The following is a 117,786-nucleotide window of genomic DNA, read 5'->3' as shown; positions in this document are numbered from 1 at the left end:
AATAAAACAACATATAAAGTTAAATGTTGTTTACCAGGAGAAATAAACAACTCAATGTGATCGGTATAAACAATAAAGCAGATATATTATTTTACATAAGAATTTTGGAGTTGGCTCTGAGATTAGTTAATTTAGTGGCTCAAGGATGTGGGTTCTTTCAACATCATTCTACTTTGTCAAGCTTAGGGTATTAGTCTTGTCCTCAGTTACTCATCTTTTTGTTCATAAGATGGTCCTACAGTACCAGGTATTACAAGTAGACATATGAAGCAGAAGAAAAAAGATCTCACTGGCTGGAGTCACTTCAAATGCCCATTCCTAAACCAATCATTTTTAAGGGGAATGCAATTGGCTTAGTAAAGTGCATGGCTGGGTGGAGAAGGGTGAATTACCCAACAAAAACAGAGTTCTCTTAATAAGAAAGAAGGGGAAATGGTTGTTGGGTAGGTAACCAACAGTGCCTCCTTCATGAGGGGAAAAAAATATTATAACTTGAAATTAAAAACCCATTCAGCTACCTTTTTTTATGAGGGCAAATTCTTGGACATAAACATACTTAGAAAAATATGCCACCCATATTCCTTGCTGAAAATTTTTTTGAAAATATTACATTTGATGGAGAGAAGAATAAAACAACTCAGAAAGGGCTGAGCATGTTATGTTATCATGTTTAAAGTCATGTTATGAAAGAGTTGGTGAAAATTAATCCAGTAAAACAAAATTTAAGTCTAATTATTTGTTTTTAATAAGTATCTCTGCAAATTATACTGAAAACCAAACAGTTAAATGATATTGCAAACAGAAGTGTTTAGACAAGTGAAGAATTGGAAAAAGAACATTGCAGACGGAAGGAACAATAATGTGAGCATTTCCTAAGGCTAGAGTGGAGATAAGCGCAAGACAGGTTAGGCAGGAGTCAAATCGTGCTAAGCCTTGGAGCCATGTTAAGGATTTGCAGTTTTAAGTATACTGAAAATCAATGATGTATTTTAGGTAGAGGAGTGACATATCTGCATTAAGATCATTCTAGTTGCTCTTTATTTTTTTATTTCTTTAAGGGAGCCCAATGAAAAGCTTAAACTCAAGGCCTTGAGATCAAGACCTGAGCTGAGACCAAGAGTTGGACACTTTGAGTGCCTGGGTGGCTCAGTTGGTTAAGCATCTGCCTTTGGCTCAGGTCATAATCCCAGGGTCCTGGAATGGAATCCCACATAGGGCTCCTTGCTCAGCGGGGAGCCTGCTTCTCCCTCTGCCTACAGCTCCCCCTGCTTGTACTCTCTCTGTCAAATAAATAAATCTTTATACTACTTATTTTGTGGCACTCTGTTATAGCAGCCCTATGAAACTAATACACCAGGTTGAATTACATTTGGTCACACGGTAAAAATTATTAAGTGGTCAAATGTTGAAAATCATTCCTGTGCAAACACTCTGAATTCTTTTGCCTTTCTCTTAATTTATTGTACTTGGTTAAAAAAAAATAAACCCTGATTAAATCTAATTTTTAGCTCTATGACTATACCTGTATGGTAAAACCTGGCTTAAGTAAAATACACAGCTATTGGTCTCACTTAAGATACATGATTATTTATTGCAATCGGATGCTAATACTGTTTGGAAATCATATTGTATTTCTCTACTTCATTCATTCTTCTTCACTCCTATAAAACTCTTTCATATCTTCTCTCTCCTAAAGCCTCCAACAGCACCTGCCTAATCCTCACTCTTGGCTAATGACATCACCACCTATTTCAATAAGAAAATACAAACCTACATAAGAAAATTTCAAACTCCCATGACATCACCTCACCTACCTGCATTTGTCCCCATGTTCTTTGCACTCTATCTGTGCTCCTGGCTAAAACCAGTCATTGCACTTCTGTACTGTATGCCATCCCCTCTTGCCTATTCAAAGACATTTCTCCAAAAATGTCTTTGCCTCCATCATAAAATTTCCCCTCACAAGTGGAGATGCAACGTGGAGGGGATTTGGGGGGTAGGAAAAGAATAAATGAAACAAGATGGGATGGGGAGGGAGACAAACCATAAGAGACTCTTAATCTCACAAAACAAACTGAGGGTTGCCGGGGGGAGGGGAGTAGGAAAAGGGTGGTGGGGTTACGGACATTGGGGAGGGTATGTGCTATAGTGAGTGCTGTGAACTGTGTAAACCTGGCCATTCACAGACTTGTACCCCTGGGGCAAATAATACATTATATGTTTATACAAATTTCAAAAAAATTATAAAAAAATAAAAATAAATTTCCCCTATCAGATCATTCCTATTAGCTACTATTTCTCCCTTCCTTAAACATACACACACACACACACACACACCCCTTTTCTATCCTTCTTCCCTTTGTTAGAGCCCTCTCTTTCTCTTTTCCTTCATGAAATGGCATGTTTGTCATGACAGTTCCAATTTATACTCAATTATTACTTCATCAAATCTTGCCTTATTAATGGTGCTCTTTTCAAATGTGTTCCAGTTTGGATTGTGAATTATATGATCAGCCTATGTTTTAATGTAAAACTCCTTCAAAGAGTTATGTATGCTCATTCTCTCTGTTTTCTCACCTTTTATCCTCGTCTATGTCCCACTGCAGATAGGTCTTACCTCCTCCAATCTAGTGGAACTGCTGTTTTGAAAGCCACCAACCATGTCTGTATTGTTAAATCTAATGGTCAATTTTTACTCCTCATCTTTTTGACCTTTGAGCAGCATTTAACACAGCCAATCATTCCCCACTTCAACAATTTCTTCACTTGGCTTTCAGGGCACCACATGCTTGTGATTTTCCTACTTTCACTGCTTCTGGGTCTCCCGTCCTGATTCTTCCTCACCTCTCTAACCTCTGAACACTGGAGTGGCAAAGAGCTTAGTCTTTAAACCTGCTCTGCTTCTATCTATACTCTTTCCCTCCTTGCTAGTCTCCCAAGCTACTTAGGGAAGGAGCTAAAATCCATCATACTTCCCCCACAATACCACCCCCCCCATCCCTGCCAAAGAGATGTGCTCCAGGAAAAGTAGATGATTCTTAACTTTGCCTAAGGAAGAGGGTTATTTGCAGGGATTTTGTTCTGCTGAATGTGGGTGTGATCACAAACCAACGATTCAGGTCCAGAGAGGTCGAACACTCCACTAGGCAATTCAGTAAATTGCTCAGATCAGAAACCACAGACCAACCCTAGATTCATATTTCATTAACCACATCCAATCCAGTAGTAAATTCCCAATGGCAGCACCTTCAAATTATATTCAGGTTCCAACCACTTCTCACTGCTTCTGCTCTTTCAACAGTTCTGTCCCTATTCCTTTCAGTTGTTGATGTCAAACAACATTACATCTTCATACATTGTATCTCCAAAAATATAAACTAATAATTTTTGAAAGCATTAGCCTCTAATATAGGAAACAAAATATGGAGATACAAACCAAAATGCCAGTAATACTAGCTTTTAGACTAATAATTGTTTTTTTTAATAATTGTTTTTTTTAAATGTATTAGTCTCTTAAATCTTGTAGAAAACAAAAAGTAGTTACGCACCATTGTTACAATAATACTAGCTTTTATAATTGCCTATGTATTTACCTTTACTAAGATTTTAATTTCTTCATATGACTTTAAGATACTTTATAATGTCTTTTCATTTCAATTTTGTTTGCTTTGTTTTTAACGATGACATTCATGACAGTTAAGAGTGCTTCTGAGGATACAAACTTTGTTTAAGCCCTTTGGCAGTTTCTATCATAAGAAATTCATGGCTTTTAATGCAATTCTACTGTTGAGAACCTATCCTAAGAAATTAATGCAATATGTAGATAACCTTTGGGCACAAAAATGTTCATTTAGAGTTATTTACAATAGTGAAATACTGGGGAAAATCCCAGTGATTAATCATAGAGCAATAGTTAAACAAATTTTAGTATATCTATTCAATGAAATAGCATTTAATTAAAATTATAAAGAACTGAGTGGTATCAGGAAAATGCTCATGATCTATTAAGGACAAAAAGTATTTAGTGATTACATAAATGTAAATGTGAAGTAATTTGTATAATTGGAAAAAATAATGAGAAGTAATGTTTTAAAAATAGTATACTCAGATGATATTTTAGAACCAAGTGGAGGGGTGACTGGCTGGCTCAATAGGTAGAGTAGTAGGTAGAGCTATGGGACTCTTGATTTCTGGGTCGAGTTTGAGCCTCATGCTAGGAGTAGAGTTTACAAGGAAAGATGGAAGGAAGGAAGGAGGGAGGGATGAAAGAGGGAGGGAAAGAAGGAAGAAGGACGGAGGGAAGGAAGAAAGGAAGATTAAGTCCTAGCCTCAGCAATCAGACAACAAAAAGAAATAAAATGCATTCAAATTGGCAAAGAACTCTCATTCTTCACAGATGACAGGATACTGTGTGTGGAAAACCCAAAGATTCTTCCCCCAAATTGCTAGAACTCATACAGGAATTCGGCAACATGGCAGGATATAAAATCAATGCACAGAAATCAGTTGCATTTCCGTACACTAACAGTGAGACAGAAGAGAAATTAAGGAATTGACCCCATTTATAATTGCATCCAAAATCATAAGATACCTAGGAATAAACCTAACCAAAATGGTAAAGGATCCATAATCTAAAAACTACAAAACACTTACGAAAGAAACTGAGGAAGACACCAAGAAATGGAAAAACATTCCATGCTAATGGATTGGAAGAATAAATAGTGTTAAAATGTCTATGCTACCCAGTGCAATCCCTATCAAAATACCATCGACATTTTTTTGGAGCTGGAACAAACAATCCTAAAATTTATATGAAGCCAAAAAAGACCCCGAATAGCCAAAGGAATGTTGAAAAAGAAATCCAAAGCGGGGGGCATCACAATGCTAGACCTTAAGCTATATTACAAAGCTGTAATCATTACAGACACAAAAACAGATCAATGGAACAGAATAGAGAACCCAGAAATGGACCCCAACTCTATTGTCAACGGATCTTTGATAAAGAAGGAAAGAATGCCCAGTGAAAAAGGACAGTCTCTTCAATAAATGCTGCTAGGAAAACAGGACAGCCACATGTAGAAGAATGAAACTGGACCATTTTCTTACATCGCACCCAAAACTAGACTCAAAATGGATGAAAGACCTAAATGTGAGACAGGAATCCATCAAAATCCTAGAAGAGAACACAGGCAGCAACCTCTTCAGGCTTAGCCACAACTTCTTGCCAGACACATCTCCAAAGGCAAAGATTTATAAAGAATTTATCAAACTCAACACCCAGAGAACAAATATTCCAGTCAACAAATGGGCAGAAGACATGAATAGACATTTCTCCAAAAAAGACATCCAAGTGGCCAAAAGACACATGAAAAAATGCTTCACATCACTCGGCATCGGGGAAATACAAATCAAAACCACTATGAAATACCAACTCACACCAGTCAGAATGGCTAAAATTAACAAGTCAGGAAACAACAGATGTTGGCTAGGAACGCTCTTACACGCTCTTGGAAGTGATCAAGTTAAACCAAAGGTGGTTTAGGCAGGAATGCAATGTATTCTGACATAAGATAAAAGGGTGCATCTGCTGAGGAATTTCTGGAAAGTTTTATTTAAAGGGAAAAGAGGAAAAACACCCTTCTCCACCTTATTCCCCCCACTCGCCACGCCTGTGGATGTGGCTTTGTAGAGGTTTTCTTGAAGATGGCTGTGACACCTTGCAACCATGAGAAGTATGAGGCTAAAATCCCCTGCACTGAGGATGGCAAAAATAATATAATCCTTCATAACATCAATGAGCATCCAGAACCACCCTATTTCCAGATGTATTGTTTTGTAATACTAAACAATAAACTACTTCTATTTTAAAACTTTAAGGGTATCACTACTTTAAGCTGGGTTTTCTTTTAAGTTGTAGACAGAAGCATCCAAACTTATTTAAATGACAAAATTTTAAGAGGGACTCTGGCAAATTGGGGTACATCCAAATGACAAATAATGGTGCAGTCTTTGGAAACTGTCTTTCAATGAGTAACAGATTAGGGATGGTAAGCCTAGAAAAGGCAAGAGATACACAGCTTTTGCAATGTGAGTGAATACTGTAGAACCAACATGTAGTAAAAGGGAGCTATTCTAATTCACGAATAGGAAAAAAAAATGACGAATTAGAACTACTTAAAACAAAAAGGTTTATGGGGTAGGATGTTTTCTCATTAGGAATTTCAGCTGTAGTTTGGTGACTCCCCATTGGAAACTCTGGATTGATACTGGGTGGGAGGCCAACTAGAGGGTTTCCTTCCAACTCCTCCACAATTTTATTTTTGACTTAATATTGCCATATTGACTGTACAAGCGGGAAGGAAAAATGAATGTAAAATCATCAGTGTATACTTTTTATATTATTTGTGATTCAATTTCTAAAATTCATCACACTATAATGGTCTCTGGGCACATTAATGAAGCTACACAAAAAGTGGACCAATACAAAATCAAAGTTAAAGCCTACTCAGCGAAGCATACTTTTACAAGAAATTGAATTCTGAAGACCAAAAGGTGGGGAGGGGACATATTAAAGGTACATGTAAAAACTGCAAAGTATTAACTGTGCCCCACTAAAATTATGGAAAAGGCTTCCATATATGTTCACAATAATTCTCAAATATCTGTACTAATGCAGCAAAAACTTACCACTTTTAGTAAAGATATACTTGGCCTTGGCATGTTTTTATATTGATACTATGATACGGGAATGCCTTAAGTTCTGGAAATTTATAGAAACGGGATATAAAAAAGTTGATTAACTTGCTTATTCCATACCCCTCTCTAGACTTTTAACCTTTGTTAACTCTAATGTTTTATGTGGAAAACCTCTTGTTCAACTGCAAGGGATGAAGTAAAAATAACCAGTGTGAAGAAAACAGCAAATGATTATCATAGCTGTGCTAATAATGCTAATAAGTATTACGAAGCACATATATTGAATTTGGACAGAAAGCTAAGATGCCGCATTATTGCTATACCAATAAAATGTCTCCAATGGCAGGGAATGTCCTTACTCACTTCCATGTTGAAATTAGAATTTTAATAGTTGTGGGCATATCATTTATTCAAGAAGTGAATTTCTCCATGTGTCAATTTTTGCACATTAAATTTAAGAATTTCCATATCAATTTTTTGCTTTAAGTTTTAATTCAAGTGAATTGTTTACCATAAATCTTTTTCAAGTGCTTTATTATTGAGATACTATCCACTGTATTTCCTTACATTGTATTTGTCTACTATGGTTACTTTGAAAATTTCCTGCTCTGATTATACCATGTATCTATTTTAAATGGAGTGATCTTAAATATTGTGAATGATGGGCTTTGATCATACCCCTATAATTTGACTCATCCTGTAGAGATACTTCTGGTCTCTACTCATTAAAGCTTTCATATACCTATTTTTCATTCTCATTTATTCTTGATGACATTTGTGAGTCAGTATTTGAGTTTTCTGTCTTATCAGCCAAAACAATTCTGCTGAATGGCTGCAAGATAAAGACTAAATCACCTCACTGTACTCTCCTAATCTCCATAATGCGCAAGTATTTCTTCACTAAATGAGCAAATATTTTTTTCACATGCACAGTAAAGAATTAAGAATGAGAAATTTTACTTAACATTGTTTAGTATAACTTGTAAGGAATGAATTGATTTTTGATTGATGACATAAGCAAATTGAAAATAAAATCTAATTTGTAAGTTTTTATATACTGCCTTTTTGTCTAAATGGTTTCAAACCTTTTAAGACCCAGTTAATTCTTCTTGGTGATTTAGTGATATGTTTTCTTCTAAGACCAAAAAATTATCATACATGTTTTATTATACAAATAGAAAACAAGACATTAAGCAGATTTCATATTTTTCCTAAGTTGCAAAATTTCATACCTGACAAAACTATAGTGTTAGCAATATATATGCTAAATTTCAATATTATAACAGTAACATGAATTTTCCTCCACTATACAGTGATTCATTAGATATCTCATGGTTGATAAAAACTATCATGCTTACATTTTTACTTCCTGTTACCTTAATTTTTGTATTTCTCAAAAAAGGCAGCCAAAAATTTTAAAATTGTGAATTGTAATTTAATGAAGAAATGAGTGTTTTAAAAACATTAATTATTGCTTTAGTTTCTATATCCTGTGTAATTCCAGCTTTTAGTATTTTACATTTTCTTTTTTTTTAAGATTTTATTTATTTATTTGACACAGAGAGAGAGATTACTAGCAGGCAGAGAGGCAGGCAGAGGGGGAGGGGGAAGCAGGCTCCCCGCTGAGCAGAGAGCCTGATGCGGGCCTTGATCCCAGGTCCCAGGACCCTGAGATCATGACCTAAGCTGAAGGCAGAGGCTTAACCCACTGAGCCACCCATGTGCCCAGTATTTTACATTTTCTAAAAGTAAACTTAAGTATAGCTCAAAATTTACTTTCCTGGGATGCCTGGGTGGCTCAGTCGGTTAAATGTCTGCTTTCAGCTCAGATCACGATCCCAAGGTCCTGGGGTGGAACCTCTTATCAGGTTTCTTGCTCAGTGGAGAGCCTGCTTCTCCCTCTGCCCGCTGCTCTCCCTGCTTTGCTTGCTCAGGCCCTCTTTCTCTCTCTTTCCCTCTGACAAATAAATAAATAAAATCTTTTAAAAATTTTACTTTTAGCATCTCTAGGCACAAGCTGAAATGAGATTGTTTGTACTTTAAGAAATTAGGCACAACTGATCCTGGGTATTAGTCAAATTTGTCAAAATTTAAAACTATTTCAGCCACCACTCTTTTGGCCTTATTTCCATTTTGTTTAGCTGATAGGACTGTCAGATCTTGACAGCCACAACACCATATGTTACAACCAAAGCCAGATGACATTTGGGCACTGTAGCAGTTTTATGAAGAGATGTGGTAATTTTCTATTTTGTGATGGTTTGAGATAAATCAACTACAAGTTCAGATATTAAAAATTCTAAAGAAAACAGTATGGCAAATTTCTCCATTCCCCATCTTTTTCTTACCCTATGGACTCAGAGTCTGACCCTTGAAATAACTACCACCACCTACTTTCTTCCTATGTTCCATCTCCTCTCATTCCAACTGAGAGGTAAAATTTAATACCTAAAAAATATCCTTGATACCTTATCCACTCATTTTATTCTTTCAACGTATTTACTGAGCACCTACTATGTACTAAACATGTATGAAGCATGAGGAATCCAAAATTGGACAACAAAAACACAGCTCCTGTCCTCATGGAGTTTATAGTCTAGAGTCTACATTAATCAAATATGTATAATTACAAAGATGTTCAATGCTAAGTAGAGGTATGTGTTCATGTGATAATATACAACAGTGGATCTTCTACGTGACTGAAATTAAGGAATCCTTCCCTGAGGAAGTGATGAATAAACTAAGATCTGAAATACAAATAAGAATTCAACTCGGCCATGAACAGGGGAAGGTATTTCAAGCCAAAGGAACATGAACAAAGGCTCCTTTGGTAGAAGCAGCAGTTTAATTCTCACTTATTCCATATACTTCAAGTACAATGAAGTACCAATTAGTAACTGAAACATGGTGTACAATGAGGCTAAGCAGCAGTAATAGCAACTAACCTCTACTGAATGTTTTTATTTTTTTAAAAGATTTTATTTATTTGACGGGGAGAGACACCAGAGAGCACAAGCAGGAGACATGGTAGAGGGAGAGAGAAGGAAGCATGCTCCCCACTGAGCAGGGAGCCTGATGTGGGGCTCAATCCCAAGACCCTGGGATCATGACCCAAGCAAAGGCACACAATTAACTGAGCATCCCAGGTGCTCCTATTGAGTGTTTTTAAAATTATGTGCCAGCCACTGTTTTAATATTTTGAGACATTAACTCTTTTAATGCTCAGAATTATACTAAAAAGTAAATACTGGCTCTAATACATAGGTCACATAAATATTTTTGTTTTCATGTTAAGAGCAAGAAAAAGCCATTAAAATGTCTTAAGGGGTAAGATAGGGGTAGGTGGGTTGCCTTAATTAAAACTGCACTTCAAAAGAGAATTCTGCCTGCAGTAGGGTGGATCAAAGGAGGGCCATAGTAGCTGTAGGAAGAGGAATTAGGAGGCAACTGCAGTAAAGCAGGCAAATGGTGCTGATTATAGTTAGGGAGATGGTGAGAAGTGGAAAGATGCAGACACATTTGAGAGGTGACAGAACCTGGTAAAAAACTGACGGAGGGGGGCGGGAAGAGTTAGGGAAAGTGTTTAAGAGTAGTTCTAAGTTACTAGTTTGGGAACCAGGGTGATAGTGGTACCATTCACAGAAATAGGAAATGCCTTGATTATAGTGTAGGTTAAAAATAAACTTGAATTCAAACTCCTATAGTGACAAATATCAAGTAACTACAATAAAAATCCAGAAAGGAGTTTCTGGTTAATATTCCACATGTATTTTTGTGCAATCACACATAGCCATTCCTACATAGCTTAAATTAAAATAACACTTCATCACAACTAATGTCACATTGTGGTCTTCTGAAATTCCAGGACAAAATGAAAAAAGAAAAAAATACAAGATACCAAGAAAATGTTTATGATGTACATAAAATTAAAAGGCAAACATGATTACCATTTCCTTCCCTGATCACTAACATCTCTGCTAGAGATTTAGGGGAAAAAAAATCAAAATATGGCAACTTTTTTCCTAATTTATGGTCATTAAATAACTCTGGGTTATTTAATATATAACTAAGAAGTACAGGGTTACTCCTATACTTCTCACACTGAAAAAGGTTGGGGATAACATAAACAAAAATTCTCCCACTATAGTTTGAAAAAATATAGTTTGAAAAGTATATAGTTTGAAAAAATATACACACGGGGCGCCTGGGTGGCTCAGTGGGTTAAAGCCTCTGCCTTCGGCTCGGGTCATGATCCCAGGGTCCTGGGATCGAGCCCCGCATTGGGCTCTCTGCTTGGCAGGGAGCCTGCTTCCTCCTCTCTCTCTGCCTGCCTTTCTGCCTGCTTGTGATCTCTCTCTGTCAAATAAATAAATAAAATCTTTAAAAAAAAAAAAAAGAAAAAATATACACACATTACACACACACACACAATTAAAAATATATTTATCTTTAAAAGAAAAACAGACAAAAGAAAATAAGGGATTCCTCTCTCTACCTCTGGAAAATCTGTGAATTAATGAGGAAGGTAAAATAAAATCATATAACTGGGATCTAAATCAAAAGGTCACGTTATTGTGAATATTTCAGTCAAATCACTTGTTCATTTTAAGCCTTAGGGTTTTGTTTTTTTTTTTAAACTTCTAATATGTGAGTAATACCTACCTCCCAGATTTGTTGTTAGAATTACATCAGAGGTTTTTCAAAGTGCTTTATGAATTTTAAATCTCTATAAAAATAGTACTCACTATAAATTTAAAAAAATCCAACAAAGCATACAAGAATGCTTAGATCCATGTTAATTATCTCTACTGTTTATGTACTTTTCTTGAGAAGGCCAAGTAAACTGAAAAGGAATAAGTAAAACATTCAGCTTCTGTAACGCTAAATAATTATACCATAAATTTAAAACTTCTATGGAGCAAAGGGGTCAATCCTGAGAAACTGTCAGCTCTGAAGATATTAATGTCCCATCAATCCTGCTTTTCTATAAAAGGCTGTTTTGTTGAATACTTACCTACAAATCAAAAGCACTCTACACTATGGGTATGAGCTATATGTTTTGAATCTTTAACTAGATCTCTGCTTTTAATCTAAGACTAGGATATAGTTTTAGATTAACATGGTTTAATGTGATTTTTAAAATACTCTGAAGTTAAAAAAAAAAAAAAAAAGGTAATTTAATTTGTTCTTTGCTGTAACCTTAGCTCCCAAAACAGGGTCTGTATTATATTAAATAATGTCAATGAAAATGGATGTTACAGAAGGGGAAAAAAAAAAAGGCCAGTATTATTTTCAGTGAAATCTAAATTACCCCAACACTTAATGTAAATGAAAGATGTATTTTCATCTAAGTATTCAGATACAGGGGTGGCTGTATAAGTCATGCCTAACAAGCAAAGCACCATAAAGTATCATAATGTTGTTTAAAATTTTCAAGTATCTTAAAGAAAGAGTAGTCTGAGATGTTTCATGTTATAGCTTGGATATATTTGTTTTAAGAATGTTAATTTTAAAATAGACCCACTTAATTTAATTCTATCAGAAATATATTGTAAATCTTTAAAAATGTCTGTTTCTTAAACACTCATAAACTTATTTCATAATGCATGATTTTCTCTCTCGTGTTGGTTTCAACCTTAACAATCCCTAGAAAACAGAATTCAAAATTTACCAATTATTCTTATTATAGAAGATAGTATTTATGTCACATACACCTTTAATCAAAACTAGCTTTATAAATACAGTATGTGCAAACATCTACCTAATGGTACTACAAGAATGGTATGAAATTATTTTATGTATATGAAAAAAAATTCTCTGAAAACATCCCCCTCCTTAAACAGAGAAAAGATAAAGAAATAATATAAATAGTATTAATTAAAATTTTTATAGTTACAAATGCTGCCAAATTTAGGATTGTTAAATTACTCTTTTACTTCTAACAGTAACTGTTTAAAGGAATGTACAAGTAATATTTTTTAAATCAGTTGGCCATATACTGTAATGTTTTGCTTTTTTAGTTTGTGCTTTTTATTTTTACATTTGTATGATCCTTTTAGTTGAAAATTATTATCTTTAACTTATACAGTTTATTCATCATTTTAAATGATTTCTTTTTCACATTCTCAAGTTACTTTATAAGATCAGTAGGGTGATGATTTTAGAATTTTTGAACCCAGTCAATATAATTTATTAACTTGATTGGACTTTTCCACAGTAATTAAATAGTTATAGATTTAAGTACATAATTCTAATAACATTTAAAATGTAAGCCTCCTTTTAAATTACATTAGCCCTAAAAGCATTTGAATCTTTGTAAATAATAGTAAATTATTAACAAATAGTGATAAATAAAATCAGCAATCTGTGAGAACATAACAGATTTCCATTTTTCTTTTTAAAAAGTGCCTATAATGTGATATCAAAATTAGGAAATGACATCTTTCCATTAGGCATGTGATTATTTTACAGTATTTGTTGACTTCCCTCTATCACGCCAGTTTAAAAGCGTTTGATTAAACCACAAAACACAAACCAGAAGATTATAATGCCGTACCTAATACCTTCCAAACTGGCTTTGGAACAGTCACCACTTCATCACATTGTATTTTATTTTATTGTCTTTTCATGAAAAGGAAAGTCTTTTACTAACTGGTAACATAACATTATAAATATAACCTCCCTACTCCAGAGCTCTAATTTGAATTTTTGACTGCCATTCCTGCTATTCAATTGTCATCTTCTTTATATGATGAAGAAGAGCATCTTTTTCCAAGTGAGCCTCTGCAAGAGCCATTTTAGCTTTGGCCAATTCCTGTTTAAGAGATTCATTCTCTTCCATGAGCTGAAATGATAAATTTGGAAAATAAGAGAATTTAATCATTTTAAAAAAATACAGACTATTCACATAGCATCTAAAGGTGTGACACATGGGGTAGTAAAAATATCCAATGCTGGAGAGAGTGACTTAAGATGAAATTGCTTGGAGAAGCACTTTAAAATGTTCATAAGTTTTGACTCAGCAATTTAAAACAAGAATTCACTCCTAATTTCCAAATCTACTGGTGATTTTGTTTAATTTCAGTTTCTCTGGACATCTCTGTGGTTTACACACTGCTGACCTTGCTCCTCCTTCCTTAAGCCTCTCTCTTTTGACTTTAACGCCTCAGCTGTTTCATGTATATCTCTTTCCACCTACAGACATTTCTTCTTTTCCTCTGCTGTTTATGAACCCTTAAATTTCACTACACCGTTAGATTCCATAATTGGTCATCTTATCACTTGAGTCACTCTGGCTCTATCACATAACTTGATCCAGCACGAACCTCTGTCTTGTGCTACAGACCCATATTCTGAATATCTCTGACCTATATTATGAATATTCTCTTTAAATATTTTCACCTAGATGGCCAAAAGATCTCCCTCCCCACATTAAGACTCAGCTCAGGGGTGCTTGGGTAGCTCAGTCGTTAAGTGTCTGCCTTCGGCTCATGTCATGATCCTAGGGTCCTGGGATTGAGCCCCACATTAGGCTCCCTGCTTGGCAGGAAGCCTGCTTTTCCCTTTCCTACTCCCCCTGCTTGTGTTTCCTTTCTCGCTGTGTTTCTCACTGTCAAATAAATAAATAAAATCTTAAAAAAAAAAAAAAAAGACTCAGTTCAAGTACATTATCCTCTTGGAACTATTCCCTAAACCCTAACCATGAAGATTTAATGATTAAAAAAAAGAACTTTCTCCCCCCTAAAATACATTTATTTTTTTTTTAAAGATTTTATTTATTTATTTGACAGACAGAGATCACAAGTAGGCAGAGAGGCAGGCAGAGAGAGAGGAGGAAGCAGGCTCCCTGCTGAGCAGAGAGCCCGATGCGGGACTCGATCCCAGAACCCTGGGATCATGACCTGAGCCGAAAGCAGAGGCTTTAACCCACTGAGCCACCCAGGTTCCCCCAAAATACATTTATACAAATATATTCATATATATACATTTAATTTCAAAGAGCTCTCAGACTTCTTTTATTTCTTTTTTAAAGATTTTATTTATTCAACAGACAGTGAGAGATCACAAGTAGGTAGAGAGGCAGGCAGAGAGAGGGGGAAGCAGGCTCCCCGCTGAGCAGGGAGCCCAATGCGGGGCTCTATCCCAGGACCCTGAGATCAGGACCTGAGCTGAAGGCAGAGGCTTAACCCACTGAGCCACCCAGGTGCCCCTCTCAGACTTCTTTTAGTCCCAGCTTAAGAATTCCTGCCTTATAGACCAAGTTGGGTATTTCCCTATATTTCTTCAGTCTCCAGCACAACACTTGATATGGTATGTTATGACCTCAAATACACACCCCCAACTTTCCCACTAGACTTTTGAGTTTCTAGATAGGGATGATATATTGTTCAACTTTACATTCTTAGCTCAAAGCTGACATCCAAAAAATCCTGGTGAACAGATGAATGAACTCATTCTTTGGTTCTACCATAGAGAATTAAAATTCTGCTAGATATTATAATAACAAAAAGAATAGCTCAAATGTTAAAATGTTAACAAATATTAAGAGGAAGGATAAGAAATGACAGTATATTCACAACTATGTTACTCTGCCCTTAACAATAAATATGAAGCATATGTAGCAATATGGAAAAATATTTGTTAAACCATGTTAAGTTAACAAAATATAGTATATATACTAGAATAATAATTGTTTTGAAAGATTATGGAAAAGAGCCTGAGAGGAAAAACTTTTAAAAATATATTGATAGCACTGCAGAAAGTTAGACTGTATTAAAGTTGTTTAAAAATATTTTTCCAATGTTCTGAAATATTACAATACTTTTGCAAAGTTAACAATAAGACGACAAAATAAATATCCTCCAGGAATCTTTTCCAGATTTCAAGAACTAGTACTCTCCTAGACTACAACCTCTGTGAGGACAGACTATCCCAGTCTCACTCAATACTCTTTCTATAGCATCTAACACAGTGCCTAGGCAAACACTCATAAACAAGCACTCAAGAAACACTATTCAAATAAGTAAATAAATAATGTTTTAACTTTTTTGTATCTAATATTTTAATTGCCCAAACTGAATGAGAATAAATTAATTTCCCATTACCTGTTCCCTAGTAAAATCAAAGGAGCATTCAGGAAAGTTAACTGACTGAGAAGGCCAAGGAACCTCTGGACTCGTCTGAGTGGCTTGAGTGACACTGTGTTGTTTCTTCAGATCATACTTTTCACTGGTAAGCAGCAGTGAGTCACTTTTGACTTTTTTTTTCAAATCATTTCCAGTGTTAAGCACCTGAGAATCTGATCAAACAAACAAAATGCTCAGACAACACTGTAAAATATATGATAAATACTAAGTTCTATTGTTAAAAAGTACTTTTAAAAATATATCTCTGTTAGTATGAAGAATTATTAAACAGAAAAGCAATAAAGTCAATAAACAAAAAACCTTGTTTATTGAAAAGATAAACAAAGTCAACAAAAGTTTAAACTGACAAAAAAAAAACAAAAGAAGTTACCAGAATCAGAAATTATAAAGGTTACATTACTATCAATCTTACAGAAATAAAAATGACTTGAAGAAATACTATGAACAATTGTACGTCAATAAATTAGATAACTTACATGAAACAGAATAATTACCAAACTACCAAAATGGACTCAAAAAGAAATGGACAATGCAAATACACACATAGCAAATAAAGAGGTTGAAATAAGAATCAAAAAAACTAACCACAAAGAAAAGTCCAGGCCCAGGGGGCTTCAATGGTGAATTATCCAAAGGTTTAAATAACAATTAATTATAAATCTTTACAAACTTTTCTAAAAATTGAGGAGGAGCATTTCTGAATTCATTATGTGAAGCCAGACAAAGAAACCACAAGAAAACTAAAATCAATATCCTTATAAATGTGAACATAAAAATCCTCAACAAAATATTAGCAAACTGAACCCAGCAATGTATATAAAAAATTATATATCATGGTCAAGTGAAATTTATCCCAGGAACGTAAGAGTAATTTAATATCCAAAAGTCAATTAATGTAACACATCACATCAATACAATAAAACAAAAGCCACATGATCATCTCAATAGATGCAAAAAAAATTTGATAAAATCAACACTTTCCTATGATAAAAACACTCTGTAGACTAGGAACAGAAGGAAACTTCCTCAACTTGATACAGAGCATCTACAAAAAATCCATAGTTAATACCATACTTAATGGTAAGAAACTGAATGTTTTCCCACTGAGATCAGGAATAAGACAAAGATATTTGTTCTCAACATTTTTACTCAACCTTGTCCCAGAGGTTCTAGCCAATGCAATTAGGCAAACAAAGTAAAAGGAATCCTGATTAGAAAAGATAAAATGAAACTATCTTTATTCACAGATGACATGATCTTGTATATAAAAAAAAACAAAACAAAAAAAACCTGAAGAGTCCACTAAAAAACTCTTAGAACTAACAAATGATTTCAGATTTCCTTGCAGGATATAAGGTCAATATACAAAAATCAACTGTTAATTTTAAATACTTGCAATAAACAATCAAAACTGAAATTAAGAAAGCAATTTATTTAAAATGCCATCAAAAGGAATAAAATACTTAAAAATAAATTTAACAAAAGAAAGTATAAAATTTATGCTCAGAAAACTACAAGTTTTCAGTAGTCTCTTTGACATCAGCCATAGCAATGTTTTTCTAGATATGTCTTCTGAGGCAAGGGAAACAAAAGCAAAAATAAACTACTGGGACTACATCAAAATAAAAAGTTTCTGTACAGCAAAGGAAACAATCAACAAAACTAAAAGGCATCCTTTTAGGGAATGGGAAAAGATTTATTTATTTACTTATTATTTATTTATTTATTTATTTGAGAGAGAGCAAGCAAGTGTATGAGCGGGGGGAGGGAGGGCAGCAGGGGCAGAGGGAGAGGGAGAGAGAATGTCAAGCAGACTCTGCACTGAGGATGGAGCCAGAGGTGGGGCTTGATCTCACAACTCTGAGATCACGACCTGAGCTGAAACCAAAAGTAGGACACTTAGCCAACTGTGCTACCTAGGTACCCTTAGGAGAAGATATTTGCAAATGACATTGCCGATAAAGGGTTAGTATCCAAAATATATAAAGAAGTGATACAACCCAACACCCCAAATCCAAATAATCCAATGAAGAAATGGCAGAAGAAATGAACTGAACAGACATTTCTCCAAAGAAGACATCCAGATGGCCAAGAGACACGTGAAAAGATGCCCAACATCACTCATCATTATCATGGAAATGCAAACCAAAACTATAGTGAGATAATCACCTCATACCTGTCAGAATGGCTAAAATCAAACACACAAGAAACAGTAAGTGTTGAGGATGTAGAGAAAAAGAAACACTGTACACTGATGGAGATAATGCAAACTGGTGCAGCCAATGTGGAAAACAGTATGGAAGTTTCTCAAAAAGTTAAAAATAGAACTAGCCTTTGACCCAGTAATCACAGTACTGGGTATTTACCCCCCAAAATACAGAAACACTAATTCAAAGGGGTACATGCACTACTAATAAGTTTATTGAAATATTATTTACAACAGCCAAACTATGGAAGCAGCCCAAATGTCCATGGATACGTGAAAGGATAAAGAAGATGTGGTCTATACTACAATGGAATATTATTAGCAATAAAAAAGAACGAAATCTTGCCATTTGCAACGACATGGCTAGAGCTAGACAGTATAATGCTCAACAAATAAGTCACTCAAAGACAAATGCCATACAATCTCACACATATGTGGAATTTAAGAAACAAAACAAATGAGCAAAGAAAAAAAGAGAGATAGACAAACCAAGAAACAAACTCTTGAGTGTAGAGAACAAACTGATGGTTACCACAGGAGAGGTGGGTGGGGGGATGGGTGAAATAGGTGATGGGGCTTCAAGAATACACTTATCATAGTAAAAAAAAAAACAAACCCAAAACTATAATGATAAACACTTCATACACACAAGATACCTATAATCAAAAAGTCATTTAATAATGACTGTTGGCAAACAAGTGAAGTTGGAACCCTCAAACATTGGTAAATATGCAGAATGATGCAGCCACTTTGGAAAACAGTCTGGCAATTCCTCAGATGATTAAAAATTTACCATATGTCCCAATAATTCTATTCTTAGATATATACACAAGAGAAACAAACTTATACAAACATTTTATAATTCATAATAGCCAAAAAGCAGAAATGACCCAAATGTTCATCAAGCAATGGCTGGATAAACAAAATGTAGTATGCCCCATATAACAAATACTATATTATTTGGCCATACAAAGGAATGAAATACTAATATATGCAACAACACTAATGAATTTTGAAAATATCAAGAAAAAGAAGTCACAAAAGACAATAATACTGTATGATTTCACCTTTTTTTTTTTAAGATTTTATTTATTTATTAGACAGACAGAGATCACAAGTAGGCAAAGAGGCGGTGGGGGAAGCAGGCTCCCTGCTGAGCAGAGAGCCCGATCCGGGGCTCGATCCCAAGACCCTGAGATCATGACCTGAGCTGAGGGCAGAGGCTTTAACCCACTGAGCCACCCAGGCACCCCTGATTTCACTTTTATGAGGTATCCAGGATAGGCAAATCTTTTGAGATGAAAAGTAAAGTAGTGTCTGCCTACGGCCAGAGAAGGATTAGGGAGAGACTGCTGGTAGGGATGGGGTTTTTTTTAGGGTGAAGAAAATGTTCTAAAACTGTGGTGATGATTGTACCATTTGTGAGCATACTAAATACCACTGAGTTACGTATTTTAATTGGATGATTGGTATGGTATGTGAATTAAATCTCAGAAATGTTTTTATTAAAAAATAATTATAAAACACAAAGCAGTGAACATCTTCACACACGAACGTATTTTCTTACTTTTTGGATTACACATAGAGCACTTTGGTTGCCAGGGAATAGAAGCCCAACTCAAAACTTGCTTTTAAAAAAGAAAATGCACCTAAAACTAATGTAACATTATGTGTCACCTCTGCTTCAATTAAAAAAAAAAAGTTTTAAATAAAAAAGGAAGAATATTTGACGTGAACTTGACTTGAAGTGATGGTGCTTCAGTCATGGCTGGATACTGGGGTTCATAAAATGTCTTCAGGACTGTCATTTTAGGAACCTATTTCTCAAGTCCACGTTTCTTTTCCTTTGTGTTGGACCAGTTACATGATGGCAAAGGTGGTTACCGGTGACCCCCAAATAAGTAAGTTCTACAGCCTGTGACCCTTTCTCTCTCACTGTCCTTATCAATTCATGAAGAAGACTCAACACTTGGGTCACAGTCAACTCATGTCACTATGTCCCAAAGGCTGAAGTCTTTTGATTGGTCAAGCTATACCATATTCCCACTTTTGTGATAGGGTCACATGATTGTCAGTCCACCAAAATAACATGAAATGAGAGAATGACAGTTTGCCAAATCAAATTATATTGAGTGGACTAAAGAGAAGTATCTGCTTAACATAGTATTCTCCTTTAAAAGATTCCAAGAAGTGGATAGTTAAAGTAAAAAAACAAACATTTTTTAAAGCTTATGTTCATATTGCCAAATTACCCTCCATGAAGATTCTCTCAATTTTACCCCTATTCTGTATATATATATAAAATGGAATAGTTCTATCTACATGGTTAAGTGCCATCAAGTTCAGTTTTGGCCTGTTCTTGGCTTCATTTTACAGTGGTCTCAAATCACAAACTATTTTTTATAATATTGTCTTGTATCGATTATGTTTTTAGTAGTATAAGTAGAAAAAAAACTACAAAAACTGTTGTACTGGTTCAGACTAGCAGACCATTCAGCTTGGTGTTGACTATAAGAGAAACCTAAACACTATGCCATGGGAAAGCCAAGTTCTCCAGTCTCTCAACCATAAAAAACTAATAATTTAGTAATTTATAACATACTTTCATTCTCAAACTTTTAAAGGAACAAAACTTCTTTTAAATGAAATCTGACCTAGAATGCTAATATAAACTAAAGATAAGAGCAGGGTTACACATGAGAGACTATGGCCTCTGAAAAACAATCTGAGGGTTTTGAAGGGGTGGAGGGGTGGGAGGTTGGGGGAGCCAGGTGGTGGGTATTATGGAGGGCACGTATGGAGGGCATTATTCAAATATTAATCATTAATAATACCACAGTAGGTATTAATAAATATTTGACTTTAAATACAGACTTTACTAGTTATCTGTTTATTCCAATAGAAGATTTCTATTCATTTTTCTTCTCTGGTCATACAGACTCTTCAGAGTTTAGGTTTTACACAATTCACCGGTTTAATAACCTTCCCAGTTAGGAACCATTACAGCAATAATTTTAGGAAAGTGAATGGCAGAGTTGCTTATCACAGACCTTTAAATGTACAGCACAACTCCCCTACAGCATTCTGATAAAATCTAGTAATCCCTTCCTCACAATCCTTTTGGTTGAGAATCAGTGCCATAATAGCCATTGCTCCCGATGGGAGTATGCCAGGCCCCACCTGTACCTGGTTGGAAAAATGTTGTGAGCCAGTATACTACTATTAAAAGTAATTAATAATACCATATATACATGGCATGGTATATATATACATACACCATATACATATATACACTCACCAACAAATATTTTCTTTTTCTCTTATTAGTAGTCTTATTAATATCTACCTAATTAGTCATATTCCACTAGAACAAGAAATAAACTGTAGTTTAGTGTTGTAATTTTTTGAAAAATTACTGTAAGTTTCTCTAATTTAAAGTGGTTATTTAAAAACTGCTAATTGTATTTAAGAATGTCCCAAGAAAGTGTGAAGTACTATGATAAGCAGCAAAATAGGTATGAAAGTACTTATTCCTTTATGATTGACCTTATTTAATCACCTTAGAGCAGCTGCTAGTATACCTCAGAATAAACTGAAAGAACAGGAAGAAATGAAGAAAAATATTAGGTAAGCTGCCGTTACGTTATCACAGCAACAAACATTTACAACTAATTTTGAAATAGCTACCAATAAGATTATTTTCAATTCTCTTCCTTGCTAAATACATCTGCTCCAGGGGAGGAAAAAAACCAGCAGAGCTTACCATTTCTTAAAGAGCTGTTTGAGAAAGTCAGGCCATTCAAATCATCCCCCAATGCCCTTATAACTTCTAAGCAGCACATAAAATTGTTAATAGTGATTTATTATGTCTGATGTATTAGTTTAAGTCATATTTATAATACATTACCATACTAGCTATATGGGTGATATACTAAGCTATGTGTTATATTATATACTTCATGAACTGAAGATTAATGCAATTAATTTCCACATCATAAGAAAAATAACGTAACATCAGTCATCAAATATTAACAATCTGCTTCATGACATTGCTTTTAGGAACACATTAAAATAAAATATGAGACACTTTATACAAAAACAATGCATATCTGCTTAGTTTTAAAATATGCTCTTTCCAGTGCCAATGGAAAACAACTTTAAAATAAATTATCTTGGATTTTGTACAATGCTAATATCTTGAATAACACATCATCATCAATAAGTTAATAATAATCAAGTTAATAATAATCAATAAGTTATAATAAGTTAATAAGTTAATAATAATCAAGTTAATAATCAAGTTAATAATAATTATAATTATAATTATAATAATAAGTTGATAATAACCATCCCAATAAGTTTCTGAAAGGTATATCTACAATAATTTACATGTATGAGAGCTGCTGTTTAAATTCATATAGTATTCTGAGTCTTGATATTTTGATGCCTGAGTTCTCACACTTTGAGTTTTTTAAAAAATCTAGGATATGCCTTTTCTTCTAACATGTCACTACCTCAACTGCTTTCCTGAAAAGACCCAAATAAGCGTCAATTTAAAGACATAAGAAAAAAATATTTATAAAATATAATACATTTAGTAAAGATCAGCTTCTAGTTTTCCAAAATGTAGAAATGAGCTAAATATATGTGAGACAGGACATAATGAAAAAATAAAAAGATATTATCTTGCCTTCATTAGGGTAGACTAATAATTCAGATGATTTTTTTTGAAACTCATACAACTTTTTTTTAATAATTTTTTATTTTTTTATAAACATATAATGTATCATTAGCCCTAGGGGTACAGGTCTGTGAATTGCCAGGTTTACACACTTCACAGCACTCACTATAGCACATACCCTCCCCAAAGTCCATAACCCAACCACTGTCTCCCTACCCCCCTCCCCCCATCAACCCTAAGTTTGTTTTGTGAGATTAAGAGTCTCTTATGGTTTGTCTCCCTCCCGATCCCATCTTGTTTCATTTATTCTTTTCCTACCCTCCAAACCCCCCACGTTGCATCTCCACTTCCTCATATCAGGGGGATCATATGACAGTTGTCTTTCTCCGATTAACTTATTTCGCTAAGCATAACACCCTCTAGTTCCATCCACGTCATCGCAAATGGCAAGATTTCATTTCTTTTGATGGCTGCATAGTATTCCAATGTGTGTGTGTGTGTGTGTGTTTGTGTGTACACACACACACACACCCACCACATCTTCTTTATCCATTCATCTGTTGATGGACATCTAGGTTCTTTCCATAGTTTGGCTATTGTGGACATTGTTGCTATAAACATTCGGGTGCATGTGCCTCTTCGGATCACTACATTTGTATCTTTAGAGTAAATACCCAGTAGTGCAATTGCTGGGTCGTAGGGTGGCTCTATTTTCAACTCTTTGAGGAACCTCCATGCTGTTTTCCAGAGTGGTTGCACCACCTTGCATTCCCACCAACAGTGTAGGAGGGTTCCCCTTTCTCCGCATCCTCCCCAGCACCTGACATTTCCTGACTTGTTAATTTCAGGCATTCTGACTGGTGTGAGATGGTATCTCACTGTGGTTTTGATTTGTATTTCCCTGATGCCAAGTGAACACACAACTTTTTAAAAGACAAATGCAAACAGAATTTCCATACCAAAATGATCTTCATGCAAATATATATCTTTGCCTGATCAGTGATTTGCTTTTGCCTTTAACTAATGCATTAAAATACAGTATGCAATTGGCAAAATATATACCTAACTGTAAAACATAGATAAGAAATGAAGGGGGAAACACTCAAGGTGGAGAAATTTCAAAGCACCTAGATTTCTTCTCTTTGTTTAATTGAAAAAAAAAAATCTTTTTTAAGTGAACTCTACATCCAACATGGGGCTTGAACTTACAACCCCAAGATCAAGAGTCACATAAAACACCTAGATCTCTAAATTAGTTTTTATTCATCAAATTGATACTTAATTCTATTTCTCCAATATGTGTGTGCAAGTGCATTTTTCCAGGTATTACAAACCTCTTATATACAACAATATTGTGTTTGTTTTCTTTAGCAAACAGTAATTATTTGGTAAGTTAGATTCTGCATTTAGGGATGGCAGAAATACCAAGAATCAATCTTGAATTTTGGAGTGGGGAAGCCTTAGAAATAATCTAATCTAACTCCATTGCCAATAATTCCCCAAGAACTATTTCAAGGATGTCTTAAAATCTATTAATTTATCATTATTTAATATAATATTAAAATCAATATTTATTTTCTGCTACTCTTTCGTGTTAATGACAAACCCAATTTCATTGAAAGGAGAGAAATGGTCTGCATGTTGTTGTATTTCCTTGAGATTCAATAAATAGAAGTTCCATAGGCACTTAAAGTTTCCTGTTTTTGAACCCAAATACTACTCATATAGACACATGCACATATACATGTATAAACACATATATACATAAAATTAAAGCTGTTAAACATGTTATTCAAATTCCCCATAACTGATTTTTATGTACTTATTTCTTAAATATTTTTAAATGTACTCTGAAGAATGTTAAATTTTCTCAATAAAATTATAGTATCTTAAGATATGATTCCAAACAGGTTTGCTCTATATTTTTCAATTATGTTGTTAGATGGATCAAGGTTTATGAATGGCGTGTGTTTTCGGAGGTCTTTTATCAATATGAAATCTTTCTTTGGGGCCAACACCTTTAAGAGGCACTTCACCAAAGAAAATACACAGATGGCAAATAAGCATATGAAAAGGTGCTCTACATCATATGCCATCAGGGAAATGCAAATTAAAACAACTTACCACTAAACAATGATTTAGAATGGCCAAAATCCAGAACACACAACAAATGCTAGAGAGGATGTGGAGCAATAAGAACTCTCATTCACTGCTGGTGTGAATATGAAATGATACAGCCACTTTCTTACAAAACTAAACATACTCTTATCATAAGACCCAGCAATCACATTCCTTGGTATTTACACAAAGGAGCTGAAAACGTCCACAAAAAAACCTGCACATGGATGTGTATAGTAGTTTTATTTACAACTACCTAAAACTAGAAGAAACCTCAATGTTCCTGCATAGGTGAATGGATAAATAAACACATACAATTACTCATCTCTAAAAAGAAATCAGCTATTAAGCCTTGAAAAAAAATGGAGGAATCTTTAATGCATATTACTAAATGAAAAAAGCCAATCTAGGAAGGCTACATAACAGATGATTCCAAGTATATGACATTCTGGAGAAAGTAAAACTACGAAGACAGTAATAACACTGGGGCTGGGGTGGGGAGGGAGGATAAACAAGCAGAGTACAGAGGATTTTCAGGGCAGTGAAACTATTCTGTACGTTACTATACTGGTGGATATATATCACTATACGTTTATCCAAAATTACAAACAATGTATATAACACCAAGAATGTCTGTAATGTAAACTACAGACTTTGAGTGATGATGTATCAATCAATCGTAACGCAAGTAACTCAGGTGGGAGGCTATGCATCTGTGGGGGCAGCAGGTATACAGGAAATCTCTATACTGTTCACTCAGTTTTGCTATAAATCTAGAAATGCTCTAAAAAATAAACTCTAATAAACACCTCTCTGTCCCATTCTCTACTTTTAGTTTTAAATTTAATGTTATCTAACACTCATTTCCTTTTTCTTAGCCTTTGGTATATATTTTTTTCCACCACCTATTTTCAGTGCTTTTGTCATTTTATTTAGAAGGACTATCTTCTTGCCAAACATACCTGGAATTTTTTCCCCTAACACTATCTTAGTGCCTCTGTATTTTAACAAAGGAATTTAAACCATTCAAATTTACTCCACTGACTTCATTGCTATATTCTAATTTAATGTTTTCTACTTACCATGCTTCCTTCTTATTCCATTTTTAATTTTCTGCCTTTTGTTAGATATTTTTTTAAGACTTACTTATTTGAGAGAGATAGAGTAAGTGAGAGAGAGCACAAGAAGGGGTAAGGGCAGAGGAAGAGGGAAGACCCCCCACCTCTGAGCAGGGAGCCTAACATGGGGCTCAATCCCAGGACCCTGGGATAATGACCTGAGCTGAAGGCAGATGCTCAACCGACTGAACCACCCAGACACCCCATGCCTTTTGTTTAGATTAACAGGATATTTTCATCCAGGTTTTTCCCCAGTCATAACGGCTTAAAGATTATTCATTATTTTTGGTCATCTAAGGTTATATATACAGTATCAGCACGTATTATTTAAACTTTGTTCTTTTAAAGTCTAGTGTGACTTCCCCTTTACAAGGACAAAAACTTAAAAAAAAAAAAGCACAATTTTATTTCCCTATTTCTCTTCCTTTTCCCCCCATTGCAACTTCTCATACACAGGTCATTTATAATTTTGGTTACAAAATACTGATTTTCCTTATACATGAACAAATATTCAGACAATTCCAAGTTTTACTAGTTTCTTTACTTATTGCTGTTGCTTATTATTTTTTCATTTTATTTATTTATTTTTAAGATTTTATTTATTTGACACAGAGAGATCACAAGTAGGCAGAAAGAGAGAGAGAGAAGCAGGCCCCCTGCTGAGCAGAGAGCCTGATGCAGGACTCAATCCCAGGACCCTGAGATCATGACCTGAGCCGAAGGCATAGGCTTAACCTACTGAGCCACCCAGGTACGCTAAATTTTTCATTTTAACTAAGCAATTCTTTCCATTAAAAAAAAAATTTGTCCTTGGGCAAAGGGGGTGGCTCAGATGGTTAAGCATCTGCCTTCGGCTCAGGTCATGATCCTGGGGTCCTGGGATTGAGTCCCAGGGAGCCTGCTTCTCCCTCTGCTTCTCTCTGTCTCTCATGAATAAATCTTTAAAAATAAAAAATTAAAAAATTCTCCTTATTTTTGCCTTTAAAAGTTAAGGTTCATATTATTTTCCCATAGAACTTTGAAGATATTACTTAACTGTCTTCTAGCATCCAGTGTTATCAATGGAGAGTCTGATGCAAATAAATCTGATTTCATTCTTTTTCTTTTTCTCTCTAGAGGATCTTAAGATTTTTCTCTTTAACCTCATCATTATGAAATGTCACCAATACGCCTAAGTAAGAGTTGTTTTTTATTCACTTTGCTTTGCACTTAGTTGGCTCTATCAATTTGAAGGCTTGTTTCTTCCTTCAAATTTGGGACATTTCATTACTTCTTTGATGACGTTTTCTATTTCTTTTTATCCTGTTCTCTCTTTCTGGAACTCTTGATAAATGCTAAAATTTCTGGCTCTATCCTTCGTGTGTGTGTGTGTGTGTGTGTGTGTGTGTGTGTGTCTGTGTCTGTGTGCGTGTATGTGGCCTCTTGAACACCACAGGTCAAAAAAAGTTACGTTCAGGACACCTGGTTGGCTCAACTCCTTAAGTGTCCGTCTTCCGCTTAGGTCATGGTCCCAGGATCCTGGCATCAAGTCCTGCATAGGGCTCCTTGCTCAGCAGGGAGCCTCCTTCTCCCTCTGCCTGCTGCTCCCTCTGTTTGTGCTCACATGCACTCTCTCTCTCCCCCCGATAAATGAATGAAAGAATGAATGAATATATAAATAAATAAGTACATCCTTAAGGGAAAAAAAAAGCTGTTTCTCCTACTAAATGCCCTCCCACCCTAACCATACACCTCAGCATCTTTACAGGTTCCTTTCCCCTAGACTTCTTTCTCTGTTCCCATGGCACACTGAACAGTGTTTTGCTAGAACTACAGACTCTGCAGCCCTTTTGCCTCTCTACTTTCCTTTCACTCTTTCCCTATTGTTTGTCTTTCTTAATGGTTATCTCAGTGTTTTTACCATACTTTTAAAGCTTGTTTTTGCTCCCCCCCTTTTTAGAATATATTTTGTTCAGTCTTCTATATCGGTGCTATCCAAACAGCAACCATTTAACAACGTGTGACTATTAAAATTTAAATTGAGGGCACCTGGGTGGCTCAGGGGGTTAAAGCCTCTGCCTTTGGCTCAGGTCATGAACCCAGGGTCCTGGGATTGAACCCCGCATCAGGCTCTCTGCTCAGCAGGAAGCCGGCTTTCTCCTCTCTCTCTCTCTCTCTCTCTCTCTCTCTGCCTGCCTCTCTGCCTACTTGTGAACTCTGTCCGTGAAATAAATAAATAAATCTTAAAAAAAAAGATTTAAATTGAATAAATATTAAATAAAATTCAAATCTAGTTCCTTAGTGGCACTGGACACATTTCAAGTGCTCAACAGCCACTTCATTATAGATTACAGAGCATTTCCATGAGCATGAAGTTACACTGGACATTGTGGTTCTAGACAACTTATTTAACCTTAAGCTGTGCCCATTGTTTTTAATCTGTCTTTATTCACCCAGTCATTAAACAAGTATGTTTTTTTAAAGATCTACTAGGTAAGACAGTATTTTAGCAGATAGGGATAGCAATGTACCAAATGAATTCTTGCTCTCATATAACTTACATTCCACTCAATAAATAAGAAAGAATATAGTATATCAAAAGGTTCTAAGCATTCACTGAGAATAATAAAACAGGCTTAGGAAGAAAAGGAGCTGTTGAGGATGGGAGAAGGATGGATGGACAAAAATCTCTAAAAGGGGAGATTTGATTAGAGACCTGCCAAAAGTAATGAAGCGAGGCATGGGGATATTTGAGGAAAGTGAATTCCAAGCAAAAGCAGTAGCAAATAAAAATGCCGAGACAGGAGTATGCCTCTGACAGGAGGCCAGAGTGAATGGTGCAAAGAGGGAGAATAGCAGGAAATAAGGACAAAAAAGGAAACAACAACATCATGACGGACTTCATAAGCCCCGGGAAGGACCTTGGTAATTTTAATTGGCTTGAAAAAGGAATCCAGTGGAGGGTCATTAGCTGGGAAGTTATTTGATATAAATTACATTTTTAAAATGGCACTCTGGTTGATGAGTGGACAATAGTGTAGGGAAACAGAGGCAGAAGGCACACACTTAGGAATTAATTATAGTAATTCAAGCAGATTTGAAAGTGCTAGTGTTATAGATGGTGGGAAAGGTCCAACTCTGGTTATCTCTTAAAGATAGAGCTGGTGGGTTTCAGGTGAGTTATTACTTTTTTATTTCAAAGACAAGACAATTCTCTTTAACTGGTTATTTTCCATAGAGCTTGTTCTTATTTTATGAACTCAAAATCCTATCATGTCTCTGTAAAACTCTCCATTTTTCTTTAGCAACAACTGTATTACTCATTTATTTTTTGTCTCTTACTGATTTTTGAAGTAGGCATTTTGTCATTTCAGCCATCCAACATCAGAATCCCTTGCTGTATTTGAAGAATCTGCTTCCTTCAATAAATATTAGAAAATACTACCAAAATGTCCAGATCCTTTCCATGTATGTGACCCAACTACTGCCAATCAAACTGTACTCATCCTAGCTTTCCCTAAGATACTAAAGAAGGAAAGGAAGAAAACTTTTTCTGGGGACAGCAGCAGTGACAGAAGAGGCAAGGTCAAGTTCCTAAGTAAAAAAGCTCAAAAACTGCTGGCTGCAGCAGCTGCAGTAAAGCTGAATTTACTCAAAAATAGTGACAGTAGTGCAAAATGTAAAATCAACTGTCCAGTGTCAGGCAGCAGTGTTTCCCATCACACCAGATTACACTGTACAGTGGTTTGGCGGCATGGATCTGGAAGGTAAACCTTGAGCCTGGTTCCCCAGATCTCCCATGACTCTAAAATATATATTTAAGAGCTTTGTTAAAAAATAATTCACATAAAAAAATAATCCACATGGACCATTTATCCATTTAGAATGCGTGACCCATAGGTTTTTAGTATGCTTACCAACGGTTAACACCATCACCATGATCAATTTTAGAACTTTCTTTAAAAAGATTTATTTATTTATTTGAGAGAGAGAGAAAGAAAGTGAACAAGCAGGGAGAGGGACAGAAGGAGCAGACTTCCCGCTAAGCAGGGAGCCCAACACAGGGATACATCCCAAGATTCTGAGATCAAGACCTGAGCCAAAGGCAGACAGCCAACTGAACCCCCCAGGTGGCCAGAACATTTTCATCACCCTCAAAATCCACCTTACCTATTAGCAATCTCTCCCCATTCCTTTCCATCCTACCCACCAGCCCTAGGCAACCACTAACTTACTTTCTGTCTTTATAGATTTGCCTCCTCTGGGCATTTCATGTAAATGGAATCATATAATATGTGGTCTTTCATGAATGGCTTCCTTCATTTAGCAAAATGTTTTCAAAGCTTCCATGTTGTAACATGTATTAGTACTTTATTCTTTTTATTGCTGAACAAATAATCCATTATATGGATATATCACATTTTCCTTCGCCATTCATAGCATGATACCTAGGTTGTTTCCACTTCTGGGCTATTTATTATGAATACTGTCCTTGTCAACATCAACATTTGTGTACAAGTTTTTGAGTGGACCTCTGTTTTTACTTCTCTTGAGTGTAATTGCTGGGTCATAAGTAATGGTTTAACTTTCTAAGTTACTGCCAAATCATTTCCCAAGCACCCACACCATTTTACAAGCCCAGCAATGTAGGAGGGTTCCAATTTCTGCACATCCTCCCACCACTTGTTATCATCTTTCTGATTAGTCATCTTAGTGGGTTTGAAGTGTTATCTCATTGTGGTTTTGATTTACATTTCTATAATGGCTAATGATGTCAAGCATTTTTTCATGTGCTTTTGGCCAGCCATTTTTATATATTCATCAGGGAATTATCTGTTCAAATCTTTGCCTATTTTAAAATTGGGTTATCTTTTTCAGTTTCTGTTCATTTGTTTATCAAGGAACATTTAATAACAATGTAGATAACATATACTTACCTAACACAGTATTTTTTTTTATCACTGAAGCTTAAGCAAAACATCCTGTTCACTGGGTAAAAAGGGCCTGCTTAATGTGTGTACACTGCAGTGCAATATAAAAAATACAAACTAATTATAATTTCAGAACTTCAGAATTTGAGTGTCAGCATTCCCTTTTTTTCACATGGGAAAAGAAAATACTTTTGAAAATTATTTGAGGGGCACCTGGTGGCTCAGCTGGTTCAGCAGCTGCCTTCAGCTCAGGTCATGATCCTGGAGACCCAGGATCAAGCCTCTCATTGGGCTCCCTGCTCAGCAGGGAGTCTGCTTCACCCTCTGCCCCTCACCTTGCTTTTACTCTCTCTCAAATAAATTTTTAAAAATCTTAAAAAAGAAAAGGAAGAAAGAAAATCACTTGAAGCTTGGACAAAATTCCACAGCTATATTCTTAGGATCACTGTGTAGGGTCTTTATGATTCATTGAGACAAGGGGAGCTTCAATTCAACATTTCAGAGAAGACATTTGAGTTCGCATGATCTCATCAGTCAGGAGAATGTTGCTGGCAATCACAGTGCAGAAGCAAAGAAGCTGTCTCTTTACAAAATAGTTACCCCATATGCCTACTTCGGCTGCTACCATTGGCTCACCTGTGTTCAAGTTCACACCCACAAGTCGACCTGATTCTGAACTTTAACATTTCCCGAAGGTCAAAACCAGAGTTCTGAGCAAGAACCTTGGGAATAATGAGCAGTGCATCAGCAAATGCTTGAACTCCCAAGTTGGGCCTTGCTCTTTACACTGGACTTATATTTAATCTGGCTTCTGTTTGTCATTGCTACTTCACTGCACCAGTACCTGGAACTACACAGCCATCATCAATAGCATTTTTTTTTTCATCAATAGCATTTTTAACAGCCCTCAAACCATCTCTTATTGCATCTTTGCTTTGAGTGAGTGTGTGCTTATTTGGCCCTTTGACCAACAGTATGACAGACTGAAGATTGTTATATTTCTCTTCTCCAATGTATACTCATAGACAAGTCCTGCATGTCCCAAACAATCAAGATTTAGGTCATTAAAGAATTTAGAGCTACTCCACCATAAGTGAGACTCAGCCTTTCCATATTCCTCCTTTTAGGTCTACACAGAGCTACTAGGCTTTTTCTGGCAATAGCTTCTAAGGGAAAGGGGTCAATTCCCTTTTGATTAATAACAAAAAATCCTTTATCTGAATCACGCAGACTTCCTTTTCCATTTCTATTATTTTTTTAACTCGATCTTCAATGAAGTTTCTTTCAGCTTTTACAAGTTTCTCTCTTCTGCACGCTTGCAAAAAAATAAAAGCTAGAATTCACTTTTATTTTTTCATATTCTAATGACACATTGCATATGAGGATGTATGCATTTTCTACTTCTTTCGTATCAGGATGCCACACCCCATGGTCCAAAACAAAACCTCTGTTTAAGCTTGTATTAGTCTCAGATTTATGTTCACCTCCATGATCTCAAATACGAAGAGGTCAATAGGTTCATCTTGTTTTTTAAGGCCAAAATGGAGTCCACCTCAGCCTCTGTTAAGACATCAGCAAATTCAGCATGCACTTTAGTATGTAGAGATGTTCTGGCCAGATCTCTAAGGGTTTCCCTGTCCACTTCTTTGCTTACTTTGACTTTTACAAAAACCAAAGTACCTTTTCCTTTACAGCTTCATATTCTTCCATTATTATCCTGGGATGAAGACTTTCAGAAATGTGGAGATCCACCTGTTTCAGTACCCCTCCAATGATCAGGACACTGGAAGTGTAACCATCACCAGTTATGTCATCCTGGGCTGTTACTACTTTGACTATTGAGGAGGCTGCTGGGTGTTGAATCTGCATTTCATAATACAGCACACTGTTTTCTTTAGTAAGCTTAATATCTCCAGCACCAGAAACAAGCATCTTCATGGTGCCATTAGACCCCAAGTTGGTCCTCAGCACATCCTGCAGCCTCTGGGCCACACTGATGTTGACCGCCATGGCCTCCTGGGCTCAGGCCACCTCGGCCATGGGGTTCAGAGTCTTCAGAGCCACCACAGCTAATCAGCACAGGAAGAGGAGAAGAACCAGCAAGCAGAGTGCCCCAAAACATCTCCTTATCTTTTCCAGTTTTGCGTTAGAAGAGTTCTTTATATAGTCTGGACACCAGGCCCTTACCAGATATATGACATAAATATTTCTTCCATCCTGTGGGCTGTCTTTTCATGTTCCTGATAGTATCATTTGAAGCATAAAAGTTTTAAATTCTGATGAAGTCCAATTCATCTACACTTTTCTTTTGTTATTTGTGCTTTTGGTGTGGTATCTGAGAAGGCTTCCTAAGCCAGGGCCATTAAGATTTATTCTTATGGTTTCTTTTAAGAGTTTTATATAGTTTTATCTCTTATCTTAAGATTTCTGATCCACAAAGAGTACATTTTTGTGGATGATATAAGGAAGAGGCCTAGCTTCAATCATATGTGTATCATGTAGTTTTAGCACCATTTGTGGAAAAGGCTATTCTTTTCCACATTGAATTGTCTTGGCACCACTGTCAAAAATCAGTTAATTATAAATATAAGAGTTTATTTCTGGTCTCTTAATTCTATTCCATTCCAAGTCTTTATAAAACTCCTTTTCTACTCAATTAGCTAGAGTATATTTCTTGCTTACAATCATGACTACTGGGGCACCTGGGTGGTTCAGTCGTTAAGTGTCTGCCTTTGGCTCGGATCGTGGTCCTGGGGTCCTGCGATTGAGCCCTGCATGAGGCTCCCTGCTTGGCGGGGAGCCTGCTTCCCTCTCTCACTCCCCCCGCTTGTGTTCCCTCTCTTGCTGTGTCTCTCTGTCAAGTGAATAAATAAAATCTTTAAAACAACAACAACAATAACAAACATGATTACTGCCTGTTTACAATCATCAAATGTTTGAGTATTGTTGGATGTATGTTTAACCCATTTTCTTGAATATGGATTTTTTTTTTTTGATGTGCCATAGTTGACATGCAGTGATTGGGTGGGAGGGAGAGGTTGTGCTGCTGGGGTGAGAGATACCAAATTTTGTCAACAGGATATAACACAATCATTCCCTTCGTGGGGCCTGGCAGCAGCAAAATCTATCCTCCATGTTTATGTAAAAACCTCCCTGAAGTCTGCTATTTGGTAGAAGCACAGGAAAGGGTCCCAAAAAGAAGTGCCTACATTGTTCACCCTATTGCCTCAGGGATCTACTCTAATTTCAGCACTCTTTTGGGAAGATTTCTCCACATATGTATACATTTATAAACAGGAACTATGAGTAAACAATCAGCCTATAAATTATTTAATTTTAAATTTCAGCAGGCATTCAATTACAATGTTTTTCATATATATACCTCTGATATGAAAAGAGCCATCATCATTTCTCTCCACCACAAGATGGTCAATGTGAACGGTTACAGGAGCTGGTTCAAGGGATATTGTACTACTACGAGGACTGTCATCCTATAGAAAGGAGAAACAACATCAGCACATTGTTAGTGAAGTAAATGATAAAATTAATCATTTCCTTAACAAATGTTACTTCAGTCAGTATTTTTAATGAGTTAGAAATTTATCTTTATATGCTTCAGTTGATAGTGAAAATTATCTATTCTATTTCTATGTTTTTCTAATTTCTAAGAAGGATCTCTTCATCATTCCCCCACAAAGACCACAAATGCACAAATGCATTTCAATAAATGCTAGTAGAGTATATACTATAGAGATGACATATTCCTGGACATGAATCAAAGTCCAGGTAAACAAAGTAAACATTTACAACATGAAAACATAAAAATACTTATTAACATACTTTTAAATTAATTTTTGTGTTAGAAACTTGTATCTTCATTGGCATCACTGTTGCAACAGTTTCATCTTCCAAAAAATGTTGAATATTAGTAAGAGAAGATGTAAAAAACTCAGTGCTAAAATTTTCTATATGGCATTGCAGAAATCCATTTTTTTCTGCAAGCAAAGAGTGTATTACAGCACCAGGCCCACTCTCAAATCTCAGAGTAATCTCAGGAGAGGATTTGGAATGAATTATAGATTTATGATCTGAACCTACAGAAAAAGAACACATAAAAATTATAACTTATAGCACTATTCAAAAGTGTCACTCTCAATTATTTGTCATTAAGACATTATTGTCATATTGTACAATGCTGAAGCAATAATATCTTAAAGTTTTAATATTTACCTTTCATGTAAGTAATACTTACAGTACATATACAGTATACCATACACAACCCTAACTTCAATTTTTATAGATGACCTTCCACTGAAGTAATATTGACTTGTCTATATATTCCATTTCTTCGGTACCATGCAAACATATGCCATGATATAAATCTGATATGATGCATACCTAAGAGACTTACAATCCATCTTAGTATATACCTATCTATACATCTATAAGATAATGGACAACTGTAATAAAGAAAAAATGATGGCATTTAGAGTGATTCTTAAGCCATCTCTCAAGAAGTAACAAAAGTCATAAAAAAAAAAAGTAACAAAAGTCTGAGGGTTTGCACTTTTCTCATTAAAATTAGGGCCTTAAATAATTAGAACAGTAAATAGACAAGACCTCATTAAAATGCCTCTACTAGAAGACAATTTTAAAACTGAAATTGTAGCAAAGGATATATATAAATATAGAGCAAATATATATATACACACATATATGTATGAATTTATATTTATGTAAATAAGAATCTGAGGTAGCTTACAGAGATAAACACTGAATTCAAAAACAAATTTTAAAATTTCAATATAGCACCCACAGAATATCTGATTTTATTTTTTATTTTATTTTTTTTAGAATATCTGATTTTAAAAAACAAAAGTTTTCAATGCAACCACTTAAGTGAACTGACCCTCATGGTAAGTATTTTTTCTATTTTATAATACCTAGCTCCAAAAAGAACAGGAGGCAACACGTTTATGGCATAATTATATAAAAAATGAGTAAGCAATGGAAAAGGATAAAAGAGAAATGGATGGATAGCAAGATTAATAACTCTAAACACATTATTTACTTTTCTGTGCCACAGGTGAACCAAAAATGAACTTTCTAGCAGCAAAGAGAAAAATATGACCAGTTCCACAATTCACAGAGCCCCATGAGTTAAAAACAAACTAAATGTTCTGGAAAAGTGAAACTGTTTCAGTTACTGAAGTATCGAATTTATCAGTCTCCATGGTCTTAAGAAGACCCTACTAATTAAATTCATGATGGGGAGATGTTTATTTTTCCTCAGCATGGATGTGGATACTTCAATCTTAGAGAAGTCAAATGTAAGAAATGTAAACATATTTGTGAAGGGGAGGGGATGTAAGAAAGTAAATATACTTATATTAATGCACCAAGGACAGATCTCCACACACAACCCATAATGGAGAGTTGTTTTTATAACTTTATTTCAGGTACAGAATGATGTTTAATCAATGTTAGCACTAGAGATGAACATTCAAAATAAATAAATAATATAGATACAAGACGAGTTCAAATAAAATTCTAAAGAATTTTTTGAACAATTAAGAACTCAAGATTTTTTTAAAAAATAAAAGGTAAAACAGCCACAAATTGATAATGGTTAGTATTCTTTCCTATATCAAGACAAACATGAGTTAATTAATTTGTCTATTTAATAATAAGAGCAATCAGGAACAACTTGGTAAATGTGATTTTGTTCTGGCTTTTATCTACTTATCTACATATCTGTATATAGAGAGAGAGAAAAAGAGAGATACCCACTTACTCTAAGGACCTGAGAGCCAGAAATAATTTCAAACAAAAAGAGTATTTACTTGGAGCAGAGATCTTAGTCAAAACTCATTCCTCTCTTCTACCGTTTATGCCATGAAACTATTATATAAAGGTCTTCCTATTAAAGAACTCCAAAATCCACACATTAGAGAAAAACAAAAACAAACAAAAGCAAAAACAACTTTGCAATTTTAACTGGTCATGTCAGAGTGACAGCAGACATAAACCGCAGATCAATCCTTGTTCATATGGCTTATTGTTTAAAATGTTTAAACTAAACTATTTTTTTCTCCCTTTCCTTTTATCCCATTTCCCTTTGCTTCTTTCTTTTCCTTTTCTTCCTTTTTGTTTTTAGTTTATCTGTAACAGCCAAGTGAAGCAGTTGAGAAAAATAAGGCATTAGCACTGACTATACAACCCACACATACTAGGCATTTCAAAATGGTTTCTTCAGTAAGGAACAACATGAAACAAACTAATAGGACATGGTACTAAGTGACCCATAAAAATAAGCAAAAACAACTGAGCAACTGGACATAATTTTAAGAGTGCACAATTTGAAGAGTGTTTGGATTGGGAATAGAACAGAGTCTAGGTTTTGAAATTTCTTTTGTCCACTATGAAACTTTTCCAGTTATATATTTAGCTTCCTCTATTTTGCATGCTATTGGGATTTATACTTCTAGTACAAAATTCCTGCAATTTTTTAACAGATACATTGTAAACTGCAAGGCCTATACATAGAAAAAAGCCAGGAGACAATTTTTTTCTATGATGCTGGTTTAAAGACAAATGGCACATTTACCTGCAATTCCCAGATGTGAGGTGATAGCATAGTTATTTGATATCATGCAGGACTATGTATTTCAACATGTTATGTATCAGATTTAGCATTCTGTATATATAGCAAAGAAAAATATTACAGCTCAGTGACTTTTTAAAGACTTAAAAAATTGAACATTGTCATTTCAAATGCTTAGGAGAACTATTCTAATAAATCAGTTTCTTTGAATGACTGAAAACCATGAGTGATAACTCCATATAAACTTTGAAAAAGGGATGGTTCTCTGCATACACTGCATGTTTTATTGTTCACATTCCTTTCTGTCCAAGTGAATGTGCTGATCTTGGAACGAAGGATCATAAGAACATGATACATGATTTTTCCAAACACCAAGTATCATGCTAGATTCAGGAAATGTTTGCTTATAAGCAAGATAATGGAATATAAAAACTGACATTTATTCCAGCATAGAACTAAGTTTGACATTCTAGGATTATCTTATTCTTTTCACATAGAAAAGAGCTCAGTTTTCTTAAACCTATTATATCAAAGAATGAGAAGACCAAAAAGGATGACACTTAACCAAACAAAAAGAAGTCAGAGAATACATCTTCAACACATATTTCTAATAACAATCAAAATACTTTATGAAAATAAAGTAATCTAAAAGAAATCTCTTACTTATAAACAAATATAATTTTCCTTGAATTTATTTATACCAAAGATAAAACTGCTAAGGAAACATATATATAAAAAAAAAAAAAAAGTTTAAATCATATTAAAGTCTTACCTACTGGACGATTACACAGGTAATGCCGAAGACTGATATTGCCTAACTGATCTGGTGTCACTTGGTCCACTTGAAGACAGATTTCCATATCTTCCCCTCGGATGTCAATTTCCCCATTAACACCAGTAATTTTAAACACCACAACTGACATCTAATAATGATTGCATAAATAATATTAGCATACCAAGCAATTCAAACAAAATTTAAGAAATGACACAGGAAACTACTATAACCTCTAAAAACAAAACTGTGACCTAATATAACAGAAAATATACTTTTGACCAAGAAAACATGGTTATACATTATAGTGACAAACTTCAGCTTCCTTTCTTCCTATTCAGTCAAAAGAGAATTTTTTAGGTCACAAAGATTAATTATATGACATTTCTGTATGAAATCATTTTCACTGAAGGCTGAACATATTTTCTAAGTCATCTGTAAGAATATTTCACTAGGTGGGAAGGGCTTAAACCAGTAACATACTTCTTTCGTAGAAAGTTCCTCATAAGGACTGACTCCTATCAACCATCAAACTTGTTTTCCAAAATGTATTTAAATGGAACAATAATGAAAGTCAAAAAATAAAAGATGGAAAAAGACAGAACTTCCCTCCTCAGTGCAAGAAAAACACATTTAGAGAAGCGAAATTCAGAGAAAAATAATTCAGTAAGAAGGAAGGAAGCAGTTTCAAGAGTGGAAAGAGCAAAGTGAATTACTACTACTATGGCAATTCACTTTATATATTAATGTCTTAAAATGTGCCCATATTAAATATAAAATAAAGGTAAATCAGCCTTGTGGCTGGCATTTCTCTTCACAAAATCTCTCTGAAATGATTACCAGGTCTTGATTTTCTTGAGCACCCTCTGAATTTGTACTGATGGCATCTGGAGAGGTTTCACCAAAATTCTGTAGATTTGCACTAGCATTTGTACTCTCTGCAAGGCTCTGGTAATTTGTAGTCATGTTCTTCTTAATACCTAAAGTAATAAAGAAATAAACTAACAAATTAAAATCAGTTTTACACATGATCCAATGATGTTACATTTATTTAATCAATATGGGGCATCCCTTCAACTTTCTCAAGCAAAGGCTTAAAAGATAATAGGCGGGGCACCTGGGTGGCTCAGTGGGCTAAGCCTCTGCCTACGGCTCAGGTTCTGTTCCCAGGATCCTGGGATTGAGCCCCTCATCAGGCTCTCTGCCCAGCGGGGAACCTGCTTCTCCCTCTCTCTCTGTCCGTTGGGCTCCTAACTCCTCCCTGCTTGCGTTCACTCACTCTCTGGCAAACAGATAAATAAAACCTTAAAAAAAAAAAAGATGACAGGCAAAGAAAAATTAAACTCTGATTAGCTAGCAAATATTAAGAAATAACGCCCACAATAAAATGTTAGAGGTAACTAAAGCCCTAGACTTAGTATGAAAGAAATCTAAAATGCTGACCACCACTTCCTCATTGCTGGCAGAATGCTAGAGTAGCAGATTCCTAATCAGCCAGCTTTCGCCTCCGTAGGCCATCCTACTTTGAACAGTCCCAGTTTAACCACTTCATTTCCCCTTTCAGTAGCCTACAATAACTTCTAATTATCATCTACATGAAGTTAATGCCACTACTACCAATATGATCATCCTCCATTCTTACCTACCTGCCTTAATTTCTCAGTGTGCTGTATCTCATTATTTTTCAAACTCTGTGGTCAAAGACAATCTTAAAAAAATTCTGTGCCCATCACAGACCAATACTTAAAAAAAAATACCATAAAAATGAATTACTACAAAAAGTGCATTAGAAAAGTGCAAGTCTTAGCGAAATAAGCCAATCAGAGAAAGACAACTATCATATGATCCCCCTGATATGAGGAAGTGGAGATGCAACGTGGGGGGTTTGGGATTAGGAAAAGAATAAATGAAACAAGATGGGATCAGGAGGGAGACAAACCATAAGAGACTCTTAATGTCACAAAACAAACTGAGGGTGGTTGGGGCGGGGGGGTAGGGAGAGGGTGGTAGGGTTATGGACATTGGGGAGGGTATGTGCTGTAAAGTGTGTAAACCTGGCGATTTATAGACCTGTACCCCTGGGGCTAATAATACATTATATGTTTATAAAAAATTTAAAAAATTATTAAAATAAATAAATAAATAAAATTTAAAAAAAAAAAAAGAAAAGTGCAAGTCATGACACAGCCTCAGTTTTTAAATTATTATATAGTTAACCCTTGAACAGTGTGAAGGCTAGGGGTGCTGACCTCCCATGCAGTCAAAAATCCACATATAACTTCTGACTCTCCAAAACTTAATTACTAATAGCCTACTATTGACTGGAATCTTAATTATAAATTTATTATAAATTATAAACAGCCAATTAACCTATTTCACATGTTATATATATTATATACTGTATTCTTACAATTAAAAAAGGTAGAGAAAAGAAACATTATTTAAAAAATCACAAGGAAAATACATTTACAGAACTGTGCTGAATTTATTGAAAAAAAAATCCACATATAAGTGGATCTGCGCAGTTCAAACACATGTTGTTCAAGGGTCAACTGCATGCATGACTACACATTCAGCTTCTAACTCAGTGCCTGGAAACACAGTTGGTGCTCAATAAATCATCTAGTGAAAGAAAACAATGTTTAAAGCCGGGAAAAGGAACGCCTGGTGGCTCAGTTGGTTAAGCGGCTGCCTTCCGCTCAGGTCATGATCCCTGCGTCCTGGGATCGAGTCCTACATTGGGCTCCTTGCTCGGCAGGGAGCCTGCTTCTCCCTCTGCCTCTGCCTGCCACTCTGTCTGCCTGTGCTCGCTCGCTCTCTCTCCCCTTCTCTCTCTGATAAATAAATAAATAATATCTTTAAAAAAAAAAGATTAAAAATAAATAAAGCCAGGGAAAATATATATAAATACAATTCCCATTTCACAGAGGGCTCTTAGAGGGTAAGAAGGCTTCCCTGATGAAACACTATATAAACTAAAGTGAAAAAGAGCATTCTAGGCACAGGTACAAAGACCTTGAGGTAGAAAAAAGTTTTTCACAGTGAAGAAACTGTGAAGAATCAATTTAAAGGAATAAAGTGTACTACAGTACACCTGAAGTGTAACAAACACACAGGTGAACAGCAGAACCAGTTAAGCTGGGGCCACATCACACAGAGCACTGTCAGTAATGTTAAGGTTTTTAAACTTAATGCCTTATAGCAGTGAGAAGTTATCAGAATTAAAATGGGGATGAATGTGATAGTATTTACATTTTTGTTTGTTTGTTTGTCTGAAGTAAGCTCTACACCCAACGTGGGGCGTGAACTCATGACCCTGAGATCCACAGTCACATGGTGTAGACTGCATTAGTCAGGCACCTGATAATTACATTCTTAAGAGTTTGTGCCTATAGGGGCACCTGGGTGGCTCAGTGGGTTAAAGCCTCTGCCTTCGGCTCAGGTCATGATCCCAGCGTCCTGGGATCGAGCCCGCATCGGGCTTTCTGCTCAGCAGGGAGCCTGCTTCCTCCCTTCTCTCTCTGTCTGCCTACTTGTGATCTGTCTGTCAAATAAATAAATAAAATCATTAAAAAAAAAAAAGAGTTTGTGCCTATAGAACAAAGAATGAATTATAAATTGACAAGAACAGAAATGGGAAGATAGTTAGGAGCCTGTGGTAGGAAGGCAGTCCCACTACATGTTTGTTCATAAATATGTATATATATTAAAACGTATACACATGCATATCTACACACATACGTGTTGTGTGTACATATATAAACATACAAATATGTATACAAAAACACATAGAAAACTGTCTGTTAATATATATACAAAAAGTTGATGACAGTTATTTCTAGAGTGGGGAACAGTATCAAGGGCAGAATAAGGGTGGTATTAAAGTGACACTTTCAATTTTTGTTCCAGATATTTCCATAATAACTGATTTCTTTATAATGAGAAAGTATTCACATATTTTTTCATATATTTCTTTTTTTTTTCTTTCAAGATTTTATTCTATTTGACAGAGAGAGAGAGAGAGAGATCACAAGTAGGCAGAGAGGCAGGCAGAGAGAGAGAGGAGGAAGCAGGCTCCCCGCTGAGCGGAGAGCCCGATGCGGGGCTCGATCCCAGGACCCTGGGATCACGTCACGACCTGAGCCGAAGGCAGAGGCTTTAACCCACTGAGCCACCCAGGCGCCCTCATATATTTCTTATAAAATTAAAACAAAAGAACACAAAAAAAACAAGAGTCTTTTCCTAATGTAAATCAATTCCTCTGACATAAAGAAAATCATCAGCGATCAGGGAAATTATTAAAAGCTCATGGCAGAGGGGTACCACAGTAGCTCAGGTGGTTAGATGCCCGACTCTTCATTTTGGCTGGAGTCATGGTCTCTGGGTCATGAGATCGAGCCTGCCTGGAGCCCCACGCTGGGCTGCATGCTGGGGCTAGAGCCTGCTTGGGATTCTCTGTCTCTGCCTCTCCTTTTCCTTTTGCCCCTCCTACTGCTCATGTGCACTCGCTCAATAAATAAATAAATAAAATCTTTTAAAAAGAAGTCATGGTACATTTTCATGTCAATTTAATATAGACTTTAAAAATATTTTCAAAGCGGGACGCCTGGGTGGCTCAGTTGGTTGAGCGGCTGCCTTCGGCTCAGGTCATGATCCCAGCATCCTGGGATTGAGTCCCACATCGGGCTCCTTGCTCAGCGGGGAGCCTGCTTCTCCCTCTGCCTCTGCCTGCCTCTCTGTCTGCCTGTGCTCACTCTCTCTGACAAATAAATAAAATCTTTAAAAAAAAATATTTTCAAAGGGGTTCAAATGGTATTAGAAAATGATGAAAAGTGATAAAAAACAGGCTAAAAAATCATATATATATAGCATGACACCAAACACATACATATATGAATATACACAGAATCACAGAATAAATGATGGTATCTTCAATGCGGGAACTTTGGGTTATTTTATTTTCCAAATTGTAGTTGTCTGTATATATTTTCCAAGTTTTCTACATTGAGTGGTAGTCCCTTTTATTATTTAATTTTTAGAAATAATAAGGGAATCACTGATGCTTTCTGAGAACAGTTAGGGATATTTTCTACAGGAATACTCTTTTTAAAGTATATTTTGATCCTAAAGCAGAAATCTGCTAAGGTAGGATTTTAAACCATAAAGGGGACTGGGGAACTAGGCAACAGAGCCACCTGTGACTCTAGAATAGAGTTCTGTGACCCATGTCAGTACCTCTTCTACACATATGGTAATCATTTCCAAAGTCTGGGGATCTAGTATAACATACTGGTTGGTTAAAAGCTTAGGCTCTTGGGTCCATCTAGCTGATTTCAAAACTGCCCTTATTTCTTCCTGACCGTATACTAATTTCTGTAAGTTTCAGTTTGTGAACCTATGAGTCTTTCCTTACCCTAAGCTGTTTTCAACATCATCAATAACGGGCTTACTATCCTTCATTCACAAAGTAATTTGTATTTACCTATGGTCTCTTCTACTTCAGTATCTAGCAATTAATCTCTAGCTGTGGCTCATCCTTTCATTCCTGTTCACAAAGGCCCCAGTGTCTTAGTGATGGGAATGCATTTAATACTTTCTCAGTCATTCCTAGTGGTCTTTACTGGGGCATTAGTTGCCTCTGAGTAAAATGGGGGAATCATGTTGTTCCATCATTCATAATCGTGACAGAATACTTGTTATGGAGATGAGCAGATTCAGTCCAGAAAAATTCCAGTCACAGGACCAACATAATTGAGAATTCATCAAGCAAATTAAGCCCATCTGACCAAAATTTCACATAAAGGAATCTCTATGACAAGAGGCCAATAGCATTCACATGGTTTGCTTTATGCTCTAAATGACTATATACAAATAACTACTGGATGTGGCCATAAAAAAGAAGCAACAGAACAACCATTAGAAAGTTAGGTATAATCCTCTTTGTAGTATATAGGTATGTATGTGTGTAAATAAAATAAGTTTTGGGGGGGCTATAACTTCTTATTGGATAGAACTAAAAATACTTATACATCACTTCTAAGATTTGTATATTTATTATGAATCCTTAAACTTGTATTGCTTTACCTTTTTCCAAAAATATATGAGTATCACTTCCATCACTTTCCAACAACTGTTCTTCCAATATCATACTGTCAAGTGAAATGGTATCTAATGAAGTCTGTGAGGAGCTTCTCTTCATGTTCTTATAAGAAACACAGAGTGGAGCCATGCTGGGTGGGATACGGTCCTTAGGCTTTCCACTGTTAACAAAATTATTAGAAAAACATCACATAAAACCTATTTTTTAGGTGTTAACTCTAGCAATGCCTTATTTATCATGAGGTTTTCTGTCCAAAAACAAAATGTGCCTCCCACCACACACATATGCATAGAAAACCAAACCCCCCCAAATTCCAATAGTATGCTGTTACCTTAAAGATGACTGAGATGTAAACATTCTAACGGTGGGTGCTTCTTCTTGACTGATTTCTAGGTTCTCACAGAGTGAAGCTGTTTCTGGAAGCAAATCTTCTGCTTTAAAGACTGACTCTATGGTTTCATGTCCTCCACTACTTAAACTGTTTGAAAGTATGTTTTGATTACCATCATTATCAAAAGAGAGCAAATTTGAATCTTCTCTGTGGCTTAAGACACCATTTGAACCTGTGTAAGAAGAATCCTTTCTGTCACTTGTTTCTGATCCAATTTCTCCTGATCCACTTTTACAGATAATTCCACTACTTTCATCTTCACTTATCTTCCCTAAATTTTTATCTGATAAACAATCCGGAAAAGAAATACCTTTTTGCAGATTTGTATCACTAGCTGATTTAAAAAGCAAAGGATCCTTCAAAGGCACATGGCTCAGGTCAACACTCATAGATCTGTTGTCCGACATGTGATTAACAGTTACACTTCTAATTTGATTTACACCACTACTAACTTGTTTCCTTTTTGAAGACAAAAGTTCTCCATTTTCTGTAGGCAAATAGTCAGGAACCGTTGGGCTCACACTTTCAGCAACAGGAGACTTGAGAGTATTTCCTTGATCCACTGGATGTAGCAAAAGAGCCACTTCTGCACTTTTAAGTAAAATTCCAATACAAATGGATGCCTGACTAGCAGGAGTGCCCGTCACAGCTTCTACATCTTTCCTTAAGTTCTCCAAAAGCAGAATAAGGGACTCATGGAGAAAAAGCAAGAGCAGATACTGGTAGTGATTGATCTGCATACTGACATGTCTATGAATGTGAACCAGGACGTGAACATCTGCATCTGACGATGAAGAGGTAAATCTTAAAAATGTATCAGAAGGTTTCTGACTACCATTTGTCAAGGGATCAGATTCTGTACTGTAATACTCTTTCAAGAGCTTTTTCCGCTTTAGTCGGCCAGTCAGATCGCTAGATTCACTTTGTGATGTATTTAGAGATACCTGATTACATGACTGTAGCTCTTTTTGTGACACTGCATACCTTGTTGGTTGGCAAATCCAGATGGAAAGAGGGAAAGAGTCTACAAAATTTATTGGTCGCCCTTTTCCACTCTTTGTCCCTTCATAATCAATCCAAAACTGAGAAAAGTACACAGCCCAAACATCTGTGGCAGCAGAAGTTTTAAGAGTGTGTTTATTCAACTTGGGAGTAATATTTCCTTTATAAACTTCATGCATTTTAGTATCTTGTTCATGGGCATGTCTCTGGAAGATTGGGTGCAAAAGATTAAAATTGTCATCAGATTTGGGGAAGCTGGTATTTGCTTTACTGAAAAAATCACAATCTTTAAAGTCTTGAAACAAAGCTTCTAGATCAGAATGTCGGCAATTTGGACAATGCCTTGTATTTGTGGCAATCATTTCAGAACTCTGAATAGAAACTGCATGTGGTTGATCTTGATGACATTCAGATTTCATTTCAGAAGGAATGACAAACTATAAGAGAAAAAACATTAATCTAACTTACAAATCCATATATATGTCTTGAAGATAAAATAATCACAAACATAATTTAGCTCAGGACTTCTTTTGGGTGTTTCCCCTCAAAATACTACTTTCCTCCAGACATAAAATATTAACTCTCTCCCACCAAGTATTTTTATTAAAGCAAGTAAAAGGGACTTAACTGATTAACCACTAAGAAAAAAAACAACTTAAAAAAACCCATAAATAATGAATAGTGAACATAACACACATGCATATTTGCATACAACATATCACAAAACCAAACAAAATTTTTTGTTGTTAAAACAAAAAAATGAAACTAAATTAAATAAGTATTACTAAAAGCTTACTAAACCCTAAGTATATAAGTGCTAAGTTTGAAAAAAGGAGCTTTTTCTTAGGCTATTTTAAATCCAAGAGATTTGGAGGGTGACTGGATGGGTAAAGAGAATGACTGGATAGATGTCATTAGAATGACTTTTTTTGGGATAAAACTATTAAGAAAATAAACTTAAAAGGATAGGCCAAACTATTTGCTAAAATAATTTTTCAGAAATAATTAACCTCAGTCCTCAAAATATTCACGTCAAAGAGTTCAAAGGGACTGGTTTTAAAACTGTGCAAACTGAGAAAGTGTAAAGATCATTACATAACTGTCTTAGAGTATAACTATAAATGTTAAAAAAATGTGTTTTTTTATATTGAATACAGTAAGATCTTTAAAAAGATCTTTAAAACATTTCTGTGATGTGTGAGTTTTATTCATAACCTCATTTTAAGAAGAAAATTAAAGGTATAGAAATATACCTTTAAGAGAAGAAATTAAAGGTATAGGAATATAGAGTACAAGCAAGACAACTAGAAACTGAAATTTTTCATCCATGTCCAAGTCTTATCCTATTTACTACACTATACTAGCTGTTTTATTAAAAAAAAACTTCCCTCCTGTGGAATTGATATATCCATGGGAATCAGATTATCAACTGCTTGGCTGTAATACAAAGCAACTTTCTATTATCTTTGGATATCAGTAACAGAGTAACTGTGAAAAAATTAAACACAGATTTAACTTACTAGTTTCATTATATTAATTACCACTTTTGAAAGGAAAATTTTATCCAGTCTGATAAAAAGTAGGGGAAAAAAAAATCACTGATTTAAATTTTATTTCTGCTTACCTCCAAATGGATGAGCAGTGACAAAACAAAATAAAAGAAGGTAGAGAAAGAAGGGGGAAAACAGTCTCTTAAAGCTTTTTAAAATGAAAATCAAAATTAAAACTGAAATTTCAAAATCAAAATTAAGATTACAATAAAGTCGATTTATATTTGAGCACCCATCTTAAATCCTGGAAATTCTAAAGCTATTAACTTCTCTGAAAATAGTTTTGTGGGGTGCCTGGGTGGCACAGTCCGTTAAGCATCCAACTCTTCATTTCGATTCAGGTCCTAACCTCAGGGCTGTGAGCTCAAGCCCCACACTGGGCTCTGTACCCAGTGCAAAGTCAGCTTGAGACTCTCTCTGCCACTGCCCTCACCTCTCTCTCAAGTAAATAAATAAATCTTTAACAAAAAAAGAAAAGAAAAATGGTTTTGTTGTTACAGCCACTTGTTTGTATGGTACCTTTAGCATTAAGCCATCAACTCGAATATCAACATGCTCATCAGATTTTGAACTGTCATTCAACTTGTATACAGCCATAAATTGATTAAGACTCTGTTTTAAATCCAACAGAAATTGATTTAACCACAGAATACTTCTTTCATCCACAGTAAACTGTAGTGCATTCAGTTGGCTATAAAGGTTGGCAGATGGAACTGTGGAGAAAAAAAATTTTTTTAAATTTTTACTGAACAGGTGGTCTAAATCTTCCCTGAGAGAAAACATTTTTAACAACATTTGTTCTTTTTAAATTAAGATGATAAGGTTTTTAAATTTTATTAAAAAAACTAAAGTGACAAGTGGATGATAGGAAACATTTTTAGATAGATAAAACAAAATTTTTCTCTGTTTCATTAACTGAAAATATATTACTTAAACTATCTGTATGAATACGAAGTACTGTTTAGATCTCTTTTCCTAATGTTACAGTCACCAAGAAGCAAACTTCAAAAAAACCTTACCCTCTTGATGAAGTATCACATCAAAGTTGTGGTCCTTAATCAGATAGTTCTGTAAGGACTTTTACTACATGCATACAATCCAAACCCTCTAAAATAAGAGAACCAATGACTAATACCTTATGAAAGTGGTAAACAAGGCAGATCTCCTTGAGAGGCCATGTACTTTTATTCTTCACTTAATCCTAACCCTAGAATAGTGCTTGGTGCAAAGTAAAAACTCAAGTAGCTAGTAAATAATAAAATGAATATACTCTTTTTCATAGCCCCCCCAAATATTAGAATGCTCAGGGGTTGGATAAATGTATTAGTGCTAATTTATATTACATAAATATTCACAATTATAGTATACATCACTTCCTGAAATCCTTTTTTTATACCCTAAAAACCATTATTATTTTCAGAGTATCTTTTTATTTTAGAGCATTTCTTATTTATAAAAAATCTTTTATTCTAAACATTCAGACCTACTTAACATTTAGTAAAGCAAACAGCATGCATATCTAGAACTTTTTGACAATAATAATTTAGGAAAATAAACCCACGGTATAGGATATTAGTAAAGAGACAACATTATAATTATGTCCTGAATAGGACATTTTTGGCATTCCATTCATTCATTTATTCATTCATTCCTTCATCTTCTTTCAACAAAGATTTACTGAACACCAAATACATTTTGTGTATGGTGCTAAGCACAAACTAACTAAAAGTCTGTAGGTTTTTATTCAAGACAGACACAGAGGCAGAAACATTGCAATTCAAGTCCAACAGATACAGCCAATTGGAACGTGGAGATGATTGTATTTGAAAATAGAAAGGCAGCGGGATGCTAAGGAGATCACATTGCACTCTAGAAGGTAGGAAGAAGACCTCTCAAGTATAGACTGAAAGATGACATCTACAGAGAGGACTCAAGAGTAAATGTAGTCCCCAAGGCTATAGTAAAAAAGGAAAGAAGAACCCGGGCTCTGCAGATCTGGGACAGAGAAAGAAATCTGGTGTACTAAGCAGTAGAAAAATCCACACGGTATCTAACAGGGGACTAGTGAAATAGGCTATTATACAGTTATTAGAAGTATGTAAAATAAACCCGTAGAAACCTGGAATATGCTCATATCATCAAGGGGAAAGGAAAGGATAAAAATAAAATATATAAAAGAAACACATATATTAAGAACAGGACTAGGAACACGATACTTATTGTTACGGTCTGAACTGTGTCCCCTCAAAATTGATATGCTAATAAAGTTCTAACTCAGCGTATCTCAGAATATGACTATATTTGGAGAAAGAACTTTTAAAGAGGCAATCATAGTAAAAATGAGTTCACATGGGTGGGCCCTAGTCCAGTATGATTAGCATCATTAGGAAACACACTGAGGAAAGACCATGTGAAAAGACAGAAATCTATAAGCCAAGAAGAGGTCTTTGAAGAAATGACCTTGCTGACAGTTGATCTAGAACTTCTAGCCTCAAGAATTATGAGGAAATACATTTCTTTTGTTTAAATCACCCAGCTGGGGTGCCTGGATGGCTCAGTGGTTTAGGCCTCTGCCTTTGACTCAGGTCATGTTCTCAGGGTCCTGGGATCGAGCCCCGCATTGGGCTCTCTGCTCAGCAGGGAGCCTGTTTCCCTTCTTTCTCTGCTTCTCTGCCTGCTTCTGATCTCTCTCTCTCTCTCTCTGTCAAATAAATAATAAAATAAAATCTTAAAAAAAAATAAATCTCCCAACCTATGGTACTTTGTTATGACAGCCCTAACAAATTCATACACTCATGTTTTAGCAGAAGTCATCTCTAAATTGTAGCCTTGGGAGCAATTTTTTATTTTTGGCATTAAAAAAATATATTACATTTACAATATTTAAAAAGTGATATATTTTTATTTTATTTATTTATTTTTAAAGATTTTATTTATTTATTTGCCAGAGAGAGAGAGAGAGAGAGAGAGCGCGAGCACAGGCAGACAGAGTGGCAGAGGGAGAAGCAGGCTCCCCACGGAGCAAGGAGCCTGATGTGGGACTCGATCCCAGGACGCCGGGATCATGACCTGAGCCGAAGGCAGCCGCTTAATCAACTGAGCCACCCAGGCGTCCCTAAAAAGTGATATATTTTTAAAGTTGGGTAGCTTAACAAAGAGATGAAATATCAGGACTGAAAATGGATCTTTGTACATGAGGATTGAACATACTCTTATTTTTGTGTATGTTTGAATCTTTTGAATAATGAACAGTTATATTAATACAGTTAAACATAACCTAGCAAATCCACTCCTAAGAATCTATGGGGCTAGGGTTTAAATTGCTGAGAAAGAACTTTATATTTTTATCAGAAAAAATATATGTATTATAAAATGAGATTATATTCCTTTGGCACATGTTAGCAAAACTGACTGAAATAAATAAGCCTAGATTAGAAATCAGAAATCCTGTAAACTAGTCTTAACTCTGAAGAATTACTAGTTCGGGGATGTACTACTTAAAGAAAACAATTATTTGTGAGACGTGAGGAGGGCTGAAAACCATGGGATTTTCCAGTTATAGACAAATGGTTGTGAATATCCTAGGAAGGCAGTGTAATATAGTTGGGGAATGGGGGTAAGACACACAATGAACTTTGATTTATGACCCATGCTTGAGTTTCAGCTGTGCCATCTTACTGAAGTGCTGAGCAAATGTTGTAACTTCCTTGTTTTAGTCAGGAAGGCAGAAAAGAGAAACAAATGAGAATACACAAAAGACTGCTGAAAAACATGAAGATGGTAAAAATTAGATCCCAAAACTTTGGCACAAACAAGGTCTAATGGTTATACAGTTAAACAAAAAGTATCACATAAACAAAGGCAAATTTTAGTTTGCAGAATTCCTGGAAGATCTGAGACAATAGTGTAGAAATTTGCCATTCAAAGAATATAAACATATCATTATTTTAACTTTAGGACCCCCAAATGGCTTACAAATAAAAATTCACATAACTTAATGTTTCTAACTAAAGACAAGGGCCAAAGGTTATCCAAAGTATATAGCTGTGCCCAAAAAAAAGCAAAAAAATTTCTCTATAGCGAAAAGAATAACTCCATTGTTAATTTTTCAATGAAATATAGAGTTTCGAGTGCCTGGGTGGCTCAGTCAGTTAAGCATCTGTCTTCAGCTCAGATTGTGATCCCAGTAGGATCAAGTCCCCATGCAGCTCCCTGCTCAGTGGGGAGTCTGCTTCTCCCCGGTTGTTTGTGATCTCTCTCTCTCCCTCTTTTCCTTTCTCTCTCAGATAAATACAATCTTGGGGGTGGGGGTGGGCAGAAGAAATACAGAGTTTTATATAACTGAAATATAAATAGGATTTTTACTAAAGGGGAAAAAATGACCTTATTCTGCAAATAACCTAACTTTGCTAAATTCTTTCATTTAACAGCTATTAAGTAAAGAAATGAGTCAAACCTCTGGAATAAATTGAAGTATGACTTCTACATGATTCCCAACATTAAGGATGCTATCACCTCGTGGACTGGGTGGCTCAGTTGATTAAGTGTCTGCGTTCAGCTTAGGTCATGATCTTCTGGTCCTTCAAACCCTGTCTCGCCTCAGGCTCCTTTCTCAGTGGGGAGTTAACTTCTCCTTTCCCTCTGCCCCATCCCCCTGCTCATGAGATCCTTCACGCTCTTTCACTCTCTCAAATAAATAAAATATTGTTTAAAAAGATTTTTTAAAAAAGGATGCTGTAAGCTAGTAAGAGAACAAATATGAATAAACAGAATATGTAAAAAATGCTATACTATACAGGCGCCTAAATGCCTCAGTCTATTAAGCCTCTACCTTCCGCTTAGGTCATGATCTCAGGGTCCTGGGATCAAGCCCCATGTGGGGCTCCCTTTTCAGCAGGGAGGCTGCTGTGCCAGTTGTGTTCTCTCTTTTTCACTCTCTCACCCACTCTAATAAAACCTTTAAAAAAAATGCTATACTACAGTTATATACTAAGTACAAAGACAAGTAAAGAACAACTGACTTTCGTTTCTTTTTTCACGCTTATAAACCTCAAAACCTGGGGCGCCTGGGTGGCTCAGTGGATTAAAGCCACTGCCTTCGGCTCAGGTCATGGTCTCGGGGTCCTGGGATCGAGCCCCGCATCGGGCTCTCTGCTCAGCGGGGAGCCTGCTTCCTCCTCTCTCCCTGCCTGCCTCTCTGACTACTTGTAATCTCTGTCTGTCAAATAAATAAATAAAATCTTAAAAAAAAATAAAAATAAAACTCAAAACCTTAGGAAGAAAAAAACAACTTCCTAAGTAATGGACAAGTAATAAAAAAGCAAGAAACTCTCTTACTTGGAAAATCCTTTCCATCTGGATAGTAATATTCTGTGAATTCTATATAGACAGCTGACATTTCTTGTGGAAGATACAGGGATTTCTTATTGCAAGAAATCATACTCTTGGGGGAAGAACGACATTGTTCTGCTGTAGAGACCTGAAAAAAAATAATTAAACATATTGAAATACACTGAATAAAGCCCTTTCCAAACAATTTATGCCACATGAACATCACTTCAAACTCCTAAAACTACTTCAAATAATTTGTTAATTTCCAATGCAAACTTTATTATATTTTTAACTTCACATTAAATTATTTTTGGTAATACCAATCAGCTATTTGAAAAACTATAACCTCTTTAAAGGCTTATCATATCAACTCTTTAAAATCGTCCTAGCAAACTTATTTTGAGCCATACAATATCAGAGTATTTCTGTAACAGAAGTAAGTAAATGGCACAGTCAGAACACAGATCCAGGTCCATAAGAACAGACCGCTTCCCTGGTGTGTATTTACATTAATACTTTATTATAATTTATTATTATGAAAAATAATATAGCCATATACAGAGTCTCAAGCTGGGATAATAAAAAAAATTATGGAGATAGATAATGGTGATGATATGGTGATGGCTGTACAACTCTGTGAATAAACATGCCAGTGAATGTGACACTTAAAAATAGTGAAATGCATCAAAACATTATGTTGCACACTTGAAACTAATGTTATGTCAATTATACCTCATTTTTAATTTAATTCAATTGGCCAACACATAGTACACCATTAGTTTCATAAGCAGAGTTCAATAATCCATCAGTTGTGTGTAACACTCAGTGCTCATCACATCACATTCCCTCCTTAATGCCCATTACCTAATAACCCATCCCCCCACCCATCTCCCCTCCAGCAACCCTCAGTTTGTTTCTTAGAGTTAAGTTTCTCATGGTTTGTCTCCCTCTCTGATGGCTTCCCATTCAGTATTCCCTCCTTTCCCCTATGATCCTCTGCTCTAATTCTTATATACTTCTTATATTCCACATGCGAGTGAAAACATGTAATTGGCTTTTCCTGACTTATTTCCCTCAGCATAATACCCTCCAGTTCCATCTACCTCAATGTAATTGGTAAATATTCATCCTTTCTGATAGCTGAGTAATATTCCACTATATATATACACCACCTCTTCTTTATCCTCTCATCTGTCGATGGACATCTCGGCTCTTTCAACCATTTGGCTATTGTGAACACTGTTGCTATGAACATTACCGTGCATGTGCCCCTTAGGATCACTACATTTGTATCTTTGTGGTAAATACCAAATAGTGCAATTGCTGGGGCGTAGGGTAGCTCCCTTTTTAACTTCTTGAGGAACCTCTATACTGTTTTCCAGGGTGGCTATAGCAGCTTGCATTCCCACCAACAGTATTAAGAGGGTTCCCCTTTCTCCACATCCTCGCCAACATTTGTTGTTTCCTGTCTTGTTAATTTTAGCCATTCTGACTGGTGTAAAGTGGTATCTCATTGTGGTTTTGGTCTGTATTTCCCTGATGCTGAGTAATGTGGAGCATTTTTTCATGTGTCTCCTGGCCATTTGATGTCTTCTTTGGAGCAATGTCTGTTTATGTCTTCTGCCCATTTCTTGATAGATTATTTGCTCTTTGGGTGTTGAGTTTGATAAAAGTTTGTTGTGGGCACTGCTAACAAGGCCCAGTGCCTTGTTAAAATGTTTAGCGACATCACTGATCTCTACTCACTATTTGTCAGCAGCAACCCCTTCTGGCTGTGACAACCAAAACTGTTTTCAGAAATGGCCAAATAAATGTCCCCAGGGGGTAAAATCAGCCCCAGATGAAAACCACTGAGTAACATAAAAATAAATTTATTTATCAGAATAAACCATGACAATTCACACATGACAACACATATCTGAAATCATTTATTTAAGAATGTTATATATTCTGTTGTTGGTCTCAAGTATTGTAATATTAGACCATGTTTTATGATAGCCTGAACAATATAAATGGGACAATATAAACTTAGCTATGAAGTTATATTCACAAAATAGCCAATACTTGAGAGTTCAATAAGACAAAAAAAAAAAGTATTTTAGGGTGCCTGGATGGCTCAGTGGGTTAAGCCTCTGCCTTCAGCTCAGGTCATGATGTCAGGGTCCTGGGATAGAGTGCTGCATCGGGCTCTCTGCTCAGCAGGGGGCCTGCTTCTCCCCCATCTCTCTCTGCTTGCCTCTCTGCCTACTTGTGATCTCTCTCTACCAAATAAATAAATAAAATCTTTAAAAAAAGAAAGAAAGAAAAAAAAGACAAAAAAAAGTATTTTAGTTTCTTCCACCTAGAGCATTGTGTAATAAGGAATTTGGCCTTCAAAGAGAGCTATGCCCTTTATCCCTGCTTCTGGGAGATAATTCTAAATTCAACTGATAGTCTGTGCTTACAGTGATTAAGAGTGGGGCTGGCCAGACCTGACAGTCTTAGTAGGCTTTAGAAGGTGGGGACTTTGGGTAACCTGGTATTAATCTACGTAGAGATTGAGTTCATCTACAATGCATATTGTTACATATTCATGCCAGGAAGCTATCATGTCCCGAGGACAAGAAGTTTCATATTTGGAACCCTCCTAGCCAATTCAGGTTCTCTTTCTATGGCTAAATCCAATTTATATCCTTTCCCTGTAATAAATGTAATTCTTAGTATAAATGTGTTTCTTAGTATAATTTATTTCAGTGAGTTCTTTGAGTTACTCTAATTCTTGAATCCACAGGTAGTTTAAGGAGACTCCTGAACTTGCAGTTGCTGTCAGAAGTCTTGTGAGGATTTGGCAGTCTGGAGGACTATGCTCTTAACCTTACAGTTTGGTTAATTCTGCATAACCATATAAACAAAAATTAATGAACTGACATCTTCTATCCTTTCTAGTTTAGCTATTTCATAAAACTGGTCAAGATGAGGGGTTTTTGTTTGTTTTTTTTCTTTTTTAGTAGGCTTCACACCCAGCATGGAGCCCAATGCAAGGTTTGAACTCATGACCCTGAGATCAAGACATGAGCTGAGATCAAACCCAGGTGTCCCTGTTCAAGATACTTTTATTAAATAAAATAGTAACATGAGTTTATAAGAGATGCTTGCAGAAGGTGTTTATCAGAAGATCTAATTAAAACATAAGGCATACCTGGTATATATTGAAATCTGCAAGTCTAACCACAACAGAGCTAGACATTAACTTAGCTTTGGACTGTTGAGATAATACCGAAGGTGTTCTGGAAGTCCCTTTCAGAGCTGAGTCTTTCTCTGTGGGAAATGAAAAAACCTTTCAATTTAGTGCAAAATTATTTTTATAACAGTCACTTTTTAATTATTAAAACAGCTACTAGAAATATACATGAACTCAATTTGTCAAACAATATATGTGAAAATACTTTATATATAAACTGATGTAGGAATATAAGTTATTGCAATGATTCTTCTTTATTGTGTGTGATTATTCCTTAAACAACAGTCATACTTATATCACGTTTAAGATATTCTTGTAAAATAACTTTTACCTGAAATTCTTGTTAAAAAAAGAGAACTATTAGCCATTTAACAGTCTCAAAGATTCCATCTGGATATTATTCTTATTGATCATATTAATTTTAAAAGTGCTTTGGTCTATAATCCTATGGTCTGAATAAGGTTCAGAACTTTTAGATATTATGTATTAATTATTAAATGTTAATTATTAGATATTAATTATTAAATAAGTATTAATTTATCCACAGAAAATATCATACTATGATCACACACACACACAAACACACACAGGCACAGACACTTAATACCAGGGGAATGCCATAATGTGGTTATAGGTAAAATACCTGTTTGTGTGTGCTGGGGAGAGGCATGTGTTGGGGATTTAGGAGGTGAACCTACATTATGATCCTTTACAGCCTGCTTAAGCATTTCAACGTTGCACTCAAATTCATGTAACAACTCGTTGGCCCATCCATTTTTTGTTTTGGTTGCATCACTAAAATACATCCAATGATTACAACTATCTCCTGTAAAATGAATGACAGGTATTTCACTGAAAAAATGCACAAAATTGATTTATTTTATTATAGCCCTGCTTCTAATGAGATTTATTCATTTTCCAAGGGAGAGTTTCTCAAGGGAGCAGCCTTCAAGAGCTTTTATAAGCCTACATGAGCTTTTAATCTGCCTAGAACGTAGGAGCAAAACATTTAGAATACAGGAAAAGAATGTCAAAAGCAAATTATCTAAAAGGTTTCTATCAAGACCCACCATTGGTAGAACATCATTCGAAGTTTCAGTTACAAATAGTACTGCTGGTCAACCTTCACTGAATGCTCAACTACCTGGCATACCTCCACTACAAAGAACCCCAGAAAATGCTACCACAAAAAAAAGTCCTTTCATCAAAAATTTGTTATAAAATAGTGGCTAAAACCTATCCTTAAAATGATAAAATAAAGATCATGAAAACACTAAAGACCAATTAAATATTTCAAGATAGATATCAGTCATAAAGATACAGATATTTCTATACCTATATAGATTTTTTTTGGAAGAAAAATAAAAAATCAGGATTATTAGGTTTCTCTGTAGCAAAAACTGAGAAAAGTAATATGTACATAAAAGGGTTAAGAAAATAAAATCTTGATGACTAAGAATTTTACCTCCCAAAATATGAGTTGTTTCTGTAGTAAAAAAAATTTTATGTATATGTAAGTAACTTACAAATTAGGAGAATAGAAGTACAACAAAGCCTTCCAATAAAAATCAAAACAAACAGTAAAACCTTTAAATTCTATCAGGTACAGATAGAGAAATAACAAAGAATAGGAGATGGAAATTTATGAATATCACTTTCATAAAGTCCTGAAAAATACATTATACTTGCTTTTTCTTATTTTTGTGAATCAAAAAAAAAAAAAAAAAAGCCACACATCACCAAATAGCAGATTAGTATAAGGTCAAATTACTTAATTTGGCCATAAATATATATATTTCTTATTTTTATTATTTGGGAGAAAAAGCCTATCAATATTCAACTATTCAAAAGCATATTATGTATTACTTCTCGGCTTTTGACTAAAATCAAGTAAAAAAAGTCTACTAATGAAACTTAGAAAATACAGAAAGGTTTAAAAAAAAAAAAAAAGTTCCAGGAATCTTCTTACAATGCAGCTGAAATTACTATTATATTTTTACTATATATTCTTTCTTGATTTTTTAATATACTAATAATATACCAATTTTTAAATTCAAAACACATCAGGGCGCCTGGGTGGCTCAGTGGGTTAAAGCCTCTGCCTTCGGCTCAGGTCATGATCCCAGGGTCCTGGGATCGAGCCCCGCATCGGGCTCTCTGCTCAGCGGGGAGCCTGCTTCCTCCTCTCTCTCTGCCTGCCTCTCTGCCTACTTGTAATCTCTGTCTGTCAAATAAATAAATAAATCTTTAAAAAAAAAATTTCAAAACACATCAATAACTTACTTTTGCCACAATAAAAAAAATAAAATAGCATAAACTATGTCTTCCACATTCTGATTTTAAATTTTAAATCAATTATTTAGAATACTAACAAATGATAACAATTATAATTTCTAATAATCTACACAAAACTCTACAAAATGCATAAATATTTTCTATGGCATTTGTATCTTCTTGTAAAGATATTATTGGGGAAAAAATAACAAATGTCTTCGTTTCTTTTTTCCTTAAAAAAATTAAGTTAGAGAGAGAGAGGGAAGATGGCAACAGAGTAGAACTCCAGCTCACCTCAACCCAAGAATACAATTAGGTTACAATCAAATCATCCTAAGTACCCCAGAAATTGATCTCAAGACTGGCAGAATGCCACACTAAAGGAAGAGAAGAGGCCACATTGAAGGTGGGAAGTGTGGTGACATGTTTGGGAGAGAAAGATCACTGCGGCTACTGTGCTGGGGAGGGAGCCATAGTCACAAAGAAGGGTGAGAGACAAACTCACACACAGGGGAGCACATGGGGAAAATGAATCCCCATAAGCAGTCGACTTGGAAGGCAAGAGGGGCTGAATTTCATGACTTCCAGCAACCAGAAACGCTTAAAGCCTGGAGTTCTGAAGGTCAGCATGCCTGGCTGTGGAAAAGCTCAGAGGAGACCGAAGCTTACTGTGGACATTCACTACCTAACTTACTTACACCAAACCTTGCTCCACACACTCCAGTGAAACTGCTCCTCCTACTCACACATGCCTCAATCCCAGTGTAGCGGACCCCCTCCCTCAGAAGACCCGTCCAAATCCCTGCTCACTCTGCATCACCCTAAACGGGAGTTTTGAAGAGCCTCTGTTCCAGCAGCCGTGGCAATGGGTCTCATTTCACAAGCAGACCAGAGCATACTTAGCTAAAATGCTCCATATTTGGGCCAGGGATAAAACACTGCCAACGAAAGGCAAAGAGAGCCTCTGCAGACAACTGGCCTGATGGATAGAGCAACAGGAAACAATAGAGCATTCCCAGAAGCATAAGGACCTGGTGAACGGGGAACACCAGAAAGCAGGGCACTCTAGGACCTCTTTTTCATAAGGCCATTACCCTCAAGAACAGAGGACACAGATGATTTTCCTAACACAGAGAAATAGAGAAGAGAGAGAAATTTATCTCAAGTGAAAGAATAGGACAAGGGCACAGCCTGAGAGCTAAGTGAAACAAATATAAGTTACATCTCTGATAGAGAATTTAAAGTCATAATTATTAAATTAATTAAAGTAGATTTAAAGTAATTATATGATTATAAGAATTTAAAATTAATGATTATTCACTGGACATGAGAAGAGAGTGGAAGGCATGAGTAAGACCCTCAACACAGGGATAAGGAATGACATAGTAGAGATAAAAGGCTCAGTGAATGGAGAAATACACCTGGTGGAATAAGCAGCAGGACAGAAGAAGCAGAGGAACAAATTAGTAACCTAGAAGCAGATTAATGGAAAGTAATCAAGCTGAACAAAAGAGAGAGAAAAGAATTATCCAAAATGAGAACAGACTTAGGGAACTCAATGATTCCATCAAACGTAATAACATCAAACATAGTTTATAGGAGTCACAGAAAAAGAAGAGAGAGAAAAGGGGCCAGAAAATTCATTTGAAGAAATAAAAAAGGCAACCCTCTTGGGTCCCCTCCCTCTTCGGGAGCTCTGTACTCTATCATATTCAATAAATGTTACTATCACTCAATAAACTCTGCTTTTGCTGCCCATCAAGAAAAGAAAGAAAACAAAACAAAACAAAAGAAAGGAAAAGAGAAAAGAAAAATGAAAAAAGAAAAATAAAAAGACAAGGCTAAAAATTTTCCTAATGTGGCAAAGGAAACAGCTATCCAGATCAGGGAGGCACTTTCCAAGTGCACATGGAATATTCTCCAAAATAAATCTCAACAAATTCAAGAATGTTGAAGTCATACCATGAACCTTTTCTGACCATAACGCTATGAAACTAAAAGTCAACTACAAGAAAAAATCTGGAAAGATCACAAATACTTAGAGGTTAAATAACATGGTACTAAACAATGAATGAGTCAACCAGAAAATAGAAGAAATAAAAAAGTAAATGGGAACAAATAAAAATGAAGATATAAGGGTCCAAAACCTTTGGGATGCAGCTAAAGCAGTTCTAAGAGGGAAGTTTATAGCAAAACAGGCCTACCTCATGAAGCAAGAAAAATCTCAAATATATGACCTAACCACCAAAAGGATCTAGGAAAAGAAAAATGAACAAAATCCCAAACCAGAAGAAGGACATAATAAAGATTAGAGCAGAAATAAATAATAAAGAAACTAAAAAAACAACAGAACAGATCAATGAAACCAGGAGCTATTTCTTTGAGGAAAAAAAAAATCAATAAAATTAATAAACGTCTAGCCAGACTTAAAAAATGAAATTGGACTCAAATAAAATCACAAATGAGAGAGGAGAAATACCAACCAAGGGGCGCCTGGGTGGCTCAGTAGGTTAAAGCCTCTGCCTTCCGCTCAGGTCATGATCTCAGGGTCCTGGGATCGAGCCCCGCATCGGGCTCTCTGCTTAGCAGGGAGCCTGCTCCCCCTCCCCCTCCTTCTCTGCCTGCCTCTCTGCCTGCTTGTGATCTCTGTCAAATAAATAAAATCTTTAAAAAAAAAAAAAAAGAAATACCAACCAAGACCACAGAAATACAATTATAAGAGAATATTATGAAACACTATATGCCAACAAATTAGACAACCTAGAAGAAATGCATAAATTTCTAGAAACATATAAACTACTGTAACTGAAACACGAAAAGAAAATTTGAACAGACTGTTAAGCAGCAAGGAAACTGCATCAGTAATAAAAAAAAAAAAACTCCCGACAAACAAAAGCCCAGGACCAGATGGTTTCACAGGCAAATTCTACCAAACATTTAAAGAAGAGTTAATACCTATGGTTCTCCAAACTACTCCAAAAAATTAGAAAAGGAAAAAAAAAACCTTCCAAATTCATTCTCTGAGACCAGCATTACCTTGATACCAAAACCAGGTAAAGATACCACTGAGAAAGAGAATAAACCAATATCCCTGATGAACATAGATGCAAAAATTCTCAACAAAATATACTAGCAAACTGAATTCAACAGCACATTAGAAAAATCACTCACCATGAACAAGTGGGGATTCATTCCTGGGTTGCAACAGTGGTTCAATATTTGCAAGTCAATCAATGTGATATACCACATCAAAAAGAGAAAGGATAAGAACCATACAATCATTTCAACAGGTGCAAAAAAAGCATTCAACAAAGTACAACATCCATTCATTATAAAAGCCCTCATCAAGGTAGGTTTGGAGGGAACATACCTCAACATAATAAAGGCCATATGTGAAAAACCCAGATGAACATTATCTTTAATGGGGAAAAACTGAGAGCTTTTCCCCTAAGGTCAGGAATAGAGCAAGGATGTCCACGCTCACTACTTTTATTCAGCATAGTACTGCAAGTCCTAGCCACAACAATCAGACAACAAAAAGAAATAAACAGCATCCAAATCAGCAAGCAGGATGTGGAACTTCTAGTATTTGCAGATGACATGATACTACATTTGGAAAACCTGAAAGACTACAGCAAAAAACTGCTACAACTGATGAACGAATTCAGTAAAAAGTCACAGGATAAAATATCAATGTATAGAAATCTGTTGCATTTCGATACACCAATAATGAAACAGCAGAAAGAGAAATCGAAGAATCAATCCCATTTACAATTGCCCCCAAAACCATAAGATACTTAGGACTAAACCAATCAAAGAGGCAAAGGAACTACACCCTGAAAACTATAAAATGCTGACTAAAAAAAACTGAAGAAGGGTGCCTGTGTGGCTCAGTCACTTAAGCAGCTGCCTTTGGCTCAGGTCATGATCCCAGAGTCCTGGGATCAAGTCCCGTCTTGGAATCCCTGCTCAGCAAAGAGCCTGTTTCTCCCTCTCCCTGCCGCTCTGCCTAGTTGTGCTCTCTCTGTCAAATAAAAAAATAAAATCTTAAAAAAAAAAAAAAACTGAAAAAGACACAAAGAAATGGAAAGACATTTCTTTCCATATACGGCCTTTGTCCTTTTATTGTTTTATTCCTAGGTATCTTATGGTTTTGGGGGCAATTGTAAATGGGACTGATTCTTTGATTTCTCTTTCTGCTGTTTCATTATTGGTATATAGAAATATAACAGATTTCTATACACTGATATTTTATCCTGGATTAGAAGAATATTGTTAAAATGTTATACCATCTAAAGCCTACAAGTTTAATGCAATCCCCATTAAAAACCAAAGGTATTTTTCTCAGAACTAGAACAAACAATCCTAAAATTTGTATGGAACCACAAAAGACCTCGAAGAGCCAAAGCAATCTTGAAAAAGAAAAGCAAAGCTGGAGGCATCACAACTCTGGACTTCAAGTCATATTACAAAGGTGTAATCATCAAGACAGTATGGTACTGGCACAAAAACAGATAGATTAATAGAAGAAAACAGAAAACCCCCAGAAATTAACCCATAACTATATGGTCAATTAATTTTTAACAAAGGAGAAATGACTATCCAATGGGAAAAGAACAGTCTCTTCAAACAAATGGTATTGAGAAAACTGGACAGGACCATGCAAAGGAAACAAACTGGACCACTTTCTTACACCAAACACAAAAATAACTCAAAATAGATTAAAGACCTAAATATGAGACCTGAAACCATAAAAATTCTAGAAGAGAACAGGCAGTAACCTCTTTGACATTAGCCATAGCTACTTTTTTCTAGATATGTCTCCCGACACAAGGGAAACAAAGGCAAAAATAAACTACTGGGACAACATTAAAATAAAAAATTTTGCCCAGCAAAGAAAACAATCAACAAAACTAAAAGGCAATCTATGGAATGGGAGAATATATTTGCAAATGATGTATCTAAATAAGGATTAGTATCCAAAATATATAAAGAAACGACATAACTCAATACCTAAAAACCAAATAATGCAATTAAAAATGGGCAGAAGACATGAACAGACATTTTTACTAAGAAGACATTCAAATGGCCAACAGACACATGAAAAGATGCTCAACATCATTCATCATCTGGGAACTATAAATCAAAACTAATGAGATAGCACTTTACACCTGTCAGAATAGTTAAAATCAGTAACACAAGAAACAACAGGTGTTGGCAAGGATGTAAAGAAAGGGGAATCCTTTGCACTATTGGTAGGAATGCAAATTGGTGCAGCCACTCTGGTAAACAATATGGAGGTTCCTCAAAAAGTTAAAAATAGAACTACCCTATGATCTAGCAATTGCACTACTGGGTATTTACTCAAAGAATACAAAAACACTAATTCAAAGGGATACATACACCCCTAACTTTATTACAGCATTATTTACAATAGCCAAGGTATGGTAACAGCCCAAGTGTCCAGGATAGATGAATGGATAAAGAAGATGTGGTATATATCTAAAATGGAATATTATCAGCCATAAAAAAGAATTAAATTTTATCATTTGCAAGGACATGGATGGAGCTAAAGAGTACAATACTAAGCAAAATAATTCATTCAGAGAAAGACAAATAGCATGATTTTACTCATGTGGTATTTAATAAACAAAACAAAGGAGCAAAGGGGAAAAAAAAAGAGGAACACATTAAAAAACAGACTCTTAATCACAGAGAACAAACTGATGGGGGGCTGGATGGTGACTGGGTAAAACAGGTGATAGGGACTGAAGACTGCAGTTGTTGTGATAAGTACTGAGTAATGTATGCAACTGCTGAATCACTATACCGAACACCTGAAACTAATATAATATTGTATGTTCCCTAACTGGAATTAAAATAATAAAAAATAAAAATAAACATACATTAAATTAAAACAAAATAAAATAAAATGAATTAAAGCAAATAATAAATATAAAAGGAAATGAGATAAACTGTCTATATAACTTTAAAGCAGCATTTACATCTGTTAAAGAAATTATTAAGCATACCTGCTTTGTGATAAGGATAATAATCTATAGTTAACTGTGTAAAAGACAGTTGCATAGCCCCTCCAGTAATACGTCTATTTGACTCTGGAAAAAGAAAAAGAATAACAGAAGTGAGAGAAAGAGAAAGAAACATTAAGCAAGTATCAGAAACACTTCATTTATCATATTTGCAATCCAAGCAGTGATTAACTGTCTCTACTATCACAGATAATACATTAAGGATTTCAGGAAATGCAATTCAATCTCATCAGTGTTTACTGAGCCCCTATCATTTGCAAGGTACCAAGCTAAAAGTTGAGGACACAAAAAGAACAGAATTTTTATATTCACAGCCCTAACCATATGCCAAGCACTGTTTTAAATACCTTATTTAGGTATACTTGCTCATTTGCTCTTCCTTACAACCCTGAGATAGATGATATTATCATCATCATCATCATCATCATCATCATCATCATCGCCATTTTCCAATTAAGTAAATTGAGACACAAAGAGGGGAATTAAAAAGACCAAGGTCATTTTAGCCAAGAAATATAGAGCTGGTTTTGAACCTAGGAAATATTAACCACTACACTATATAATCCCATCTCTCACTGAGGTGGAAATTAAGCCTATTGGGCTAGGTAAGTTGTCCAAATTAACACAGCTATATGAAGATTAGAAAGTAGATCACAACTCAGTGTGACTCCAACATAAAAATCAAATTTTAAAACAGCATGAATAGATCAACTGGAAGTAAGGAAAATATACATTAAGATACCACTAAGTACAAATGAATATAATTCATTTCAGACCTTTCTGGATTTTAAAACAGATCTGTGAGTGAGGGAAATACTGTGGTGGAGTTTTCCCCTTAAATAACATAATTCAACTTATTCTATGAAGAAATATAGTGATATATGTACAAAAAGCTTAGAAGACTACTCTTTTGCTTATTACTTAACCTTGACCCTTCATTTTGTTATTTTGGGTTATTTTAACTTTTCCACTTTCCTTTCATCTAACTAAAGCAGAAGATGCCAACTTTAAATCAAATGACACAAAGGTAGACAAAAGAAAAGAGAACAAATGCTTCTCTAAACTCCAAACCTTCCTCACCTTCTTCCACCCTTTCATCCAGTCACTGATACCTGGCTGCCTTATCTGATGAAGGCAAGGTAACTTCTGCTAAATATCCGGGATGAGTCTCAATATTTACTCTTTCAGCTTTAAAAATACAGAGCAACAACTTTCACGGATACATGAATCAGGTCTGAGGTAGAATGGTCAGATATTAATATCCCAGTTTTAAAGAGATCCTCAGCTTGATCCTCAAGCTCACCAAAGTTCGAGAACTACTGTCTTGGAAGGTGGCCCACTTGATGAACCCTCCCAATACTTATGGGCCAGGAACACTCTCCAATGGAAACAGAAATGCCTAGTACCTACATTATGGAACCACAGATTTTCAAAGCCACCAAGAACAGCTTCCCATTTACTCCACTGTAATTCTCCAAAATAAGAGAAACAAAAGCTAAAAATAAAGAAAAAACACTTACTAACTAGAGTTTAGCTTCCCAAGCAAATTTTGGGAGGATTACTGGTAAAGAGACACAAGAAATGGTAAACAACCACACAGCTGTGTTTACATGTACTTGGGGTCAGAAAAATGCAGACAGACCACCATGGGAAAACATATGTGCAAATAATTATGAATTGCATATGGACTCAAATTTAGTTTATAGACAATTTCAAAATTATGAAAAAGTTAATTCAAAGGCAAGTCTAATATTTCATCATCCTCCAAGGATGTCACCTATTTAGTCCTTGATTTTTTTTTTAAACCTATTACTGGTAGTATTTGGTGAAATACTATCTAACAATTAATTGTGCTAAAATACTAAGTACTAAAGCAAAATAAAATTTCATACCGATATATATTGCTTAAAATTACAACTTTCATCTATGTATCTCACATGAATGATAAAATTATGACCAGCTATCATACCAGACATACTATATATTACATATGATAAACAATCCAGTTTTGTAGGAAATCCTAGAAAAACCAAAATAGTTTGAAATAAGCAGCTTTTATTACCTTTTTCTTTAGCATGAATATCATCACAAATGTGTAGATCTAGATGAGAAATTACCAAGTGATGAGAGGTTTCTTTAACATCAAAGTCATTGAATAGTTTCACAATTGCATCATTTAGATCCGGAGCATTTGAGGTCTGTGGTGTCTTCACTTGTTGGGTAGATGAGGTTACTGTAGAGCTCTAAAAGATTCAAAACTGCCTTATCACTTTAAGTTAAATATTTGAAATTCCACAAATAAGAAAACTTAAATATTTTAGTAATGAAATCATGAAAAATAAGCTAATATATTTTCTTTTCTATTAATAACTCAATCCCCCCCAAATATTTTCTCAATTATATGAGAATAAAGTTAAATCTAAAAACTGGAGAACTACGCACAATTTGAATATGAAACCAATGTATTTTAATAAACACTTGAATAGTTACATTTATATAACTTAAGTTCTTATTCTAGAAAATATTAACTATTCAAGGCAGCTTATTCAAATAGTATTAGTTCTACATATTAGAAGAGAAACAGGTGCACCTGGGTGGCTCATTCAGTGGAAGAGTTTTCCCCTTAAATAACATAATTCAGCTTATTCTATGAGGGAATATAAAGAGTGAGAAATGTAAAAAAGCCTAGAAGACACTTTTCTCTATTCTTCTGCTTATTACTTAACCTAGACCCATCATTTTGTTATTTTGGTTTAAAATTTCCATTTCTTGGTTTCAGCTCAGGTCATGATCTCACCTGTTGTGAGACGAAGCCCCATGGTAGGCAAGAACTTAGCAGGCAGTCTGCTTGAAGATTCTCTCCCTCTACCCCTCCCCCACCTGGCACAGTCTCCCCAACCCCCACAAATAAATAAATAAATCTTTAAAAAAAAATAAAACAGAAACAAATGTGAGCCCTGTATATTATATCGGCTGTATATACTATTACATATCCTGTAAAAATAAATCACTTCTTTGCAAAGTGCTTGTGATATGGTACAGAGTACTCTAAGTGCTCTGGTGCCTCTCATAAGAGATGCAGCACATCCTTTGAACGTGGATATCTGAAGAAGCCAGAAAGCAGAAGAGATTTATAATAGACTCTGAATTCAAATTCTTTTTTTTTTTTTTAAGATTTTATTTATCTATTTTACAGAGAGAGGGAGATCACCAGTAGGCGGAGAGGCAGGTAGAGAGAGAGAGAGGAGGAAGCAGGCTCCCCACCAAGCAGAGAGGCCGATGCGGGGCTCAATCCCAGGACCCCAGGATCCTGACCCAAGCCAAAGGCAGAGGCTTAACCCACTGAGCCACATAGGCGCCCCTCAAATTCTTTTCTCCCCAAAGTGAAGAAGCATAGAATACTACTGAAGTATAAAGACTGATGTGAACCTAAAAGTCTAAAATGATTCTACATACGTAAGCATACTATAAGATCATCTGTTATATAAGCTATAGAACTGTACATGAAACTTTGGTAATAACAAAATGAAGACCAAATTTTTCATCAAAAAATATTAACAAGTTTCTAATTAAGAACAATTCATTAATAAAAGTATAGTTAGTGATGTATGGAAAATTAAAGTATATGTATTTTGCATGTATACATATTTACATATTATCTATTAAGAACTATCTGTAAACAAATTTCAAAGTATACTCAGTAAATGAGAATTTCTCACAGAAAATGATCAAGACCCACAGTGATTAAAGAAAAGGAAAGATAAAATATAATTGTGAAGCCTTAAATTCCAGGGGCTCCAGAAAAATTTTCTTACTAATTGTCAAAGTAATTTCCATAAGACAAATCACTTATTTTTATTTTTACTTTTTTCTTCAGTTGGCTCCAGGCCCCACATGGAGCCCAACACAGTGCTTGAACTCAGGACCCTGAAATCAAGACCTGAGCTGAGAACAAGAGTCAGATACTTAACCAACTGACCTACCCAAGTGCCCCAAGAGAAATCACTTTAATGTTCTACTTTCAAAGCTTTAATAGACTACTCTTTATATCTATGACTGTGCAATTTTGAAGGAAAAAATTCTCTCTTTTTTTTTAAAGATTTTATTTATTTGTCAGAGAGAGAGAGCATAAGCAGGGGGTGCGGCAGGTAGGAGGAGAAGCAGGCTCCCTGCTGAGCAAGAAGCCTCATGTGGGACTCAATCCCAGGACTCTGGGATCATGACCTGAGCTGAAGGCAGTCACTTAATAGACTGAGCCACCCAGGCGTCCTCTCCTGTATTTCTTCAACAATGTTTTCTACCTTCTTCGTAAAAAAAAAAAAAAAAAAAAATTGATATACACAAAAACATAAACATTAATCTTTCTATAAACCCTTTTCTTAATGTTGTGGTAGATTCAGTTTTTATATGCTGTTTGCGGGGAATAGGGGGAAGTGGGCCGTTATGACCTCTTTTGCCTTCTGAATTATCTTAACATTTCCTGTTTTTCAATGTAGTCTTCCCTTCCAGAGAAGGAAAGGATGAAGCTAATCAAATATTTATGACAGAAGATATCTCTCAGTTTGTACAGCTGAGCAAAGGAACACTGTCAACTACTTCACTCTCTCATCCACTCTCTTGGTCTTCAAATCACAACTCTGTGGAAATGTTAAGTAAATCTACTAAGAAATATTAGGGAACAAGAAAAAATAGTAGTTATAAAGACTAACAACATGAAGAAAATTGTATACATCCATTTACGACATACTAAAACTAGGAAAACTGCAGGTGCCTAGGCAAAAAAACCTGTATGGAACTCAAAATGCTAACACTGGTTTTATTATTGTGATAGGATTATAGAACTTCATCCTTGTTTCTAGTTTTCTAATCTGTATCTTTATCTGGTTTCCTAATCTATATTCTATCTAAATATATCCACATATTATATAAATAAGACCTACATTAACACCAACACACTGTCTACTAGCCTTTAATTTCAATTACCATGCTTGTTACTGACATCCTAAATTATTCTGTGTTACAGTTTAGTGTTTTGTTCATCAAGCTTATAAAATTAGACTCCCCCAGAGAATTACAAAGATATCTCATTGGCTATTTAAATAGTATTTATTGGTAGAATGATACAAGGTTCACTGTCAATTCTTCTTTTCTTTTTATGGCTAAAAGTTCTAGAAAACTATTCAAATAAATAGGTAAATTGGAATGAAAACAACTTTATTTTAGCAATATGACATGATTCTTTGAATTCCTTCAAGTTATATGCCAGGATTCATGAAATGATTTAAAAAAATTTTTTTTAAATAATCTAATAGCTGATATGTATAGATCCTCCTTCAAAAGTGTTGAAAGCAGGGGCACCTGGGTGACTCTGTCAGTTAAGAGGCTGCCTTTGGTTCAGGTCATGATTCTGGAGTTCTGGGATCAAACCCTGCACCGGGCTTCCCACCTGGCAGGAAGTCTGCTTCTCCCTCTGACCTTCCCCCACTCATGCTCTCTCTTACTCAATCTCTTTCAAATAAATAAATAAAATCTTTTAAAAAAATTTTTTAAATGTGTTGAAAGCAAAGAAGTGGAAGTAGAAACCACCTGACTTGCTACTTTGTCATTAGTCATTGACTTCCAATATGAGTAACAGTATTTCAAATTACCTCCTTCTTGTCATGAGTAACAGTATTTCAAATTAACTCCTCTTGTCATCCCAAGCTTTTTAAAAAATTTTCCCCTCTTCTTGGACAAATCCGTCATAGTAAGAATGAGTAAGAAGTAAGAAGAAGGCCTTTCATTTGTCAAGTAGGATAAGAGCAGTTTGGGAAAGGGAGAGTGAATCTGACATTTTACCATAAGTACCTTCTCTAACAGACCAAGTTTAAGAAAGAACACATCAAAATGGAGTATGTGTAACCCAGTTTCCTTAAAACCTAGAAAGGTGTATATCTTGAGAGGCATGTGTATGTAACTCTCAAAGACTTCTCTAGTAATGCCAAACTCATTTTTATCAGAAAATACCATGCTCTTTAACAATATATTTTGCAAATTCCATTCCCTCACCTGACATACCCTTTTCCTCACCTATGAACTATTTATTTTTTTAAAAGCCTCTGAAATCATAATTTAAACTGGCAAAGATTTTTTTTTTAATTTTATTTATTTATTTGACAGAGAGAGAGATCACAAGTAGGCAGAGAGGCAGGCAGAGAGAGAGGGGAAAACAGGCTCCCTGCCAAGCACAGAGCCCGATTCGGGGCTTGATCCCAGGACCCTGAGATCATGACCTAAGCCAAAGGCAGAGGCTTAACCCACTGAGCCATCCAGGTGTCCCGAACTTCTTATTTTTATTATCCTCTCTTTGTGAAACCTTTCCAAACTATGCAGTTGACTATAACTTCTCTATGCTTCTATGGTTCCTTCACTCCCCTTTTTATTTGCCCTCTAGTGGGGATGCCTGGGTGGCTCAGCCAAGCTGCTGCCTTCGACTCAGGTCATGATCCCAGGGTCCTAGGATCAAGTCCCACATGAGGCTCCTTGCTCAGTGGGGAGCCTGCTTCTCTCTCTGCCTCTGCCTGCCCCTCTGCCTGCTTGTGCTCTTGTGCTCTCTCTCTGACACATAAAGAAAGAAAGAAAATCTTTAATTAAAAAAAAAAAAAGAATTCTGTGTAGAAAAAACTTCACAGAAATTAAAAAAAAAAAGATGAACTACAATGATTTGTTTTATATCTGTCTTCCCATTATACTGAGATCCTTGAGGACAGGGTCTGATAATATTCACTTTTACATCTACAGTGTCTAGCCCTGTTCCTTATCACATAGCAGCTAGACAGTAACTAATGCCAATTCAATAGTCATAGGAAAGCCTAAAATGTAGGCTACTTCCATGTACCAAGCCAGATCACCAACAAGCCATATGTCTGAGACATATTACTCTGTTTCCAAAGAAACAGCTTCATAGAAATAGGATTTCACAATATCCCTTGTTTTTATTAAGAACAGATACAATGCTAACAGTTTTCTGTTGAACTTCAGCAACTCCCCAGGGTTTGGGTTTTTTTTTTGTTTTTGTTTTTTTTTTACATTTTCTGCAATTTTAATTCTCACATTTCTCCCTTGACTATACCCAAGTTTTTTCCTTTCCCCTTACTTTAGTAAGTTAAGTTGTATTTTACTTCCTGAAAAGAGGTATTTATAACATCAAACTTTTACATTATCATTAACTCTTATACCTAGTACAAAACTCCAAACAAAATAAACATTATATAGACAGAAACAGACTTAATATATGTTTTCACATAGATTCCATGTGTAGAAAACTATGCAGTAACATATCTAGATAAAAGATTCTTGGACTCAAAGTCTCACAATCTATTTCACATAAAGAAAACAACTAACCATTCTGATTTTTAAACCATTTACAGATTTAAGTGTTTTTCCTCTTAAAAGCATACCTGTGTAGGTTCAGGAGCCATGCTCTTCCTTTGTTCTGTTGATTTTTCTATTGCTTCACTGAGAGATTTTGCATATTGTACCATAGCCTTCAACTGGGAATCCGTTAAAACCCATAATAAGTCATCCAATATTAGAACTAACTTTGTTGCAATAACATTGCAGTCTTTTAACTGTCAAAAAAAATCATTCATATAATTAAGCCAAGACATAAAACTCACAATGCACTAATGTTTTAAAAATATTTAAAATGTTTGAATGAAATATGGATCCTTCCTTCATTCACCAAATTATTTATTATACTCCTATACTATAAAAGGAATATCTCCTTGTATTGGAGAAACGGTGGTTAAAAAAAGACTCACAAATTCCTGTACCTTAACAGATGCAGTTGTACATTATACAGGTACAAGTGCTTATATAATTTAAATTTGCATTTATAGCTAACAAATCATAAAATTACCTATACTAATTGTGGTAATTCTAGTATAGAAAGAAACATTAAAATTAGAAACTGAAATGCTATTTTAACCACATTTCACAATATTGTATTAAGTATTATACTCTGAAAAAAAATTTTCAATTTAACTTGGAATATTTATTTGGGTCTAGTGATATAAAACCTATTGTTGAGAATTTAAGTGAGCCACATTTTAAAAAGTCATTATTCCATTAAATTTCATTACAATCTATGGTGAACTCTCACATTCTGATGTCTTTAAGTAACTATCTTCCCTATTTATTTAAATTACCATTCATATCTTAATAACCTTCTAAAAGCTAGTAGTTTTGGCTTCTGATAATGGAGGTTTTGCTGACTACATACTCCTAAGTAAGACTCAAAAGAAGAATGAAATTATAAGACAGCTAATGTTCGGAAATATTTGGCAATGGAGAATCTATTAAATTTATCAAAGGTAAAAATCTAAATATTAAATCTAGAAAACTGAAAAATGTTATCATTACACTAGGTTTCTTCAAATACTGCTGGAGGAACTATATTTCCTTTTATTTTGCTTTGTTTTAATATTCCAATGTTTTAACTGAAAATTATTTAAAATTTCCTCTCAATTCCACTAGTTACCACATGAACTGAAAAGATAACCCTGATGACTTACTCTTCTTTTAAGTGTGACTCTGATTTTTGATTGGTTGGTTATTAATCGAACGGGAGCACACATAATTTCAAGATGTGAACTTTGAGTAGCATCTGCCTCTATTCGAATCATCTGCCAATTTATTTCTTTAAATGTCAAAACCTAAGGAGAACAAAGAGATTAGCTTCAGTTACTCAGGCAAAACAGAATGAGAGACATATAGATTTATAAAAACAACAAAAAAGCTAAACAAATAAGATAAATAAAATTTTATGTCTTTACCAATTTTATGACACTCTTGCTATACTCACTATGCTTTTATTCTAAATGATATAGTTAAAACAAACTGTATAGTTACAATCTTCAATTATATTCATTATTCATAAAGCTGTTAATACTTTTTTATATGATATAAAGTATAAAAAGCATTTGAATCTTGTGAACAAGAAAAATGTAAGTAACATTTTAGTTTTGTATATTTAAAATTCAATTCTGAGTAGCTGAGAAATTAAAATGGGGTTCATTAAAAATGGGGTTCATTAACTATAAATGGAAAGATTATAGAAAAAACACTAATATATGCACATTTTTAATTAAATAACTAAGAGAAAGGAATAGTTAAAAGGTCAGTAAATGAAGTATGTGAATCTAGGTAACTATATGTAATAATTATTTTTAAATGTCTTCTTTTATTTATCAGTGACTAAAACATTTTTTAAACAAAGAATGAAAAAAAATGTTTACCTCTCCTCTCTGTGGATCTTGAATACGAGTAAATCTTAAATCTCCATGTTCCCAGTTTGCATTTACACTATAGATTCTTAGCTGGGAAAGTTCAAAGGATGCATTGAAAGCTTTTGCCCCAATGCGGATAACAATGGAATTTACAGAAACAGTAATTCCCTCAACTACTTTTTCAGCAAAGCCATATTCACTGGAAAAACAAAGCAAAACAAAATATAATGCACTAAAGCCAAAATAAATCATTAAAAGGTTATCTGTCAATATTCACATACAAGTGTACAAACTGACCATTATATTATTCATTTTTATGTAAAAATTTTTTGGTTAAAACAATAATCTAGGCTGATTGGATATAAATTATAAAAATGTTCTTCTCAAAATGATAAAAGATTTTTAAAATGTAAGGTTTCTCTCTTTTTGGTAAGTTTTAATTTTATCTCCAGTATAGTTAATACGCAGTAATATATTACTTTCAGGTGTGCAACAGTGATCTAACAATTCTACACACTATTCAGTGGTCATCTTAAATGTACTCTTTAATCTCCATCATCTATTTTACTCACCTCTCCCCTCTGGTATCCATTAGTTTGTTCTCTATACTTAAGAGTTTGTTTCTTTTTTTTTCCCTTTGCTCATTTGTTTTGTTTCTTAAATTCCAAAATCATATGGTATTTGTCTTTCTCTGATTGACTTATCTTGCTAAGCAGTATAAGCTCTAGATCCATCCATGCTGTTCCAAATGGCAAGATTTCATTATTTTTTTATGGCTGAATAATACTGCATTGTAGATATAAAGCACTTTTTCTTTATGCATTCATCAATCGATGGATACTTGGGCTGCTCCCATATCTTGGCTATTATAAATAATGCCACAATAAGCACAGGGGTGTGTGTATCTTTTCTAATTAGTGTTGTTGCATTCTTTGATGCAATTCAGTAGTATCCAATGTTGTTGTATTCAGTAGTGAAATTACTGGATCGTAGGGGTAGTTTTATTTCTAATCTGTTGAGGAACCTCCATACTGTGTTCCACAGTGGCTGCACCAGTTTGCATTCCCACCAACAGTGCATTTCCCCCCCCAAATCCTTGTTAACATTTGTTCCTTGTGGTTTTGACTGTGGCCATTTTGATAGGTGTGAGTGAAGATTACTCTTTATTTTATTATTATTTTTCTTTTCAGAGAGAGAGAGGGCACGTGTGCATGAGCAGAGGAAGGGCAGAGGGAGAGAGAATCTTAAGCAGGTGCCACGCCCAGCAAGGAGACCGATGCAGGACTCCAGCTTATGACCCTGAGATCATGACCCAAGCGGAAATCAACAGTTGGACACTTAACCAACTGAATGACCCAGGCCCCCCTGAAAGGTTCCTCTTCAAATTAGGTTATTGTAATCACTATCCAAAACTGCCTACTCTCAAGTTGCCAGAAATTCAAACAACTGGAATCTATAAAGTAAGTAAGAGAGCTAAGTTCCTGACACAAAGAAGGTTACAGACTATAACTACAATATAATCTCAAATTCAGGAATAAAGTCAGAAAAAGTTTACATTTTCTAATCCAATTCAGCAAATATTTACTGAGCATCTACCATGTGCACAATGCTGGGACGTAAAGAAAACCAAAATATAGTGTGGTATTCCAGAGCTCGCAAGTTACTTGGAGAAGAAAAACACATATACCCTAGGAGCTGAAACATTAGGCAATCTGTAATTAAGTGCTTTAAAAAAGGAATCATCACTACATTTGACAGGCGAGAATTCTACCACTGAACCACCCATGCCATCACTACATTTGGTAGAGGAAGAAACTGTTCATAACTAGGGAAATCTATCCAGGAAAGAAAAATACATGTCCTACAGGGAGTGATGATAAGAAGGGAAATCTTCTATTAGGGAAAAGTACAAGCAAAGGCACAGTGATGTGGGAAAGTAGAGGCAACATTTTGAGAATAATTAGTACAGTATGATTGGAATATAGACTATTAATATATTTTGTCAGGAAGGGTAATAAAAGTTTGTCCAACTAACACATTACTTCAATTATTATCACTACGACCATTATTCCTAAATCTATCTCTATCCAGATCTCTCCCTAGAACTTCTAAGTGTTAAAATTCAAATGTCTACCAGAATTTACACCAGGCTGCCTCCCGTACATTTCAAAGCCAACATGTATAAAAGTGATCCCATCATTTTTATTGATCATGTACATCCCTCTCCTAGACCTGATTCTAAGCTTCTTGATTTACTATCTTACTGAGTAAATTACCTAAACTTCCTAATCCTCAGATGACCTACCTTTTAAATTAGGTACTACTTTGCATATTACATGAGGGTTACATGAAATAATGCACATGAACCAAGAAGCCCATCTCTTCACTCATGATACTTTATGAAATGTAACTATTATTTACAGTATTATTGAGACCTAAAGAGGAGGAACTCATTAGCATCCTAGGGAGAACCTCCTTTAATCCCAAGGACAAATACTTGGTCATTTGGCTAGAAATATTCCTGGAGTTGGAAAGAATATACTACTCTATAATAATTATTTGGCAATGCCCCTTGGAATATCCAGCCCCATCTGTTCTAACTTGTGCATTAAAAAGTGTTACAGTTGGGGGCACCTGGGTGGCTCAGTGGGTTAAAGCCTCTGCCTTCAGCTCAGGTCATGATCCCAGGGTCCTGGGATCGAGCCCCGCACTGGGTTTGCTGCTCAGTGGGGAGCCTGCTTCCTCCTCTCTCTCTGCCTACTTCTCTGCCTACCTGTGATCTCTGTCAAATAAATAAATAAAATCTTTAAAAAAAAAAAAAGTGTCACAGTTGTATTGGAGGATTTACCGCCAGAGGGGTGAAGCCTGAATCAACGACTAAAGTCTACAAGTTTCTGGCTATGTCATTCATTATAAATTAAAAAAGTGAAATTCCAGTTTTCAAACAAGTCTCTTCTAAGTTTGATTTATCTTCACATAGGTGTAGATCTCTATATGAAGTGATAAAATCAAATTTCTGAACTTACAAATTTACTAGATCATTAATCTATGGGAACATAATCAACTCATAGGTCCTGCACTAAAGAAGGTAAGCCAGCTTGTTAAGTATTAATTTCCCTATATTTTAATCTTGTAGAGACAAAATAAAATAGATCAGTGTTTCTCCAAGTTGTATAAGTATAATGAATTTTTAAAAATACATAATTACATCTTGAGAACTACTCTAGACTTCGAGAATCATAATCTCAAAAAAAGGAACCTAAAAGAATATAGATTTAATAAGCACCCTAAGTGATTGCTATAATCAGGCAAGTCTGGAAACTGTGGAAACAGATTAACCATATGGCCATACATAAAAACATAAGGATTATCATCATATGACTACAAAGCCAAAATTATAAAACTTATTGATACTATAAAAACGTGAGTTAGGAAAAACATTATCAACAATAATACCAATTTTCCTAATCTTCTTTCCTACTTTCAATAATCTTATAAACACCTACACTTTTTCTACTTTTTTGACTCTACCCAACTTGACCAATTGCTCCAATCTACTCTTATCACACATGAAATTATAATTTAAACTTTAAAATCTCAAATTGCTGGCTGATGGATAAACTGCAAAGAAGTTAACGTTCCCCAGTCACTATTACCTGTAGGCCAAATATAAACTATACAGCTGATAAATCTGGCATTCAGTCAACTCCTAGCAGTGGTTTGATGGATCATCATCAGATTCCTATGTGGGGCGCTAATGATCAGGCTATAGGTATTCTCACAGAAAGCACTAATGTAAAAGTTGTTCAACCTTGGTGAAAGAGGAAGGTAGAAGTGTGCAAGTGTGTGTGTGTCTATGTATCTAATGTGTACATTCATTCTCTGTTTTAAAGATCTTATTTTTAAGTAATCTCTACACCCAACATGGGGCTCTAACTTACAACCCTAAGATCAACAGTCACATGCTCTATCAACTGAGCCAGCCAGGAACCCTGTGTACATTCACTCCAAAGAAGAGTTTTATCATTGGTTTGACACAGCACCCAGAATACTATAAAATGTTCAGGACTGCCATGTTCTACAACTTGAGAAGGCACTGATCACATTAAATCTATATGAACATTTTACATGAATAGGTACACAGACAAAAATTAGTACAGAAAACCTGACTTAAGGAAATGATATGAGACCCAAATTTAATGAATGCAGTAATAAACAGGTAATTTTCTAAAGATCTATTTTTTTGAGGGGCACCTGGTTGGCTCAGTTGGTTAAGCGTCTGACTTCACCTCAGGTCATGATCTTGGAGTCCTGGGATCCAGCACTGCATCAGGCTTCCTACTTAGCAGGGAGTCTGCTTGCTCCTTTGCTCCTCCCCCTGCTTGTGCCCTCACATTCGCTCCCTCAAATAAATAAATAAAATCTTAAAAAAAAAAAGATCAATTTTTTAAAGATCTAACTTCTCAAGAAAATTATGCAAAATGGCTCCCATGCTTCTACTTTATTAGCATTTGATCTTTATCTATCAAAATCCAATGTGTATGAAGTGTGAACATTCTATATTTAATGAATTTTAGGATAACCCAAAAGGCCTATAATTTTTAAGGCATCAACGTAACCCTTAAGAGTCATTCCACTGATGCACAGAATAAATGATAGACAAAGAAACTATTCAGAAATTAAGAGACTATCTGATTTATAAAATGCTTTTGGTTCATCATTACTATTTAATATCAAGGAAAGCAAGATGAATAAAAGAGGCTAAAAATCAATTCTACTACTCTGGCAACAAAATACCAAAACTGCAAAATGTCTGATGGGAACAGAGGACTGAAATAGAAACTGTCTGAAGTTAGGAAATTTTATTTTATGTTCCATTACTACAGATCACAGAGTTGACTACAGAAAAGAACTCCCTTTGCAAGTCATGCAGATTAATGGAAATAGCTTACCTTTGTCCTGAAGCAGTTGCAATTGGTGATGGGCCATTAGGGTTTCGTGGTTCTTCACATGTACTCATTTCCATTATTACTTTATCCAGGGACTAATAAAAATAGATTAAAAATGTAAAAAAAATTTAGATATTTTATGAAAATATCATGTAACACTACTTTCTCTTTCATTTCTTTAGGAACAAGATAAACAGTAAGTAAGCAGAATCATTTTAAATCTCTCTAAAAGTCTAAAAAGACGAACACCAAAACAGAAAATATGCTCAGTCCTTTCTCAAGGCACTTACTATCTGATAAAAAAGCTGTGCATATATAGGAAAATGAAACAAAAAAAATTACAAGTAGTCTTATGCTGCTGAAATCAGATTTTACAGAAACTCAATCTCTAATCCCAAATGTATAATATTATTAATTACTAAATGAGATTATATATTAATGAATGGGATTTAAGCAGCTGTAAAAGCTTATCCCAATCTAAGACTTGAGATTTAAGACAAACAATGAAAAATATGAAATATGCAAGAAATGTGAAAAAATAAGCATTGCCATAATGAAAAAAATTTCTTTCAAGGTAACAGTTTTGAAGATCAAATGTCCTTAGTAGTCATCACTAGCACTAACGTTCTTTATTCTCTATTTTAAAAAAGCATTTATTATCTGAAATTGTCATTTACTTGATACTGGTCTCTTCTCTAAAAATATTAAGTTCCCTCAGAGCACAGGGAAGGTGCTCAATAAATATCTGTGGAATGAATGAATCAATAAAATGACCAAATGACTGATCTTTCTTCAATTTTCCTTAAAAAAGGAAATACTGGGATGCCTAGGTGGCTCAGTCAGTTAAGCATCTGCCTTTGCCTCAGGTCACGATCCCAGGGTCCTGTGGTCAGCAGCCTGGGCTCCCTGCTCAGTGGGGAGTCTGCTTATCCCCTTCATTCTGCCCCTCCCCACCCCACTCCTGTGTGTGTGTGTGTGTGTGTTTGTGTGCGTGCGTGCACTCAGTGTCAAATAAATAAATAATAAACTCTTAAAAAAAGGAAAGTATATTCAGGTCCGTATTATTTAATTTAGTAGATCAATAAAATCAGAAACACAGAAAGTTTGAATTAAATTTTACTAAAACTGTCATAGTATGTCAATAAACAGCTAAGTGACACAATAAAAATATACCAACTTAGAACATAATACAAGACCCTCCCATTTTAAAGTTCAAACTTCTCATTTAAGGGCTGAAAAAACTAAGTACCATCCATATAAAATGAAAGCCAATTTGTAGAAAAGCCAGAATATTGTGTTTCTATGAAACAAAAGATTAATATTAGCAGAGCAGTTACATCATATCCATATATAAATGTTTATTTGAGGCGAGTCAGAACTCACCAAACAGATGGGATGTGTTTTCAATTTTGTCCATGGAATCTACCAAAAAAAACCAAACAAACAAAAATTTTTTTCTTTAAAATCAATCATTAAAAAATAATTTAAAACAGCAATCAACACAGATGCTCTCTAAATATAGTACAGACATACCAAATTTTATCAGCTGACTTTTTCTCAAATTGCTAAGTAATTAATTGAGCAACTCATTTAGACTCTTAAAATCAGATGTACCTATTTTGTATAAGAAAAGATTACTAATCATATTTTCTTAGTCATCTTTTAAAATAAGAGTCTTAGGCCCTCATAAGTTTCTTTTTTCCCAGACCTTAAAACACATTTTAACTTCATGATTGATTGATTTAATTTTAAGTAGGCTCCATGCCTGACCTGTGGCTTGAAGTCACAACCCTAAGATTAAAAGTCACATGCTCTTCTGACTGAGCCAGCCAGGAGTCCCTTAACTTCGTAATTTAAACTAAGATTTCCCAGCAGAGCATAACCAGTCTTATATTTATTGAACGGTTTTTTAAATTCTAAAATTCTGACCATGGGGCGCCTGGCTGGCTCCATCTTAGAAGAGCATATGACTCTTGATCTCAGGGTCATGAGTGCAAGCCCCATGTTGGGTGCGTATATTACTTAAAAATAAAGTCTTAAAACTTTTTTTTTTAATAAAATAAAATTCTGACCAATCTTTTTATAGAGACAAAGGTGAGGCCACTCATGTAAAATGTAGGCAATATCAAATAATAATGTTCAAACATACACTAAAAAGTCACATCCTTATAGACATTTGGGTTAAAGGTGGCCATTGAACAATATAGGAAGCTTCCTATACTCTTTTTTTTGGAGTCCAATTTTAATTTTATGAAACAGATTACTCATCCAGTACTTCTACTGAGAAGACTCTCAAAAACACTGGTCTTTAAGAGTAAGAAGTGATATGACAAATGATTAGAGTCAAAGATGTGCAGGAATAGCTTTTAATAAGGAATAATAATAAAAAGAATCTTTGAGGAAGAAACAAATGAGGAAAAGAAATAAAATTTCAAATAAAAGTATAAGATAAGATAAGGATTTATGGTTTCATATCTTTATTTGAAATCATGTTTCCTTACTACAGATTTAAACTGTCCCTATTAACAATAAATCCTATGAAAAAGTATCTTTGAATATATGCCAAATTTAACCAATTATCTTATTAACTACCAATATTTTATTTTAATGTTAAGACTAAACTTTAAACAAAAATTAAACTATAAATTAATAATATATTAACATATGACTTCAATTAAATTTATCCAGCACACATTCATGCAATTACCTAGACATAGGTATCTGTCTTCTTAAATTATATTAATGCAAATGCCTTTTTACAGAACCATCTAAAACAAAATATTTTAAGTGATAGGAATGAAATAAAAAATGAAAACAGAAAATGCTTTCTTTCCACAGATATCAAAGTCTTACCCTAATAGATGCTTTATTACAAAAAACTTTGTTGATAGCAAGCCATGTCGGCAAATCCAACATATTCTGGAGCACCTCTTCATCTAACTCCAAATTCTTCAGTTCACCTTCTCCTTTGAGGGTACTTAGATTTATCTTGTCAGGAGATAAATTTTTAGTAAATCTGAAAGAGAATATATATTGACATTCATTTTAGTGTCAGTTACTGTACCCCATTCTTGCAAATATACAGAGCATTAAAAATGTAATAGCAGCACAAAGAAACACAAAACTTCAGGCTCTATTTTAATCCATGTTTTTCAATGAGGTTTTGTTATTATTATTTTGATCTCTCTTATCTATAGCTCTCTTACATAAAGCCTACAGTGTTTTTAGCATATACTTGAATATCATATTCCCACATACATAAAACTCTGGTTCTTACTGCCTTTCAAATTTATGAATATTTAAATAACATCCAGTTTTTTCCAGGTACTATGAAAGGTAGTGAGGATAAGACCATCCCATAACCATGTTTTGTTCATTTTGCTAAAGACCACATCACAGAAAGGGATATTTCTATTTACTAACCAAACTACCTAGAAGGTTAAGGGAAAGGGGACCCTTTAGAAGTAGCAATTGCAGCTGCTACCCATTCATCATCCCAAGAACAATATCAAAGGATATTAGTACTCCTTTTAGAATCATCCAGAGATTACCAGCTTCAGAAACTGACCCAGATCATTCAAGAATAAATTACACAAATCTTTTTTTCTAAAAGGTCTCTGAAGAAGGGGGTTATGCAACTCTACTTGATAGCCAATCTTGGTGTTTTCTACATGAGACGTAAAAATACCAATTACTTATAATCCTAAATTGGATGTACAAACACCATTTATTCCTTTCTGTAAGAGTTAAGACAAATGAAGTAAATAAAGTGTTTAGTGAAAGTGTCAAAAATCACATGAGAGACTAGATCCTAAATTCTAATTAAAGAACACAGATTCTCTATGGTGAATGAAAAATGAAAATTCTTAAACTTAAGAAAAATGACTGGAAATAACAATAATAGTTAAAACAATACTGGACATTTTCCAAGGGCTTATTGTGTACCAGGTTCTTTGTACGCAAGCATTACTACTTTATCGAATTCCTATGATAAACCTTTAAGGTCAATACTATTTTTATTCCCACTGTTTTGGTAAGCAAACATAATGAGAAACTAACTTAACTTGCCCAATATCACTAATTGGGCAAGTGATAGAGAGTGACAGATAGATATTGTCTCTAGCAGAGACAATAACAGTAATAATAATAAATTATACATACACATTAAAGTACTTCCAATTACATCAGTTTATTTGATCCTTACAACAACCCTAGTCCTTCCCTTTTGCAGAAGGAACAGTGGCCAAAATGAAGTTCAATCCTTTTGTGACTTCTGACCGGAGCAAGAACCATAAAAGGCATTTCAATGCACCTTCCCACATTCGCAGGAAGATTATGTCTTCTTCCCCTCTTTCCAAAGAGCTAAGACAGAAGTACAATGGTCAATCCATGCCCATCCAAAAGGAGAATGAAGTACAGGTTGGGCAAGAACACTGTAAAGGTCAGCAGATTGGCAAAGTAGTGCGGGTTTATGGGAAGAAATACACCATCTACACCAAATGAGTAAAGTGAGAGAAAGCAAACAGCACAACTGTCCATGTGGCCATTCACCCTAGCAAGGTGGTTATCACTGGACCAAAAGTGGATGAAAGCTACAAAAAGATCCTTGAATATAAAGCCAAAACTTGCTAAGTAGGAAAGGAAGGGGCAAATATAAGGAAAAAGCAATTGAGAAGATAAAGTAACATTATATGCAACTTTAAATAAAAACTGTTCAAATGAAAACTATAAATAAATAAAACAACCATTAAAGAAAAAAAAAGAAAAACTTCTAACTTTGCCCAGGAAGTACCTTTTTTTTTTTTTTTAAAGATTCCATTTATTTATTTGACAGACAGAGATCACAAGTAGGCAGAGAGGCAGGCAGAGTGAGAAGGGGAAGCAGGCTCCCCGCTGAGCAGAGAGCCTGATGTGGGGCTCGATCCTAGGACCCTGAGATCAAGACCTGAGCCAAAGGCAGAGGCTTAACCCACTGAGCCACCCAGGCACCCCCCGTAAGTACTTTTTTCAAAAATAAAACTGACAAAATTAACTACCAGTTAACAAGAGTTATCAGCCAGTCTTTTACCTTTTTTGAAACTAATTATTAAAGTAACAAAATATGGGACGCCTGGGTGGCTCAGTTGGTTAAGCAGTTGCCTTCGGCTCAGGTCATGATCCCAGGGTCCTGGGATCGAGTCCCATATCGGGCTCCTTGCTCAGCAGGGAGCCTGCTTCTCCCTCTGCCTCTGCCTGCCTCTCAGTCTGCCTGTGCTCACTCTCTCCGACAAATAAATAAATAAAATCTTAAAAAAAAATAAAATAAAGTAACAAAATATACTGGTTATTTACATCAACAAGAATATCAATAAATATACACACGCTTCATTTCATGCTTCCTACTGACTCTACACCAGAATTTCTTGAGCTGTATTTTTTTTTAAGATTTTATTTATTTATTTGATAGAGATCACAAGTAGGCAGAGAGGCAGGCAGAGAGAGAGAGGGGGAAGCAGGCTCCCTGCTGAGCAGAGAGCCCGATGTGGGGCTTGATCCCAGAACCCTGGGATCATGACCTGAGCCGAAGGCAGAGGCTTTAACCCACTGAGCCACCCAGGCGCCCCTCTTGAGCTGTATTTTACCAGGATTCATATCTTCTCACAGAATGTCAACTGAGAAATGCAGAATTTACATTTAACCCATATTTGACCTGTGATGCTGGGTTGTATTATACTGACTACGAATCATGTTTGGTTTAATACTACGACGTTTCCTGACAGCCCTTCACTCCTAATCATAAATGAATGGCCTACTACTACCTCAAGGCAGATTATTAGAACTAGAAGGGAGCATTCACTAAGTACTTACTGAGAATTCACTATTCAGACACATACACTGACAAGCAGTACACTTAAGGAGTGTAGCAAAACAGTAAGATAGCAGGCATAAGCAGAGAACCTTTTAATTTTTAAAAGGACGGACAGAAAAACTCTCAGTGAAAAGATGACATTTGGGCAAATATCTGAAGGAAGTGAAGGAGGTAGCTATTACAAACATCTAGAGGAAGAATACTCTAGGCCAAGGAAAAACAAGGGTAAAAACGTGAGGTGGGAAGATGCTTGGTATATCTGAGGAACAGCAAGAAGGTCAATGTTGCCTGGAGTAAGTGAGCAGAAAGGCAAGAGTAAAAGGAAATGAGATTAAGTTAGAGAAATAATGGGGCCAGCTCACGCGGGACCTTTAAAACCACTCTGAGGACTATGGCTTTTACTCTGAGTAAAAATAAGAGTGATTCAAGATGGTTTTAACTAGAATAGGAAATTTTTAAAGATTCATTCATTTTTTATTTGGAGGGAGAGAGAGAGCAAAGGGAGACAGAATCTCAAGCAGACTCCAGGCTGAGTGTGGAATCCAACACATGATTTATCTCAAGACCCTGATATCATGACCTGAGCTGAAATCAAGGGTCAGACGCTTAACTCACTCAGCCACCCAGGCGCCCCTGGAAACTTTAATTTTCAAAGGTTCACTCCATTGAGACTATATAAAAAAGGAAGGACATAGAAGCAGGCAGTCCATATAGGAAGTTACTGCGATAATCCAGGTAAGAGGAGATGCTGCCCTGGATCAAGATGGAAGAGTAAAAAGTGATAGAAAAGCAACAGTCGAGATACATTCTGAAAGTAAAGCCAACAGGATTTGATTGTACAGAATGACATCAAGGATGACTTCCAAGGTTTTTAGTCTGAGTAAATGGAAGGACAGAGTTACCATTTATCAGGGTAAAGAAACAGAGGGAGAAATAAGTCTGGGATTGAGGATCAGAATTTAGGATTTGAATAGTTTAATTAAGATATGCCCCTTCGATATCCAAGAAGAGATGCCAATTTGGTGAATATTCAAATCGCATTCAGTAACTGCAGATACAAATTTGGTAATTACCAATGTTAGAGATGGTATTTGTAGTTACAATATGGAGACAGGAAATCAAATGACTCAAGGACTATGGTCAGAGACCATAAAGAAGGCAAGAAATGTGAAAGAAACCATAAAGGAGATTACAGAAGAAGAAGCAGTAAGGCAGGAGAGTTGCTTTCAAGTTTTGTTTTCTTTATTAAGGCAAGAGAACTCAGCAAGCTTATATGTTGGTGACAATGATGCAGAAAAAAAAAAAACTACTGATACTACAGTAAGAATAGACAACTGCTAGAGCAAAATCCATGATTAGAAGACAGCAGATGCACTATACATGAGAAGAGTTGGCCTTGAACAGCTCTGACACTGGAAAGCATGTTAATATTCTATACATGTAAAAAACAAAATGAGAAAGAATGAGAAGAGGGGAAGCACCTAAAACTGAAAGTAAACTGAAACAAATGAGCCTAATTATACTTCAAAAATACTATAAGCATATTTAAAGGGAAGAGGAAGAGAAGGAGGACAGATGGGCAAAGAATAATCTCAGTAACCAACATTTGACTATATATATTCTTAGTGTTGGGCAAGAAGGGATATAAAGGTATGTGTGTGCATATGGGAGGGGTTAGTAAAGAACTCAAAACAACATCCTAACCAGATATATACAAGAATGTTCATCTCAGTGACACTTACAAAGGGAAAAAAGTGAAAACCCCTAAATGTTCAAAGGGAAATAATCCCTTTATTTATATCATGCTACATACATATCAAGTAATATGTGTTGCCAACCATGTAAAGAAAATGCTTCTATTATGGTGAAAATGTGTAGTTTAAAATTACATACTGTGATTTCCATTATGTAAAAAGTATATTATAAAATGTGAAATAGCAACTATGGTTGTTGGTAAGACTTTAGACTTCTTCGTCTTTATACTTTCCAATATGTTTAAATATTCTAATAAGGAGCATATATCACTTTTATACAGACAAAAGTTCATCAAAAACCCAAAAAGACAGGCCTGGCAAGAGTAAAAGTGAAAGATAGAAAGATTAAAATTCATGTCTTTAACAAGAAATTCTACCTTCAATTTAGTTCATACCAAAGGGACAACATCATCAAGAGCATGGGCCTTAAAATCAGACAAGTAAGTCTGAATTCTTGTTTAGCCACTTACTGTGGTACCTCTGTGCCTCAGTTTGCTCATCTATAAAATGGGGGAAATAACATCAACCTCAAACAATTTTAGTGAGGATTAAAGATAATACATAAAGCACCTGGTGCAAAACAGATATCCAAATAACAGTTCTTTTCTTCCTTCCCTTTTTAAAATTTCGATTAAATTATGGACATATTGACTATAGTTTAAACTAAAGCGATATCAAAAGTTCATGCTTATCCAAATAGGACTTCAAAATGGTTAAGCTATAGAGCTAATCTGGAAAACATCTTATATTAATACTGCTCATCTATTAAACTATTTTAAATAGAAAGCAGAAAATATAATAGTAACTTACATTCACAGCTATTAAACAGCTTGTTCCCCACATTGGGTAAATAGTGTATATATCAAATTATTTATCTCCCATTATTCATGTTAATTAGGCTTTAATTTACATATATTTTAGTTTTACACAAATGTGTCCCAATCATTTACTAATATAATTATGTTTCTTGCAAAAACAGAAACTGGATAATGATTCTTCAGCCACATTTTTCGTAACTTAATTGATAAAGGAAAAGCAGACTTCTTTAAGTGTATACTAGGCAAAAGAGGGAGGGAAACTTACAAAAGAGCAGTAAGGGTTGGAAGAGGCACTTTTCTACCTATACTTTTTCCAAGTGTTGCTACAGCTCTTCTGAATAAATTGCCATCTGAAATCCCCAGATAATTGTATTACTCTACTGAATATTGTAACTGAGAAGGACCTGATCCTAAAGAGAATAAATTATTATCTGAAATAAACCATTTTCATTTCATAAAGAACCATGTAAAGCTCTAAAGAGTTATATAATAATTTTAAAACCAAACTTTTAAAAATAGGGCAGAAATTTAAGTCAATGAACTAAACTTCTGAATAATTATTTAACTTAAGATTAAAGGGAGGGGTGGGAGAAATGAAGCATAACATATATACAAAACCAAAGTAGCTGTTAACAAAGACTCAAACGAGGATAAAGGAGAAAGCTGATTGACATGAATATATCAAAGTCACAACAGCACAAAAGAAAGTCATACAATATGTAAAAAAGGACACAACTTTTACTGATTTTTTTTATTTTTAAAATTTAGAAACACTCTCTCATTACTAAGCACATTACAATATGCAAAGAGGTTTATTTTAAAGTATTTTAAAATAAACATACCCTTCACTCTAACATTAATACCCTATGAAATAAATTTTAAAGTGAATGTTTATATTTTATTGGTTAACTTTTACTATCTTTTTAACAATGTAGTAATTTGAAAACATACTTAAAATATGAAAACAGGCTTCCATTTTATCCAAAATCTTCCCTAATTACACGTAATACATGAAAATACATTTACTAGTTTTTTCAGTTATTAACAACAGAAATAGCTAACTAGAGGAATAAAATTTCCAGGCAAATGGAAAGAATGCATTTGACTTAGATTATGCATTTTAGAATCAATACATAATTATTAGAGTCTAAATTACATGCAAAGCACTGTGCTAAGTAGACACTTATGGCAGAACAAAGTCAGTCCATAATCAAAGATTCATAATTTGCTTAAGGTAATAGGCCACAAATGCAGAAAAAGTTAAGAATTACAGCTCTGGGGAAAAAAAAAAAAAAAGAATTACAGCTCTGCAAGAATAAAAATGCGACTTACTACTCAACCTCTCTATGCCTCAGTTTCCTTACCTGTGAAATGGAGATAAAACAATACCTGATTTCATGGGGCTGTTTTGGTGAATAACTGGGTTAGAATATGTAAAATGCTAGGAACTGACCCTACTACAAAGGAAAACTCAGTAGTAGCTATTACTAATACAAAAACACAAGTCAAATAGGAATATGAACACAAAGACCTGATATAACCAGTGGTGAAATTTTTCCAAAAAAAAAAAAAAAATAAAAGGGGGAGTTCTTGATGAGGCAGTAAGTATGCAGATCATAAATCAAAAAGCATAAATTTTATATCTGATGTTACTATAAATTTTAGACATGATTTATTTTAACTTTATCAGATCCATTCTATAGCTACATCATAAAAACAAAGATAATACAGTTATTTGCTAAAGAAACCTGAAACAGATGTCTCAAATGTACTATCTCCAGGTTAAATACACTTAATTGGAGGTAGAATCGTAAAATCTTAGCGCTCAAAAGAATCTTAACACAGTTATAAACCCTTTTCTGACTAGCTACCTACCTTCCTCTACACTTACCTTTTGCATTCAAATACTAAAACCCTGAGATATTCTTTTCTAAACTCATCAGTAAATATGCATTTCTTGCATCATTCACCTTGCCCTGAAACTGTTTATGGTTCCTGTTACTGAACATGTTATTAAAGATTCACATCAGTGTCTACTATTCTTCTAAACTTAATAATTGGCTCTGTTACTTGATAATTATTTTCTCAAATAACAGCTGTAACTAGAAATAAAAATTTCTATTCTGTGATATTTCATGCTCTGGCCTGAACTAGATTTTACAGGGAATTTAACAACACACGTTAAACTGTTTGATTATGAAACTTAGAGTAGGCACAAGTAATCTGAAGTTCCTGGATGGACTTCAAGGGATCCAAGATATTTTATATATTTTCAAATGGGGCTTTTAGAAACAAAAAAGGCTAATTAAGAAACACTGACTTAAAGAAAAAGGATTAATTTTAACCATTCAGAAAATAAATTACTTCCATATTATAAGTTGGTTTTCAATACTGTTATTATTTAATATAATTGACTTGTTATAAACAAATCCCTCTTAGGGTGGCTGCCCAGCTACCAATGATTCCATCTTCCCAGAGAAAGGCTATATATACAGGAGAAAAGTGCACACCTAAAACATACATCTTTGGGTACAGGTGATTGATATAGAAGCTGAAGAGGCATCTAGGCTGTTAAAACAGATTCTTTCCTTCAGAAATTTGAAACTACAACACTTAGTACCAAGATGACAAATAACAAAGGAATATGACTGACAGAGAAACACAGATCCAATACTTTAGAACTTAAAGATACCATAAAGATTCTTCTCCTATCACTGCTCCAACCTCTTAAATTGGGTCGAATTCACACCTAGGAAATGAACTAGTAATTGACATCACTAGCTAGTTTCTCAAGACTATGCATCCCTATAAAGATTAAATTCTCACTGTGTATGAAGAGCTATTATAAGAACCAATTATCTTTGTTTAAGCAAATTTAATAGCGTTTGCTTGATTTTATTCAAAACAGTATTTCTAGAAGAAAACAAAGCACCTTAAGACCACACTAAATCATACAAGAGAGGATGTTTCTGGAGAGACTTTCCAAAATCTGAAAGACTACCAAGCCCTTTGGCTGGGAACAATAAATTATTAATCTGCAACTAATCACATCCTTTCATAGTCCATGGGTTTCATCATGCAGACATAAATATCACTCCACTCAAAACTAAGAAACAGGGGTGCCTAGATGACTCAACTGGTTAAGCATCCGACTTGATTTCAGCTCAGGTCATGACCTCAGGGCCCTGGGACTGAGCCCCACGTGGGTCCCTGCACTCAGCATGGAGTCTGCTTGAGATTCTCTTCTGCCTCCCTGTCTGCCCCTCCTGCTTGTTCTCTCTCTCTTTCTCTATCTCTCTCTCATAAATAAATAAATCTAGAAAGAAAGAAAGAAAGAAAGAAAAAGAAAGAGAAATGGATGAGGCTTTTCTAAAGAAACCCATATTCCCTCACTTATTCCATTATCTAACTCCATTTTTTTATCGCAGTTGTACCTCTTTTAATCTGGCACTCTCCTCTTGGGGCTACTTGCTTTCTTGCCCTACTCTATCCCTTATTATCTTCAGGATCAAAAAGTGAACTAGTTATTTTGAAAAATATTGATATAAGCTAGGTCAAGAAATACACTTTGTTACAGCCTAGTACATACAGATACACACACAATTAAGATAAGAATTCCACAGAACAATAGTTTAACACAGTCTGATATTTTCAGTTCTATTTCATTCTTTTATTTATTTTTTTTTTAAAGATTTTATTTATTTATTTGTCAGAGAGAGTGAGCACAGGCAGACAGAGAGGCAGGCAGAGGCAGAGGGAGAAGCAGAAGCAGGCTCCCCGCTGAGCAAGGAGCCTGATGTGGGACTCGATCCCAGGACCCTGGGATCATGACCTGAGCTGAAGGCAGCCGCTTAACCAACTGAGCCACCCAGGCGTCCCTATTTCATTCTTTTAAAACAGTGATCCCAGGGAGCCTGGGTGGCTCATTCAGTTAAACAGCTGACTCTTGATTTCTACTCAGGTCATGATCTCAGGGTTGTGAGATTGAGCCCTGTGTCATGGTCTCTCTCCCTCTACCGCTCCCCCAACAACACGCACACAGGCTCTCTCTCATGCTCTCTCAAATAAGTCTTCAAAAAATAAAATGAACTAAAATACGGTCAAAACGTAACACATATTTCACAAGGTAAGCTGTAACTCACAGCTTAACAAAAATATATAAGAAGTTCATCATGAGGGGCACCTGGGTGGCTCAGTCGTTAAGAGTCTGCCTTCGGCTCAGGTCATGATCCCAGGGTCCTGGGATCCAGCCCTGCATCAGGCTCCCCGCTCAGTGGGAAGCCTGGTCTCCTTCTCCCACTCTCCCTGCTTCTGTTCCCTCTTTCACTGCGTCTCTCTCTCTCTGTCAAATAAATAAATAAAATCTTAAAAAAAAAAAAAAAAAGAAAAGAAAAAAAAGAAGTACATCATGACCAAGTATGAAGATTGGTTTAACATTCAAAAATCAACCAGTGTTACACACCATATTAAAAAGTAAAATCACAGGGCACCTGGGTGGCTCAGGTCATGATCTCGGGGTCCTGAGATCAAGTCCCACATCCAGCTCCCTGCTCAGTGGGGGGTCTGCTTCTCCCTTGCCTCTGCTGTTCCCCCAGTTTATGCTCTCTTGTGTGCTCTCTCTCCCTCTCAAAATAAATGAAACATTTAAAAATAAATAAATAAAAATAAAAAGTAAAATCACATGATGATCAAAATAGAGACATAAAAAAGCACTAGACAAAAGTCAACACCATATATGGAAAAATAACTCTCAACAAACTAGGGACAGAAGAAAACTTCCTCAGGCGCCTGGGTGGCTCAGTCTAAGCAGCTGCCTTCAGCTCAAGTCATGATCCCATGATCCTAGGATCAAGCCCCACATTGGGCTCCCTGCTCAGCAGGAAGCCTGCTTCTCCCTCTCCCACTCCCACTGCTTGTGTTCCTGCTCTCACTGTCTGTCAAGGAAATAAATAAAATCTTTAAAAAAAAAAGGGAAGACAAAGAAGAAGAAGAAGAGAACTTCCTCCAAACTACAAAGGACATCTATGAAAATCCTACAGCTAAAATCATACTTAAAGATGGAAGACTAGAGGCTCCTGGGTGGCTCAGTAGGTTAAAGCCTCTGCCTTTGGCTCAGGTCATGATCTCAGGGTCCTGGGATCGAGCCCCGCATTGGGCTCCCTGCTCAGTGGGGAGCCTGCTTCCCCCCCCCCTCTGTTTGCCTCTCTGCCTACTTGTGACCTCTCCCTCTGTCAAATAAATAAATAAAATCTTAAAAAAAAAAAAAGATAGAAGACTAAAATGCTTTATCCCTAAGACAGAGACAAGACAAAGACATCTGCTCTTACCACTTCTATTCAGCATTGCATTAGAAATTCTAGCCAATGTAATCTAAGGCAAGAAAAAAATAAAAGACATTCTATTTAGAAAAGTAAAACTGCCTTTTTTCCCAAAAAAGACATGATCATCTGTACAGAAAACCATACAGAACCCTTTTAAAAGTTACCAGAACTAATAAATGAGTGTAGCAAGGTTATAGGATATAAGAGAAATATAAAAAATAAAATCAAATGAAGGGACATAGGAACAAAATGAAAGCATTCCCAATGGCTAAAGCTGGAACAATTTGGACAACAAAATAAATTATTAGATTATAACTCAAAATATAAAATAAATATACATGAATATATGCAGATATAAATACAAGATTGAATAAATAACTGGGAAAGAAGAGATAAATCTTCCATACAGAAAATAACTTATGTTTTCTCTACTCCAACCTCATGGAAGTGGAACATAACCCTTCATTCCTTTTGTGTGTGGCTGCTTTTCTTTCCAAAGTATACAGTATGAAAGTGGGCAAAAGAGTAACTTTACAGTGGAGAATGTGACAAAGGCCTACATCAACAATGTTGTACCTTTGATATGACATAATAAAAATGGCATTTTACCTCTGTGGTCTTCTTGCAAAAAACCTATAACCCATTCTAATCATGAGAAAAACATTATACAAATACTGACTGAAAGACACCGAACAAAAACCAATACTACTGAAAACTCTCAAGATCACCAAAAAGAAGGAAAATATGAGAAACTGTTATAGTCAGAAGGAGTCTAAAACAAAATGATGACTAAATATGTGATATTCACAATGAGATCCTCAAGCTAAAAAAGGACACTAGGTAAAAAAAAAAAATGGGAAATGTGAGCAAAGTATAGGCTATAGTTAATAAGAATTTGTAAATACTGGTTCATTAATTGTGACAAATGTACCATACCTTACAACATATTAACAAAAGAGATGGACTCCAATGCTATTAAATCCTGTCCTTTTCATTTTTTAAAACAGTCCATGAATAGCTAATTCTTAAAATCTGTTTTTCTCAACCACTGAAAATCTGTCATGCATACCTTATTTCAAAGGGGTAAATGAAAAGCTCTAATGATTCATGAAAACTGTTTGAGAGCATAAATCCAAAGCATAACACTGGAGTTAATTCTTATTAAGACTATGAGAAGCCTAATAAAAATCTTTGCTACAAGTCTCTCAACCAGTATTATTTCTTGATTCATAAAATTTTTCAGAATTTCTTACATCCAGTTTTTTGTTTTTAGTAACTTAGCAGAGAGCATTGTGCAGGAGATTACATGGCTGCCTCAAAACGGCTACCGAGAGTATTTACGAACCTGCCAATCTGGCATTGATTTTTACAGAGTGAACGCAAACTAGGATCCAAAGCCTATCTTCTTTTCCCACAGAAAAAAATACTTTTAACAGAGACTTTGAGCAGAGAACTTGACCAGTATATCCTAGTAAAAGGAGATGTATGAGTAGTGTTTTACTGTATTACATGGTAATCCCTCTACAAAAATAAAAAATCTATAATAAAGGAAATCACACACACATATACACAAGTAATATGGGAGATGGGATGTGAGGTGTATGAACACTCTTTATACTAGCCTTACTGCCTTTTTTTAAATATAATTTTTTATAAACATATAATGTCCTTACTGCCTTTCTATCAATCAAAAACTTTCCCCCCCAAAAATATCTTAGTTAAAAAAAAATCATTTGAGCTGCATATGGAAGGTTTATCCATTTTGTTGTGTTTAAGTTTCATTTAAAACAAGTTAGTACAGGGGCACCTGGGTGGCTCAGTGGGTTAAGCCTCTGCCTTCGGCATAGGTCATGATCCCAGGGTCCTGGGATTGAGCCCTGCGTTGGGCTCTCTGCTCAGCGGGGAGCCTGCTTCCTCCTCTCTCTCTGCCTGCCTCCTCCTCTCTCTCTGCCTGCCTCTCTGCCTACTTCTGATCTCTCTGTCAAGTAAATAAAATCTTAAAAAAAAAAAAAGTTAGTACAATAAAAATATAAATTGTTTCCATATCCTAAGAACAACAGGAAACTGAAAATTTTAAAGTACCATTTATACTAGCATGATAAGTATGAAATTTTTAGGGATAAATCTGACAAAAGGTATACAAAATCTATATACTGAGAAACATAAAAATGTTGCTATAATTTTAAAAGACATAGAGAAACACATAGGTAGATCAGATGACTCAACATTTTTTAAGATGTCAGTTCTCCTCAAATTCATTTATAGATTCCAAACAAAAAATACCCAGCGGGTTTTTTGGTAGAAACAGGTTGATTCTGTAGAGTATCAAACTAACTTTGGAAAAGATGAACAGAGTTGTAAGCCTTGTACTACCAATTTCAAGACTTCTTAAAAAGCAACGGTTCGGGGGGTGTCTGAATCAGTTAAGCACCTGCCTTCAGCTCAGGCCATGATCCCAGGGTCCTGGGATGGACCATACGTTAGGCTCCCTGCTCACCGGGGAGTCTGCTTCTCCCTTCCCCACAGCACCTCCCCCTGCTCCTGCTCTCTCTCACTTTCTCTCTCAAATAACTAAATAAAATCTTTACAAAATATATTAAAAGGTGCCTGGGCGGCTCAGTTGGTTGGGTGTCTGCCTTCGGCTCAGGTCATGATCCCAGCCAGGGTCCTGGGATCAAGTCCCATATTGGGCTCCTTGCTCAGCGTGGGGCCTGCTTCTCCCTCTGCCTGCCACTTCCCCTGCTTGTGCCCTCTCCCTGTCAAATAAATAAATAAAATCTTTTAAGAAGAGAGAGAGAAAGAAAGAAAGAAAAAATAAAATATATTTTTTAAAAAGTTACAGTGGGGTATGTGGCTGGCTCAGTTGGTAGAGCATGAAACTTGATCTCACAGTCATGAGTTCAATCCCCATGTCAGACATAGTGCGTACTTTAAAAAAAAAAAAAAAAACAAAACTACAATATTCAAGATGGTTTGAGACTGGTGTCAAGACAGACCCACAAACAATGGAACAAACTAGAGAGTCCTGAAATAGAACCAAATTTGTAGCAAGGGGATTTTCAACAAAGGCAGAAAAGCAAATCAGTGGTAAAAAGACAGGGGTGCCTGGGTGGCTCAGTATTGATCTCAGCTCAGGATTGTGAGTGCAAGCCTGCTTATAGCTTAAAAAAACAAAACAAAACAAAACAAAAAAGATACTATTTTCAATAAACTGTGTTGGAACCACTGTATAGCCACTGCCAAAAGAAAAAAAAAAAAAGGATCTTGATACTTACCTCACACCATAAACAAATATTTAAATAGATCACAGACCAAAATCTAAAAACTGGATCCATAAAATCGCTGTAAGAAAATACAGGAGAAAATCCTGGTGATCTTGAGCCTGTCAAAGATTTTTTTCCTTAAGATTTTATTTATTGATTTATTTGGGGGGTGGGGAGAGTACAAGCAGGAGGAGGGGAAGAGGTCAAGGGAGAGGAAGAAGCAGACTCCCTGCTGAATAGGGAGCCGGGTGCAGGGCTCAATTCCAAGACCTGAGCTGAAGGCAGACACTTAACCAACTGAGCCATCCAGGCGCCCCAAGCCTAGCAAAGATTTCTATAACATAACAAAAAATGTACAAATCATGAAAGAAAAAAAAACAGTAAATTATGTTTTGTCAAAATTAAAAACCCCACTCATCAAAAAGACACTGTTACTAAAGGAGAAGCCAAAGAGGGGGAGAAAATATATTTACAAGATATGGTTGAAAAAGGACTTTTATTTACAATATATAAAGAACTCTTACAACTCAAAAATAAGACAACTCATTAATAAAATAAGCAAAAGATTTAAACAGACCCTCAAACCAAAGAAGACACAGAGATGGCAGATAAGCACATGAAAAGATATACAATACAGCCAGTCAATAAGGAATTTCAAATTAAAACCATACCACTACTTACCCACTAAAATGAGAAAATTAAAAGACTGGCCATACTGAGCACTGCTGAAGATATGGAACAACTAGAACTCTCACACACTTACTGGTGAGAACATAAAATGTACACTTTAGAACGCTGTTTACCAGTTTCTTAACTTATGTATGTACCCATATATAACTCAATCATCCTGCTCCTAGGCATTTACCCAAGAAAAATGAAAACCATGTGTCCTCACAAAGACTTACACACGAATATTTACAGCAGCTTAATTTATAATAGTCAAAAACTGGAAACAACCTAAATGAGCATCATCAGGTGAATGGATAAACACATTATGGCATATTCACAATGGAATATGAATATATTCAGCAATAAGAGAGAAGGCATATGGGGCACTTGGGTAGCTCAGTCGTTAAACGTCTGCCTTTGGCCTAGGTCATGGTCCCGGGGTCCTGGGATCGAGCTCCACGTCAGGCTCCCTGTTCTGTGGGAAGCCTGCTTCTCCCTCTCCCACTCCCCATGCTTGTGTTCCCTCTCTTACTCTCTCTCTGTCTAATAAATAGAATCTTTAAAAAGAGAGAGAGAGAGAGAGAGAGAGAAGGTATACAACAAACCAGATTGATTGCAAAATAATTATGCTGAGGGAAAGAGGCCAAAAGAAGGTATATGATTCATTCATATAAAATTCTAGAAAATACAAACTAATCTAAGTGAAATAAAGCAGATTATATAATAACAAAGCATGAGACAGGAGGGGAGGAAGGAGAGGATTAAAGAAGGACATGAGGGAACTTAAGGGCTTATGTCAAAATTTCATTAAGCTGTATACCTTAAATATGTACAGTTTACTGCATATAAATCAATTATATTTCAATAAAGATGCTTAAGTCATATATAAAAATGCTTATAGAAGACTGATTTTCTTTACTTGCATATTAAAAAATAATCAAGCTAAACAAAATATAAATTTACCTTCTTTATAAAATGCTCAATAAAGAAGGTAATTTATTATGAGTACACCTTCTCTCTCTCTCTCTCTCACACACACACACACCCCTATGTATATAGGTGAATATATACATCCTAATAAAAAAGAAAATGGACTAGTTAATAAAGTACAAGGAAATCAGAATTTTTAAGATATCTGAACCATGGCTTTTTAAAAACATTCGTAATTTGCCATCTGAAGATACAAGAAGCAATTTTAAAGCCACATTAAAAAACTGAGTAGATCACACAGCATGGAGTCTGCTTGGGATTCTCTCTCCCTCTCCTTCTGACCCTCCTGCTCATGTTCTTTCTCTCTCTCTCTAAATAAATAAATCTTCAAAAAAAAAAAATTAAAAAATTAAAAACCAAGTAGATCAATAAGCAGCCTTCATACTATCAAAAAATTTAAAAGAATTTTAGGATTTTAACACCTGAAAAGTTCCACTGATCCAAAGTCTTCATCTTATAAAATGTGAAGTCCAAAAGGGTTCAGTCAACTGCTAATGTCATATCACGGCAGAGCCAAGACTATAATCAAATTTGTATAGTTTTAACTTAAAAGGTATTTCAATATCAATTACCATTTCATAATCATACTCATTATTTTCAATTCAACAATATTTAATAAACATTTCCTGGGCATTATAGGAGTATGTGGCAATTCTTATCAATGTCAGTTTGAGGCTTATTAAATATTTAAGACATAAATATTTTCTTCAAAGAAAACTACAATGTTATTAGAAGAAGAATCACGTTGTGCTCACAATAATTTTTTTTTTTTTAGTATTCTCAATTCACAGAGTTTGTTTGGCTTAGTTATTTTTATAATACACATGTAAAGGAAATCAACCAATCTTGTCTAGCCAGTTTTTTCACACTTAAAGAAATGAAAAGTTTTAAAGGATAGAAGATGTTATAAGTTGACAGCCTCTGAGCTTTGTTTTACCACAAATATGTTTTGTCTGCACAGTGCTTTAAAAAACCTGAATTGGGGGTGCCTGGGTGGCTCAGTGGGTTAATGCCTCTGCCTTCAGCTCAGGTCATGATCTCAGGGTCCTGGGATTAAGCCCCGCATCAGGCTCTCTGCTCAGCAGGGAGCCTGCTTCCCCCTCTCTCTCTGCCTGCCTCTCTGCCTAATTGTGATCTCTGTCAAATAAATAAATAAAATCTTAAAAAACCTGAATCGGTGGCTAACATTTAAAATGAGTAGACATTATATTAAAATCTGGGTTTCCTAATTTTGTTGAAATATTGGAAGATCTGACACAAATACACATGTATCCTTCATGGCAAAAACTGAGCAATGATTAATTAGGCTCTTGGGTAACTTAGACAAGACATAATTAGTGCTTTCAAAAACCTCATAGTTTAGTATTAGAGACAAGCACATAAACAAATCATGACAGTACATTATAGTTTTACTATGTGCCAAGCACTGTGTGACAGGTGTTACAATAAAAATGAAAATAGGATAAGATGGAGGTACACGAGAAGTAGTGATCATTTGTTAAAAACACTGTTTAGGGAAGGCTTCATGAAGGAGGCCAAACCTGAACTGTGTTTTTTAAGAGTTAAGTTTCTGCCAGGTGAATAGGAGAGAGGAGGACATCTTAGGCACGGTGACAGAATGCTCAAGGCTACAGGATCACATACAGTAGCCATGGATGAAGTATAAGGCATCAGGTAGTTTGTAACGAAATGGAATGCCTTTGAAAGATGGACTGAAGCCAGATCACAAAGGACGCTTGCATCCCGTGCCAAGGAATGTAGGTTTCATCCTACGCATCTGTATTGTTCCCACAATGCTCCTAAGAAGACTCATGATTGAACATAGCTGGGAGGAGAAATAAAAAGGGAAAAGATATAATAGCTGATCGCCCTAATTACTGATTCAACTAAATTACTAAAAGGCAATTATAAGCATAGCCGGTCTTTGTTCCATTAACAAGGAGCCCTACTTTTTGCCTATCTTATACAGTTAAGTTCTATTTTAATATTTCTTTGGACAAAAAAAATTCTACTGTTATAAACAAATTTTTTTAAAAAGCCTGAACATGAGCCATTAAAATTTTTTTTACCAATCTTTATGTGATACACCACACATTAACAAAGTAAAGGATAAAAACCATATGATCATCTCAGTAGACAGAAAAAGCACCTGACAAAATTCAAGGTCTATTTATGATAAAAGTTCTCAACAAAGTGGGCACTGAAGAAATGTACCCCTCAACATAATAAAGGCCTTAAGACAAATCCGCAGCTAACAACATACTTAACAGTGAAAAGCTGAAGGATTTTCCTCCAAACAGGGGCAAGAGAAGGATGGTACTCTCACCACTTTAATTCAACATAGTATTGGAGGCCCTAGCCAGAGCAATTAGGCAAGAAGAAGAAATTATCGAAATCCAGATTGGAAAGGAAGAAATAAAATTGTTAATCTGTAAATGATATAATACAATATATAGAAAATTCTAGACTCTACCAAAAACTACTAATAAGAACTAATAAATGAATTCAGTAAAGTTGCAGAATACAAAATTAACATACAGAAATAGGTTGCATTAATAAAGAGTTATCAGAAAGAAGTTAAGAAAACAATCCCATTTTCAACTGCACCAAAAAGAATAAACTAGGAATAAAGCTGACCAGGGAGTGAAAGACTTATACACTCTGTAAGACACTGATGAAAGAAATGGAGGACAGCACAAATAAATGGAAAGATATTCTGTGCTCATGGAATGAAAAAATGTTGTTAAAATGTCCATACTACCTAAAGCAAACTACCGATTCAATGCAATCCCCATCAAAATACCAATGTCGTTTTTCATAGAACTAAAACAAAGAATTCTAAAACCTGCCTGGATCCATGAAAAGACCCGCAAGAGCAAAAGCAATTTTGAGAAAAAACAAAGTTAGAGGTTATCATGCTTCCTGATTTCAAATACTAGAAAACCGTTAGTAATCAAAACAGGATGGTACTGGCATAAAAACTTATACACATATATCAATGGAACAGAAAAAGAGAGCCCAGAAATAAACCTATACATACATGTTCAATTAATCTATGACAAAGAAGGCAAGAATACACAATGGGAAAAAAAGATCTCTTCAATAACTGGTGTTGGGAAAACTGGATAGCCACATGTTAAAAAAAAAATGAAACTTGGCCACTACATTATACCATATACAAGAATATATTCAAAATGAATTAAGGACTTAAATGTGAAGCCAGAAACTGTGAAACTCCCAGGGAAAAAAAAACAAACAAACCAAAAAAACCAGATAGTAAGCTCTTTGCCACCAGTCTTAGCCATATATTTTTTTTTTAACCAGTCTTCTTAGGCAAGGGCAACAAAGGTAAAATAAATAAATGGAATTACATCAAACTACAAGCTTTTGCACAGCAGAAGAAACCATCAACAAATGAAACAAATGAAAAAACAATCTAACTGAATGAAATCATATGTCTGATAAGATACAACTTAATATATTAAAACAAAACAAATACTATTTAAAAATGAGGAGAGGATCTGAATAAACAGTTTCCCAAGGAAGACATACAGATGGCCAATGGACACATGAAAAGATGCTCAACATCACTATTCATCAGGAAGATGCCGATCAAAACCATAAGGAGATACCACCTCACACCAGTCAGATTGGCTATTATCAAAGGGCCAAAAAAATAACAGTGTTGGTGAGGGTATGGAAAAAAGGGAACCCTCATACACTGTTGGTGGGAATGTAAAGTGGTACAACCACCATGGATAACAGTATGAAAGTGCCTCAAAAAATTAAAATTAGAACTACTACACAATCCATCAATTACATCTTTAGGTATATACCCCAAAAAACAAAACAAAACAAAACAAAAAACCCCACCAATTCAAAGAGCTATATGCACACTCAGTTCACTGTAGCAGTATTTACAACAGCCAAGATACAGAAGCAATCTAATTATCCATCAATAGATGAATGGGTAAAGAAGACGTGGTACACATACACAATGGAATATTACTCAGCCACAAAAAAGAATGAACTCTTGCCATTTGCAACATGGATGGACCTAGAGGGTTTTATGCTAAATGAAGTAAGTCAGACAATGACAAATACCATATGATTTCACTTACATGTTTTTTAGATTTAAAAAACAAAGCAAATGAACAAACAAAACAAAAAGAGACTCACAGATATAAGAAGCAACTACTGGCTACCAGACTGGGGAGGGACTGGGGGTTCTGCAAAATAGATAAAGGGGATTAAGAGGCATAAATTTCCAGTTATAACATAAGTAAGTCATGAGGATATAATATACTGCATAGGTACTACAGCCAACAATACTGTAACAATTTTGTGTGGTGACAGATGGTAACTAGACTTATTGTGGGGTTCAATACGAAATGTATAAAAACATCATTATAGGGCACCTGGGTGGCTCAGTGGGTTAAAGCCCCTGCCTTTGGCTCAGGTCATGATCTCAGGGTCTTGGGATCGAGCCCCACATCTGGCTCTCTGCTCAGCAGGGAGCCTGCTTCCCCCTCTCTCTCTGCCTGCTTCTCTGCCTACTTGTGATCTCTGTCTGTCAAATAAATAAATAATTTTTTTTTTTTTTTAAAGTCACTATGATGGGGTGCCTGGGTGGCTCAATTGGATAAGCACTCAACTCTTGATTCTGGCTCCAGTCTTGATCTTGGGGTCATGAGATTAAGCCCTGTGTCCAGGCTCTGCACACAGCAGAGCTTGGGTTTCTTTCTCCCTCTCCCTCTGCCTCTCTCTCTCTCTCTTTCCCTCTCTTTCTAAAATAAATAAGGGTGCCTGGGTGGCTCAGTCATTAAGCGTCTGCCTTCAGCTCAGGTCATGATCCCAGGATTCTGGGATCAAGCCTCATGTTGGGCTCCCTGCTCAGCAGGAAGCTTGCTTCTCCCTCTCCCAGTCCCCCTGCTTGTGCTCCCTCTCTCGCTGTCTTGCTCTCTCTCTCTCTGTCAAATAAATAAATAAATAAATCTTTTTAAAAAATAATAATAAAATAAAATAAATAAATACATCTTTAAAACAAATACATCACTATGGGGACTCCTGGGTGACTTAGTCAGTTGGGCATCTGCCTTCAGGTCAGGTCATGATTCCAGGGTCCTGGGATTGAGCCCCAAGTCAGGCTCCCTGCTTAGCATGGGAATCTGCTTCTCCCTCTCTTTTTGACCCTCCCCTGTGCTAGCACTCTTGCTCACTCTCTCACTCAAATGAATAAATAAAAGATCTTTAAAAAACCACTATGATGCACACCTGGAATTAATGGGACATTCTGTGTCAATTATACTTCAATTAAAAAAAAAAGATGGTTACCAAGAAATTAAATGGTAAGATTAGCATTTTGAACGTATCTCTCCAGTAACAGTGCCAAGGATAGAACAGAAAAGTGTGAGACCAGAAGGAAATGAGAATGCTTATTTGCAAGAATAACACAAGACATGTCGAGTTAAATCTGGGTCATGACAACAGAGATATTCAAGTCTTTATTGACGTCTCCTTTGTGCCAAGAAGCCTGCAATGTGCTAGGTTCAGGAAAAGGAAGGTAAATTTAAGAGTTATTTAATAAAAAGGCATCATAATCAATTAAAATGAGAAGAGAGGAAAGGAATTAAGTTTGGTAGGTGACTTGTATGAACAAATAGATAGCTGTGATTTAAACCAAGAATAAAATTGGAACACCTCATCTTCAATAAGCTAAGCACAAATCAGGTCAAATAAAGATATGTTAAGGAAGTATAATTTTAAAAAAAGCAAAGGATTACAGCTATGACTATACTTTAAGAGCAAAGCTCCCAGAGGATTTACTAGAGTTATATATAAAACCAGAACCATCTTTGAATGCCTTTATAAACAACATCCTTAACTAACAATATCCTAAAGATAACCTCAAAGGTTTCCCTAATGGTCTACCTAAGGCTAAAGCTTGGCATCTATCCCTTGGCAATTTTGGTTTAGATCCAGACACCCAAATGATATCAAAGAATCCAGGTGCAAAAGAATACTGGAAAATAATACTTAACTGATATTTACACAATTGCTAACATATGGTCAGTAAGTGTATCAAACGTCACATTACTCCTCTGTAATGAGTTGCACATTTCTGCTCATGGGTAATCTTTTTTTTTTTTTTAAGTAATTTCTACACATAACATGGGGCTTGAACTCACAACCCCAGATCAAGAGTAACATGCTACAGGGTGCCTGGGTGGGTCAGTCAGTTAAGTGTCTGCGTTTCGCTCGGTCACTTTCCCAGGGTTCTGGGATCAAGCCCCACATAAGGCTCATTGCTCAGCAAGGAGCCTGCTTCTCCTTCTCCCTCTACCTGCTACTCTGCCTGCCTGTGCAGGCTCCCGTGCGTGCTCTCTCTCTCTCCAATAAATAAAAATTCCAAAAAAAAAAAAAAAAAAGAGTCACATGCTCCAACAACTGAGCCAGCCAGGTGCCCCAATCATAGTTAATCTTTAATTACCAATTTCTCACTAGACTTTACAGATATGTTCAAAGTATTCATGTGGATAAATTTCCTAAACACTCTTAAGTGTTCAATGATAGAAGTTTCTAGGTTTTTCACTAAGTACAACTTGAAAGAAATTCAGTGCCATTTCCATGAATCTGGCTTTATAACATAATTACTTTCCCTGATAATGAAATTTTAAAAGGAGTAAGGGGAGAGGGGAAGTATTAAATGGGGTGGCAAGTCCTTACTTACATTCCTCAAGAATTCTATTTTCACTGCTGTTCATAAGAATTACTCAAATCTCTTTGATAAAGATTACAGTTAACATTAAATACACAAAATAAATTCTTAAGTCCTTCAATGAGAAGTGATGAAAACATTCTCTTAATCAAAAGAGCCTTCGTACCTCATTAATTACATTAGACTATGAAATCTTACCCATTAAAGGGTAGATCAAATGCTAATTACTATTCCCAAATAGCTGACTGTAAGTTATAAAACTCTTTTAACAATAGAAAGAGTTGGTTATAACTTAAAGTGCATTGCTAAACCTTATATATTAGAAAAGACAATCTAAGAAAGGAACTGCATGAGCCTGTAGCTACGGTAAAAAAAGGGGAAAGGAAAAGAGTACTTGACTAATACAGTAAGAATTAGAAAATATTCTCAAAGTATCTTTATGTGGGGCAAAATAAGTGCTTGCATTTATGAAAAGAAAGAAAAAGAAACCGAAAACAATGGGGAATAGAAGTATTACCTGAGGGCAGGAAATTCAGACAAAAGGTCCCTATTCCTGGTGAAAGCAAGTAGTCAGTTGCCAGGGTTTCTTAGACTCCTTGATTATGAAATTCACAGCACACCAATCTCCACCACAGCCAGCAGGGATCGCTGCAGGGAATGGGTACACAGGGGGACACAGGAGGGAGCAAGTTTAAGGGAAGGAAGAGGAAAGGAATGATATGATAAAAATATTTAGCTGTGATGCACTTAAAAAAATACAGTTGTATTTCACACTGGAATAACTAAAGGCAAACACTGCTTAAATTCTAAGATAAATTAATCATTTGTGATTTCCTTCATTCTCTCTACCACTGGTATTACTACTACTCTGACAATATTTTCAAAAATTTTCATATTAAAAATATCAACAAAAATGAGATATCTCTGTTGTACAAAAGTTATGTGAAGACTGAACTGTAATTCAACGTTAAATCAAACCAAATAGGACAAGCACTCTAAAAGACAAGCTATTTACAAATATAAATTATCAAATTACTTTAACTGCTAAAAACCCCATTTAAAACAGTAATCTTCATTTTATGGAGAACATTAAAGAGTAAAGTTAGCTATGAAAAGTAACTCACAAACCAAGGAGAGATCCAAAAATAAATTTTATGTTTATATACAAAAGCAAATCAGAGAACTAGAATATTTATCAAGAAAAAGTTTTTAATCTAAATTTCTTGGATATGAGTCATCTGCCAAAAATGTATTCAGGGCAACCAATTTATATCCTATATATTCTATGAAGGCCAAAGTTAATCTATTCTCTAGTTAGCTGAAAATGTTTCTGAACAGCTACTATGTATAACAATACTGTGCCAGATGCTAGAGATACAACAGTGAACAAGAGAAACACAATCACTGCCTCAGAATGCAGTCTGTAAGGGTGATTCTGCCCTTAAAGAGATGACAATCTAGAGGGCACCTCACTGGCTCAGTCGGTGGAGCATGGCACTCATGAGTTCAAGCCTTATGTTAGGCATGGAGTCTACTAGAAAGAAAGAAACAAGCAAACTAACTAACTTTAAAAAGAGATGACAATCTATGAACTAAAAACATAAAATTTTTGTTGTAATAAAATATTTTAAGACCAATGAAGACTAGTACATAGTTAAAGCTGCCCATGTAAGATGCAGCAGTAAAATGAAGCCTGAGAGGATAACCTGGCAGGAAGGAAGGTAGACAATTTGGCTACAGTAATAAGACAACAAAAGATGGGTGAAAAACAAAAAAGGGAGAGAAAGTGTAGTACTTGAAAACAGTAGAAAAACTGCAGCCAAGTTTCTAGGATCTAAAGTATCCTTAATGGGGTGCCTGGGTGGCTCAGTCAGTAAAGCATCTGACTGTTGGTTTTGGCTCAGGTCATGATCTCAGGGCCCTGGGAAGGAGCTCAATTACCCTACTGACCTTGAGGAATCTGCTTGAGGATTCTCTCCCTCACCCTCTGCCTTCCCCCCACTCCTATGCACATGCTCTGGTGCTACAGTAAATACAGAAATCTTAATTAAAATTTTTTAAAAAATGAAGTACCCTTAACTTCTCTAAATAACTGCCTTAAATATTCCCTTGGAATGCATGCCACTGTCACAACTTAATAACTACCCATTTTATATCACATAAGCTGTTGTTTATGTATTTTTATTTCATTATTTCTTTACAGTTTCTCTAGACTTAGACCACCTCTGACTCAATGTCTCTACCTCCATTAAAGTTGCATACTGTACTTTGTGCCTGTCTCTTAAGACTTATATTTTATCCTGTTATCTATTTAATCATCTACCATACTATTTTCAGAAGCATTTATAGTTCTTCTTAATTTCTCTTATATATCTTATGGATCTTCTATAAGAATTGGTGAAAAGAATAAATGAGTGATTTATCAATGGGAATAGTCATAATACTCCTTAAAGATAATTCAAATCTTAGATTTTATGATGTCCCTTTTTATAGTACAGTTCATTTACATATAAGATTCCATCTCTGCAGAAGAAAACTTTGGAACAGGAACTGAATTTAGTACCTAACAACACAGTTTTAGCAAACTTTAAAATGACTGAATCTTTTGGTATTTCTAAGTTTCTCTCTAAATATTAATTCCTAACAATAAAATTACAAACAAAAATTTTACCAACAGGTAACAGTAAAGGAAAACAACACTTGATGTTATGCTAGCAGTGGCAAAAAGAAGCCAGAGAGCTCTCTCTTAATGGTATTTTTGGGTAGAAAAGAGTACATATACATATAGCTCTTAAAGAAGAGACTAATCTAGAGATTCAAAATTTATATATAACATTCATTTTGTCTGGGAGAAGTCTCAAAATAAGTAAATCTAATGTCTTAAAAAATAAATCATAACTACTCTATCCTGGATCATATTTGTTGCAGCTCTCAACTTTGTTTTAATAACTTGGTCTTGATGTGATAACTGCCCACATTTCGCTCATGGAAATAGTCATAAATTACACCTGCAACTTAAATTCAATCTGAGCTCCAGTTACTAATAACAACTAGTTAAATACCAATATTTAACAGAAATGTTAAATTATTCATCCTAACATGTGCAAAATAATGTACAGCATTTAGAACATATACAACTGATAAGAAATCAACTTACTAAGGAAATATTTAGATTGGAAACTGCAGTGTTAAGGCAAAGTGTAATATTGCAAAAAAATTATGCAATTATAAAGAAATGGAGAAATTGTGCTTTCCCAATTTCACAGAATTGCTAAGTCAAAAGGCTGTTTCCCAACCTTCAAAGGACTACAGAGCCAAAGGATTCCCAAATAATAAAAGAATCTCCTAAGGAATACTGCAACAGGATGGTGAAATACCACAAAAGAGCAGTAAGACTGAAATTTTATAATAAATAAATGCTGAAAATAGAGTAAAAGCAAAGCAAACTATTGGGGAGGAACAACAGCCTGCGCAGGCAGCACAGAATAATCATATTAAAAGAGTACTGGGGGCACCTGGGTGGCTCAGTGGGTTAAAGCCTCTGCCTTCGGCTCAGGTCATGATCCCAGGGTCCTGGAATCAAGCCCCACATCGGGCTCTCTGCTCCTCAGGGAGCCTGCTTTCTCCTCTCTCTGCCTGCCTCTCTGCCTTCTTGTGATCTCTGTCTGTCAAATAAACAAATAAAATCTTAAAAAAAAAAAATAAAAGAATACTGGATCAGTGACTTAACCACTCAACACTACCTGTCAAACCTTGGGTAAGTCATTAATCTTAATGTTTTAATAATTTCCTTCTCAGAGACCGGAAAAAATCCCTTCTGATTCTAGAATGGTTAATATTACAACATCCAATGGACCAAGCATCCAAGTCCCCTTTCAACTAAAGTTTACAAATCAATCTCCTGAAATTAACTTCTGAAGAATCAATATCTGGTTTTAGTTGGAAATCAGTGTAACAGAAATGGGCACATGCTTGATACTTCTACATAGTATACTTAATAGCAAAAAATACAGCACTATAAAGTCCACCCCTTAAAATTCATCTCACAATTCAATTTCGCTGTAATTATGTACTGCATAAACCAAAGAATAACAACACCCAAAACATTTGACATTGGTGCTGCCAGACATGTGAACCAGAGTAACACCATGATGGCTACTCTGTGACCTGAAGTCCTCTTGAATACAGCCCCCATTCCCATTCTTTCCTTTTATTTAACAGCACCCCTAAGTACACCCTTGGGGCATAACATTTCGGATCCGCTCTGAAGGTATAACTATGATACTTACCTATTCTTACACATGCTCCTCCCTGGTAGTCTCCTAGCATGTACTCCCCAGACCCTAGAGCTATAAAAGCAGGTTTCACAAGAGGCAGGGTTGTGGAGATCTACTCGCTTTGCAGCCTCCCAAGACATGCTTCTGTCCATAAGTCTCCTTAAAAAACCATTTCTCAAGCTGAACTTGGTGTTTTTCTTCAGTCATGGTTCCTTAGGCCTTTGAAGGTTGCTCTGCATTTACGTCCATTTCACAGAACAGAGGACTAAAATGTATAGTCTAAATTAGTTCACAAATAAAAGGGATCTCCAAGTTAATACATCCAAAACCAGACTCCTTATCTCTCTACCTTAAGCCTGCCTCTCCTGCAGTCTTCTATGTAGTTAACAGCAACTCTACCTTCTCAGTTGCTTATGTCATGACTGTTCCTTCTCTCTCAATTCACATCTTACCTGTCAGCAAATCCTGTGGTTCTACCTTTGAACTACAGAACTTGACTATATCTCAACAAGTCCACTACATCAACCTAGTCCAAGCTAAAACCTTTATCACCTAGATAGTTAACACTTTTAATTGGGTTCCTGCTTCTGCCCTTGAGCTCCTATTATTTATTTCCTACATGGCTGCAGAGTAATCCTTGGCTCAAAGCCTTAAGAGGTTTCCAATCTCACTCAGAGTAAAAGCTAAAGTCATTACAAGGCCCCACAAGGTCTGGCCCTCTTTTCTCTCTGATGCATCTTCCTCTACTTACTTCACACCTCACTCCACTCACGTTGGTGGCCTTGATATATTTCAAAAATGACAAGCGAGCTTCCACTTCTGGATTTTTGCATTTACTTCCACTACTTCTTTCATATCTCTTCTCAAATACCACCTTCTCAATTAAGCCTTCTTGATCACCAAATCTAAAACTGCAAAGCACCCTTACCTCTCTGTACTTCCTATCCCCTTTCCCTGTGTTATATTTTTAATAGCACTTACCACAAACTGGTATCATGTACTTTACTTTTTTACTATCAGCCTCCTTTGATTAAAAGTGTAAATTCCAGAGGGCAGGGATTCTTGCCACAGCACTACGGACTAGTGCATGGTACAAAGCAGCACTCAGTAAATATTTGTTAAATAAATAACTGTTATATATCTAGTGTCAAAATCAACAGTATTGGGGGTTATTTTTAAAAGAATATGGTCAATGTAAGTAACTAAAAATTACTTTTTAAAAATTCCCAAAATTATAAAAGTAAATTTATTTCTAGTCCCAAAAGGTAATAATTAGCTTGATTTTTTTCCCAGTTGCCCAGTCTAAGTAAATCAAATCTCACAAACTTCATATGGCAGTAGATTTCTAGAAATAGGTTACATTTAGTGATCCTACTCATGCTTCCTATGCCACAGTAAGAATCACTGAAGGTTCCCAAGAGCTGAGACCATGTCTTACCCATCTCTGTATCTCCAATGCCCAGTGTTCAAGAACCCGATAAACATAAACTCTCAAAATTATTTATTGAGCTTTAACATAAAAGTGGAAGATGTAATTAATTAGCCTATCAATAAACATATAAAATTATCATTTGAAAAAATAATTTCTGACCATCTAAATCATGTTGTGTTTCCCTGTAAGAATGTTTAATTCGGAAATGATTATAGACCTTAGTCATTACAAAGCCTCACAAGGTCTGGTCCAGTTTTCTCTTTGACCTCATCTTCCTCTACTTACTTCACTCCTCACTCCACTCCAGAAGATTATATCCACCTTAACTTCTCTTCAGCAATTCAGTTCCATGGCCTTAATGGATACCCTGCTCTATATTAGGCCCAACCCTCCTCTGAAATTTTAAACTTTAATACTTCTAAACAAAACCTCTAATACTTCCAGTTCTTTCATTTGTTTTTCTCAACTGCTCTCCCACCCAGATAAAAATTTCCAATCCTTTAAAGATTCTTTCCAGACTATCAGCTGCTTTACTTTCTTGCACAGTGTAACCTATTCCATGAATACACCACAAGGCACCCTAAACTCCCTATCACTTTGCCATTCAGTCACAAGACCTGGCGAGTGTTCAACCATTCCTAATCTACCTAACAAATATTCCAAATATTCAACAATCTTCTCAAGCCACCCCCTCTATTTGTTCCCTCCCCTTAGTTTAGGGAACATATCTTGCTGAGATTGTCAAGTGGTTTCTCCTAGATCATTAGAACTGACATGGATCCAATCCCTTTCCAAGCATGGTCCCCAAGCCTTCCATAAATTTTGTGGAATGAAATCCTTATACTACACTACTTTTCTATTTAAATTAATCAGAGATCCTTTATAGACCGTACTTCCACCACAGTCAAGAGCTCCTGAACCCTGATTTCCAAAACCAAACTGATAACCAAGCATCTTTAATGATCATGTCCCTCTTCTGCCTGGAATTCTTTATTAGCAGGCACCTCCTGGGATGAAGTTCAACTTCTTTAACGTAGCAAATGAGGCCTTCTGAAATCTAATTTAGTTCAGTGACTATTAAAGACACCAAATGGAACAGCAAGCCACACTCAAAACAGTTCTCCCTATGACCGTATCTTTGCTTTATGACCCTTTGCCATTGTTAACTGATCTATGTTGGTAAGTAGAACTGGGCCAAACAGGTTCTCGCTCCCAGGAATCTCAAACTTGACAGGAAAGACCACAGATTGGGAGTTGTGATAGGTGGAAGCAGTGGTTCTCAACCAAGAGATATTTTACTCTCAGGAAACATTTGGTAATGCCTGGAGTGCTACTGGCATCTAGTGGGTAGAGACCAGACATGTTGCTAAACATCCCACAAGGAGCAGCACTTCACAACAAAAGAATTATCTTGCCCAATGAGGTCTCAGGAGCTGGTTAGGTCCTGCCCTTTCCCAGACTTGGTAACCCATCCCAACAGCTTTCTGTTACATTTCCCCTATTACCTATGTTAAACAGAGTTTTTTGTTGTTTGCAGACAAAATAACCTCAAGTAACACGGTACCCTAGTTCAATCATCTGACATGCTTGTATACTTCAAACCAGTTTCTCAATCTCAAATCTAATGGCATTTGGGCAATATAATTATTTGTTGTGGCAGACTGTGCTGTGTAGGCAGCCTGTTTAGCAGCATTCCTAGCCTCTATCCCCACCCTACAAGTCGTGACAATCGGAAATGTATCCAGACATTGCCAAATGCCCCCTAAGGGGCAAAATCACCTCTGACTGGAAACCAGGATTTTAAACTACACGAAGACTCCACCCAGGTATGGTGAATGTCTGTCCTGCCCGTGTCAGCATAGTGTATACGAGCCAAAGGGAAAGCATGGTGGGAAGGGAAGAGGGCGCATTTGTATCTAAATCTTCCTTACTCCTTTTCAGGTCCTGGCTTAAATATACCCTATCTCCCAGCTTCTGTTTTCCTCCTCATCTCCTTTGCTCTAGCACACAAGTACAAATGCCACAGTAACATGAGGTCTTAAAAGGTAACTCCTGTTCTTATTTCCTTTCTTACATTTGTTATAACTTCTCTTTGGAACTCTCCGTTCCTTTGTGAAAAAACAGTCTCCTGATGAAGACTCCAAAACATATTCTGTGCTGGTTATAGTATGAAAGATCAGAATAATTTCTCTTCAAAGGCTTTTCCTGTTTCACTTCTCTTAAAATTTAAGTAGTCCAACCCCCACCCCCCCAACACACACAAAACACGCTCTCTTCACCCTCTTGTCCTGCCCCCTTGCCCAATCTGCCCAGCTCTGCTCCCTCTCCCTCCCTCCCAACCTGTTCATTTTCAGATCAGTTCCAAGTACACAAACTATTTTTATTAATAATGCAACAGATGCTTAGGATACAAACTAAACAATTAGGCAGGGAACAAGTATACAGATTTACATTTCTCAAATAGTTCAGCATTTACTTACAGCATTTATTAATCTCTTATGAATTTCTCTTTTACACTTTTCCACTATACCAGTTTCTCAAGCCCCTATATCTGCCTAACACTGGTTTTAATGTTACAATTTCACCATACTTCAATCTCAAGGCTGAGAGTAAGCGTTCTCTTCCTCCTGTTCATTCCTATAAAGTCTTACTCCTTACTGGAAGACCCCATTGAGAAAGGGTTATTTTCCTAGTCCTTCCTTTCCAAAACAACAAAAGGCTCATTTATTCAATGATTCCATTACCTTGCTAAAATCCCATGGGAACTGGTAGTACCCAATATCTGTAATAATACTGGTGGCATATAGTGTTACTTCAGTTAAGAAAATGTGAGGGAAAGTCAATGCTTTGGTGCCATTCATTAAAAAAACAGTTCAGGGGTGCCTGGGTGGCTCAGTGGGTTAAAGCCTCTGCCTTCGGCTCAGGTCATGATCCCAGGGTCCTGGGATCGAGCCCCGCATCGGGCTCTCTGCTCAGCGATGAGCCTGCTTCCTCCTCTCTCTCTCTGCCTGCCTCTCCGCCTACTTGTGATCTCTGTCTGTCAAATAAATAAATAAAATCTTAAAAAAAAAAACAACAACAGTTCATTAAGTAGTTCATTTTCATAAAAAACAATTCATTAAAAAATAAATCATTAAAAAAAAAGTTGTTGAGTGCCTATGTTATGCTAGACTCAAAACAAAATCCCTGGCATCATGTAGTTTACATTCTAGTGAAGAAGACAAAGAACAAGCATATATATATATATATATATATATATGCACAGAAAAGGATGAAAAGGGTGGTCCGGTAAGGCCTCCTTTGAGGTGTCATGAATGGCATCCACCGGCTATAAGAAATGTCTATTATTGCAACATAATGTGTTCTAAGTATTTCCTGTTAAAAATATTCAACTGTCCTCCAGATGATTACTTCAATATAGAGACATCTTTATTACCGGAAAATTTATAAAATTAAGCTTGAATCCGGGTAATTTCAAAAGCTCACCCCTACTTGAATAACTGTAACTTATCACAACCCCCACCTTGTTTCATCTATTGTCATACTTTACATTAATAAATAACTATTTTTCTTAGGAGATGACAGCAATAGCAGTTAAGAGTACTATATTAACCGAGAATATGAATTTGACACTCTTCAATCACCTGAGTTGTTTGGAAATATGAAATAACCAAAAATTCAAGTGTTTTCAAAAACTCACCTCTGTACTTAGCCATAAAAAAGAATGAGATCTTGCAATTTGCATCAACATGGATAGACCTAGAGGGTTTTATGCTAAGTGAAATTAGTCACACAGAGAAAGACAAATACCATATGATTTCACTTATATGTGGAATCTAAAGAAGGAAACAAACAAAAAGCAGAAACATCCATAAATACAAAGAACAAACTCATGGTTGGCAGAGTAAAGGGTTGGGAGTGGGCAAAATGGATGAAGGGAAAAGAGAGGTACAGGTTTCCAGCATGTAATGATTAAGTCACAGGGATGAAAGGCAGGGCATAGGGAATTCAGTCAATGGTACTGTAATAGCATTGTATGGTGACAGATGGTAGCTACACTTGTGGTGAGCACAGCATAACCCATAGAGTTGTTAAATTACTATGTTGTACCCCTGAAACTAACATTCACAATGTGTGTCAACTATAAATCGAAAGAAAGAAAGAGAAAAGCATACCAACGGCCCACAGTACTGAAACAAAAATCCTCATCTCTTTAAAAAAAAAAAAAAATCCTTATTACTATTTACCACAAAGGTATTAGAAATCATACAGATTAAAACAGTACTCCTAAGGACTCAATTCTGAATACACAGTTGTGGTCTCTTTTGTGAAATAAGCCATCACCTTCGCTATTAATTTTTAGGATTCTTTCTCAACTGGAGTTCTACAAGAGAATTTAACACCCTAAGGCACTCATTGATTGAATTAACTTTCCTTGCAAGCATCTGAATGGAACTAACCATGTACCATCACCCTTGCAAGAAAAACAGTCAAATCATTTTCTGTAGGTCTCAATTTTCCGTGGAATGGCGTATGACAAAGGCTAGAGGTCAGATATTACCTAAATAATAATTTAAAAGATAAAAACCTTGGGGCGCCTGGGTGGCTCAGTGGGTTAAAGCCTCTGCCTTGGCTCAGGTCATGATCCCGGGGTCTTGGGATCGCACCCCTGTTCCGCGGGGAGCCTGCTTCCCCCTCTCTCTCTGCCTGCCTTTCTGCCTACTTGTGATCTGTCATTCAAATAAATAAATAAAATCTTTAAAATAAAAATAAAAGATAAAAACCTTTTTCCAAAATAAGATAACTCAGTATTGGACCATCTGTACAATATTCAAACTTTCCAACAAAATTATAATGCTGCTATAATTTGCTACTTTTTAAAAAAGCTGTTATATCTTAATGGTTTAAGTTTAGATAACATTTGCTAATTCACAGAAATATTGATTTTGTTCCCCAATGTACAACCTGTTGAACTCAATGATCTGGAGAACCAAGAATTGTCTTTACCATAGAAATCTACCAGTATACAAAGTTTTTTCCTAATATCATTAACTTACAAATAACAGAAAAAAGGGTCATAACCAAGTGCTTTGAATTCGCTGTTAACAAGTTGGAAACAAGATTCCACATTTAGCCTGTGTCTTGAGACAAATATGGAGAAGTCAGAAGTAACAAACTGCCAGCTTTACTGAGTCATGTTTCTGACTAAAACCGAGTTATGAAATGGAAAGAATGACAAGTATTGTGTTTATCACCACAGATGTTGACTACCTTAATTTATGGATCTCACATTTTAAAAAGCAAAAAGCTGTTTTGCCAGAATGATGTGGAACTAAAACGACTCCAGAAAGAACTTGCCAAAGCTGGGAACTCTGGCTGTTTACCTAAAACAAATCCTAACTGGGCAAACAGGCACACCCTCTAATGCATCAGAGAGGGAACGGCGAGGTGGGGGGGTCAGTTCGGAAAAGAACAAGGTTAACATTTCACGAAGACAAGCTCAGCCCAGAGTCCAAACTGCTCCAGATGCCCTGGGTTAGCGAGCGGAATCGCTCTGCTCCGAAATAGGCGAGCACGGAGCTCGGATTCACCCTGCCACATAAACCATCCCCAGCCTCTGCGCAGGACCGCCCAAGCCGGTCCCCGAGACGCCCCCAGACGCTGCGTGGGGGAACGATCTCAGCGCGCTGCCTCCCCCCGTCGCCCTCCACGCTGCTCCGCGAGCCGGCTGGGGGAGAACCCGTCCAGGGAGCCGACTCTTGAGGCCAGAGCCGTACGCCGCAGGCGACGGGAGATCGGGGCCGCGACCCCCTGCCCCGGCTAGACCTGGCAGCTCAAGAGTCGCCTCCCGCACGGCTACCAGTTCCCGCCGCCCCCAAGGCTGCAAGCGGCCTCCCGGGCGGGCGAGGGCCGAGGCGCACTGGGCTCCCACGCCCGAGGCTCTAGCTGACCTGGAGAGGTGCTTCAGGATCTGTTTCTTAATGAGCCCAGCCATGGTGCCGCGGCAGGAGGCGTCGTTCTCTCTCCGCGTTTCTCACGCCTCCTCTCTTCGTGGCCGCCTCCTCGTTGTCCGGACTAACCCGGCCGGAGGAGAGTCGCCTGAGCGCTCACGCCCGGGAGAGACCGGAGGCCCCGGCCGAGGCCACAGCCGCCGCCGCTGCTGCGGAGGACCGAGAGCATCGCGCTCAAGCCGCCGTGGCCGCCGCCGACGCCATCTTGGCTGCAGCATCACCTAAGAGACCTGGGGGCGGGCGGGCAGGGCGGGGCGGACTCGGCGTGGGGCGGGGCAACGCAGGCTCCGACCCGCGCGGGAGGTGTGCGGCCCCGCCACCCCTGTCCCGGACTGGAAGCGTGTCCTTCGCCGCCCTGACGCCACAGTGTGCTTTGATTTCCAATCCCAGAACCTTCTTGTGCTTTATAGTCCTCCCTCTCCACTTTGGTCTTGTTCCGGTCTCCATTACTTAGTGCTCTTTCTACTTGTTTTTCGTTTTTCAGAATTTGCTGAACAAACTGCCCTGCTTGCTTTGTTCCCTACCTCAGCTTTTTCCCTATTCTTGCCTCAGTTTCTTCTCCTTTTCTAAGATGTAAATGCTTCCCAACCCCATGCTACAAATCAATGTTTCCTCTGGTGATTCCAATGCTAAGGAAGTGGAAGTTGACAACGTGTACTTAAGAGGACCTGGGAATTGGGTTCTAAGCTCAAGTCCTGGCTGTACTGTATTCTAGCTGTATAAACCTGGAGAAAATAATGCCCTTAGTTTTAGCCTATAAAATAGGTTAATAATGTATTCTTTACCCACTTCTCTAGGTTGTTGTATCTAAGGAAATAAAAATGTAAAATTTCACTTGAAAGTTTCTATAAAAAGGAAGGAAATTCTTGAAATAGAAGTATTACAGCTGGACCTCCACCTCACCCAGCTCCAAACCAACAATTTGAGAGGTGAAAATGGCCACCCAATGATGTCTAAAGGAGGAAAAGAAATGACACTGCCTCTGAGGGAAGTATCAGGAAGAATGTGGTTATGGGTGGGGGAGAGAAGGCAGTTCAGATATAGTCCAACAACTCGGCCTCTTTTGTAGAAAGGAAAGTTGATAGTGTTTTGACTACTCACCATTCTTCATGCACTATAAACTAGGCACTATTCAAATATCTAGGGTTGCCTAAACATAAACGAGCAAATGAAAAAAACCTGTTCTGTCATCAAAGCGTTAACAGCCTGGAAAGGAAGGTAGACTCTTAGTGTCAAGACCTTGAGCTATGCCACATGCTACCGCAGCCATTTGTAGCTGTGTAAACTTGGGCAAGTTATTTAATCTGTCAGCCTCAGGTACCTCATCTATTGGAGATAATATTAATGGTTTATAACTCAGAATTTTGTGAGGTCTCAGTGAGATTGTGCATACAAAGTTTTCAACAAAGTGCTCCTAATAAATGCTATTATTATCATTAGCATTGTTGAAAACAGAAGCAAATTTAACACAAAGAAAAGAGTGATTCATTCTACCTTAAGTCAAAGACAGATTTACAGTGCAGATGTTATTTCAAAAATGAGAATAAATCAGCTTAATATGTTACTAGAACTGACCTTGAAGTACAAGATTTAGATATACCTAGCTCTGCAGGTTTTTAGCTATATGATCATAAAGAAAGTATGGAATCTCTCAGCCTCCACGATGGTTATTGTGAGGATTAACCAAACTAATGAAGGTTAAATAAGTACTTATGAGTACTTAAGAGAGTACCTAAGACAGTGCCAGACACAACAGCATGGAAGCTATTATTACTAATTCACTATCCAGAAGAGGATGTTTCAGGGCAGGTGGAATTGGCAAAGTTCATGGCTTATAAATATCAGGTGCCTAATGTTGTGACTAGAACAAAATACGGATTCCTTTTCAAAGTAGCAGTAAGTATTAAAGAATCTCATAACTTAATAATTATAGCTGTAGTGTAGTTTAAAAGAAAAATTCAACTGAACAAATCTTAGAATTTAATTGGCTTTAAGCAATTCATGAATTGGGGATCATCCCACATAGCAAGTAGCAAGGCAAGGGAGCTTCCAAGATAGGAATTGTACAAAATGTCAAGTATTTATAGGAAGGAATTTACAGGAAGTTATAAGCTAGAAGAGAAAGAGAGAGAGAAAAGATTGTTTCGGGCAAAGGGAAAGGTTACCTTCCTTTAGGAGGGAAAGGCCAGGAGTCCTATTAGGTGGCTTATCTTCCTTATGGGGAGGGAGGTGTGTCCTGGGATGAGGAGGGACCATGTGATAGATTACCTCATTGGTGCAGGCCAGAAAATTCCAGGC

General features: G+C 35.8%; 1 protein-coding gene and 1 pseudogene across 3 annotated transcripts; both read right to left on the bottom strand.

Moving 5' to 3' along the window:
* Positions 1-12,165: 12,165 nt before the first annotated feature.
* Positions 12,166-116,315, bottom strand: BLTP3B (bridge-like lipid transfer protein family member 3B). 2 transcript variants are annotated; one of them, XM_080811987.1, is made up of 22 exons: positions 115,429-115,711; positions 104,286-104,416; positions 81,241-81,403; positions 79,771-79,809; positions 78,391-78,482; positions 73,448-73,637; positions 72,725-72,865; positions 71,609-71,779; positions 66,232-66,412; positions 64,152-64,235; positions 56,489-56,671; positions 55,804-55,922; positions 52,632-52,773; positions 47,814-48,007; positions 44,683-46,181; positions 44,336-44,511; positions 39,092-39,231; positions 38,252-38,402; positions 34,716-34,969; positions 34,258-34,366; positions 15,801-15,994; positions 12,166-13,540 (listed from the first exon to the last, which is right to left on the bottom strand). In XM_080811987.1, exons 3-22 carry the CDS (start codon positions 81,301-81,303, stop codon positions 13,421-13,423), a joined length of 4,242 nt encoding a protein of 1,413 aa, XP_080668113.1. In that variant the 5' UTR covers positions 81,304-81,403; positions 104,286-104,416; positions 115,429-115,711; the 3' UTR covers positions 12,166-13,420. The 2 variants fall into 2 exon arrangements, with proteins under 2 accessions (XP_080668113.1, XP_080668112.1); XM_080811986.1 differs by lacking the exon at positions 104,286-104,416 and having other exon boundaries at positions 115,429-116,315.
* LOC308347985 (T-complex protein 1 subunit zeta-like) lies at positions 31,366-33,111 on the bottom strand (annotated as a pseudogene). Its single transcript has 2 exons — positions 33,063-33,111; positions 31,366-32,944 (listed from the first exon to the last, which is right to left on the bottom strand). The product of its transcript is annotated as a T-complex protein 1 subunit zeta-like (transcript).
* Positions 116,316-117,786: the final 1,471 nt, after the last annotated feature.

The sequence above is a fragment of the Martes martes genome (genome assembly GCF_963455335.1).
Source record: "Martes martes genome assembly, chromosome: 8".
In the NCBI taxonomy this organism is placed as follows: domain Eukaryota; kingdom Metazoa; phylum Chordata; class Mammalia; order Carnivora; family Mustelidae; genus Martes; species Martes martes.
The sequence above is the reverse complement of the archived record's forward strand: the minus strand, read 5'-3'. Positions and strand labels throughout refer to the sequence as shown.

What these genes read in the sequence shown, in the direction of transcription:
- BLTP3B (XM_080811986.1), bottom strand. Translation starts at nt 115,472, where the DNA reads ATGGCTGGGCTCATTAAGAAACAGATCCTGAAGCACCTCTCCAG. An exon ending in TCCCCAGCACACACAAACAG is followed by an intron (nt 55,923 to 56,488) that starts GTATTTTACCTA and finishes CATTTCCCACAG; the next exon opens with AGAAAGACTCAGCTCTGAAA. An exon ending in ACATCTCAGTCATCTTTAAG is followed by an intron (nt 44,512 to 44,682) that starts GTAACAGCATAC and finishes TTTTGTTAACAG; the next exon opens with TGGAAAGCCTAAGGACCGTA.